Source organism: Phyllobates terribilis, unplaced genomic scaffold, assembly GCF_046119375.1.
Source record: "Phyllobates terribilis strain yellow unplaced genomic scaffold, ASM4611937v1 Scaffold_5__5_contigs__length_657084704, whole genome shotgun sequence".
Lineage (NCBI taxonomy): Eukaryota > Metazoa > Chordata > Amphibia > Anura > Dendrobatidae > Phyllobates > Phyllobates terribilis.
Genome location: NW_027362765.1, coordinates 286,188,388 through 286,332,566, shown reverse-complemented (window position 1 = coordinate 286,332,566; position 144,179 = coordinate 286,188,388). Strand labels below are relative to the sequence as shown.

At 44.9% G+C, this 144,179-nt stretch overlaps 4 protein-coding genes and 1 long non-coding RNA gene across 12 annotated transcripts; 2 read left to right on the top strand and 3 right to left on the bottom strand.

Moving 5' to 3' along the window:
- Positions 1–3,676: 3,676 nt before the first annotated feature.
- Positions 3,677–12,479, top strand: LOC141271126 (uncharacterized). Its single transcript, XR_012321840.1, has 3 exons — positions 3,677–3,822; positions 7,421–7,552; positions 10,953–12,479. It is a non-coding gene; the product is annotated as an uncharacterized lncRNA (long non-coding RNA).
- A 12,693-nt stretch (positions 12,480–25,172) lies between these two features.
- MRPL12 (mitochondrial ribosomal protein L12) lies at positions 25,173–43,727 on the bottom strand. Its single transcript, XM_073684202.1, has 5 exons — positions 43,503–43,727; positions 41,047–41,224; positions 39,102–39,185; positions 38,872–39,009; positions 25,173–25,622 (listed from the first exon to the last, which is right to left on the bottom strand). The coding sequence occupies exons 1-5, from the start codon at positions 43,565–43,567 to the stop codon at positions 25,506–25,508; spliced, it is 582 nt and encodes a 193-aa protein (XP_073540303.1). The 5' UTR covers positions 43,568–43,727; the 3' UTR covers positions 25,173–25,505.
- Positions 43,728–68,544: 24,817 nt separating this feature from the next.
- Positions 68,545–93,957, bottom strand: HGS (hepatocyte growth factor-regulated tyrosine kinase substrate). 3 transcript variants are annotated; one of them, XM_073684196.1, is made up of 21 exons: positions 93,800–93,957; positions 93,355–93,439; positions 84,253–84,328; positions 81,963–82,055; positions 81,258–81,381; positions 80,182–80,234; positions 79,694–79,762; positions 78,958–79,082; positions 78,794–78,872; positions 78,424–78,522; positions 75,787–75,882; positions 75,657–75,695; positions 75,434–75,577; positions 74,557–74,770; positions 74,262–74,434; positions 71,662–71,802; positions 71,406–71,583; positions 71,180–71,307; positions 70,224–70,334; positions 70,015–70,110; positions 68,545–69,241 (listed from the first exon to the last, which is right to left on the bottom strand). In XM_073684196.1, exons 1-21 carry the CDS (start codon positions 93,834–93,836, stop codon positions 69,140–69,142), a joined length of 2,262 nt encoding a protein of 753 aa, XP_073540297.1. In that variant the 5' UTR covers positions 93,837–93,957; the 3' UTR covers positions 68,545–69,139. The 3 variants fall into 3 exon arrangements, with proteins under 3 accessions (XP_073540297.1, XP_073540298.1, XP_073540300.1); XM_073684197.1 differs by having other exon boundaries at positions 74,557–74,767; XM_073684199.1 differs by having other exon boundaries at positions 81,258–81,375.
- Positions 93,921–102,208, top strand: ARL16 (ARF like GTPase 16). 2 transcript variants are annotated; one of them, XM_073684200.1, is made up of 6 exons: positions 93,921–94,079; positions 97,276–97,330; positions 97,923–98,039; positions 98,665–98,780; positions 99,876–100,041; positions 101,698–102,208. In XM_073684200.1, the coding sequence occupies exons 1-5, from the start codon at positions 94,018–94,020 to the stop codon at positions 100,039–100,041; spliced, it is 516 nt and encodes a 171-aa protein (XP_073540301.1). In that variant the 5' UTR covers positions 93,921–94,017; the 3' UTR covers positions 101,698–102,208. The 2 variants fall into 2 exon arrangements, with proteins under 2 accessions (XP_073540301.1, XP_073540302.1); XM_073684201.1 differs by lacking the exon at positions 97,923–98,039.
- Positions 102,209–111,068: 8,860 nt separating this feature from the next.
- Positions 111,069–138,132, bottom strand: LOC141272960 (uncharacterized). Of its 5 annotated transcripts, none has more exons than XM_073684191.1 (6): positions 137,966–138,131; positions 137,573–137,663; positions 131,829–131,869; positions 130,190–130,322; positions 129,710–129,880; positions 111,069–114,569 (listed from the first exon to the last, which is right to left on the bottom strand). In XM_073684191.1, exons 2-6 carry the CDS (start codon positions 137,639–137,641, stop codon positions 113,853–113,855), a joined length of 1,131 nt encoding a protein of 376 aa, XP_073540292.1. In that variant the 5' UTR covers positions 137,642–137,663; positions 137,966–138,131; the 3' UTR covers positions 111,069–113,852. The 5 variants fall into 5 exon arrangements, with proteins under 5 accessions (XP_073540292.1, XP_073540293.1, XP_073540296.1 ...); XM_073684192.1 differs by having other exon boundaries at positions 131,829–131,866; XM_073684195.1 differs by lacking the exon at positions 129,710–129,880 and having other exon boundaries at positions 137,966–138,132.
- Between the last annotated feature and the right edge of the window lie 6,047 nt (positions 138,133–144,179).

Genomic DNA, 144,179 nt, shown 5'->3' with positions numbered 1-144,179 from the left:
TCCTGGATCACCCGGTAGACTCCCTGCTTTTGGTGAGCAGGTGTGGAGTCAGTACCCAAATGCAGTTGCTGACACCAGTCCTCCATTTGTTGCTTAGAGCCGTTACCTTCCTCTGGATGAGATGGAGGCAAGGGTTCCACGGACTGTACAGAATTTTGGTTGATGGTATACAATTTGGCTAGCGTAGCATACCGGGGCAGGTACACTTCCCTCTTCCCGATATTTATTATGCGAACGGGCACCCTCCCATGGCGTACATCAACCACCCCCCGTGCCGTCAAAATGGTGGGCCTACTATCTGAGTAGACTGGTTCTACCATTGCCTGGTAATCTCTACCTCTCAGACCAATAGCTGCCCGGCACCAAATCATCATTTCACTTTTCGGGGGCATGGCAATAGGAAAAGGGTCACACATTCTCACGCTACCAATCTCACCACCGGAGAGTTCCACTTGTTGCCGTCGCATCAGTGCCCGGATCTCTTTTTGGAGCACTCGCTGCTGGCCGGAGCTGGCGTTCTTGGCAACCTGCTGTAAAATAAGAATCACCTCTGCAAGACAATTTTCAATCACATTAGTTCCTAGAGTTATCTTTGGGTGACTCTCGCGCTTGTCAATGTCCACAATGATCAGTCCCTGTGCTGCCAGTTCGACTTTACCGATTTTAATGGTCATCTCTTTAAATCCGATCTGCGGCACGGGCTGACCATTGCTGGCGATGTTACTCAAGTCGTCGTCTGGGTAGCGGGTTATATCCGAGTCATTCCAGTACTGCTTGAAGAGCGCGTACGGGATGGTGGTGACCTGTGACCCGGTGTCAAGTAGGGCATTCATAGGAATGCCATCCAGTACTACAGGCAAGACTGGACGTCCTCCCACGTATTTGTCACGCCAGTTCGATGGGCCTGGTGATCTTATTCCTAGGGGTTGGCCCTCTACCCCAGGTTGTGCCAGTTTTAAAGGACAGTACCTTGCCATATGTCCGGGTTGATTGCAGCGGCGGCAGATGGGTTGTCCGTCCTCGTTGTATCGGTCGCTGGGTCTTCCTCTGGCCGGTGGGGTCCTCCTTGGTCGGCGCCACGGGATATCCTCCGGTCCGGATGCCAGCTGGATCTTCTCTGGAGTAGAAACCTGTAAAGACTGCACAGTTCGGGTTAGCGCGGCAACGCTCTTAGTCAGCTCTTGGACCTGATGGTGCAGGTCTGTAGCCGGGTCACTGTTTAAAGCCTGCGCATCAGCTCCCACAGGCCCTGCAGACAAGGGCGCCGTCTCCTGGTGGTAAGTGATAGCAGGGCGCCTGTGGGTCACAGCGCCACCTGGTGCCGGTTCTCGGAGCACCCGGATGGCTCTGTCCTTGAACTGTGCAAAGTCCAGGTCAGGGTCCTGTAAGGCCATTGCCCGCAACTGGGTTCGGTGGGCATTGCACAGTAGACCCTCAATAAATTGTTCAGTCAACAGCTTATCTTCATTTCCCACGCTGTCAGGGTCTGCCTGCTTAATGGCTCTCAGGGCCTCTTGTAGGTTTAAAGCATAGTCTCTTATACTCTCATGTGCTCGCTGCTTGCACCCGTAGAATCTAAGCTTGATCTCGGCTGAGGTACGGGTATCAAAGGTGTCCTTCAGCCGGGCTAGTATCTCTGCGACAGTCCTCCTCCTCCCAAGTGGCCAGGACTTTACCTCCCTTTGGGCTGCCCCTGTTAATTGAGCCACCAGGATGCTCACTTTTTGCTCTTCTGTGAGGGGGTACACCTGGAAGAGGCTATCCAGCCTTTCTCTGAAGTCATTTAGGGTATGTGACTCCCCTGAGTACTGGGGTAGCCAGGCTGCCCCCGGGATGTAGGGCATGGTGAAAGGCATGACCGCAGCAGCGGTGGTGCTGGCGGTGGCTGTGGCAGTGAAGCTCTCCTCCGTATCCGACATCCTCCTCCCCCCTAGTGGACCGTGGCCTACCTTGCGATGATCCTCTTCCGTAGGCCGCGGCTCCGCAGTGGATCGTCAGGGTTGAGGACCTTCCGTCGCACTCCTGTGACGTCGGCGTCTGCTGGGTTCCTTCCAGGACCTTACGCAACGTCCGGACGTGAGGCGGGGCTTCAGTTCTCGCGCGCTTTCGGAGTCCACGCCCCTCTTCTTCCCGCGCGGCGTCCTCAAGATGGCGTCCAACGGCGGGAAAACTCCACGGATGGCGGGAAGAAGGCAGAAGATGGCGTCGGATGGCGGGAAAACTCCACGGATGGCGGGAATCTTCACCACAGGTAAGTTTATCAGTCTTTTTCAGGCGCGCAGTACCCGGTGGTTGCGGGCACGGAATCCTGCCGACTACGCCAAAAGTTGACGCGCCCCCTGGGCCATGTTTGGGGAATACCCGGAGCCGGATCTGTTGGGGGTGGTAGTCCTCGTGGCGGTGACCCGGTCCGTGCCCAGGGTGTCAAACTAAGTGGCGATGTTTTTAGTGGCAGATGTGATATTGTTCGACTACGCCACCCGTTGAATGCGGTTACGAAACCGCCGCTGCAGGGCAGACCGCTGAGGCCGGTGGTACAGTTGTGCAGCGTGGGTAGTATAACCCCCAACGGGAGGGGTATGGCCTCGGGGCAGCGGACGTGGATGATGGGGATAGCGGATTTGCACGCAGGCACCACGAACCACTCAGAGACGGTGCGGTGTAGTTCAGGGTCTTTACTGGTGGCAAAGGTAGACCCTCCCGGGAGTACTGGCTAGCGATCAGGGCCTGGTCAGTCCGTGAGCAGACAGGATCTCCCCTGGCCAGGCGGAGTTGTAGGCCTCCCCACTAATTGTACTCTTCTTGGCTACCTTGCTAGAAGCGGGTAAAAGTAGCCCACGTCCCTGAGTGTACCGTGTGGTGCTCACCCGTATGGCCGGTGACTCGGGGCCTTCTGGTAGCCTCCGCTCCACGACGGCGGTGCTGGTCCCTTGCGTGTGACCGTGCCTTCGGGTTTCTTGGCCAGAGGACCTGAAATCCCCTGCCGGTCGGTTTCTGCTGCTGGGTATGGAACAGTCCCCACAGCCTCGGACTCCGTGTCCAGTGAGATCTCTCCAGTCCGGACGAGCTCTACAGCTTCCAGTCCCGGACTCCTTTTATCACTGCTCCCACAGAGCTCCTGATCTTGCTCTCCCTGTATCAGCTCCACTCCAGACCAGACTGTGTCTCTGTCTCTGTCTGTGTTCTCTCCTAACCCCACCTCAGCCCCAGTTTATATAGGGGAAGTTCTTCCCCTCCCAGGACTGGGCAGGAGGTGTGGCATGCTTAGGATTCCTGACCAGGAGACCTCCCACCTGCTCACAGACGTAATATTGCTATTACTGTGGTAACCAGACCCCTGGGGTTCCACATATACGCATACTTTAGGCTTTGTCCACATAGTGTCTTTTTCAGGTGCATTCTGCTCAGAATCTACCTGGAAAAGCGCCCCATAAACTGAACCTGAAAAACATGTAAAAAAAAAAAACAAGCAATTTTGCAATCTACTTTTAGAGCTTGTAAGCGCTGCTCTGAAGGTGGCCAGAATGCTGGATGTGGCCATGTTCAGTGTCCTCTGGTGCTGCAGAGGTAATGCTGCCTCTGCTGGCAGCACTGGAGAGCTCAGTGACCATACACTTACAGAGTTACAGCACCAGTTTTGATAACACCCAGAATTCTGGCCAATCTCTGTAAGCAGCGTCAGATGTTTGCATTTCTCAGGTAAACTACTGGTGATAGAACTACAAGTACTAGCAGATCATGCACGCTATCTGCCGCATAAGCCGGAACTTGTTGGACAGCTGCCTACCTCTGGCCTACATTTTATCTGCACGTGATAACTAGGTACGTATTTGACCTGGAGGTTACAGAACATCCAGACCTGAGCTGTATGCAATACTAGATCCACACAGGGGATTTTCTGTCTATAGATTTGGATATTTTTTCCTACAGTGGGTTATATGTTTTCCAGCTGCCTGATCTACTTGTGAAGATTTGAAAGAGGGACAGGTACATGCCACATCCACAATATTGTCCCCATAATATGTCTATGAGTGACAGACATTGTATACAACTAAGGGAACCTGTCAGCTTGGAAATACAGTGCAATCCACCAGCAGCATGATATAGAGCCGGAGGAGCTGAACAGATTGATATACAGTTCGGTGCATGTATTTTATGCAATTAAATCCCTGGTGTTTGTATGTATATGAGTCCAGTGATTGACAGCTTTCCCTGTGTAAATGTGCATATGGAGATAGCTGTCAATCACTGTTTAGGCCCGCCTACTGGACCTGAGAGCACAGAAAGCAGTCATTGAAGAATATACAAGGTGTACGAACTGTTTTCCCACAAAACAATACATCATTCATCATCTGTTCAGCTCCGCATGCTCCCTGAAATGCTGCTGGAAGAGTGCACTACATTTCCAAGCTGACAGATTACCTTTAACAGAGGCAACCATACTGTCCCCATGCTAGAGCTGACTGACGTGTCCCTGTGATTGCCCCATAACAGAAGTGCGCCTTATACTAGAACTAACATGGCCACCATACCCAAAGTAACCACAATTTTTCTAATAGCCCCTTAACAAAGTGAGCCACAATTCCTATACTAAAGCCCTGTCCTCCTGACGGCACTAGAAGAAGTACCTTAAAATAGTCCTGTATTAGATCCAGGCACAGTGTCCCATAACAGTGCCAGTCAAACAGCCCAGCTGCATTGATGGCACCAATATATGTACAGTACACCCTATATGAGCCAGAGAAATACATTTCCTTACAGCGAATGACTGATTATAGGGCACAGGGACAGTAACAGAAATGCAGAACTTTCAGTGGTCTGAGTTTAATAAAGGGAACCTGTCATGTTCTAAATGGTATCTGATCTCCAGGCCGGATATTATAGAGCAGGAGAAGTTGATTAGATTGATATAGATTTTTGTGGGAAAAATTTCAGTAAAACTTTCATTTTATTCATTGAAATAAATGGTGTCATACTCTATATAAGAAGACACATATGCATGTTTTTCTCAATATTTGACATGAAATCAGAATAAACATTTCCCGTTTTAGGTCAATTTGGATTAACTTAATTTTTAATATTTGCCAAATGCCAGAATAATGAGAGAGAAAATGTTTTAAGGCATTTTTATTACTTACTGCAAAGTCAAAAGTTTACATACACTAAGATTACTATGCCTTTAAACAATTCTGGACTGCCCATGTGATGTCATGTGTTTGGAAGCTTTTGATAGGTTTTTCTGGCAACATCTGAGTTAATGAGAGACACACCTGTGGATGTATTTTAATGCACACCTGAAACACCCTGCTTCTTTGTGTAGCATCATGGGAAAGGCTAAAGAAATCAGCCAAGATATCAGGAAGAGAATTGTGGACTTGCACAAGTCTGGCTCTTCCTTGGGTACAATTTCAAGATACCTGAAGGTGCCTCGTTCATCTATACAAACAATTATACACAAGTACAAACAAAATGTGAATGTCCAGCCATCATACCGCTCAGGAAGGAGACGGGTTCTGTGTCCCAGAGATGAACGTGCTTTGGTCCGACATGTCCATATCATCCCAAAGACAAAAGCAAAAGACCTTGTGAAGATGATGGCGGAAGCTGGTAAGATTGTGTCAATAACCACAGTGTAACGAGTACTGTATCAACATGGGCTGAAAGGCCACTCTGCCAGGAAGAAGCCATTACTCCAAAAGAAACATAAAAAAGCCAGATTAATGTTAGAAAATGCACACAGGAACAAAGACCTTAATTTTCGGCATCATGTCCTGTGGTTTGATGAAACTAAAATTGAACTTTTTGGGCATAATGACCATCGTTACATTTGTAGGAAAAATGGAGAAGCTTGGAAGCCTAAGAACACCATCCCAACTGTGAAACACGGGGGTGGCAGCATCATGTTGTGGGGTTGTTTTGCTGCAGGAGAGGCTGGTGCACTTCACAAAATAGATGGCATCATGAGAAAAGAAGATTATGTGGCAATACTGAAGCAACATCTCAAGACATCAGCCAGGAAGTTAAAGCTTGGGCTGAAATGGGTCTTCCAAATGGACAATGACCCGAAGCATACTGCCAAAATGGTAACATAGTGACTTAAAGATAACAAAGTCAATGTTTTGGAGTGGCCATCACAAAGCCCTGATCTCAATCCTGTTGAATATTTCTGGGCAAAGCTGAAAAGGCCGGGGCGAGCAAGGCGACCTACAAACCTGGATCAGTTATACCAGTTTTATCAGGAGGAATGGTCCCAAATTCCAACCAACTATTGTGAGAAGCTTGTGGGAGGATATCCCAAACGTTTGACCCAAGTCATTCAGTTTAAGGGCAATGGTACCAACTTATAATGAAATGTATGTAAACTTTTGACTTTGCAGTAAGTAATAAAAATGCCTTAAAACATTCTCTCTCTCATTATTCTGGCATTTGGCAAATATTAAAAATGATGGTAATCCTAATTGACCTAAAACGGGAAAGGTTTATTCTGATTTCATGTCAGATATTGAGAAAAACATTCATATGTGTCTTTTATATAGTGAATGTAAACTTCTGGTTTCAACTGTAAGTCCGGTGTGCGGTCCTACTAGCCATTGACAGTCTTCCCTGTATGCCTGTGCTGGCAGAGATAGCTGTCAATCACTACTAAGACCGCCCACTGGACTCGCATGCTTAGAAACACCAGGAATGTCAATAAATAAAATACAAGTTAGGGCTTGTTCACACTACCATATCTTCGACAGTGTCCATGAAAAAAATAAACACCACTCGGACCAATGTTATTCAATGGCGCAGTGCAGATGAGTGATATTTGTTACTGACCAAATCTGCATGTGAAAATACCACAGCGTGCACTTGTTTCTTCTATAAATCGGATCAGACTCACCCATTCCAGTATATAGGCAACAATTATTTACTTTTTTTTGGGGGGGGGGGGGGGGGGCAATTAGAACTTCTGCTATGGAGCCCCATGATTCCTATGTACGCCCCTGGGTGTGCAAAATAATATCAGATACTATATGAAGCCACAGTACAGTATCTGATTTTTACAGCTACATTACAATTCTGTAACATAGGAATCTGTAAAATGATTAATAGCTGCTGCTGTAGAAAAAACAAAACAGATTGTATACGGATAACAAGTGAGAAAAAAATCATCCCACTTTTCTGGATGCAAGTCTGAACGATTTCTTATCCGCTGGTGTGACCCCAGCCCTATACTGAATCTTTTCCCACTCACCTATGTATCACTCTGCTCAGCTTTTCCGCTATGTCGTGCTGTACACAGATCAGACTGCATGTACAATGCGACAGGTTACCTTTATTCTATCACCCAAGTCTCTGATTATTTAACAGATTGCCTTCTTCACATTCAATAAAATTCATTGATTTTACATTTGTGTTTTTCCTTTTGTTTTTACAGATTTCCCAGCCTGAAAATGAACTGATCACAGCCTGGTAATTAGGAATCTACTCAATGTCGTAGCTTCCACCTTGAGCCTGCTGTAAATGTGTAAAGAATGTTTCACCCAAGGTCACAGGATCTCCCAAGATGGTACGTGTATCATGTGCGTTCTCCACCCCTCACTCCCTAGTATGTTATTTTTGGAATCCAGTTCACCTAATTAGTGTTTGTCAGTGGGTATAAGTTTCATCAGTAGGACAGTTGTTTAGGTGACATCAATAATTCTGTTGTTCCCTGTTATCAGCCTTTCAAGACTCCGGAAATGTTGTATTGTGCTTCAGTGGAATGTGATGACAAGTCAAAAATCCTGTCCTCCATAACTGATATTACCTGTTTGATTTCTAAATTGCACTTGTTACAAGCCATGGATGTTAAATTTACTGTTCCTATAAAAAAAAAAAATCTAGCTCGTTATCACTATACAATAAATAAGAATTTAGCCCTTCTCCCCATAAAAATCTTGCACCCCCATGTAAACAAGAAACTAGCCATTTGGATTGACTGCAGGTACTGACCACGTCGTGTGAACACTACACCCAATAGGACTGGTAGATGGTAACCACGTTATGTGACGCCTGGCGCTTGACCAAAGAGACTTAAAGGGGTATTCCCATCTTTAAGATTCTATCCCAATATGTAGTAGGTGTAGTAATAATAATAATATTAGAAAATATCTCCAATTAGAAATGTAGTATAGTCCTTCTGATTTGCTATGTCTCTTTCCTCATGTGCAGGCATTGCAGGACCTTTGGTATCCATGGTTATGACCACTGATATAGTCACAGTTAGCTAGTTGTTAGTGGTCATAGCCATGGATACCTAAGGTCCTGAAATGCCCGCACATGAGGAAAGAGACACAGTGAACATGTGATCACTGGTTGTGGGGAGGGAGCACAGCTGTTGGGTCCTGGGAGACCCATTCAGGGCCTGAAATTTTCCTGTAACTGGGGCAAATATGCCTTCCCCTCCTCCGGTCTTTTAAGAACTTATGGAGGGGTAGGGTGTATAAAATAAATTAAAAAAAAAATACAAAATGCAAAAAAATTAAAAAAATCATAAATACAACAAAACAAAAAATCAACACTGCTAGCCTGAATCGTTTTAGCCCCGCCCCCATTGAACATAAAGTCCAATATTTAAAAATAATTTTTACAGAAAAGGAACACAATTTAAAATGTTTTTAGTGGTCCTTTCTAGTCAAAATAAAAGTAAAAATTGACATGTATTTCCTAATTTTCTTTACATTTGCTTCCAAGATCAGCAAAAATAAGGAATATAAAAATAAAATAAAAATTAAACTCCACGTATTGTGAAAAAAGGGAGAAAAAATTATTTGAATTTGAAAGAGAAAACTTTTTAGAGCCTCTAATAGAGCATGTACGATAAAACACGAAAATGTGCCTGGTCAAGAATGGGGGAAAATGGTCCGAAAATGAATTGGTTAAGATGTTACACCATTGTACCACAATGCACAAATATGTTTCTACAGTACAGACACAAAACACACAGAGATGACACATGTATTCCCATCTCGTCTTCTCCCCTTGTGTCCTTTATATATGCTTTCGCTTCCTTTCTCACCTGCTCCCTGCCATTCTGTTTACTTCCTGCTCAATCTTTCTTCTTCTCACTTTTGCGCAAAATAGTCTCCGCCACTCTCTCTCCTGATTGGCGAGTATCATCCTGCCATCAACCCACAGTATTGGTGCCATGCTGTGTCCAGCAGTGGGGGGAGGGATCCGGATTGGCAGTCACTTATGCCCTCAGCCTCCTGGAATATAGCAACATCTAGTAATTGATGTGCGCAGGCCTGTAGGAGTTTAGAAGTGGGGCCTGCTCAAAGTTCTGGGGCCCTCCGGAGTATTCCCGGTTTCCCAGTGGGCCAGTCTGAGCCTTCTGCAGTAACAGCACAGCAGCACTTTAATAAAAAAGCAGTAAAATCTTCCCACACTATAATAGCAAAACAGGAGGGTAGTTCAATACCCTGTGTCCTAATTTTGCTAGTAAAGAAGAATCCTGAAACCCAGGCTTGTGTGTCACGCGCAGGAAAACTATTATTATTTTTTTAATAAAAATCATGAATCTACAGAATCCAGAAAAATAAATTCAACTTTCTAATTCATAAAACGTGCATGTTGTTAAAAATTTTTACATTTTTTTTTGCAATTTTGCACACTTCTTTGTTGTACTAGTCCAATAATATACTCGTACACACCACCCCAATAAGCCTGTTGCAGGTTTTTACTTTTCGAATGCAAAACTAACAAGCTTTTTATGCCTTATGTACTTGGAAAGGAATGAAGTTTTTTTTCTTCAGTATTTTATAAAGCAGGCACATTTAACTTTTTTGATTACCTGGTTTAATAATCCAATTTATCAGCTGTATTCTCCACAACCACGCTGTATGCTGTTACCATATTTTTGTTTCAAGATGTGAACCTACATTTACCTATTTTGCAACATAGTATTTTGGATTACATCGCATTTTTGTTCAAGAAGGTGGGGGAATAATTTAAAAACAAAAAGTTAAGGTTTTACAACTGTCTTAATAGTCAAATTTAACAACTGTATGTAAAATTATACTGCTGGCTGCCTCCACAAATAACTTGCCATGCCTTTACCTCCCATTCTGGCTTAGGTTTTTTTGGTCAGGGGAGATAATAGTCTTTTAAAAAACAAAAATAAAATTTTGAACACATTATAGACACCATTACTTCTTGCACCGGTTTGATTATTCCAATTTAACAACCGTACTCTCAACAACTATACTACAGGCTGTTGCTGGATGTTGAGGCTTTGTTCCTACCTCCTGGCATTTTTCGTTGTTACATGGTGCTTTTTGGGCATGGGAATTAATCTGTTTTATCCAAACATATTAAAAAAATTATTAGAGTAAACTGAGGTCTTTAACAATGCAGGTCTGTATTGGCAAACAAGTATAAATTGTTAAATTAGAGAGCAATACATGCTGCACCCATATTACAGGCAGGCTGGTGTTGCGTTAGCCTTTTTGGCTGTCACGTAAACCCTGCCTTTCATTTGAGGTTGATTTCATAGTTTTCTAGGGTTGGTTAGGTGCGGTAAAAAAAATTGGTAAAGGACTTAAAATTATATTTGTGTCCATATTGTATGTTAAACCAAAATTTGGCTCTGGCAATGAAAGTAGCGATGAAGGAAACACCCATACCGTAGCATCCCCAGCACTTCTGTCAATAAGCATCCCAGCAATAATAGTATGAAACGCAGGTCACAATTGGCCTTTTCTACCTATGGCAAGCGTATCAGCAGGGAGGAAGCAGAGGGCGTAATAGAAAATATGTCACATCGCTCCGCTCAGTCACAGCAGGATGATGTAGCCTCTGACAGGAACATCATCAGCTGGAGTCAGTGTTTTGCTTAGTCCACCTCCTCCGGCACAATGATACTTTAAAGTTGTATATAGTGAAATGTACATTCCGTCAATGACACCTGTTTCTGTTTTGCTTCGTAGAACCTCCCCTAACTCTCAGCACCCCAGGGACTAAGAAAGATACCACACCAGAAGAGCTTCTTCCAGGTGATTTTTTGAGAGAATAAGTCAGCTTTTGTACTCAGATGACATGGGGCAGGTGGAAATGGAAGACAACATTAATGCCAAGCTGTGCTGCTTGCTCTCCAAGCTGTGGTGGTAGGGGCAATGGCAGTGGTAATAGCACTTTGAGCTAGGGCAAATCTCAGGGTGGGAATCAGTCAAGGTGGGCAAGGAGCTCAAGCCTTTTCTGACCTTTTCTGACAGCAGAATCAGGGATATTGATGGTGATTCTTTGGTGGACAAAATCTGGGAACCAGGCAAGGATGTGATGTCATCAGAGGAGGATGGTATTGGCCTTGGCAATACACAACATAGGTGATGTGTGGTTAAATGATCTTCGGGCTAAATCTGCTTCTTCTGTGGTCAGCTCTGGAGCAGGTGAGGTTGCACATGCTGTTAGTGGAGAAGGCTCAACAGTGCCAGAAAGCTGTGGTGGTGGCGATTCCTAAGTATGGGCATTTCGGGTGTGGGAATTCTTTTTCACATTGCCGGAGGACCAATCTATTGCATTTTGCAGGCTATGATGTTGGAAAATAAGCCAGGTACAGGATGTACAGGCACTTGTCAACTTGGAACATCACTCCAATATCACATGAAACGGCAACTCCTGCTCATGTAGGAAAAGCAAACAGGCTAGCAAGATGAGCAAGGCTCAAGCTGTCCTTCTCCTTGTGATCACCACAAGTAGTGCCTGATTGTTGTCATCATCATCTTCATTTATTGATTTTCCTACTTGTCCTTCCCTACCTTCATTGTGTCGTCAGTTAGCCTTTTATGTGCCCAAGAAACATGCTTTCAGTTGTCCGTTTGTGTGGAAAATGAACTCCCACATGTCCAAGTTCATTACAATCGATGCCAAATTGATGCAAAAGAATCGCATGCGCTCAGTCTCAATGCAAGATACCTATAAAAAAAAAAGTTGTGACTGTCAGGTTTTGGCACAAAATGCTACATTTTTCCTAAAATAAATTTTTCAATATGTCTGACAATTCTACCTTCTCTCTAATTTTTGCTGAAATTTAATTTTATTGTTTGTCAATCTAAAGTGACTTTCCCAAGAAGCACCCTTTGCAGGAATGGGGTTCTGAGGAGGGCAGGGCACAGTGATCAAAATTGTTGTAAATTATGAAACCAAAATTCTTTGAATTCCATAACTGAAACTTTCATCCTTAAGATTCACAAATTTTGTCAAAATTATTAATGAGTTTTTGGGACGGCATTCTCCCACATGTAACAGCACTACAGCTGCAACAAATATCTAAGGCAGCAGCGATTAGAGTATAGAAGACATGATGGACCAGATGTTTTACCTGCTGCTGCACCATCCTGATGCCCATCAGCAAACAGGGTTGTACAGTCTGAACAACAAGGTTCAGTCGTACCTGCACTGTGTCCTTTCTCCGGCAGATACCGAGTCTGATCCCATGGATTTCTGGCTCAGCAGATTGGACCAGTGGCAAGACCTAGCAATTAGTGTTGAGCGAGTATGTTCTGTTAACCCTTTCGCCGAGTATGCTCGGGCCGAGCTCCGAGTATTTATAGCTGCTCGGTGATATGGTTGAATCACTCCCGTGTGCATGATTTGCGACTGTTTGACAGCTTTAATACATGTGAGGTATGATTGTTTCTTTTGCATTCCTCACATGTAATAAAGCTGTCAAACAGTTGCAAATCATGCACACGGGAGCGATTTAACCTTATCACTGAGCAGCTGTAAATACTCGGAGCTCGGCCCGAGCATACTCGGCGAAAGGGTTAACAGAACATACTCGCTCAACACTACTAGCAATGTTTGCTGTGGGAGTACTTTCATGTCCAGCCTCCTGAGTAATTTCAGAGAGGGGATTCAGTGTGACTCTTGCACCTAAGGACATGATTATGACCATTTTTGTACCATATCTAGTCGATATTTGCTAGTCATTGTAACTTTTTATTATTTACTTATATAATCTCCTAAGACTTGTCTATTGTGCCATTTCCATGGAATTTATGTATATTTATTATTAAAAATGTAAACATAATTTTAGCCAACTAATCAAATTATATCTTTTTTACTTTTTGTTTTAGTGTGGCATTCCTTTTTGCAGGGCATATTTATAGAAACTGTGCGCATCAGCAACAACTAGAGGACCCTGCGTCTTTTTCCACCACTTTTTCAGCAGGTACAATCATAATAATGGCGGAAAAAATGCAACAAAAATCAATCAAAAGAATGGTTCTATTAATTTTTATGAGAAAACAACATATAATAATGCTTTGAAACTTCTTTTAAATGCTTCAGGCTTTCAAAGACACCAAGTGATTAAAAGTAGCAGCATGTACAGTCATCAGGCGTTTTACACTAGGAAGGCACTACATACTTGTATAATGATAGTCAATAAGAAGGTTAAGAGGATGCCGGGCATCTTTTTCAAAATTTTGTCATAGTTTTTGCTTTAAAAAGAACTGAATTTTCGTCCTTAATTAATAGATGGAAAAGATGGTGAAAAAACACCAGTGGGGAAAAAAAAGTAAAATTGCACTAAAAAAGACACTTCAGGTTTACAAAAGACGAGAAAAAGAGCAAATCCGGAATTGTCTTCTGTTTGAAAAGCAAAACCTTTTTGACGACTGTAAAAAAAAACACTATGAACATACACTTACCGAGCTTCTACTGTGCAGTTCCCCGGAGTTGGAGGGCAGCATAGCATAACCATTCAGCATTGCTTAGGGTGCATCGAGAAAACCAGAGTTTTGAGGGTGGTTTAGATTTAGCTTAAATTGGTTATACAGTGCCTCTGACTTCCAAATTGGGATGTGATGGTGTCACATCAACACGAGTGCCTGATCGGCAGGATCATGCACCTCGAATATTTTTTAAAATAGGAAGTGTGCACTATACCTGCCCTTTTTGTACACATCCAAGCAGTTATATGTAGATGCAACTTCATCAGAACTGCTCATCGCCTAATGCAGAAGGCAGCAGACAACCCCTTTAATCCCGTATAGGTATCTATGTCCTTATATCAAATGCCAGCTGCTCATATTATCACCACACATGGACTGTACGTAAATGTAACTGGAGGGTCTCAGACCTGCAAATAAAACCCGTCGTTATGACACAGATCTACACTAGAGTCAGCACTGAGAAACTCGCGAGGTGTTTATATGGCTGTGTGGTAGTGGGCCCAGCCGAAATGCCATCCAAGTACTGAAGTATGCAAGCATGTCTCCTTCTCCCACTCGTTCCGTCATTTAGCAATTGTGAGTGTAAATTGTTCTGTAAAGGAGGAACATGATAGCAGTACAGTCATGGCCAAAAGTATTGAGAATGAGACAAATAGTAATTTTTCCAAAGTTTACTGCTTCATTTTTTGTAATGGCAATTTGCATATACTCCTGAATGTCAAAGAGTGATCAGCTTAACAGCAATTACTGTACTTGCAAAGTCAATATTTGCCCAGAAAATGAACTTTAACCCCCAAAACACATTTCAACATCATTGCAGTCCTGCCTTAAAAGGAGCAGCTAACATCGTTTTAGTGATTGATCCATTAACACAGGTGTGGGTATTGATGAGGACAGGGCTGGCGATCAATCAGTCATGATTAAGTAAGAATGACATCACTGGACACTTTAAAAGGAGGCTGGTTCTTGGTATCATTGTTTCTCTTCAGTTAACCATGGTTATCTCTAAAGAAACACGTGCAGCCATCATTGCACTGCACAAAAATGGCCTAACAGGGAAGAGTATCGCAGCTACAAAGATTGCACCTCAGTTAACAATCTATCGCATCATCAAGAACTTCAAGGAGAGAGCTTCCATTGTTGTCAAAAAGGCTCCAGGGCGCCCAAGAAAGACCAGCAAGCGCCAGGACCGTATCTTAAAACTGTTTCAGCTGCGGGATCGGACTACCAGCAGTGCCCAGCTTGCTCAGGAATGGCAGCAGGCTGGTGTGAGTGCTTCTGCACGCACTGTGAGGCGGAGACTCTTTGAGCAAGGGCTGGTTTCAAGGAGGGCAGCAAAGAAGCCACTTCTCTCCAGAAAAAACATCAGGGACCGACTGATATTCTGCAAAAGGTACAGGGAGTGGACTGCTGAGAACTGGGGCAAAGTCATTTTCTCTGATGAATCCCCTTTTCGATTGTTTGGGACATCTGGAAAACAGCTTATTCGGAGAAGAGGTGAGCGCTACCACCAGTCTTGTCTCATGCCAACTGTAAAGCATCCTGAAACCATTCATGTGTGGGGTTGCTTCTCAGCCAAGGGAATCGGCTCACTCACAGTCTTGCCTAAAAACACAGCCATGAATAAAGAATGGTACCAGAATGTCCTCCAAGAGCAACTTCTCCCAACCGTCCAAGAGCAGTTTGGCGCCCAACAATGCCTTTTCCAGCATGATGGAGCACCTTGCCATAAAGCAAAGGTGATAACTAAATGGCTCATGGAACAAAACATAGAGATTTTGGGTCCATGGCCTGGAAACTCCCCAGATCTTATCCCATTGAGAACTTGTGGTCAATCATCAAGAGACGGGTGGACAAACAAAAACCAACAAATTCTGGCAAAATGCAAGCATTCATTATGCAAGAATGGACTGCTATCAGTCAGGATTTGGTCCAAAAGTTGATTGAGAGCATGCCAGGGAGAATTACAGAGGTCTTGAAGAAGAAGGGGCAACACTGCAAATATTGACTTGCTGCATTAACTCATTCTAACTGTCAATATAACCTATTGGTACTCATAATATGATTGCAATTATATTTCTGTATGTGATATAAACATCAGACAAACACTAATAAAAACCAGAGGCCAGCAGATCATGTGAAAATATAATTTTGGTGTCACTCTCAAAACTTTTGGCCATGACTGTATGTTCACACAAACTTTTTTGGACAAGAATTTTGGAGCAGATTCTGTTCCAAAATCCTCATCAACAAACACTATAAATAATACTCCATGAATAAACTTCCTATTGATTTTACTGCTAGTAGGGGAATAAAACAGATGTTTTACTAAAAACAGAATTTTCAGGAAAGAGAAACCCCATATGTATAGGCTGGTCTGACTAAAGCCTTAAGGGGAACTTGATAGGCGAGTCATACAGCAGCAAACCCCGGGCAGAGAGAATCAGACACTGGCTGCTTTATTTCTGTGCCATTTCATAGAAAACCCATATTGAAATGCGGGCTGGCAACTAAGTGTTTGTCATGACTAGTCCAAGATGGGAACTCAGCAGCTTTTCCCCTAGAGCAGGGATGTCAAACTCAAACACACAGAGGGCCAAAATGAAAAACTTGGACAAAGTCACAGGCCAACCAGTTTACAGTATAATGGGCCCCACTCGGTGCTCCACGCAGTGTCCTGGGCCCCACCCGGTGCTCCACGCAGCGTCCTGGGCCCCACCCGGTGCTCCACCCAGCGTCCTGGGCCCCACCCGGTGCTCCACGCAGCGTCCTGGGCCCCACCCGGTGCTCCACGCAGCGTCCTGGGCCCCACCCGGTGCTCCACGCAGCGTCCTGGGCCCCACCCGGTGCTCCACGCAGCGTCCTGGGCCCCACCCGGTGCTCCACGCAGCGTCCTGGGCCCCACCCGGTGCTCCACACTGCGTCCTGGGCCCCACACGGTGTTCCACACTGCGTCCTGGGCCCCACACGGTGTTCCACACAGCGCTCCACACAGCGTCATGGGCCCCACATAGTGCTCCATACAGACTAATGGCCCCTCGCAGATCTCCATACAGAATAATGGGTTCCACATAGTGCTCAATACTGTATATTGAACTCCACATAGTCCTCCATACAGAATAATGGGCCCCACATAGTCCTCCATACAGAATAATGGGCCCCACATAGTCCTCCATACAGAATAATGGGCCGCACATAGTCCTCCATACAGAATAATGGGCCCCACATAGTCCTCCATACAGAGTAATGGGCCCCACATAGTCCTCCATACAGAGTAATGGGCCCCACATAGTCCTCCATACAGAGTAATGGGCCCCACATAGTCCTCCATACAGTGTAATGGGCCCCACATAGTCCTCCATACAGTGTAATGGGCCCCACATAGTCCTCCATACAGTGTAATGGGCCCCACATAGTCCTCCATACAGTGTAATGGGCCCCACATAGTCCTCCATACAGTGTAATGGGCCCCACATAGTCCTCCATACAGTGTAATGGGCCCCACATAGTCCTCCATACAGTGTAATGGGCCCCACATAGTCCTCCATACAGTGTAATGGGCCCCACATAGTCCTCCATACAGTGTAATGGGCCCCACATAGTCCTCCATACAGTGTAATGGGCCCCACATAGTCCTCCATACAGTGTAATGGGCCCCACATAGTCCTCCATACAGTGTAATGGGCCCCACATAGGGGTGGTGGTTCTTGTGTCAGGGGCCAAATAAAACCACCCTTCAGGCTAGATTTGGCCCACGGGGCCAGAGTTTGGCATGTATGCCCTAGACTCACAGGTCTCTACCTGTACACACACAAAGGAGAAACCGGTCAGTCTAAGGGAGACGCATAGTCCCGGGCCGGCTTTTCAAAGTATGTATACTCTAAAACACAGCAAGATTTCAGAGTAAAACATACATGGCTGTAATAATGCTGCCCATAGTTCAGGCAGCGTAAACCAGGTGACAAGTTCCTTTTAAAGGAGAAATTCCACTAACAACATTTATACCACCTAACTACAGGATAAGTGCTAAATGTATAATTGATAAAGGTCTGATCGTTGAGACCCCCACCGATCATAAGAATGGGGATGCCAAAGTTCTGTGTGAATGGAGCTGCAGTTTGCATGCGTAACCACCACGACATTCACTTCTGTGGATATAAATGAACATGAGTGACCACTGTTACCATAGAGTGAGTGGAGAGGTGGTATTGTTCTTCATGTAAAGACTATGGACCCTCTTTCAAATCCACCATACAGTTCCAGAGATACAGGGCTTTTATTCAGTGATAATTTCAATGTTCTTTACTAAGGGGGCGTGGCTCACAGGTTAATTATGCAGAGCAGCCTAGAGACCCGCCCCCAGAGACTCCTGGGAGCCACACCCCCTTAATAAAGACCATAACAATTAGCACAAAATAAAAAGACCCAGATCTCTGGTACCATAAGGTGGATTTATGCAAAACAAAAACCTAAATACTATGTGGAACAGCAGGAATAAAATAAGGAAAGAATATGGTCACGTTTGACCTGGTGACATGTCCTCTTTAAAGCCGATTCTCCATTCATGTAGAATCCAAAAGAAAAATCCTTTTATGAAATGGGATGCGTAGTGCTATGGAGTCATGTGTGTGAGGCCTACGACATGAATTACTTCCTAAACCTTACAGAGTTGTTGTCACATTGTGATATGGTGCTCACGGGGTGTCGAATACGTGGTCCAGATCATGCAGCACCTGTGGCCTTGTTGTGGTCTTGTATCTCACAAGCTTTGCTGTTATTTTCTTTAAGGTTTATATTTTCCTACCAGAAAAACTTGTTTTTCTAAGGAAATAGTCAATGACATATCTCCAGAGGGTTCTGACCTCTTATCTACAAGTTTTCCTGTTTTACAACCATGAACTTAGATCAATACATTTGCAAGTCACCATTACAATGTAATTGTGGATTCTTGTTGTGTCTGTAGGCAGCACGGTACTAGATGCGGAGACCGTACACTGATCAGCCATAGCATAAGTCCCTGCCCTGCACGGCCCATTTCTGGTCTTGTGTTTGTTTTGTCCTCTCCTTCTTCCCAGAGCCATAACTTTTTTATTTTTCTGTCCACATGGACATATGAGGACTTGTTTTTTTGGTGTGATGAGTTGTATTTTTGAAGAATACCACTCATTTTACCACATAGTGTACTGGAAAATGGGAAAAAAATCCAAATACAGTGAAATTACAAAAAAAAAAAACAATGATTATGATTTTTGGGAATTATTTTTACGGCATACATTGTGTGGTAAAATGACCTGGCAATATGATTCTCCTCATCAGTATGATCACAGTGATACCAAACTTGTCAAGTTTTTTTATTTATTTTTTTAGTGATAATTTGTAGAATTTTTTTTTTTTTTTAGTGTCACCATATAACGTTTTCATTTTTCATCCAGCGGTTGGTTCTCATAGCAAGTGAGCACTTTTGCTGAAGCCCAGCAGTATGTAGCACAAGCTATATATATTATATATATTTAGTTCAGATCACCCCCCTTTTGCCCCATTCAAAATAAAACAATAAAAAAATCAAATATACACATATTTGGTATCACCACATTAAGAATCACCTGATCTATCAATATATAAAAAAAATGAATCCGATCAGTAAACGGCATAACAAGTAAAAAAAATCAAAAACGCCAGAATTACGCTTTTCTGCAACATTGCAATAAAATGCAATAGCAGGCGATCAAAACATCGTATCTACCCCAAAATGGTATCAATAAAAACAAACTCTCACGCAAAAAATAAGCCCTCACCGGGCCCCAGATCCCAAAAAAATGGAGAAGCTACGGATCTCGGAAAATGGCGTAATTTTTTTTTCACTACTTAAATAAAATGAACCTATACATGTTTGGTATCTACAAAGTCGTAATGACCTGGAGAATCATAATTACAGGTCAGTTTTAGCATTTAGTGAACATGGTAAAAAAAACAAAACACTATTGTGGAATTGCACCTTTTTTGCAATTTCACCGCACTTTGAATTTTTTCCCCCATTTTCCAGTACATTATATGGTAAAACTAATGGTGTCCTTCAAAAGTACAACTCGTCACGCAAAAAACAAGCCTTCGCATGGCCATATTGACCGAAAAATAAAAAAAGTTATGGCTCTGAGAAGAAGAAGAGCAAAGAACGTTGGCGCAAAAATGGAAAAATCCAAGGTCGCGAAGGGGTTAATGGGGGAAAAGGCAGGTGATTCAAACTTGTGTTTTTTTTATTGGGTATTTTTTTAAAACTTTTTTTTTGTTTGTTTTTTAATTTTCACTGTTTTTCATCATCTCCTTAGGTGCCTTACACCTGCGATCATCTGATTGCTTCTGCTATATACAGGAATAACACAGTATTGCTGTACATGGCAAAAATCAAAGTCACTTAGATGGTTAAGCCGCATTCAGACTTCCCTGTTTAACGTGCGTTTTTCACAGATAGATTGTACTCGGTACATATTCTATGGACATGTTCACATGATCCAATTTGGCGATTAAACTCGCCCATACCAATGAGTAGGTCAGCGGAAAAAAACAAAAACAGATAGCATTCGGTTGCCATAAGAGTGTTATTAGAGTGTCCGCTTTTTATTGGGTAGGAGAAACTTGGAATTTTTTTTTGCACAACAGAAAAACAAATGCCACACTAATGGTGGAAATATATACAAGGACCAAAATTGAATGAAAATCACTTCCACCACTGAAGAACAACTGTATCTTTTTCTTGCAGGAACAAAAACAACATCTGAATGAGGCCTAGGGATATACGCACAGGTTTTTTTGCTGAGTTTTGGAGCAGAAACTCCAAGTTTTTTAAGAGTTTTGAGTTTTTGAGGACGATTTGAAGAGTTTTCACTCAGTTTCTGCTCCTAATACTTCATAAAAAGCTCAATGTGCACATACCTTAAGGCTGCATGTTGAGTGTTTCCATCAGAGAGAAATAAACACATAGGTGTCATCCTAGTCACATCCTAGTGAAGCAGGTAGACTGTATGAACTTTTTTTTGTCCATTAACTCTTATTTGATTAGTTATGGGTGAAACTCGGATGCAACACTGAAGTGCAGTCTGTCTTCCATATTTCATCCGTTTTAAAAAAGCCTCAAACTTTAATGGCGGAATTTGATCTACAATACGGGTGAGAATAGGACATGCTCTGAGTGTCACGGACCAGGGACACAGAACAGGGTTTAAAACAGATGTGCATATGGATCAACTATAAACTCTATGGGTCAGTGTGAGGCCGGAAAAAAAGGACGTTGCACGGATATGTGAATACAGCCTTAGACTGTGTTCAGAAATTTAAATTGTCTGTTCCCTAGCACATAGACCTTTTTCCCCATTCTAAAACTAAACACATAACAAAACCCAGATGGACCCATACTAATCAATGGGGCTATCTGCTTTGGTTTGCATCATTTATTTCATGGATCAGTTTTGGACATAAACTCCTTTTGTCTACTCCTAAGGCTTTATTCAGACATGAGTATTTTTGCATCAGTGTTTGTATGCCAAAACCAGAATTGTCCCCAAAACACAACAGATGTCAGTCTTTCAATTATAGTTTTTCTCGGTAAGTGCTACTCCTGGTTTTAACATACAAACACTGACGTGTGAATAAGCCCAAAAAACAGAGCAGAACACACCAACAAAATTTTCGAATGCAGATGTGAGCCTCAGTTTCAAGGTCACCTGCTGCTTTATGTATCCTACTACTAGGCCAGAGGTCATTGATACAAGGTATTATCTTCAGCTGTCGCTGGTTTTATAGTCATGCCTTATATAACCCTCTATTCTGTAATGAGCCATAGATCCCTTATTGGTTAGCATTGATATATTGCTTTTTAATGGATAACTCTGAATTTAGTGAAATATAGAATTTGTGCTAAACCAGGGGTGCACAACATTTTGGTCCAAGGGCTGCAATGTCATACTGAACCAATCTCAAGGGTATTTACATGAATGCAGCGCCAGAACCACCGTCAGTACATGAATGCAGCATTAGAACCACCGTCAGCACATATATACAGCGATCAATTGAAATGTCAGGTCAGCCCTATATATAATTGTTTTGCTTGAACCTACAATTCCCAGTATGTCCTTAACAATAGTAAGGAGATGCTGGGAGTTGTTACCAGCCATTATCAGACTGTGGACCATACAGGAACTACAGCACTAATGAGAATTAGCCAGTATCACAAATAAACACTTACATCTAGATACCTCATAGGTGACATCTCTGTTCCAAGTCGTTCCTATCCCTTTTGTCTCCATGTAGTACAGACGCATTGATGATATTTCATGCCCAGATCTCATCTCTGCAGACTTCTCTCTTCTCAGTCTTCAGCAGCACTTCCCGACAAGGTGCCCTTAGAAATAAAAGTATCATTATACTGCCCCATAAATATATTTCCCATGCTGTGCGCCTGAATAAATAATTGCCTCTCAGTGTGCTTCCTGCACAAAACATCCCCCTCGCACTGCTCCTCTCTATAGTATAGAGATACTATAGTAGAGACATACTACCCCCTTCTTTATAATGTCCCCCAATTCACAGCCCCTTTGCATAATATGCCTCCCACACTACCACTCTCTAATATTTCCCACACTATCCCTCTCTACAATGGCCCCTCCACAGCATATTCCTCCCATACTGCCCCGCTGCATAATGTCCCCCCAAACTGCATCTCTTCATAAAGCCCCCCCCCCACCATACACTATAATATGCCCCCTGCCGCGTGCTGACCTCATCACACCGATGCACATTGGGCTGGGGATGAATAGCGCCGTGCTACGTCTGCCCGGGGCGATAGTGTTCAGATTGTACTGCTTACTGTGTCAGCTCCAGTGATGTGGCCACCAATTAATTTTGTTGTGTATTTTTGGATAGCCCACATCCCAAAATACTCATGCAATCATTTATTCTTCACTATTGTTATAGTTTATATCACCACTCTTATATGGTGTGGCCCCATGTCAGGGATCACTACTGACAGCAAGAACTGGGCAGGAGGATTTTCCAAGCCTCCTGTAGAAAGATATGATTGCAGATAGGGGAAGACCACTGGCTCTGCATTACGGCCGGCTGTCAGTCAGGGCCGGCTGAACTGGTGTCGCCTCTGTGACTGAAACCGAAAAGCTGCAGGGGAAATAAAGTTCATTTTGTCCCCGCAGTGTTTAGATAAGTGAGGGGCCGAGCAGGTTAATAACACTGTTAAACTGCAGATTAATAGCATTTTCTGTGGACAGGTTCCCTTTAAATGGCGGCGATGGGAGCCTTCAGCAGAACTCTGACTGCTATGATAATCCATCGGTTCCGCACGATAGCATCACAGGGGATCCTGTGGAAGACTGTGACTGCCTGCATCAGCACTGATGTCATTTACATGCTGTAGTCAGAGATTCACAATGGCATTTCAGTGGTTAAACTGTAGCATGCTCTGGCTGCTATACTTACAGGCAGATGCCAGCTATGCAACATAGCCAGCATCTGCCTGGTACGGTGCATGCTTGGCTCCTGAGCCCGTTCCATACAAGAATACAATAGAAGATGTTCTATTACGTCTTATGCATGGAAGGAGTTAATAAACATGGAGCTCAGACAGCCTTTAGGACTCTTGTTCCAAATTTGCAGATCAGCTCCTAAGCCTACATTCAGTATTTCACGTCAGTATTTGTAAGCCAAAACCAGGAGTGGGTGATAAATACAGAAGTGGTGACGTGTTTCTATTATATTTTTCCTCTGATTGTGGAAAATACTGAGTGTGTGAACGTGGCCCAATAAAGAGAATAGGAGCCGATCTGCAGTTGCTGACAGCGACAGCTAACTGTACAGAGCTGGAGTGTCATCCCTGTACACCGCTTGCTTCTGGAGGAGATAACAGCTGGTGAGTGGATGGAGAGGGTACCGGACCCCCACCAGGCTTATATTGATAACCTAGCCTAAGGATAAGTGGGTCATTCTGCACAGCTGGCAGATAATAGCGCATCTGCTTATAGGAAGAAGTAATCACAGCAGATGTATCACTGTATGGGTAAGGCAGATGTTTAGACACCGCCGTGTGCAACTTCATTATAGGTCTCATTCAGTACATTTTTTAAGACCCATATGCAGAGCTTTGGACAAAATCTGGGATTTCGTTCAACTACTTCTGTAGCAAGAAATCAGAATAAATCTGTAAGAGGCTGTGCGGCAAGGAATGCGGAAGGCTGGTGCCTAACAATGACCGGCAGTATTCACCCTCCTCTTCCTGAAATTGTAATTCTTCTAATCCCCCTTTCTTCTGCCATGGCTAATTTTTGGTTTTGCACCATCTCCTTGCCTTCTGCAAAGAGTCATAACTCTTAAATACAACATAACTACACATAAAAGGATTGTTTTTTTTTGTGGGATGAGTAATAATTTTGACTGACACCTTTCATTTTACTATAACCATGTCATATGAAAACGGGAAAAAATTCCAAGTGCAATGAAATGGAAAAAAACAACCCCTCACAATTGCACCATTATTTGGGTTTTATTTTTAGGTTGTTCATTGTGCGGTAAAAATAAACTGATTTTTCATGTCCGTACGATGACGGGAATACCAACAGGTTTACTTTTTTCTATTTTAGTAGTAGACAAAAAATTTTCAATATTAGTAAAAAAAATAAAAATAAAAACGTACATTTTGCATCTGGTGAAAATCTGCAATAACATCCACATGATAAATTGATTTGCCACATGTCCCAAATCTAGAGTGCTGGTCAATTTACGGCACAAATATTTTTCACGGCCTGTGCATAAAATCTAAGGCCCCGATCTATCAAAGTCTTTAAGGTAGTTTTCTGGCGTTAATTAAATCTTTGAAAAGTCGAAGTTGCCATTTGTTGTGTTTTCATGTCAGTTTATGGCAGCTCCACCAAAATTGGTGGGAACGAGGTGTGGCCGTACCAGTTTGTCAAATTCATCAATAGTGGTGGCGTTGTTTGCGGCAGAAATATTACTCCAGCCTAAGACTGCAGTAACATTCCTGGTGGGTCGGACACCACTGATAACACGTGCAGAAATAATTATTAAGTGGCATTCATCTTACACTAAAACGCCTCTTCCTTAAGCCTGCCGTATACAACGCCAGCCTTAATGAATCATGCCATATGAGCGCTGCTACTTTAAAGTGTATGAAAAAACTGCTGGGTTTTCGCTATGTACTATACCGATTATTTCAGGTTTTCCACAATCTACAAAGCTGCAGGCTCTCCTTGCGATTCATCCCCTCCCTAACAGATGGCAGCCATACGAGTGTCCACAATGGTTTGCCTTTGGTGTGCAAGAACCAGTACCATTCTGAATGTAGCTTTTGGCATGGCGTAATAATAGAGTGGATTTTGTCTGTAAGTGCTTGGCTCAATTACGTACATATAGTAGAAACCTAAAAGAAGAAATATAACAAGAAGAAAAAAGGAGTGGCCTCAAGGTAAGAGTTTAATGTATAAAAGAAGATTAGATAATAAGCATTAAACAATTGATTATTGATGAAATGCTTTAAAGGTCAATGTACATGGAGGGAAGTGGACAAACTGTACCCCATCCAGACCATATACAGTGGCGCTGTTCCCATCATTAGCCTTGAAGGAAGACCTTACAGCAGCTTTCCTATAATTTCAGGTGATGGCCACAAGAACACACATTCTGTCTATGTCCTTGGAGAGCCACATCAGGGTCTTTGGAGTCCAAGGAGTGAGGAAGTAAGCCCGAAATAATGACTCATATTAAATGTCTTAAAGAGTCTTAAGTGCTTCACTCAAGCACAACCTTCCCTCCTGCAGCCTCCAGGGCAGACTTCATCTTCTCTGCTTCTTCTTTAGCTACGTTCACCTTGATTTCCTGTGGAAGAGACTCCACCATCTTCTTGGCCTGTTTAGAAGAAATAAGACATTTTTTTTCTTAGATCGCACAAGCTGTGTATACAGTGTACTATGGGATCTTGTACCGTAAACTTCACACTCTACTGCTCATACGTAACAATGTCTCAGGCGAGCAGGGTAAGGGGTTTACAAATTCAGAATTATTTAACCTTAGATTTTCTAGCCATGCTATTAATGTGTAATCTGAGGGAGCCGTGCTGCCAAGTCTGATACCAGGAGCATTCCCATTCTGGTGGGGGCGGTTGTCACGCTCCATGGACTTGTTATGATCACCTTTGTTACATGGTACTGAAAAAAAATGTGCAATAGTGTAACAGTTGACTGCTGGAAGAAGCTGGCTTTTGAAAGCATTCCTATAAATTGGCCTTGTGTCGCATATACACATTGAAAATCTTAACCTTAAATGGTATCTTTGGCGTGCTCGGATAATATGTTTGTGTCCCAGCAGGCTGTCAAAATATCTCATTCAGTAATCCAGAACAGGTAAGTTACTCTTGTGTAAGATGTAATGACAGCTCGGATCTCCCTGAAAAGTGATTACAAGTTGCTTAAGCACAGCAGAAATAAGTGTGCTTACTGACACACTCAGTTATCAGGAGAGCTTATAGAAGGGCTTGTAATGTGACACAGCTAAACCAGGCTGCACTGCCCCTCCCACCACACTGACTCATACAGGAGGTTAGACCAGGAGATCAGGGCAATCTGTCATAAGTCTCACATACTGAGAAATCTCCTCTACACTGTGATGGGGGCATGTTCCACTTTTTGAGTACTGCTGCCTGTTTAGGACTGGTCAGCATCATACAAGAAGTACATGCCCCCAGTGAAAACTATTTGATAACCTTTTTAAAGGGGTTATTCACTACTAGGACAACCCCTTCTTGAGCTGAATGTTTGCCCCTATTAAAAGAGGAACACATACTCACTTTCTGTGCCGTCACTCGCATTCCTGGTGCTCATGTGAAATTATGTCACGCGAGTACTGAGCCCAATTAGTGCTGGTGTCTCTGTCCCCGCCTTCGGACGTATAAATAATCAAGAGAAAGTGTGTGTGGCCAGCTGCAGCTCTCACTTCCTCTTGATTACTTATATGTCCCAAGGCGGGGACAGAGACACCAGCACTAATTGGGCTCAGGACTCACGTGACATAACAACCTCACATACACCCTGGGAACGCGAATGTTGTCAGAGGGGAGTATAAGAGTTTTTATTTTAACGGGGGAAAACATTCAGAATGAGAAGGCGTTGGGCTAGTAGTGGACAAACCCTCTAAGTCCAAACGGCGTTCACTCATTAGGTGTCAAATACTTGATTGCCAATATCTGAGCAACAGAGAGGCAAAATTAAAAAAAAAAAAACAACAACAACATTTTTTCCGCTCTGCAGCCACTATTACATTGTGTGTCCAGGTCAACATGAAAAATTTGGTGAAAGGTCTTCTTTAAAGGGGTTGTCCAGTATTTTTATATTGATTGTCTATTCTTGGGATAGGTCGTCAATACCAGATCGGTGGGGGTGTGACACCTGGCAACCCTTGCCAATCAGCTGTTCTTGGTGCTGACAGCACCCAGATGTGATTGAAATGAATATGGGTGGATCTGTAGTACCCTGCTTCGGCTCTGCAACTGATCGCAACTAGCAGCCGCTGACACTAGGGGTGCCAGGTGTTGCACCACCACTGATCTGGCATAGATGATCTATCCTAAGGCTAATCCATCAATATAAAAGTACTGAACAAAACCTTTAAAAGAAACAGATACCCTGATCATTCAGATAGTTTCCTTTTAAAACTCGATGTTGGGAACTTAACATCAGAAAATTATCTATTGTTTAACTATTGTTTAGAGAGAATCTGTCACAATGAAAATGCAGACCAATCTGGTGGCATGATGTTATGGAGAAGAGGGTGCAGAATAAATGGACATAGTTTTCTGAGAAAAGATTCAGTATGACCTGGGTTTTCATTCTTTAAACCTCTGCTCGTTCTCGGATTTTCAGTCCTGTCAGTGATTGACAGCTTTCTATACATGAACTCTTATACAAAGACAGGTGACATGTCAATTTGCTCCACTCCCCCTGCTCTACAACATTATGCCTGCAGCATCACCAGCTGCATTTTCATGGTGATCGGTTCCCTTTAAATCAGGTTTTTGTGTTACATGTATGTTCTAAATAAATTTGTCAATTTTTTTCCTAACATCACAATCTTAACTAAAAAACTAAATGAGTAATTTTCACACTGGCCACTGGGGCTGCAGTTCCACAATGAGTATTCGGTGAGTTTTTGACACTCTGCATTTTCGTTGTGCAAAACACACAGATTACAGTTCCAGCAATGTAAATGAGGTCTATGTAAATTCCATACCCACGGTGCTCATTATAAATACAGTGTAAACTAACCTGCAGTGTGTTTTTTTAAATCAGCAACAATCGTTTTTTCTTACAGTAAATCTGTGTCTTATTTGTGGATTTTACCTATATCTAGTTCTCTTCCTCTCTGAAGAGATAATTTGCATATTTCCCAGAGGAGCATTGCGGCTTTACAAGTCTCCTCACAGTGACATGCTTAACATGTCGCTCTCCGCAAGGAGAAATGTTACCCCTAGATACCATTCTGACGCCTCTCATCCAGCCAAACCACAACTCACACTTTGCACTGATGAGGGGCAGTACCCAGAAACACAGTGTCTGCAAATTGAGTTTCTGGTCTTGGCTTTTATCCTTCGCCATGTGATAAGTAGAGATGAGCGTTGTTCGACTCGAACTGTTCGCCAATCTCAAATTCGAGCTGTTTTGGGCGGTGTTCGAGCCGTTTGGCGAACACGAACGATTTGAGAAAAATTCGGCTGTTCGAGGTTATGTTCGATAACTGTTCGTGCACCAAAATCATAACTGGATTTTTTCTCAGTAATGATGAAAATTAATGTTAATACGCAGTTTGAGTGTACAGCGGGGCGGGGGGAGGGGCAGGGGATGGATCTCTGCAGGAACAATGAAGATCTCCATTTTTTTTTCTCTTTCCCGCATTTGCAGTGGGGAGGTGCAATCTGTCAGCCTATCAGCAGCGCACACACGGAGGGAAGTGCTTTTTTTCACACAAGCAAGGGCATGTGTGATTGGCAGTGTATGTCACATGTCCTTGCCCTATAAGACCAAGCCATTTTCCACGTAGCCACCATTTTCTCACTGCTGCAGCTGCGTGTTAGACGGCACCGCTGTTGCTGTGTGCGCTATACCTTGTTAATTTCAAGCCAATTTTCGCACAAATCTACAGATAGCTTGGGAGTAGGGAATAGTTGTGATTGCAGTCCTTTTAAGGACTAGGTTACAGCATTTCCTACGACTTTTATCAGGCAGGTCTGTGCTCTTAAATAGATAGATTGTGGGAGTAAAGACTAATTGTAATTGCAGTCCTTTTCAGGACTAGGTTACATCAGTTCCTATCAGTTTTTGCCAGGCAGGTCTGTGCCAGTGCTGTGCAAGTTTTTTTCACAGCATTTGGCTGAATCTAGCAAAGCTAATCCTTTTTGGCCTTTTGCAGAGTGTGTTAGTCAGTGGAGTAGCCTGTGTTGCAAGATATACCACCTGTGTATAGAATACCAATTTTTTTACTGCACCTAGTGAAGTAAAACCTTTTGGGCATAGCATCATTCTATTAGTCCATCTATACTGACCTCCATCAGGTTGCAAATTGAATATAATTTTTTTCTGCATCTAACCCAGCCAATAGTTTTGGCCTAATACCACAGTTTGGCCACTCAGCTCTGCTCGGTTCCCATCCATTGTTTTTTTGTGCAAACAACTCCAGAGTTGTGAATTAGTTAACCACCAAAATGAGTGGAAAAAGGCCTGCTGCTGGTGGAAAGGGGAATAGGCGTGTTGGGAAGGGGAAAAAAGGTTGTGTCCGTGGGGTAGGTGCAGAAGAAAGACCATCTTCCAGCCAAACTAAAATGTCTACTTCTTTTAGCGGACAATGTGATAAGATCCCTTTCTTACGGCCACGCCAATCGCTACAAATTCCAGATGAGGCACAAAAACAGCAGGTGCTTCAACGGATATCAAGTGCTCCTTTAAGTGGGCTCTCCTCCACATCAACATCACAAATACTCCAGTCCTCAAAGGTGTCACCCCAATCGCACTTGCTTCCTCACAGCTCCCAAATCTCAAGCTGCCCGTCTGAGTATGAGGTAGAACAGATGGTTGAGTCTGCAGAGCTGTTTACTCATACTATAGCCTGGGAATCAGAGGTCGGCTCCAGAGCTTCTATGAATCCAGACGAGGAAATGATCTGCACTGATGCCCAGAATCTTTATGAGTCGGATCCAGGACCAGACGCAGAAGGTTCTGACCATAATGTAGACCCTCATTCCCAAACTGTGACTCCTGTTGGTGGAGACAATGAGGAAGACGATGAGGAGACTCAAATACCTGATTGGAGCGACAACTTTAGTTTTTTGTCAGGGCAGGAACAGGTTGGCTCTGAGGACGACGGGTGTGATAACGCACAGGGTGATGATGATGAGGTTGGAGATCCCACTTACTGTCAACCCACAGTCAGCCAAGAGATGAGGTCAGCAGAGGAGGTGGAGGAAGATGCTAGTGACGACGAGGTCAGGTTGCGCCTTCCTGGACAGAGACGTAGTACTGGAAGCACGTCAACAACTGCATCCTCAAACACAACTCTGCCTCTCACCACAAGTCGTGGTGGCTCTTCAGGTCGCATGGGTGCTAAGCCTTGCATAGCCTGGGCATTTTTTAAAATCGATAAAGATGACCCAACTCGTGTTATCTGTAACATTTGTCAGCAAAAGCTAAGTAGAGGCCAAAAAATACATAGTTTGAGTACTTCATGCATGAACCGGCACATGGACATGAAGCATAAGTTGCAGTGGGAAGCTCCGTGTGCTACAATGCGGCCTAGCCGGCCGGGCCAACCACCGTCTGCCACATCTTGTGCATCCGCGGCCTCTTCATCCTCTGTGACTGGGGGGACAGCAGTCACACCTGTTTTGGGGCGCAGACCTGCCACCTCTTTACCCGCAACAGCCAGCGTGATTGGCAGGTCATCATTTTCTTTGGAGGTGGTAACACCAGCTGGTGTTGAGCGCTGTCCGACATCGATAGCACCACCTTTGGATCAAGGCAACCTAACATGTCCGCCTGCATCTTCCTCACAGACCGGCAGTTTGCCGGGGACACCCTTATCAACCCCGTCTAAGCACAATAGCCAGCCCTCGGTCCCTCAGATGTGGACAAGTAAAAGACCATTTCCTCCTAGTCATGAGAAAGCTAAGAGGTTGAATTTCACCATCTGCAAGCTCTTGGCTACAGAAATGCTGCCTTTCCGCCTGGTGGACACAGAGGATTTTCGAGACCTTATGTCCGTCGCAGTGCCCCAGTACCAGATGCCCAGTCGGCACTACTTCTCAAAGAAAGGTGTGCCTGCGCTCCACCAGCATGTCGCACACAACATCACCGCTTCTTTGAGAAACTCTGTGTGTGACAGGGTGCATTTCACCACAGACACTTGGACGAGTAGGCATGGACAGGGGCGTTACATGTCGCTGACTGGGCACTGGGTAACTATGGTGACAGCAGGACAAGGGGCTGCTGTCCAAGTCTTGCCGTCCCCACGAGTTGTGCGTCAATCCTCTTTATGTCAAAGTTCCTCCACTGCTTCTGCCTCCTCAACCTCCTCTCGGTCTTCCACCTGCACCCAAAGCCTGTCTGGTCATGCCACAAGCTTTCTAACTGCGCAGAAGGGATCCTGCACACCTCCTTACTATGCTGGCAGTAGGGCTCAACGTCATCAGGCGGTTTTTACTTTGAAATGTCTGGGAAATGTGAGTCACATAGCTGAGGAGTTGTGGTCAGCTCTGGAGAACCAATTTCATGAATGGTTGTCTCCACTGGACCTGAAACCAGGGAAGGCCGTGTGCGACAATGCTGCAAACCTGGGTGCGGCCCTTCGCCGGGGCAATGTCACACACGTGCCTTGTATGGCTCACGTGTTGAACCTGGTTGTCCAGCAATTTTTAGCCCACTATCCCAGACTAGATGGCCTTCTGCAGAGGGCACGGTCGCTGTGTGCTCACTTCCGCCGTTCGCATCCCGCAGCTCAGCGACTTACATCTCTACAGAAGTCGTTGGGCCTGCCACTTCACCGGCTAAAATGCGATGTGCCTACCCGGTGGAATTCAACTCTGCACATGTTGCAGCAACTGTGGCAGCACCGACAAGCCCTGGTGCAATACGTTCTGACGTATAGCCTGGGCCAACGAGATCCAGAGGTGGGGCAAATCACGCTGGAGGAGTGGTCTCAGATCAGGGACCTATGCACCCTTCTGCACAGTTTTGAAATGGCGACGAAGATGTTTAGTGCGGACGATGCCATTATCAGCATGACTATTCCGGTGATTTACATGCTGGAGCACATGTTAAACAGAATTCGGAGTCAGGTGGTGGCACAAGAGGAGGTGGAGGAAGTAGAGGAGGAGGAGTTGTATGCGGAAGGGCTAACAACTGCAAGGTCCAGACGGTCGGCAGCACCAAGGCGGCAGGCATGTGAGGGTGGGGGAGATGGTTTTACCAGGGCGCATGGTAGCAGCCAAACTAGTGAGGAAGGTGCAGGAGCCCAGGAAGAAGTGGAGGACGAACTGATGGAAGACTCATCAGATGAGGGAGACCTTGATCACATTTCTGTTGTGTGAGGTTGGGGGGGGGAGAGGACAGAGGAAGGAAGCATGATTGTTACCTCGCCACCAACACAACAGGGACTTGGTGCTCCTGGATGCGCAACACACATGAGTGCCTTCTTGCTGCACTACCTGCAACATGACCCTCGAATTGTGAGAATTAGAAATAATCCTGACTACTGGGTTGCCACACTGTTAGATCCCCGGTACAAAAGTAAATTTGCAGAAATTATTCCTGCCATAGAAAGGGATGCACGCATGCAGGAGTATCAGCAGAGATTGTTGCAGAATCTTACATGTGCTTTTCCACAAAACACCAGTGGTGCACGTAGTGAATCTCACAGTTCCAACTTGCCAACCGTGGGACCGTCAAGTGTTCAGCACTCAAACCGTAACAGAACCACAGTATCTGCTGGTAACATCAATTTTGCGGAATCATTTCACCACTTTTTTTTTTAGCCCATCCTTTGCAAGGCCACAGGAAACAAGAAGTCTGACACATAGTCAACGCCTAGAGACGATGGTACAGGAGTATCTCCAAGTAAACATTGAACCCATGACTGTGTCACTGGACCCTTGCTCTTTTTGGGCTTCCAATCTGGATAAATGGCCGGAGCTAGCCACTTACGCCTTGGAGATCTTGTCATGCCCCGCAGCCAGCGTTCTGTCTGAACGTGTGTTCAGCGCTGCTGGTGGTGTGCTGACAGATAAGCGCACGCGGCTCTCCACTGATAATGTAGACAGACTCACGTTCATAAAGATGAACAAATCATGGATCCGAAACGACTTTTCTACCCCCGTGTCATCCTGGGGAGAGTAAAAGCTTGATGATTGGTTAAAATCACCCTACCAACCGTTTTAAGCTTTCAAATTACTAATCATGTTTATCTGTATCTTGGCTGGAAAATAATTTGGGCTTTGTAGCAGTGTGCAGCACTGATCCTATTAGGCCATCTATACTAAGCTCCACCAGATTTAAAATTAATAATAATATTTAGCTGCATCTAGCCCGGAAAATAATTTTGGGGCTCCGAGATGCGCAAGACACAGAAGTGCCTTCTTGCTGCACTACCTGCAGCATGACCCTCATATTGTCAGAATTCGAAGTAATCATGACTACTGGGTTGCCACACTCTTAGATCCCCCAAACTTTTCGATCAACCTTTTCATTTTAATAAAGACCAAAAAAATGGTCATTTTTGAAATTCTAAGCATTAGCAGGTTGTTAGAAACTGAAATCAAACAGTTTTCAACTCAAAACTTTATTCTAGGTGATGTTACATTTTCACATAGGACCCCTTGTTCGAAAGGAGCTTCTGAACTCTCTCGTCCATTGAATTTGTCAGGTTTTGGATGGTTTCTGCTTCAATTGTTTTGCATGAGGACAGAATACCCTCCCAGAGCTGTTGCTTAGATGTGAACTGCCTCCCGCCATCATAGACACTCCTTTTGATGATGCTCCAGAGGTTCTGAATGGGGTAGAGGTCAGGGGAGCATGGGGGTCACACCATAAGTTTGTCCCCTTTTATGCCCATATCAGCCAGAGATGCAGATGTTTTATGTGTAGCATGAGATGGTGCATTATCATGCAAAAAAATGATCTTGCTGTGAAATACATGGTTCTTCTTCTTGAACCATGGCAGGAAGTGCTGTTTGAGAAAATCCACATACATTATGGAGTTCATCTTTAGCGCCTTCAGGGATCCTAAAGGGGCCGACAATCTCTCTCCCCATGATTCCAGCCCAAAACATTACTCCACCTCCTCCTTGTTGGCGCTGTAGCCGTGTTTGCTTGAGGTGTCCATCAACCAGCCATCCTCCACTCCATCCATCTGGACCATCGAGCGTCGCACGGCACTCATCCGTGAACAAAACAGTTTTGAAATCAGTCTTCATGTAATGTTTAGCCCACTGGAGCCGTTTCTGCTTGTGTGAGGTGGATAGAGGAGGTCGACAGGATGGCATATGCACAGCTGCAAACCTCTGAAGGACCCTGCATCTTGTTGTTCGGGGGACGTTGGAGGCACCAGCAGCTTCAAAAACTTGTCTGCTGCTATGACAAGGCTTTTTTGCCGCTGCTCTTTCAACCTGACGTAATTGCCTGTAGGAAAGAGTCCTCAATTTGCCCTTATCAGCACGCACACGTGTGTACTGTGAATCAGCTACATACTTCTTGATTGCCAAGACACTTCATCCTGATCATCGCACAATGTTGATTGTAGTCATGCCTTGACCTAAACACTCCACAATTTGTTGCTTCTCAGCAGCCGACACATCCTTTTTCTTTCCCATTTTGGCAGAAAATGTAGGCTGCTTAATAATGTGAGACAGCCTTCTTAAGTAGTCTTGCCTTTCATTGGACACACCTGCCAAACTAATTAGCACAGGTGTCTGCAATTGCTTACAGTGGTATAAAGAACCCTGACACACATCATCAATGAGTTTAACTGACAAACAAACAAATTCTTCCCTTATCACTCCTAAACACTTTTTGCATAATAATTTGGAACACAGTGTACATGTGCTTTTCCACAAAACACCAGTGGTTCACGTAGTGAATCTTACAGTTCTAACTTGCCAACCGTGGTCTGTATGGAATTGTTCAATAAAGGGCCCAAAATTAAGATAACATAGATGGGAGAGGTCTCTATGAATAGGAATTCCTAAGTATTTGATACCCTGTGAGGGCCAGGCAAAGGGAAAGTTGGACTGGATGGAATCCTATATGGATTTGGGGAGGGAGACATCGAGGGCCTCAGACTTCGCTGCATTGATTTTAAAATTTGACCATGTAACAAAGTGATCTATTTCAGCCATAACAGCATGGATGGATATATGTGATTGAGTGATATATACTAGGACATCATCAGCAAATAGAGAGCACTTGTACTCGGTGCCTCCCACCTCAATCCACCTAATATTGGGGTTATGGCGAATTGATGAGAGCAGGTGCTCCGTCACTAGGATGTATAAGAGAGGGGACAGAGGACATCCCTGCCTTGTCCCATTGGTGATGAAAATGTTCTGATGCACCCCCTGGGCCTTGGGACACCCGGAGCCGGACCCTTTTTGGTGGATGCTGGTGGTTGTAGTCTTCGTGGCGGCGACCCGGTTCCGTGGCTCAGGGTGGTCAAACCAGTGGCGGAACTATTTATGAGGTTTTGATGTTTAAATGTCTGACTACGCCACCTGTGGATTGCGGTCAGAGTGAACCGCCGCTGCAGGGCAGACCGCTGAGGCTGGTGTTGTGGGTGCAGCAGAGTGTAGCATAACTCCCCACGGGAGGAGTATAGCCTCAGGGCAGTGTATGCGGAGGATGGGGGTGATGGTGCAGGGCAGCAGCAGTAACGACACGGAGTCAGTGATGCAGTCCAGGGCCTTTACTCACAGTTCTTATTATCCAGACCACTTCTGCAGATAACGGCTGCCCACGTCGTACTGTGCTCACCAGGTGAGGGGCTCAGACAACTCCCAGATAACTTTGGAGCGCTTCACAGGACCCCCTTTGTGTGTCCTTTGTCTGGCCTTTCTTACCAACGCTTCTGCCCGGCTGCCTCGGGCCTCCTCTTGGTAAACTTGGCGCCAGTTTCCCTGACCCTATGTGGTGCCTTCCTAGCGGGTGTAGCGAGGGGCTGCGCCACATAAAATGTCACAGCCTCCGGTTTCTAGCTGAGGGTCGTTTCCTGCCTCCACTAGTTTCGGGGACCGGTCTCCCCCTTTGGCCTGACCCCTCCACGCAGGTGGATTCGGGCGTGCGGTGGCGACTCGCCCGTCCGCACCCCTGGGATCCCTTCATTCCTCGTTCCTGGAGCCTTCTCCGCTCCTCTTCCTTCCTTCTCCCTCTTCCAGGCCTGGGCCTCTGTTACTAGGCCCGCCTCCGGAGCAGAGCTCATGCAGAGCCCCTGCTCCCTGCCACTTCTGCTCAGACTTCTCTGCACTGAACTAAGATGGTGCCCACCTTTTATACTCCCTTCTCAATGCACCCAGGAACTGCTTCCTCCCTGCTCCTGCACTACAGGGTTCCTCTTCCTCAGTGTTCCCTCCCCCCACTCCAGCCAGGGACAGGGACTGTTGTGCCCATCTCAGGGGCATATTGGTCGCCCTGCCCCACGCAATGTGGTGTAATGCATGCAGGTGTCGGGTCCTGATCCACACTCCATCCTTACCTGAGAGCGAGATATCACACCTCTGGGTGAGGTGCAATTCCTCTGTAGCAACCGAGCCCTCAGGGTGCTACAGTTCCATTTATCTTCAGCCTAGGTGACGTATTGTGATACAGGGCCGTGATTTTGGCTATAAAAGGGTCCCCTAGACCCCTACCCCAAGCTTTTTAAGAGAATCATATATGGCGTGCCAGGAGACTCTATGGAATGCTTTCTCAGCATCCAACGAGAGTATCTAATTACAAATTTTTAACTGCATCTAGCCCAGGAAATACTTTGTGCCTAGTAGCAGTGTCTGCTAGTCAGCGGATTATCCCGGCTGTTAAGCAAGCTACACCACCTGTAGTTTGGACACTTCTTTTTTTCAAAGGAAATGCTTCGGGACCACGGGATACTCAGTGAAGAGCATCAGGAGGCACCCCAAGGCATAGGGCTGGGACTGGCAGTAGGATGCCTTGCGGTGGACAGCAGAGCTCGATCCTTATAAAAGCTTTTTAACTGCAGCAGCTTTAGTGGACGCTACTGGAGCTGGAATTCCGCGGCTGCTGGCATGAGACTTGCCCTCCAATAGATCCTTGTAAATGGATTTAAAGTGTATTCATTCAAATTAGAGAGACAATTTAAATTAAAAAGCTTAGAGCTGCCTCCACCACAGGGGGGCTCGCTCGACCCACCAGCGGACAGGCACCAGTATTGGGAGAGGGGGGCTGGCCGTCAGGGTTCACCGCGGCTCTGGCACAAACCCGGCGACACGGAGGTGGCACGGGCAGGAACGGAGTGGCCGTGTCGGCTTCTCACTTTTTGGATTTTAGAAGGGCATGACATGCCTATATCTGTGTCTCCCCCTCCTTTTACTCCTCCACCTCTTTTCTTTTCGCATGACTATATGTACTTGTCACTTTTCCATGTGTTAGTTGTGTCTTCTGAGCAGTTTGTCAGCTTTTGGACACCTTTGAATGTGTTTTCTATGTGTTTCTATGTGTTTTTGTTTGCCTGCCATTGGTTTTAACGGTGTTCGAAGGTGTTCGACGAACAGTTCGGCGAACACACGGGTGTTCGACGAACCGAACCGAACTCGAACACTACGGGGGTGACTCAACACTAGTGATAAGGCTCCTTAAAGGGTCACTGTTGACTTTTGGGATTGGGATTTCTACTTCCAATAGGTGGTACTAGAGTTCTAGTCCTCTTCCTCTCTGAAGAGACAATTTACCTATAGACTTAGAGATGATGAAAATCTGCATATATATTTTTTGCACTTTTCCGCAGTGGAAACACTAAAAATGTATATAATCCATACATGATTGTAAAACTGTAAGCCCGCAAGGGCTGGGCCCCCTCTCGTCTGTATCAATCCGCCATTGTTAAGTTGTTCATTGTAATCTATATTCATATTTTGTAAGTAAAGCCCCTTTTTTTTTACATGCACAGCTCCATGGAATCAATGGGGCTCTAAAAATAAATAATAATATACGACTATCAAAAACTTTATCATAGCTAAGTAATAGGAAGTTTCCAACACAAAGCAGTTTTATTTAAAAGATGACCGAGAAACTTCAGCAGAAAAAAAACGGGATAAAAAACGCCTGTAAAAAGGGAATTTAGGTAATAGGTGCATAAATCTGCGACATCAAAAACGCACCCAATACTAATAGTGGTAGCTTAGCCTAACTCTTGTCCTTTCAGAAAGATTCCATCAAGAATCCTTATCAGGGGCAGCATTACAATGACAGGTAGCCCCTCTACACACAGGACAGGATATATACACTGCTCAAAAAAAATAAAGGGAACACTCAAATAACATGAAAATACAGAAAAACCTTTAAATCAGAAGGCGTGTCCAAACTTTTGGTCTGTACTGTATATCCTACAGTACAGACCAAAAGTTTGGACACACCTCATTTAAAGAGCCCGCTGAAAACACATGGCTATACCATAACGCTTACTTCTAGTAAAAAAAAACACATGCTTATTAGTGAGTTTCCAGGACGGAAACGCATCATAAACTCTTGTAATTCGCACATTACTATATCCCTCAAGTTATCCCGAGAAAGGGTATAACAGCTTCCTATTAAGTACGCCATAAAAATAAATTGTTTAGGCAGTCTATCACATTCCCTAATCCCTTTCCTATCTCAATTGTACATCATTCTTCAGAACTTGACCCCTTCTTCTGACAGTATCCCCTCCATGCATCCTAACGCACACACATACTGGCTGGTGATTGGCTCTTGCAGTTTTCGTGTACTACCTTGTTTTTTTTTGTAACGATAGCTAGAATTTTTACTTGTTTTTACAAAACAGTTGAACTATAGCAGGAACATGGAAGCAAGCAAGCAACCCCAACTATGGCTTTATTCTTATGTAGATGTTATATTACCTGAACCAAATTTACGCCATGTACGCAGTTCTTCACTTCCTTGATGAGCTTGATTTTATCTGTAGCATTCACCTCTATTAATTTTACAGTAAAATGTGTCTTCTCTTTCTTCACTGGCGCTTCCTCTTCATCTGTGGCCTGCGTTAGCCCCAAGAGACCATTCAAAATATTTATATCTTGTTCATCACACTAATTACCTGTTCTTAAGTACTGAAGAATAAATGAATTACCTGTGTAGGTGCTGATGCACCAACGGCACCTGGCATCATTGTGCCCATTGGCATCATACCAACATCCTGAATATTCAACGTTTTCTACAGGACAAAAATAAAAAAAAGTCATAATGCTGTATCCAAGCCAGCAATCCTATATGGTTCACTGGTGAAGAAGAAACATGGAACTTTAAAGGGCATTAGCCAATCAGCTACTTGGACAGAGCTCCTTGAAAAAGAAGACATCAAGACTTGGATGTCAGGAGTCACAGTGACCTCTACAGGTTATGTCCTGTACTACACAATTAGGAAAAGATAGATGTATACATACACACACTAACAAAAGCATGCTCCAACAGCACCAATTTTAGCTGAAAATCTGCACCTGATACTCTGATGATTGCCATGGATTGGCTTCTATTGCATGCAAATAGGTCATTACTATAATTTAATGAAACTAGTTTGTGCTCATCCGCAAAAAATTATGACCATTTGGATTTCAAATGTATCAGTGTGTTCATTACTTTGCAAACTTTTACTTGTAACAAGGCCATAGGAGAATAAAACATCTCATTTACTTGCATTACCAGCAGAACGTGAGCGTTTCTGCCAGGATTCAGGCTCAGAATGTCCACCTAAATCCTAAAAGAATCCTGCATGTGTAAACATGATCCAAGTAAAAGCCATGTGTTACAATGCATATGTTATGGCTTCTGTACTGCAAAGTGTGAAATCTGTACTGAATCTGCAACATTTGGACACACACAAAAATCTGCAAATATTTCCTGCTGCGTGTAATAAGCCTTTCAATACAAATAAACCTTTACACTCAGCCATTAGACAGCGCAGATGAGGTAGAGCCTGGACTTTTTCCCTCTGAGCGTTTTCTGTAAATGCATGTCCACATTCATTACATAATGAATAAAGTCTATGTCGTTTTTAAATATTCTTTTTTATATTAATTCAAAAACCATTGATTGCAGTCAGTTAACAAGCACCATCAATATGTTCAAGATGATGAATGAGTCCTGGTCAGATGACAACACACGTGCAGCCCTCGGGTACTCCGGACCCAAGTGATTATCGCATGATAAGGCTTAATTACATACTGGATAAAACAGTAAGGCTGTATGCCCACAATGAGCTTTTCGTGTGTTTTTGACCCCGAGTATTTCTGCTCTGCCAGCAACGCAGCGTCTTATAGATCCAGCAAAGTGGATGGGATTTCTAGAAATCTCATGCCTGCTGTGCTTCTTTTCTACTCAGCATAAAATGACCTGCGGTGCGTGTTTCAAATGCACAGCATGACAATTTCTCGTACGAGTACAGTTTCAAAACAATCTGCAACATGAACAACTCAACAAAAGCTCATTGTGGGAACATAGTCTGAAGGTTTTTATTTAATGGCTACAAGCACAGGTCTTGGAAACAAAGATTATATTAGAAATGTGTGGAATCATCCATTTTAGTATGACTAAGCTTGTTATTAAAACCAGAAAACCTCTTTAGTATAAAATCGTATGTACTACTGTACCCAGTAAATTAGTCTCCGAGCTCCTGAGGAGGGGAGAGGCCTCACGTAACGACAGCTTCACTAGATCAATGCCAGTTAGTGCTTTCCGGGGGAAATAGGACAATCTGCAATGGGGCCACTGACATTGATGTTAACATAGCCAAAGCAAAGGGGCACATTGCCAGCTTAGATTGCAGAGCTCATCTAACAACACCATGTATCTCAGCTTCCTGGAAATGGAGAACTGGGGGAGATTATAGGATTAACAAGAGCCACAACTGATTTAATTTAGATTTGAAGGATCATGGATTTTAGTATACGGCCATGTACATTGTTATCATATGAAGCAGGAGGGTCCGCTCCCTACCATCATGTACCAGTGAACACTTCTATAAGGGTCATGGAATACATTGGCATTACATAACTCTATAAATAATATGTTGTACCCACCTTAAGTAGTTCATTGAGGTCACAGACTTCCAGCAGGGTGAGGCTTGCTATTTGGTCTACTAGTTGTTGTATTTTTGGAGGGTATACTTTGGGTGCATTGTCCAAAGCCGGGCTGGGTAATGGCTCATTGTGAAGTGTGCTGGACGTCCGTAGATACCGGCTTGCAGATAACTCTAACCTATCCGACAACAAGAACCAGTTATCAGCACCAGATATTACCGATATTAAACTGGTACAAAGAGTCTGTCACCAGGTCTTCGCTACCCCATCTGAGAGCAGCGTGATATAGGGTCCGACACCCAGAACCTCCACCTCTCAGCTGCTATCCATCTCATAGAATGGGGGTACAGTACTTGACAGTGACCATTATGCACTGAACAGAGCTGTGCGGCGCAGTTCCATTCCATGTTTACATCTGGACATCGCCAAAACTAATAACGGCTAATTAATCAAGTTGCTGGGTGTCGCCCTCCCCCTATCTGATATTGATGACTTATCCTACAGACCTGACTACCCTTTTAACTTACTTCCACTACAGCGGCTAGAAGGAGCTAATCTCTCAGCGGAGCAGCTACAGGACGCCACTGGTATTGAATGTTTGCCTTTGTATCTATCCTGTCCAGAGCAGCATTTCTACACAACTAATGTAAAAAAAAAATCTTCATCTTTAAAAGGGGTGATTCAACACCACTGCATCTGGAGGTACTGTGCACGTGTCCTATTTAGTGGTATTAGTGCTGCAATGCACTAATATTCAAGATATCAATTATTGATCAGTATAAATAATAAGGAACATGTGTACATTTCAATCCCACCTAACAAGCACAGCGAATTCAACATACACCTGTTTATGTGGGATATGTGTTCATTTTGCTACAGATTGTACTTTTTCCCCATGTTCATTCCCTATCTACAAGGGAAAGGATGCTCAAAATGCATCTTTTTTATGGAATGTGCGTCCAGTCCTTTATAATCTACATATATTCCATGTTCATTCCCCGCCTACCAAGCACAGGGAATATAATATACACCTGTTTATATGGAATATGTGTTCATTCCCCTGTAATCTACATATATTCCATGTTCATTCCCACCTAACAAGCACAGGGAGTATAATACATACCTGTTTATATGGGATATGTGTTCATTCCCCTATTATCTACATATATTCCATGTTCATTCCCACCTAACAAGCACAGAGAGTATAATACATACCTGTTTATATGGAATGTGTTCATTCCCCTGTAATCTACATATATTCCATGTTCATTCCCACCTAACAAGCACAGAGAGTATAATACATACCTGTTTATATGGAATATGTGTTCATTCCCCTGTAATCTACATATATTCCATGTTCATTCCCACCTAACAAGCACAGGGAGTATAATACATACCTGTTTATATGGGATATGTGTTCATTCCCCTATTAGCTACATATATTCCATGTTCATTCCCCATCAAGCACAAGGAATATAATATCCACCTGTTTATATGGGATGTGTGTTCATTCCCCTGCAATCAATCTATCTATATTCTATGTTCATTCCCACCTAACAAGCACAGGGAATATAATATCCACCTGTTTATATGGGATATGTGTTCATTCCCCTGTAATCTATATATATTTCATGTTCATTCCCACCTAACAAGCACAGGGAATATAATATCCACCTGTTTATATGGGATATGTGTTCATTCCCCTGTAATCTATATATATTTCATGTTCATTCCCACCTATCAAGCACAGGGAATATAATATACTCCTGTTTATATGGGATATGTGTTCATTCCCCTATTATCTACATATATTTCATGTTCATTCCCCACCTAACAAGCACAGGTAATATAATATCCACCTGTTTATATGGGATGTGTGTTCATTCCCCTGCAATCTATATATATTCCATGTTCATTCCCACCTATCAAGCACAGGGAATATAATATACACCTGTTTATATGGGATGTGTGTTCATTCCCCTATTATCTACATATATTTCATGTTCATTCCCCATCAGGCACAGGGAATATAATACACTCCTGTTTATATGGGATATGTGTTCATTCCCCTGTAATCTATATATATTCCATGTTCATTCCCCATCAAGCACAGGGAGTATAATACATACCTGTTTATAAGGGATGTGTGTTCATTCCCCTATTATCTCCATATAATCTATGTTCATTCCCCATCAAGCACAGGGAATATAATATACACCTATTTATATGGGATAAGTGTCCATTTCCCTATCTATCTATCTATATATATATATTCCACATACATTCCCCACCTAACGAGCACAGGGAATACTATATACCTACTCCCTCGCATCTACAGCTCCCCCAGTCCCTAATCCACTGTGGCCCCCGGTAGATGCACCCAGCACCACTCCTCCTCCCCCGGTCCACGCTCCAGTGATGACCTCCCGTCCATCCAGCCATTCATCCACCATTACCTGCCCATGGAGGGGGACGCGGCGCTCCGCACTCTCCAGCAGCAGCGGGCGGCGGCGGGGAACATGACTACAGGCTGGGCGGCACACTACCGGGACACCACGGCTACACGAGCTGCACACACTGCTCCCGCTGTCACCGGCTGGAACACATGGAGTCCTCCACACTGTGACCTACCCACAATGCACGGCGCCGGCCGCCTGACAAGGAAAACTTTATTGTTCCCAGCGTCGCGAACAATACGCGTCACATGTAACTGAGGTCTATAGTGTAAGAGCAAAGCTTTTGTCAGGGAGAGGCAGGACGAGGTGGAGCCATCATGGCTCTGACCTGGTGATTCATTTTCCCCTTCTCTCCCAACTTCTGAAGAATGGAAAGAGGGAGAAATAATAGGAGTTTAGGGAAAACTACCACTCTCAGCAGGCCTGGAAGGGTCTGCAGCTGTCAGGGCATGGTAGGAGTTGTACTAATGACTGGACTTGCGAAGGTATCTGACTGGCTAGAAGAAGGCGATAGGGGCAGAGAAACTTAACTACAGCTCCTAGTATGAGCTGAACAGCGGATATGTTGGGAGTTGTAGGTCCAAAACCATTCCCAGTCATCATCTCTGTGCAGATCATAGGGTGAGGAGTCCATTACTGATCAGTGGCAGCTCTGATGGTATTCGTCCTGCTTTTCATTCCCAGGCCACCATCATGACTGGCTTCTCTTTTGGCGACCTTGGCTTGTAGCCCATCTTCAGCCTCTATCGTCAGAAACTCTCAAAGGTTCCCTTACTGTGCCTCCTTATAGTGCCATACATTATTCCCCCTGGATATAAGGGCAGAAGATCTGCCCTCTCCAAACTATACTACCACGAGGAGTCCCTGACTATAACATAGCCAGTGTCAGTCTGCAGTGCCAAGGGCCCACCAGTGACTGACTGGGGGCCCACTGTTCAGCTACATGCAATAATTCCTGACCCTTGTTCTCAGATTTACCTCTGCTTCCATATAATAATACACTGGGTAGCTTGTTACAGGAATGATGAGACGCTACCCTTATTTCTACCGGCTTCATTAAGTGTATTGTGCCAACTACAGCTCATATGAGGCCCACCGGGGAATTCCTCTGACTCCCTTTGGGCCAGTCTCAGCCTGACAATGTCACACATTATGACTATAGTACAGCACAAACACTTTTGTCCCAGAAAATAGTGCCCATTCATTAAACCCCACACACCTTACTGACACTCCAAACCCAGCAAGTGAGTTTTACTTTATCGTGCACTGTGAAGGAGACAGAGGAGACTAGTGAGGAGAAATAGTAAGCCCCGCTCCCTGCTTAAGCTTCTTAAATGGCACTACACAGTAACTTCCCGCAAGTGCGTAGGAGCTGGAATTGAGACTACATTCACAAATCCTTTTGAAATATCCATGTGTTGTCCCATCAAGTTTCATGCATCTGTTCACATATCCGTGAAAAACATGGATCTATGTGTGAGGTGTGTGAAACTCAGAGCGGGTCTTAGGGCTCTTTCACACATCAGTATCTCCAGTACTTGTGGTGGCAGTTTACACACGTACCGGAGACATTGACACACACAGACCCATTCAAATCTATGGGTCTGTGCACATGTCAGTGTGTTTCCACAGACCGTGTGATCTACACGGAGACATGTCCGTTTTTGGACGACAGAACGGATCACACGGACCCATACAAGTCAATGGGTCTTTGTAAACACGTGCCGCACACAGATGCCATCTGTCTGACACGTACCGGCGCTTGGGAATCAGTGTACAGTTAGCGCTGTTCCCAAGCGCCGGGTGCTGAACGTTGCCCTCATGATGGTTTCCTGCTGGCGCTGTGATCAGCACCAGCAGGGGATAATGATGAGGGTAGTATTGTCTGCTCCCGCAGTGTCCACCTGTAAAAATAAGAATAAAATAATGAAATCCATATACTCACCTCTCCTAAGTGTCCCCTGCTGTAATCCATGTGACCGATCAGCAGAGGAGCCGGGGAGAATGAGCCGCTGCAGCGAGTGAGCCTCGGAGCTGCGCTCAGTGAGTGACAGGACACTGCTGGGTGAGCTCAGCGCAGCTTCGGGGCCGCTCGCTGCAGGAGTCATTCTCCCCAGCTCCTCTGCTGAGCGGTCGCATGGATTACAGCAGGGGAGACTTAGGACCGGTGAGTATATGGATTTTTTATTTTATTATTTTTATTTATTTATTTTTTTTTGGTGCTGATCACAGCATGAGCATGGGACGATGATGAGGGCAGCGTTCAGCACCAGGCGTTTGGGAACAGCGCTAACTGTACACTGATTCCCAAGCGCCGGTACATGTGATCCTGATGCGGCACACAGTTGCCACACGTGTGACACACACGGACATCTCCGGTACCATTTTTTCCGGTACCAGAAATATACGGACGTGTGAAACCGGCCTTATTCTGATTTGTGTTTGCAGATCAGGCTCAGCCATACAAGTAAGTGGGGATCCATGAAACACAGATGCAAATTCCAATTTGCTTCCATTTCTCATGGATCCATTGCTTAGTGATCAATTTGAATTAAAAAAAAACTTTCAGGGTCTTTTTATTGGCTTCAGGGCAAACATCTCTTCAGTGAAAAAAATGGTAGGAAAAATAACAAACATTTGCATTTAGCTTTTCTCACAATGGGCTCAAACACATTAATGGATGCCACACAGATACAACTAGGATGACTCCTTGAAGAAAAAGAAACTACCTAGTTCTCACAGATGGTAAAATTCAAATGCATATATGAATGTAGGCTTAAATGGAGAAAGTGAGACAACACCGTGAAATTCAGCATTGTCCCGCTGGATCTGGGGCAGTTGGAGGGTAAGATGTTATCCTCGCTCTGCTCACACATTCAGTATTTGGTCAGTATTTTACATCAGTATTTGTAAGCCAAAACCAGGAGTGGGTGATAAATACAGAAGTGGTGACGTGTTTCTATTATACTTTTCCTGATCGTTCCTCTCCTGGTTTTCGCTTACAAATACAAATGTAAAATACTGACCAAATACTGAACATGACCTAAATGTAATGTGACATAGAAAATGTGTTGTTTACACCCAACAAAAACATTGATAGGTCGGGGTGAGAGAATTCTGCTTCATTTTATAAAGGGGGTGTATACATGAGATGCCACCTTTAAAGTTAAAAGTAAACTTTATCAGACTTTATACCACCTGAATCACCCAGAGATTAAAAAAAAAAGTGGAATGGGTATATAGCACATGGTGATATATCCAGTGTTATAGTGCCCTTAGTCAATGCCAACCCACAAACCTACCACATAATACGGTTTAGTCTACATTTATGGTCAAAAGTTTTGAGAGTGACACAAATTTTGATCCTCACAAAGTTTGCTACTTCAGTGTTTTTAGACGTTTCTTTGGTCACTGAAGTACAATTATCAGCATTTCATAAGACTTAAAGGGAACCTGTCACGTGAAAAAACGCTATTAGCCTGCAGATATGGGGTTAATCTACAGGTTAATAGCGTTTTGAACCTGCATATATGGGGCTATTCTGCGTGGTAATAGCGCGCTGTACCTGCTCAGCGCCCGCCCTTAGAGCGCCGCTGCCAGAAGGAAATTAACTTTATTCCCGAAACCGCTCTGTGCATAGAGAGTGGCGGCTGTAACCATGCCCCGGCACTGACTGACAGCTGGCTCTAATGCTGAGCTGCTGTCAGTCAGTGCCAGGGGAGCGGTTACAGCCGCCGCTCTCTATACACAGAGCGGTGATTGAAACTGCGCCGGCGTCACCCTCGTGACTGAATGAAGAATGCTGCCAGGGAAAATACAATTCATTTCCTCCCGGCAGCGGGGCTCTAAGTACGGGCCCCAGGCAGGTTTGGTTTAGAGGAACATTATTTACCTGCAGAATAACAGCATTTTTTCATGTGACAGGTTACCTTTAATATTTACAGTATTGACCAATATTTTTAAAGATTTCTGCAATTCCTCCTGGCAGCTGGTATCAGTTTCTGTGCCAAATTCTGACTGATGACAACCCATTCTTGCCTAATAGTGCTTGGAGTTTATCACAATTTCTGTGTTTTTGTTTGACCACCCATTGTCAGGAGAAGAAAAGGTGAGCTCTACCATGAGTCCTGTGTCATACCTACAGTAACGTATCCTGAGACCATTCATGTGTGGGCTTGCTTTTCATCCATAGAGTGGGCTCACTCTTGGTCCTGCTCTGACTCCATCTATTTTGAAGCTTGCTGGCAACATAGCGAACTGAGATACTAGAGTTAGGGATCATTCTGATTGGGTACACCTTGCTATTACAATCTTTTGATCAATTATGTAGTTTACATGTACGATTACGATTTATTTACTTACTGCAGGGTATTTGCTCATTGATTTCATTATAGATTTTGCTTGCCAATGGCCAGAGTGTGAATGTGCACCTACACATTGCACTTATACCGGCTCATTTTTTCTGGTTTAACTCATAATTTAGCCTGTTGCTTTCACATTGCGTTCTGTTTCCCCGTCGGGGTATACGTCCTAAAATTGCCCACAAAACAGGATCCGGACGTATGCTCTGACGGGGGCCATAGACCGCAATGGTGACGGCAGAGCGAACGTGCGCTCTGCTGTGCACTTTTTTCGGGAGTGTATGCTCGCAGGAGGTGGACACTCAGACGCAGCAGCCTACGTCTGAGTGTCCACCTCCAGTGGGCGTACACTCTCGAAAAAAGTGCACGGCAGAGCGCAGAGACCCCGTTTTGCTGGGGGATTTCGGAATGATGCCCCGACGGGGACACAGATCGCAATGTGAAATCACTCTAAGAACACTGCCAAGAATAAAGCATGGTATCTTGAAAAATCAGGGTCAACACTGTAAACATTGAGTCTATGTATAAACTTGATGTATTTGTCAATAAGACTTTAAAAACGTATGAAATGCTGATAATTGTACTTCAGTAACCATGGAAACATCTAGAGATTTAAAAACACTGAAACAACAAACTTTGTGAGAATCAGAATATGTGTCAGTCTTAACTCTACATTTGCAGGGATTTTCTAAGGTAATCTGTTTCTTTTCAAATAGCCTCTCAGAAGGGTTGTCTATTACTATAAAGGCTCTGCAAAAATGGGCCCATGATGGTGCTCAAGTGAAAAAAAAATGTACTCACTCCACTTCTACATACTGCTGCCATTGCCCCCACCCGGCTTCCTCTAACAGCATAGCACAATAAGTGACCACTGCAGCCAATCAACAACTACATTCTGTGTGAACTGGTAGAAAGAGCCAGGACATAAGCATTCAGGGCCAGCATTAGGGACAGGCAGACTAGGCATCTGCCTAGGGCCGCCACTCTTCCAGGGGCCCCCCGGCTCGCTGCCGCCCATCAGTGGGTTGCCGCCACACCATGCGGCCGCTATGTGGTCCGTGAGTCAGGGGGGTCCGACGTCAGCGCCGCCCACGGCATTGCGCATTCAACTGTATCGGCATGATAGATGCTGATACAGCTGATAGTAATGATGGAGGAGAGTCATGTGGCTGTCACATGTGTGTCAGATGTAACAGACAGTCGTTCTGCAGCTGGTTGCAGAAGGTCACTTCGTTTGGTATTACAGACGCCTTTTTAAATCTGCCTTACTTTAGGACCCAGCGGCTACCTCCCTTCTGCTCTGATTGACGCCCTGGCCTGGGTGTTTAAATACTTTCAGCTTTCTGCCGAGAGTTGCCGGTGATAATCACATGTTCCTTTGTGAAGGCTTGGAGCTATTGCAGTCGGCTTACTTCCTATCTGGTGCCTTGGAGGACGTTTGGTGTAATCTCTCTGAAGTCGGCTCAAGCTAAGTTTCTTCCCCTTGTGTTTGTCTCCCTTGTCTTTAGTTTATAGTGGGGACTGACCAGTGCTAATCCCCCCTTCCCTTTCCAGGGCCTAGCTCTAGGGATATACAGGGCTTAGGTTTCCTGTTCAGCGATTGGTGAGGAACCAGTATAGGGATGGTAGGGGAGATAGGGTGATTTTAGATCAGCCTAGGGATCTCCACTTCCCCTTTCCCTAGTGTCTGGGCTCCCTTCCCCTCATCCCTTCGTGTTGCATTTTGTCTTACCTACACTGTGCGTGACAGTGACACTCTCCCTCCCATCATTCCCCCTCTGCCTCTGACACAGCGTCATGACGTCATTGCGCCACGCTGTGGAGGGCAGTGGAGCTACTGCGACGCGCTGCAGATACCGGAGCTGAGGGGAAAGAGGAGGAGAGGTAAGTATTATATTTATTTTTTAACTCACTGAGGCCATAATACTGGAGGACTGGGGGCTACATTTTACTCTATATGGCTGCTGCATTATACTTTATATGGGGTCTGCATTATACTCTATATGGGGGTTGCATTATACACTATATGGGGACTGCATTATACTCTATATGGCTGCTGCATTATACTCTATATGGGGGCTACATTTTACTCTATATGGCTGCTGGATTATACTCTATATGGCTGCTGCATTATACTCTATATGGCTACTGCATTATACTCTATATGGCTGCTGAATTATACTCTATATGGCTGCTGCATTATACTCTATATGGGGCTGCATTACATTCTATATGGCAACTGCATTACACTTTATATGGCTGCTGCATTACATTCTATGTGACGGCTGCGTTATTCTCGGTATGGCGGCTGCGTTATACTCTATATGGGGACTGCATTATACCATAAATGTACTGTATGGGGGCGCTACATTATACTCCATGGGGCTGCATTATACAGTATTGGGACTGCATTATACTCTATGGGGTCTGCATTATACTGTATGGAGGACTATTGGGATGCAATATACTATGGGGAGTGCATTATACAACATGGAAGACTATGGAATGCATTATACTATATTGAGGACTTGGGGGGGGGAGTGTATTATACTGTATGGAGGACTATGAGGGGTGCATTATACTGTATGGAGGACTATGGGGAATGCATTATACTATATGGAGGACTATGGGGAATGCATTATACTATTTGGAGGACTAGGGGGGCATTGTGCTATATGGAGGACTATGGGGCACATTATACTATATAGATGACTATGGGGGTGCATTTTACTATACGGAGGACTATGGTGTGCATTATACTAAACTCATAGCTTCCAACCATCCCGATTTCTGTGGGACTGTCCCTCTTTGAGGGCCCAGTCCCGCGTCCCATCATGGCTCAGCTGTTCTCCCGGCTGTGGAGGGTGGTGGGGCAGGTTGTGCCGGAGAGCAGCGGGCACAGGTAGTAGCCGGCAGCTGCAGCTACCACATGTGCCCCCTGCTAAAGAAAATGAATATTCACTCCTCTCCATGCCCATGGGAGTGGAGAGGAGTGAATATTCATTCTCCTTAGTAGCGCACACTGTCAATCGCAGCCGCCAGCTTCCTGCTGCGGCTCCACGATCTTGTGTGCCCGCTATTAGAGAGAATGAATATTTACTCTTCTCCACTCCCATTCTCTTTAGTAGTGGGCACAGAGGATCATGGAGCCGAAGCAGAAGCGCGGCCGCTGCTGTGTGCGCTGTTAAGGAGAATCACTGTTCACTCCTCTCCACTCCCATAGTCCCGGCGTGGAGAGGAGTGAATATCCCCGCAGCTCACCTCAGCATCTGAGCGCGCATGGCAGTGACTTCATGCACTGCTCAGATGCTGACTTGAGCTGCTAGCAGACAGGACGCAGCGCTGGAGCAGAGGGGAGGAAGGAAGGTGAGTAGAATTGTTTATTTTTTCATGTGTGCAGTGATGGGGGGCCATGTATATCAGGATTGGGGATGTGGGGGCCATGCATACCAGGATCAGGTCTGAGGGGGCCATTCGTACCAGAATCGGGTCTGAGGGGGCCATGCGTACCAGGATTGGGTCTGAGGGGGCCATGCGTACCAGGATCGGGTCTGAGGGGGCCATGCGTACCAGGATCGGGGATGAGGGCCGTCTGCTGAATGCCCCTCATTATCAGCATATCAGCACCCCTCTGACAACTCCTCCTGCCAGGGGAGAAAGAAATGGTAAATGGGCGTGGATTTTGGTGTGGCCAAAATTTGCCGCATGATCTGGCCCTCTTTCTTTTCTTCAAAAGTAGGGAGGTTTGCTAAACTAGCAAAATGCTGCCTATTCATCAAGTGATTGGATTGTTTATGCTGGAACTAAAATCATTGTTCTCAGCAGCACATCGCTCTGTGAAAACTGCAGATATGCTGATAACATGATACTGTATGGGGACAGATTGATCTATCAGTGATTGCTCTGTGCCCATCATTCTTCCTCAGCCGCTGTAAAGAAGCCGGAAAACAAGCGTCAAACGATTTCAGTACTGTCGATCACGCACGTTTAACGGCCTGAATTCAACATGTAAATACAACCGAACTGTTTCTGTGTGATGGTGCAATATGTGAGCATTTGGGGCCCCACTTTAAACTTTTGCATGGGCCCCTCTTTGTCTAAAACCGACCCTGCAAGCATCAGTACAGAGGAGCGACATGAGTCTGCTTGTTTTGGTTTAGATTTTATCACTGGCTCAATTTTCTGAATTTTTTTAGCTATCAATAACCCCTTCAAAGATTATGCTAAATACGTTTCTAAAACACCAATCCAGGGTTTCTGAAACTTCTTACGAATCTTTCAGTTTCCTGTTTTGACAGATTGTGTAACTCTCATCCAACATGTGATCTATCCCAACCTTATTTCATCACCAATGCAATAGTCATACATTTGCCAAATCTTGTGCTGCATGTTCACAGCACATGTGCAGTTTGATACACAGGATTACATTAGCTCATGTATGTGATGCAGAGCAAGGAATTGTGAGGGTGCTAATACCAGTGACCCAGCAAGCTTTAGGTTTTTCTGTTTTTCCCTCCTATTGTTTCTTGTTTTGAATTGTTTATGATTTGCTCTTTTGTATATAACATGAGTCCTCTATACAAAAAAAAGTTTCACTTGATTCATTTTTTTCAGGAGATATTGCACACTATGTACTTAAACTTCATGGGTGCCAATAACGATGACCAGGACTGCGAATAAACGGTGCGAAGCTCCGTTTTTCATTTAACCCATTTTGTGCCATGGTACCAAGGGTTACGATCTAACGGCAGTCTAATTGAGTTAGCAAGTGCTTATGATCACCCCCTCTGATGCCACAGCGGAGCTTATCAATGCTTCGTACCTTGAACATAGAAGGATCACAGCCACGAAAAAGCTTAAAATCTTTCGGAATTGTTTTCATTATTGTCAAGTCATCAATTTCTGTTGCTGCTAAGATGTCTCTCACATGTTCCCTTGTCCGTATGCGCAATTCCCATGAGGTGAGGCCTATGTATATTAAGTTACATGAACAAGTGGCATAATATGAAGTGTAGAGCTGCATGAAATAGAACTAGATCCAGTTGGATGAACACGTGTTTTTTTTTACTTGCAAAAGACGCCGGTACAGCGTTGAAACGTGTTGTTATTAAAAAGCCTTTTCATCATCATCATCATCATCATCTCTGAAGAATCGATTTACTTCAGCAGCGCAGCTCACTTACTTCTGGAGGATTTATCTTCCAGCCACGGGGCAGCAGCAGCTGTTTTTCTTCATGCCTTCATAGGAGCACTCTCTTACTCTCCCTCCATAGGGTACCACCCTATTGTGCCATCTGTTCCCCACATTTAGATCCACATGAAATATAATTAGTGATAGTGATGCCAAATTGTTTCTTGCCAGCAGAGGAATCAAAAGTAAAAGCCTTCACCATATTTTTACATGCCAAACAATTTCAGCAAGGGAAAAAATCCCCATCTTGGACCCCTGGCATTACAAAATGGAGTTCTTTTGGTGATGTAGTGGCTTCTCAGAAGTAAATCTTTCATGTTTTTATTCCTTCGTGATGTCAATAAAGGTTTCTCAGGTAAGGTCACGGCTAACGTGGAGTTTATCTTGAGGATATCCCAATGTTTGTTCAGAATATGGTGAATCTTTTCCCATTGTGAATATATAGAAATAAATCTCAAATAAATTATCTTGCTTTCTATTGTATTTACGGTCTGTTACTATCATAGGTGTAATCACTATCTATTTGCTGAATATGGCTATCTGATTTGATAGAATCAGACGTGAGTGTTCCCCCTTTTTGTGACATTAGTCACAGTTAAATCTCTGTCATTGTATTACTAATAGGGATTGGCATTGAATCAGTAACACATGTGTTATATATGCCCTCGCTTCTGGATATAGTGAGTTATATTAATTGGGTACTGCGTTATTTTCTGTTTATGTCCCATGCACTCAGGCACTGTCTTCCTGTATTGCTTTGAGCTCATTTTGTTCACATCAATCTACGAATTTGTATGGAAAAAATATTTTTTTGTTTCTTGGCAATGTTATTTAGCAACGCCTTTGTGAAATTAAAACATACACATTAAAACTGTTCTAATATTCATACCACTTGGTATTCTTGTGTTTAATTTTAAGATCCAAGATGCTTCCTTATGTTTTACAATGCGTGATCTATCACCTCCCCTTTCGGGTGGGGGGACTTTTTTGAACAGCACAAACGCTAAAAGGTGCTTAAATCACCTTTGTGATAATTGGAGAAATGTTGGGAAGCAGCTGAGAGGCTGCGTGTGGTTTTATTCTGTGCATCATATAGATGTGCGGAGATGCATTTTCGCAGCGTTCTGGTGGTGCACCCAACGTATTGTATCTTACATTTTTCACAAGATATTAGACAAACGACATGCGTACTACTGCAGTTTATAAAACCGTTTATATTATACTCATTGCTATCTGCCATAGCATTACATTTTTTTTAGTAAAAAAAAAAAAAAAGTAGTTATTTTTTGAGACATGTCTTGGTGTATATAATCTATATCTGGCCAATAAGGATTTATATTTATAGGTGTATAATTTTGAATTTTGTCAACCGATTTCGCGTTCCCATAGTCCGAGAAAAAGATTAGCATATGAGGGGACACATGATGCCCCCAGAGACGTTCCTTGCAACTGCAAAAAGATCTTTTTCTTAAATGTGAACACATTATACAGTACTGACCAAAAGTTTGGACACACCTTCTCATTTAAAGATTTTTCTGTATTTTCATGACTATGAAAATTGTACATTCACACTGAAGGCATCAAAACTATGAATTAACACATGTGGAATTATATACTTAACAAAAAAGTGTGAAACAACTGAAAATATGTCTTATATTCTAGGTTCTTCAAAGTAGCCACCTTTTGCTTTGATGACTGCTTTGCACACTCTTGGCATTCTCTTGATGAGCTTCAAGAGATAGTCACCGGAAATGGTTTTCACTTCACAGGTGTGCCCTGTCAGGTTTAATAAGTGGGATTTCTTGCCTTATAAAATGGGGTTGGGACCATCAGTTGTGTTGTGCAGAAGTCTGGTGGATACACAGCTGATAGTCCTAGTGAATAGACTGTTAGAATTTGTATTATGGCAAGAAAAAGCAGCTAAGTAAAGAAAAACGAGTGGCCATCATTACTTTAAGAAATGAAGGTCAGTCAGTCCGAAAAATTGGGAAAACTTTGAAAGTGTCCCCAAGTGCAGTTGCAAAAACCATCAAAAACTGGCTCACATGAGGACCGCTCAAGAAAAGGAAGACCAAGAGTCACCTCTGCTTCTGAGGATAAGTTTATCCGAGTCACCAGCCTCAGAAATCGCAGGTTAACAGCAGCTCAGATTAGAGACCAGGTCAATGCCACACAGAGTTCTAGCAGCAGACACATCTCTACAACAACTGTTAAGAGGAGACTTTGTGCAGCAGGCCTTCATGGTAAAATAGCTGCTAGGAAACCACTGCTAAGGACAGGCAACAAGCAGAAGAGACTTGTTTGGGCTTAAGAACACAAGGAATGGACATTAGACCAGTGGAAATCTGTGCTTTGGTCTGATGAGTCCAAATTTGAGATCTTTGGTTCCAACCACCGTGTCTTTGTGCGACGCGGAAAAGGTGAACGGATGGACTCTACATGCCTGGTTCCCACCGTGAAGCATGGAGGAGGAGGTGTGATGGTGTGGGGGTACTTTGCTGGTGACACTGTTGGGGATTTATTCAAAATTGAAGGCATACTGAACCAGCATGGCGACCACAGCATCTTGCAGCGGCATGTTATTCCATCCGGTTTGCGTTTAGTTGGACCATCATTTATTTTTCAACAGGACAATGACCCCAAACAAACCTCCAGGCTGTGTAAGGTCTATTTGACCAAGAAGGAGAGTGATGGGGTGCTACACCAGATGACCTGGCCTCCACAGTCACCAGACCTGAACCCAATCGAGATGGTTTGGGGTGAGCTGGACCGCAGAGTGGAGGCAAAAGGGCCAACAAGTGCTAAGCATCTCTGGGAACTCCTTCAAGATTGTTGGAAGACCATTTCCGGTGACTACCTCTTGAAGCTCATCAAGAGAATGCCAAGAGTGTGCAAAGCAGTCATCAAAGCAAAAGGTGGCTACTTTGAAGAACCTAGAATATAAGACATATTTTCAGTTGTTTCACACTTTTTTGTTAAGTATATAACTCCACATGTGTTAATTCATAGTTATTGATGCCTTCAGTGTGAATGCACAATTTTCAAAGTCATGAAAATACAGAAAAATCTTTAAATGAGGTGTGTCCAAACTTTTGGTCTGTACTGTGTGTATATATATATATATATATATATATATATATATATTTATTTTTTATGCTAATAAGCAGTTGTCCACTGATGCCATATCCTGTAAAGTCACTATACAAAACAACCCCAGTGAATATGGTACTATGATTAAGAACATTCAGTTCAAAACGCGTACGTTTGTGCACGCCCTGATGGTTAAAAATATTTTTAGTTCATCCTGAATTTATTTTAAATATTTTTTTTCAAATAAAAGGCTGTATGATGACAGAGCTTTTAATCTTAATTAGCCAGACATACATTCAGTAAGCCAGGAGAAATACACCATTATGGTGACTTTTGAATTTGTGTTCTTCTTTGTTTGATCAACACAGACTATTATTTGTATAAACCTAAATGTTGATCACTTGAGTTGATATTTGTTAATTGATGAATGGCTATTATTCACATCTTGTATCAGCTCCTACAGTCTATTACCTTATCTCTGGAGGACAGGGGCGCACCGGGTCTTTTGAACTATGAATTTTGTTAAATATGTTGATTAACCATTGTGTGGGCTCTGTGGCTTGTTGACTCGCAGAGGAGTATAAGTTAAATGCTCAAACAATGGAGAGTTAAACTCATGTCACCTGCCCCTGACCCATAGATGTCTTGAAGGACAGTTGTGAACTATATAAGGGGGATATGCCTTTGTATCAGGAGTCTTTTTACTAAACCACAGACATGAACACTCTAAGTGACAGCTCTACAAGACAGCATGGCTCCATCCAGAGGGATACAGATCTGCTCCATTGCCTATCACAGAACCCATTGATACATTCGGGAGAAAGCCAGGTGGGGACCCACCGGTCACCTGGTTCCAAGGAGATGTTTGGGGTAGCCAGGTTGGGACCCACCGGTCGCCTGGAACCTATAGATATGCTAAGAGAAAGCCAGGTTGGAACCATACGGTCTCCTGGCCAATGGACTGTCTGCTTCCTAAACTTGCCGCTACCTCCTCTCTGTGGGTGTCAACCCAAAGCGGGGTGCCATTGGTTGAAGCAGTTGGCCCTGGAAGTCCCAAATTCGCAGCTGCTCTATTCCCGGCGGGCCAGTGTAAGTGTGAGACTGAAATTTTGCACTATCTTGGGCATTTGCAGGAACTGTTCTATGTAGCGCCGGCGTCCCTGCCCTCTGCTAGGCAGGGACGCTGTTCCCCTCACCTCCCTGCTCCGTGCCCGGCGTCCTCCTCCCGCTCTGCTGGCAGCGCGCGCTCCTTCCCGTCCACTGTGCTTAGGGCGCGCGCGCTCTCCCTCCCTCTTAAAGGGGCCGCGCGCGCCGTCCTAAGGAGTCCCCGGCCATATATAAGGCACCTCCTCCAAGATGGAGGTGCCCGAGCAATGTTGTTGCACTGTTCACTACTCTGCTTCAGCCCTCAGGTCCCGTTGCCAGTTCCTGCCAGTTACCTGCCAGTTACCTGCCAGATTCCTGCCTGATTATCTGCTACCTGCCTGCTAGTCTGAGGTCCGACGGTCTGCCTTACTACTCCTGTCAGTCTGTCTAAGGACCAGTCTGCCCGCTCACCTGGGAGCGCACATCAGCCACCTGCCTGCTTGCCCGAGGTCCGACGGTCTGCCTTCCAACTCCTGTCAGTCTGTCTATGGACCAGCTTGCCCGCTCACCTGGGAGCACACACCTGCTACCTGCCTGCTAGTCTACCTGGAGGCTCCGCCGTCACGTGCTGTGACCACCCGCCTGTCCAGAGACTTCTGCCCGCTCACCTGTTTTAGGGTATGTGCACACTGTGTTTTTTGCTGCGGCAAATTCGCTCAGATTTGGCCCCAAAAACGCATTGCAAATCTTATCCCAGCATTTTCTGGCTATGTGCGCACAATGCGTATTTGAATCAGAAATTTCCTGAGCGGTTCTGCATCTCCTTGACAGGAAAAATGCATGTAGATTTTACATGCGTTTTTTAAAGAGTTGGACATTGCTTAAACCTTGGATTACCATCAGAACTGGGGTGAGTATATTGGTTAATTTCAATGATTAATGTGTCTGTTGTATTTCAAGTAAAGTGTTTACTGTGCGTTTATTTAACTCTTTATTTTAAGTTTGGTCATGAAAAGGTCTGATTGACACCTTGTCATAACCAAACAAAAGAGCTAGGCGTCAGTAAGTCCCATTTAACCAGTGTTCATTAGCACTTCTATTCATGTAATTTATGCGGCTGCTGTAAGATGGTATTTTTAGCCTGGGAAGGTGCCATTTGCAAACATGGTCCCTGGCCTGCACCTCCTCGCTTCGGAGGCGACTCCGCCCAGGCTCGGGGCTTCATAAATCAGTGCACCCTGCACTTTGAACTATTGTCCCACCAGTTTAACTCCAACCGGGCCAAAATTGCATTCATCATGTCCCATCTCACCGGGGAGGCCCTGGCCTGGCTAAATCCTCTATGGGAGAGAGGAGACCCCCTGGTGTCCGACTTGCCTGCCTTTCTCACGGCTTTCCGGAAAGTCTTCGACGAACCCGGACGGAAGACCTCATCCGCATCATCTCTGCTACGCCTCCGTCAGGGGAGTCTCACCGTGGGCCAATATGCCATACGGTTCCGTACCCTTGCCTCGGAGCTGGCCTGGGATAACGACGCTCTGGTATCCGTCTTCTGGGAGGGTCTGTCCGGCCGTATTAAAGATGAACTTGCCGGTCGGGACATTCCTACCACTCTCGATGACCTAATAACTCTTGCCACCCGGATTGACCTACGGTTCCAGGAGCGTGCCAAAGAGGTCACCCGTGAGAGGAGGTTTCCACGCCTAGCTCCTACTTTTCAGAAACCCGTCACTCCATCCGTCTCTCCCCAGGTACACTCTCCTGAGCATATGCAGGTCGACCAGACCAAGATGGTCAAAACCCGTCAGGACTTACGCCGTGCCGAAGGGAGCTGCTTCTACTGTGGCAGTAAGGAGCACCGGATCCGTACCTGCCCGGAGAGGTCGGGAAACGCCTGTGTCTAGGTTCGCTCAGAGAGGTCAACCTAGACAAGAATAAATCCTCTCCATCTCTGCTACTGTCAGTCTCAATTATCTGCGGGGAGAATCGTTATTTCGAACTAGCCCAACTTGACTCTGGAGCGGCCGGGAATCTTATCTCACAGTCCCTGGTAGAGAAATACCGCATTCCCACCAAACCTCTGGCTGTACCAATATCTGTCGCTGCTGTGGATGGGGGCCTCTTACCACGACCCGTCCAACTCATCACCGAATCCGTAACTCTGCAAGTGGGAATGCTGCATTCTGAGAGCATCTCCTTTCATGTTCTGCCTGGACTCTCTCACGCCCTCTTGCTAGGCCTACCTTGGCTCCAGAGACATGCACCCGTGCTTGACTGGCAGACCGGAGAAGTCCTTCGCTGGGGACAGGACTGCCATAAGACCTGTCTGGTTCCCGTCCATCCCGTCCGTCCTTCTCCTACCCCAGCTAATCTACCTGGACTTCCGATTCCTTATTGGTCTTATGCTGATGTCTTTAATAAAAAGGAAGCAGAGACACTACCTCCTCATAGACCATACGACTGCCCTATCGACCTGTTACCTGGTACTACTCCTCCCCGTGGGCGTATTTATCCTTTATCCGCTGCTGAGACCCGGTCGATGTCCGAATATATTGAGGAGAATCTGGCCAGGGGATTCATCCGGAAATCTACCTCTCCGGCGGGAGCAGGCTTCTTTTTCGTCAAAAAGAAGGATGGCTCTCTCCGTCCCTGTATAGACTATAGAGGCCTTAACCAGATCACGGTGAAGAATAAGTACCCCCTTCCGCTCATTCCGGAGTTATTTGATCGCCTGAGGGGGGCTAGAATCTTCACCAAACTGGACCTCCGTGGGGCGTACAACCTGGTTCGTATCCGTCAGGGGGATGAATGGAAGACGGCATTCAACACCCGGGACGGCCACTATGAATATCTGGTAATGCCCTTTGGTCTCTGTAACGCTCCTGCCGTCTTTCAAGAGTTGGTCAATGACATCTTCCGGGACCTTCTCTACTCCTGCGTAGTGGTGTACCTGGACGACATCTTGGTCTTCTCTCCGGATCTCCAGACTCACCGGAGGGACGTTCGTCAGGTCCTGCTCAGGCTCAGGCAGAATCACCTCTTCGCTAAATACGAGAAGTGCCTCTTTGAGCAGACCTCGCTTCCGTTTTTGGGCTGCATTATTTCTCAGACCGGCCTACGAATGGATCCAGAGAAACTGTCTGCCATCGAGAAATGGCCTCGACCGGAGGGGTTGAAGGCCATTCAGCGATTCCTGGGCTTCGCCAACTACTACCGCCTCTTCATACCACACTTCTCTTCCCGGACTGCCCCAATTTCCGCGCTCACCCGTAAGGGTACTAATCCCAAAGAGTGGCCGCCCGAAGCAGAGGAGGCCTTTCTTTCCCTAAAACAGGCCTTCTCTTCCGCCCCGGTGCTGCATCGCCCGGACGGCAACAAGCAGTTCTTCCTGGAAGTTGACGCCTCCTCCTCTGGAGCCGGAGCGGTACTTACTCAAAAATCATCTTCCGGGAGAATGGTAACTTGTGGCTTCTTCTCCAAACTCTTCTCCTCTTCTGAGCGCAACTATTCCATAGGAGACCGAGAGTTATTGGCCATCAAACTGGCATTGGAGGAGTGGCGTTACCTACTCGAGGGGGCTCTTCACCCGGTAATAATTTACACTGACCACAAGAACTTGGCTTACCTCCAGCATGCCCAGAGACTTAACCCGCGCCAAGCCCGGTGGTCCTTGTTTTTTGCTCGCTTTGATTTTGTTCTTCATTTTCGCCCGGCTGACAAAAACGTCAAAGCAGATGCCTTGTCCCGATCCTTTCTGGTGTCCGATCTCGAGGAAGAACCTAAACATATCATCGATCCCGCCAGAGTAATGCAGGTGGCTCCCGTGAGTCTAAATCGTCTCCCTCCCGGTAAGACGTTCGTATCAGTACCTGATCGGGAGAAGATCCTACACTGGGGTCACTCATCTAAACTAGCTGGCCACGCCGGTAAGAAAAAGACCCTCCAGCTTATTGCCTGGCACTACTGGTGGCCTACCCTGCACAAGGACGTAATAGACTTTGTTTCTGCCTGTGTGTCCTGCGCCCGCAACAAAGTCCCGAGACACCTGCCAGCCGGTCGCCTTCTTCCGCTTCCTGTGCCTGCTGCTCCCTGGCAGCATATTGCTATGGACTTCATAACTGATCTCCCCGTCTCTGCCGGTTGTACGGTCATTTGGGTGGTCGCTGACCGCTTTTCCAAGATGGCTCACTTTATTCCCCTGCCTGGCCCCCCGTCTGCACCCGAGCTGGCTAAAGACTTTATCCGCCACATCTTCCGTCTTCATGGCCTGCCCCTCCACATCGTGTCGGATCGTGGGGTACAGTTCACCTCACGTTTCTGGAGAGCCACTTGTAAACTGCTAGACGTCACCCTGGACTTCTCTTCCGCTTACCACCCACAGTCTAATGGTCAAGTGGAGCGGATCAATCAGAACCTGACCAGTTACCTCCGGCACTTCGTTAATGCCCATCATTCTGACTGGGTGGATCTCCTACCATGGGCCGAGTTCTCCTATAACAATCACGAGAGCGAATCCTCCTCCAAATCCCCGTTTTTTGTAGTCTTCGGTCAGCATCCTCGGATTCCTTTTCCTGTCTCCACCTCTGTGGACAACCCGGCTGCGGAATCTCTCGTTAGCAAATTTTCCTCCATTTGGGAGAGTACCCGATCCGCACTCCTCCAGTCGTCCGAACGGATGAAAAGACACGCTGACAAAAAACGCCTGGATCCTCCACAATTTCGTCCTGGAGATAAAGTCTGGCTCTCGTCTAAATATGTCCGACTCAAGATACCTTCTTACAAGTTAGGGCCTCGGTTCATCGGTCCTCTGGAGGTCATCAGTCAGATCAACCCGGTGGCTTATAAATTAAAACTCCCGGCCAACTTACGGATCCCTAACTCCTTCCATGTATCTCTCCTCAAACCTGTGGTACTTAACTCTTTCTCCAAGTCTACAGGTACGCCTCCTGCTCCGGTTTCTGCTGAGGACGAGTTTGAGGTAGAGAACATTCTTGCCACCAAAAGGGTAAGAGGAAAGACCTTTTTTCTAGTAGATTGGAGGGGGTTTGGTCCTGAGGAGAGAACGTGGGAGCCCCGGGAGAACATCCATGCCCCTCTCATCCTAGCTAAATTTCTGTCTGGCCTAAAAAAGGGGGGGCCTAAAGGGGGGGGTACTGTAGCGCCGGCGTCCCTGCCCTCTGCTAGGCAGGGACGCTGTTCCCCTCACCTCCCTGCTCCGTGCCCGGCGTCCTCCTCCCGCTCTGCTGGCAGCGCGCGCTCCTTCCCGTCCACTGTGCTTAGGGCGCGCGCGCTCTCCCTCCCTCTTAAAGGGGCCGCGCGCGCCGTCCTAAGGAGTCCCCGGCCAATGGCCGGAGGACTTCACCATATATAAGGCACCTCCTCCAAGATGGAGGTGCCCGAGCAATGTTGTTGCACTGTTCACTACTCTGCTTCAGCCCTCAGGTCCCGTTGCCAGTTACCTGCCAGATTCCTGCCTGATTATCTGCTACCTGCCTGCTAGTCTGAGGTCCGACGGTCTGCCTTACTACTCCTGTCAGTCTGTCTAAGGACCAGTCTGCCCGCTCACCTGGGAGCGCACATCAGCCACCTGCCTGCTTGCCCGAGGTCCGACGGTCTGCCTTCCAACTCCTGTCAGTCTGTCTATGGACCAGCTTGCCCGCTCACCTGGGAGCACACACCTGCTACCTGCCTGCTAGTCTACCTGGAGGCTCCGCCGTCACGTGCTGTGACCACCTGCCTGTCCAGTGACTCCTGCTCGCTCACCTGGGAGCGCTCATCTGCTGCCTGTCTGCTAGCCTACCTGGAGGCTCTGCCGTCACGTGCTGTGACCACCCGCCTGTCCAGAGACTTCTGCCCGCTCACCTGGGAGCGCTCATCTGCCGCCTGTCTGTTGGTCTTCCTGGAGGCTCCGCCGTCACATGCTGTGACCACCCGTTCATCCAGAGACTCTCGCCTGCTCACGTCTATCATCAGCCGCCACAGGTCGTACCTACCCTTTACCTAGAGACTGCCCCGGTCACTTGCCGTGACCATCTGCCCGTTCATCCAGAGACTGCCCCGGTCACTTGCCGTGACCATCTGCCCGTTCACTCAGAGACTGCCCCGGTCACTTGCCGTGACCATCAGCCCGTTCATCCAGAGACTGCCCCGGTCACTTGCCGTGACCTCCAGCCCGTTCACTCAGAGACTGTCCCGGTCACCTGCTGTGACCTCCTGCCCGTCTTCCCTGGTCGCCACCCGCTCCCTTACAAGGACTGCCCCCTTGTATAGTAGCTCAGAGGTTCCGCCTCCCAGACCCGTTACATTCTATAGGTTTGTCGTCTGTTTGGTGGTTCAATAAAATATTGCCACACTGTTTTAGGGTATGTGCACACTGTGTTTTTTGCTGCGGCAAATTCGCTCAGATTTGGCCCCAAAAACGCATTGCAAATCTTATCCCAGCATTTTCTGGCTATGTGCGCACAATGCGTATTTGAATCAGAAATTTCCTGAGCGGTTCTGCATCTCCTTGACAGGAAAAATGCATGTAGATTTTACATGTGTTTTTTAAAGAGTTGGACATTGCTTAAACCTTGGATTACCATCAGAACTGGGGTGAGTATATTGGTTAATTTCAATGATTAATGTGTCTGTTGTATTTCAAGTAAAGTGTTTACTGTGTGTTTATTTAACTCTTTATTTTAAGTTTGGTCATGAAAAGGTCTGATTGACACCTTGTCATAACCAAACAAAAGAGCTAGGCGTCAGTAAGTCCCATTTAACCAGTGTTCATTAGCACTTCTATTCATGTAATTTATGCGGCTGCTGTAAGATGGTATTTTTAGCCTGGGAAGGTGCCATTTGCAAACATGGTCCCTGGCCATAATTAACATCTCACAGCTGGTTCGTTAGCCTCTACGTCCCCCCGATCAGTACTCAGCAGCGATTTGGACGCAGCGTATTTTTGCTACGTCCAAAACACGATGTTCTAATGCCCCACTTTTGTTGTCGGTTCATGTGAATCCACCGCATATAATGACACTTCAATCAGTCAAAATCTGTCCGCTACAGAAAACGACACGCTGCGGGTGAGTTTGGGTACGTGGCCACAGTCAGGAGCCGCTGCAGGTTTGACTCCGCTTGCTTATACAGCGTCAAACTCGCAGCATCCAGATGTTACGGTATAGTGGATGGGATCTCTAGAAATCCCATGTCCACTATGCGTGCATTTGAGGCTGCGGATCACCCGTGGACACTGACATGCAGCACGTCTTTCAGGACCGCAGCATGTCAAATTCTCTTGGGGAGTCGCTAGTCTCTGCAACAGAAATTTGACGACTAGAAAGTATTAAATACGGTAAATCCACATGGTTCAGTGAACACATGTGGATTTACCAGCGTTCAATAGAATGCAACGTTTTGGACGCAGCAAAAAATATGCGTCCAAAGCGCTGCTACGTCCGGATCGTGGGCACAGAGCCGAAAATTAAGAAAAAAAAAAAAATGGCGTGGGCTCCCGTATCATTTTTATAACCAGCAGAGGGAAAGCCGACCGCCGGGGGCTGATATTAGTAGCCAGGAAAGGTGCCATTAGCCAAGAATATTTCCTGACTATTAACATCAGCCCACAGCTGTTTGTTTAGCCTTTACTGATTAGATTACAGGGGGACCCCAGAAAAAAAATTGTTGTTGGGTCCCCCTATAAAATCTAACCAGAAAAGGCTAAACTAGACAGCTGCAGGCTGATATTAATAGCCAGGGAAGGGGCCATGGATACTAGCCCCCTCCGTGGCTATTAATATCACCCCTTAGTCCCAGAAATGGCACATCTATAGGATGCGCCAAATCTGGCACTTAGCCTCTGCTCTTCAAACTGCCCTGTAGTGGTGGCGAGTGGGGTAATGGGGTTGGGGTTCACATCAGCCTTGTATTGGCAACAGAAAACGCAGCGGGAAAACTGCCGCAAAAAAGCCCATCAAAAACGCTACGTGTGCACATAGCCTCTATGGGGTTTTGGAAGATCTGTGTACATGATCAGGAATTTTCCTGACAGGATTTCAAGTGCGGAAAAAGAAACATGTCCATTCTTTGTGTGGATTTGCCTGCGTTTTTACTATACAATACATTGGAAAAAATGAATGACAAAAAAGAATGTAAATGCAAAAAAAACGCATCAAAAACGCTGCGGAAATCTGATTGCGCGCACATTCCCTTACCCTGTGTTGTCTGAGTAGTACTATGCCCACAGAAGACCCTGGGTATTCACAGGTTGTTTTTAATTAATAGAAATTCACCCTGGAATTGTTGCTGGATGCACTCCTGGAAACCATACATGTATTATCTGTATTGCAACTGTCATTTTAGTTAACATACGTAGCTGAAGTTTTTTTTGCATCTGGTCTATCCCCTTAAAAGGAAGTCTGAGACCAGTTTTTTTTGCCAACTAATCTTAGAGCAGCATCTTGTAGGGCCAGAGACTTACTGGACTGCTTGGTGTTGTTTTGATGAAATCAGTTTTATCAGCTGAAGATCATCACTAGAAAACTAGTAAACCTGCTGCAATAGTCCTCTATATGAGCTCTGATTGGCAGCTTTCTGCCTATGCACAGTGTACACAGAAAGATGCCAATCATTGGTATGGGTGGAGTTATACAAAGCCAAGCTTGGCAGTGGCCATCACTGTATGGACTGACGTTTAAAAGAAGAAGCATGTCAGTAATAAGCCATCCAGTAGGCCCGCTGTCCATTTAGAAATGTTTATTGTGTAAGAAAGTATACCACATACAGGACATTGCATCAAAAGGACAACTTACAACCAATCTAACCAGTATGTTGGCATTATTTCAGGCCCCAGTGTGGCCATAATATATTTGTTCCCATCCTTCTAAAGAGAGCAGCGGGAATTCCCAGCCTTCCCCCTTTCTTGGCCACGGTCAATCATTTTACTTGGGATAAAGCTGGTTACAGACACAGATCATATGGTCTCGACCTCCATATAGGTAGGTGTCATTATCAGAAATTTGACATCCTATAGTTGCACCATAGCTGTCAATGGTTGGACTATATCCCTATCCTTCGAGACAGACTGTAAGGTGTTCTAAAGCAGTTCTTTTACATTTCTGTTCAGGATGCTCCTCTTCCTTTTTTGCATGCTTTTCACTGCAGCTCTTTTGTTAAGAGTAGCTGGTGTATTCAAGTACAAGCTCATTACAGGTTTACTGGAATGTCAGTGCATTCTAGAAAGGATAAATTCCAAGGTATCTGGAAGGTGCAACGAACATGGCTTTTCTGCAATTGTACCACTGGACGTAGCAAATACAGCCAGTTATTTGTATACCACAGAATATTTGGACTGCATTTCCCTATACTGGATGTGTGAGATAGGTGAAATCACTAAACGGCTGTGCCACCTTAGATAAATCTCTTTGCCAAGTAAATGTAAAGTGTAATTGAATATGATCAGGGAGAATAAACCAAGTTTCATACATGTTTATTGTCACTAAACCAATAGATTACTACAAGCAAGAATGTGGTGCACGGGCTACAACAGCTGGCCCAAGACCTTCACCGTTTACAAGCACAATAAGCAGCAAAACAAGCGGGTCACCTAGAATGCCAGGTGACCCCAACAACATACTGTGCCCAATATGAACACCTCCACTGCCATGTACATGTAGGACTTTAAAGTTGCAGTACAGCTGAGAAAAGGAACGCACATTTGTCATATACAATTATAAAGAATAAAACTCTCATAAAACAGGGAAAGACAATACGATCCATTGGCTTGAAGGGGTAAAGGCTATGTTATCAATATTTGAGGTGCTGGTGAATCAAATGTACCCTTGTCCATTTTTGAACGCGTGCTGCGTGTACCTCAAATTAGTCCAGCATAATATCCGCACGATGATCTCTATACCCCAGGAACATGGGACAGGAGTTGTCTGATGGAGTCCTCCTACAGTAGGGCTCACAAACTGACAGAGGAAATATTGTCCTCCCCATCCTTTCCAAACTAGTACAGTAGAAACTCTCCAGGGTAATGAGGTAAACCTCACCTTTTAGGGTATGCTCCAAATTATTATGCATTGACCCGAAATAGCTCTTCATATCCCAGGATACTGGACCCGTCTGACTTGCAGTCATACCCAAGTCTTAGGGTTTAGACTTCATGGACATTCGAATATTCTGTGAACATCATTTTTATATTGAAAACCTAATAAAAAAGACTGGGAAATCAATCATGGTCTTGTATAGAAGGTCTCCCTTAGATCAGAAATCAATGTTCATTGTGAACTGTTTTTTTTGTTTTTGCAGGATACCATGTCTGGTATTACAGATACAGATTCAGATACAAGTGCAATAATAGACCATGGATAAGAGTTACATTGTAATGACCAAAAGCAGACCGTCAAACAATCTCGGGAACAATGGTTTACACGCTTGCTACACAAACATTTTGCCTTTCTATTCATTTCTTAATAATGCTCGTCTCATTTTACTAAAATTAAAAATTTATATACTAGAGAACAAGATGGATTCACATATACTTTAAGGAACCTGCCAGAAACTCACCCATATCACCCCAATGTAGAGGACTGTCTAGCCCTCTTAAAAGATAAGCCAGTCAATCCCATTATGACCCCAAAGCGCAGCTCCAGCAGTGAAAAATCACATTGTGAAGTTCTGTATAGATCAGACTGAGGAGCTGGAAGTTTATCATCATACCTCAATGGGCTTCTAGACTCGCATATACAGATCTTCAGAACGAGATTTCACACTGCTGGAGCACCAATTTGTGTAGCCCTTTAAAAATTAAGCCAGTCTTTCTTTCATGACACCAAAGTGCTGTTCCAGCAGTATGAAATCCAGTTTTGAAGTTTGGTATACGGTAGTCTGAAGTGCATTGAGGCGTGTGTAAACTTCCAGCTCTTCAGCCTCATGTATACAGAACCATTTCACACTGCTGGAACAGCACTTTGGTTTCATAAAAGGATTAACTGGCTTATCTTTTAAAGGACTAAATAGTCATATAAATGGTTTTTGGAGGGGAGTGGGAGGAAATTACAGGTTCTCTTTAAGTAAAGGAACAGATATTGTATCATTTCACTGACATACCATTGACGGAAACAGAATTACCTTCTTACTTACAAACTAAAAGTAATGATTAATGATATCTGGAGGGCATCTCTTAGGCTTTCTACATTTACTGCTAGGTATTCCGAATTGCCCGTGATCCTATAGTACAAGAGCAGTGTGAGATTTAGGAGGGACACTAAATGTTGTTTGACATGATGGAATGTCTTCTGTCATTACACAGAAGAAGAACCTAAACAGGTTTAAGAAAAGATTTACCCTGTCTCTTTAATTCTAATTAAATGTTACAATTTTATAGTTAGGGGTTCTTATGCCTTGATAAGTAAATACTTGCTGGGAGTCTTTGTGCAAGGGCTTCCAACAATCAGCTGTGACTGCCGAGGGGAAGAGCCACTGCCCAAGCATGTTGGCATCCTTGCAAATCATGGACGATGGTCCTCCAGAGTGAGAGCGTCCCCCTCTACTAACGCCATAGGCCCTAATACATTATATGAAAGGGATTATCTAATGCAGACAATTCATTTAATAAAACGCTGATGCATCCTTCCCACATTAGTGCTGGGTAAAAGACTTGGTATAAATATAAAGCGATCCTAACACGAGGATAAGTTACAAAGATTTTACAATGTTAGTTGAGAGCAGCAATTTACCAGCATCGTGGATGTGAAAGAAGCTGGAAGGCAGACCAAAGGTGAAGCTAGGCAGACAGTGAAGATGGCAGTTACATACATGTAGTGTTTTACTGCAGCAGTACTGGCAAAGTATGCATGCTACACACGTTGTTAGGAATTGACAGCAAAGACAGGTTAAGTAAATGAATAGCATGTCTTCTGGAATCAATCGAAGGAAATTAACTGGGCCTCGCTTCCGCCTGGCACCTGCTGACCATGTGCTGCCTGCGGATGTGGAGGTTGCTGCTGGCCAGCACCAACTGGCATCTACAAAGAGAAACAGAATTCAGCGTTACTGAAACAAACTAGAATACACCATAACAGATGATATAGAAAGGCACAGAATCACTTTGTTGTCAAAGCATTTTCTCTTTAATCTAATCTTAAGGGGCATCTGTCAGTAGGGTCATGCAGGTCATAGGAAGCTGAATAAAATGATACTTTAATATCTGTGATCTGATTTCTTATTCCAGAGATAAGAACATTTTTCTTTTATGTAAGTGAGATGTTAAGATCTATGGACGGACACTGATCTGCATGAGAAGGTGGCTACTTTGAAGAACCTAGAATATAAAACATATTTCTAGTTGTTTCACACTTTTTTGTTAAGTATATAATTCCACATGTGTTAATTCATAGTTTTGATGCCTTCAGTGTGAATGTACAATTTTCATAGTCATGAAAATACAGAAAAATCTTTAAATGATGTGTGTCCAAACTTTTGGTCTGTACTGTATAATATATATATATATATATATATATATATATATATATATATATATATATATATATATATATATATATATATATATATATATATATATATACACATACACACACACACACACACACACACACACACCAGGGGTTTCCAAAAATATAAAAATTGGAGCATATTTTTAAAAAAAATGTTAAGATGTTGCCTGATCCTACAGGAAAAAAAATTTAATTGTTAATCGTACGACAACTCCTTTGGAAGACTTGTTTGTCATGCCGTCTTATTTTGTAGTATTTATGTATTGTTAGTAATTGGCACTTACAGGTTGATAAATAGGTTGTTGTCCGGGGAGGAAAGGCTGCTGGGAGGACATGTTGCTCATTGCTGGATCTTGTCCAGGGAGACCTGTCATAAGGTTCTATAAAGAAAAGACAAACTTGGATCTGTCTGCAATCAACAAAGTAATTGAACATATCTGCTTACAGAGTTATGCATCCAGTAATTTAATAAGAGGATATCATTTGGACTAACCTGCATATTGTAAGGCTGATAACCCATGGGTACAGGCTGTGCACCCATGTACGTCATCCCAGTGGCTGGAGGATTTTGAGAAATGGAAGGGAGGCTCTGGGAGGCCACACTCTTAAAGCGAGGAAAGAAAAAACAAGGAAAACCAATAATGAAAAAAATTGTTAATGATATAATACACAATACAAGGCACATCCTCCTGACCCGTGAAAGAATGTAGGATCAATAATGGTTTCCAGAGTTGCCTCAATGCTGGTTCATTGCTCAGTTTTACACGATCTAACTCCATAAAATATACATTTAATCCCTTTTTTTCCCTTTATCGTCTATCTAAAGTACGTGCTCATGACCATAACATACTGTATACAAATTTTTACATCATTCACTACATATCAGGTAGTCACAGCAGGGCTGTGGAGTCGGAGTGGGAGTCGGTATAAAATGGACCAACTCCGACAATATATAATAAATTGGGTACAATAGCTTAATGCAGTTTGTAGGGAATATTTTTTCATAAGAATTTGGGAAAGTTATGAAATGTCCTATAAATGTCTGTCCTATTCCTGATCTAAGGGTCTAGACTTTTAGCTGAGATGAATCTGTGCTACAGTAAATGTATCACTTACACATGAGCCTTGTATGAGGGAGTCGGAGTGGTGGATATTGAGGAGTCAGAGGTTTGGCTTAGTCAGACCTGAGTCACAGTATCCACAGTGGAGCTAGCTGACAGATTATTATGCTAGAAATGGTGTGTCCAGATATTTGACATCAGTCAATAAAAAAAGATGAGGCTTTTAACACAAAATGGTTGACATTATTTAGTTTAAACCTCATTTTGGGGTAAACTTTATAAATTGAAAAAATACAATAAGCGGGAATGAAATATGCAACATTTATCTTTGGATTACAAGAAAAGAGAATGGTTGGGAAGAGTGAGCGAATATAGGGGAAATACGTACTTGGTAGGGCTGTGTAGGGGTGGGTTGGTAAGATGTATATGGGGGGTTGGTAGTTGGCACAGGCTGGCCTTGCTGAGTTGCTGGAGCAGATCCTGCTGGGTACATGTATGCATTTACCATGTTGGGATCTGTAGTAAAACAAGACAGACATGTTCATCACTGGTCTAGAGGAACTAGTGACTATACAAATGCATGCATGCACCATGGTATTAGTAATTCTACTCACCGGTACCAGGCACTGGCATGCTAGGATACGGCGCAGATGTCGGCTGCCCAGGTTGGTTCATGTAAACTCCATGCATAGGCGACCCCTCCACTGACCCAGAAGGACTAAATGTGCCAGTGTAAGTGTTAGGGCCTGAGGGTGGGTACATGACTCCACCAGATGATGGCAGTGACTGTAACTGCAGAACAAGTAATAAGAGTTAAGACATAATGGCAATTACCGCTCATACAATCCTCTGACTAGAAGGGTGACAAACCTGTGCATAGGGGAGCTGAAAGGCTGGCATCTGGGCTCTCATCTGGATGGTCTGCTTCTGCTGCTCCAACCTCATTTGTCTCTCCTTTTCTTGTTCTTGTAGGCGCTGGATGGCAAGTTGACGCTGCATCTCCAAATATTCCTACAAGCAAAGGTTCCTCATTCGTTATCACTGACTTTAATGATGATGATCAATTCAAAAACCATTAGTGTCTTTTTTTTTTTTCATAGTAATCTAGTCTAGGTACTGCTGCTGCTTAAAGAGAACTTGACAGGTGATGCATCCTGCCCAAACTGGGGTCAGCATGTATCAGCCACTGCCTGTACGGTCACAGACATGTATGTTTGTTTCTGAAATGCTGCGGCGTTTCAGAGAGAAACATACTTTTAATAGCTGCCGGGGACTGAGCCGCGCTGGTCTACGTATGCAGAGGCTTGCCAGTCACTGTCAGCGGGTGAGGAGAAGCGAGCGTCTATGTGACTGCAGACTTGTGAATCCTCACATTGCACGTGCAGGTAGGATTCTCCAGTGCCGGCGGCGTGATGCAAACTTCTGGCCATATTCCGACTACACGTCTAATCGTAATGTGACCAGAAGTATGCATATCGCATACTTGCGGTGACATGATGACCTGCTCCCAGCGTCAGGACTGGTGAATCCTAATAGCGCCTGCTATGAGCAATGTGAGGACTCACAAGTCTGCAGTCACAGAGCGACTGCACATTTTGGTGCCGAACCTGGATAACCCTTTAAAGAAACCTCAAAATCACTTTATGCACCAAGGACTTTGTAGGATCAACAGATTGCAGCAACTACGTCCCCTGAGGAAGCAACACACGCGAAATGCGCATTGGGGAGTTGGGTCAACGAGCTGCCTGGATCAAAGCAATGGGTACTTACTTTTTATAATGTAAGCATTGCAAATGAAGTGTTTTTGTACACTGATCTAATATGATATACATGCATGTCTTTACCTTTTTGCAATAGGCAGTTAACTATTGATGTCTTGCTGTTAAATACATTGCATCTTGGCAGCATCTTTGGCCCTATTTTTCCGGGATTTTTTCACTAAAATAGCAAGTGTGCCACTTGCCTGGTACTATTAGGCTGTGTTCACACGATGCGTATTTCATGCGTTTCCGCGGCGTTTTTGCAGTTGCGTAAACGCCGCGGAAACGCATGAAAAACGCATGGTAGAAGGGAAGCAATGTTCCCCAATGGAAATCCGCATGTGCTGTGCCCATGATGCGGATTTTTCCGCAGCGTTAACGCTGCGGTCAAAAATCCGCAGCATGTCAATTAATTTTGCGGAAACGCGGCGATTTCGCCGCCATTGACTTGCATTAGAACGCGCCAATTCCGCAAGACTGCATTTGTACTTGCGTAATTGGTGCGTTCTAATGTGCGGATGGTACCCAGGTGTGGAGGAGAGGAGAGTCTCATCCACACCCAGGTATCATTAAAAAAGCTGTAAAAGAAGAATAAAATAAAAAATAAATGTATTCTTACCATCTGTCGGCCCGCGCAGCGCTCCCGCTTGGTTCCCGGCACTTGCAGTGAGTTGTAGGACCTGCGGTGACGTCAGAGTCATGTGACGGGTCACGTGACGCTGACGTCGGCAGGTCTTTCAATTCAAAGTTGCCGGCGAGGGAGAACAGATTGAGCAGGACAGCGCGGACCATCGGAGGTAAGTATATACACTCTCTCGGTTCACACTGTATAAATCCATGCTGTTTGCATGGATTTATATAGTGTGACCTAGTTATCAAGCACTTTCCAAGTGATGCTAAAATCGCCTGGAAAGCGCTTGTCAATCTGCATGCGGAAACGCATGTGAATCTGCATGTATTCTGCAGGAAAAACGCATGCACAATCTGCATGCGTTTTTTCTGCCAGGGAGATGCAGAAATGATGCAGAAATTTTCTGCTTCATTTCTGCATCGTGTGCACATACCCTTAATATAAGTTTTCTCTTCTTCTACTTTTAAATGTATAATAAATAAAATGTGATATTTTATTAGTAGCATTGACTATTCTCCTCCTTTGCAGATAACGGCAACTAGTTTTCTCCTACTGATATGACTCAAATCAGCTGTAAGGTAGAAATATAGTAACATGCTTGTGACTGCCAAGGATCCGGATTTACTGTATATTCTTGTCTACAGAATGTTTTACCATATCTCCACTGTCCTCTGCCGACAATCTAATAACTACAAGCAAAACTCCTGTATGCCATAGGGCCCCATGCAATATACATCTCTGAGCAGCTGATGTTCATATGCCTATGCCAGAGAAATGTGTAGTCCTGAGCATGCTGTGTACACATGCAAAAGGCGTTTGGCTTATACAATTTTAAAGGACTACAGATAAGAACAGGCTGACTACTGGAGTATCAAAACCATCTGGTAATTTTCCTGTTAGAAGGGGTTTTACTTCTCATAAAACTACTGATATAACTTAGGACATTGTGGCGATCCCCCTTCGCTCTTAGAATAGGTGGGGCTCCAAGAGGCCAGATCCTCATCGATCATGAAGCAATGGAAGATCCTAACGATATTCTGACACTTTACTCTTTTGATATGTCTAAGCTGTTCACACACCTGTTTCTTTTGCCTCATAATCTCTAGCTTCTGTGCCAGCTGAATCTGTCGCTGCCGCTCTGCTTCCTCTGCTGCTCGTCGCAGCTTTTCCCTGTGCTCCTCCCTCAGCGCATTCAGTGCTCCGCGAGCGTCTCGGATTTGGGCCAACTTGTCTTGCAGACCTTCATAGTACACTGCAAACAACAGTTTCATTATGCATTACTATAAATTCACCTTAAAACCTCAAACAGGTCTTTGCATCTCTCTAGAAGCTCATTGCACACACACAGTGACACATGCCCCCTGTAATTCTTACGTCTCCTCTCATCCAACTGGTTGAGCAGCTCCAGAAGCTGTGGGTGCATGTTGTTGATAGACTGAAAGAGCGACAGAACTGCAGAATCATTGGTGATACTCCTGCCGCGCATATGATTGCTCTTCATGCGGTTTACAAAAGTGGTGACTGCGTTCTGCAGAGCCTTCAAGAACTGGTCATGATTCTCCTCTGACTCGCCATTCTGGTATTGCTGCTGGAAGAAAGTAGTAGTTCAGAACTGGCTTATATATGCCTGCTGTTAATAGGTTTTGGTACTAGCCTTAATCCCCTTTTTGGCCAAAGCCCATTTACACAAACAGTTTTTATAGCAGGAATCTCCATCCTTTTTTTATTTCTTGGGATGTATCAGTAAATAGACCTTCACATGGAAGCTAAGTCTGTGAAACTTCACTGACCATCACCATAAGCAAGAGTCTCCACTGGGTCCTGCTGCACCATTTTTGTGCACTTTTTGCTACAAGGTGGGGTATTGCACACCCACCTGGTATTGATTTGAATTGAAGTGCAGTACCCAGCCGCGGTCACTATCAGAAGACAGAGCAGCTCCACAATCTAGCATTTCTGGCCGGCAACTGCCGCAGAGAACAGCTGGTTAGCGGGGGTGCCGGACCCCGACCGATCAGACATTTGGTGACCTTTCCTGAGGATAGGTCATCAATGATAATGTAGTGGCCAACCTCTTTAATTGGAGCTGGAGCTAATACATTCAGACCATGCTAGTGCCACTCTGTGTATTGTTTCTTAGTACTAGGCATGAATACAGTAATGTATATATTTTGGATGCACCTCCTGCTGTATATTTTCATGGAAATAAAACACAACATGAATAAGATACAGACGAGAACTAGGAGTTTACCTCCATGACGTTCACCATGCTCACAGGAGGCACCTCAGCTACTTGCGCAGCATCACTCATTGGTATGGGAGCAGAAGGAGTTGGACTTTTCCGGACTTCCTCCTGTTTCTTCTCCCAGTAATTTCGGTTCAGATACCGGGCCAGCTGCGGAGAAAAAGATGGAGTTGAATGCTAAACATTCAGTCTGAAATGATCACATCTAGGCATTTTCTAGCAAACTTACCTCAGGGTCTATTTCTTCAGCTAGAGGAGCAGATGAATTCTAGTAATAAAGGAGGAAACATTTACTGGCACTGGCTTTGTGTTGAGAAATCTCTCTAATATTCAGGTTCTACAATCATGTTGTAACGCACCACTGCAGAGGAGTACAACGTACTGACGGGGGGAGCCGAGGAGGTGACAGGGGTGGGCTCTGTTTTCGGATAGATACCATAGGTGTTCTTATGCCTCTGAAAATTGAAAAAAGAAACGATAGAAATTTACAATTGTCAACATTTTACTATATAATCTTGAAACATCAAGAATAGTTAATATTCTTTTCAAACCAAGCATTTTGACATCTGATTCATAGAGTACAAATTACTGTGTAATGTCATTCCGAGGGATAAGTGCCGTCGGTATAAAATGGACCGACTCTGACAATGTATAATAAATTGGGTACAATAGTTCAATGCAGTTTGTGGGGAATATTTTTTCATAAGAATTTGGGAAAGTTATGAAGTGTCCTATAAATGTCTGTCCTATTCCTGATCTAAGGGTCTAGGCTTTTAGCGGAGATGAATCTGTGCTGCAGTTTATGTACAGGATAAGTAGTGAAGCTCATCCTCTATAGATAAGGAGGAGAAGAAAAAAAAAAAAAAAAACACAGGGAAGGAATGACTGCACTCATCTCAGAACTGCTGGAGTGAACAGGAAAGCAGGATTAAGAACAAAAAAGAACAGGTTCTTGCTATTATAACGGATAATGCTTCAAACATGATAAGTACACTTAAACTGATGAATGAGAATAATGAAGGTGAACAGCAGTTAGAAGAACATTTCAAATTCAGTATGTTGGAGATGGAAAGCCACAGTCCTGTTCCCATAACGGAGGAACAAACAGATATTACTGCAGAAGAACAGCAAAATGATTCTTTACAATTAGGTGCTTCACACCTCTCTCCTATTCATCACATGCACGGTGTTGTGCACACGCTGCAGATGAAATAAGATTCGGCAAGAGGGACACGCTGCAAGTCTGATCAGCAAAGTGAAGAAATTGGCTATTGCTGCCAGAACCCCTAAAATTGATTCCATATTGAAGAGACGCGCTGGAAAAGGGGCAATTGTGGAATTACAAAATTTTTCACTTGCTCTGAAAGAAGTAGAAGAGTGCAATCATTCATCGAAACTGACTGTGCACGAGACAATTCCTTTATACCCTGAAAATGTTAGAGATGTTGTCCCTGTGGTTACTGCTTTGCCACCAACCCAAGTTAGTGTAGAGAGGTTGTTCTCTAGCCTTAAAATAAATTAGGTCAGATTTGAGGTCATCTATGAAGGAGGATCTGATGGAGGCGATACTATTTCTCAGAACAAATTCATAGACTGCACAAATGTTATTTAGTATGTTTTTGTTGAAAACTTTTTTTTCCCCCACTTACTGCACAGTGTATAATAAATTGTAAATATGCAAAAGTTTTTTTGTTCTAAAGTTGTATTCCAATAAATATAGTTTATGTTCTGTCTAAATAGCTTGATTATTGTATCATAATAATGATTAAAAGCTTTATGTTACCATTTTACTACAGTAAATTTATCACTTAAACATGAGCCATGTATGAGGGAGTCGGAGTCGGTGTCATGGAAATTGAGGAATTGGAGTCAGAAGTTTGGCTTACCGACTCAACAGTCCTGATTTCTGGGGAAAAAAAAAGTGATTCCCTTCATCTAATCCTGGACATTATCTTTAATATGATGACAGGGATCAGTACATTTCCTTACAAAGATGGCTATCCGCTTCAGAAATTAAACAGAGTTGTTTCTAATATTAACAAAGTCCAATGGAAAATGTTAAGCCATGGGCGTAGTAGATGGGGAAGTTCAGATGAAATACAAAGTGGATTCAGTGGGATGTAAATTAGATGGGTATTTTTATTCTTAAAATGTTACTAGCATGGATCCTCAAACATCAAAAAAGCAGAGCAGCTTCCTACTGTACTCAGACCTACACTATAGCGACCCTTAAGACAAGTGGCTCTGTTGTGGGTTGGTACCAGCCTAAGGAGGTTACAAACCCGCCTTGAAGTTACTGAGCAAGGAGGCGCTGTGTTTCTTTTTTAGCTTTCCTCGACCGGCCTACTTTCTAATGCAGATCTAATAATAGGTCTCCACAACTCAGAAAAAATAATATTTTTTACATCATCAGCAACATTGGAAACAAATGAACAAAAAAATGTGCTATGATAGTGTAATGCAAAAAGAATATGAGCGATATAAGAGCTGGGGGTACATCACAAGTGCCTCAATAAATGGCCAGAAGTGCACTTTAAAAACGAACCTGGCAAAAGGTGAAAAATAGTCAATTTTTTTGCTTTAATTGTACTCCCACGGCTCCCCTGAATATTTTGCTTATGTTTAGTTATAATCAGTTATGCGGTTCCGGAGATATGGGCCTTTTTACTTAGTGCTAATTGTTATGGTCTTTACCAAGGGGCTATGGCTCATAGGATTCTCTGGGGACTTTTCCTTAGGCTGCTCTGCATTATTACAATGTGAGCACTGCCCCCTTTGTAAAGACCATAAAAATTCGTATTAAATAAAAGGCTCATATTTCTAACTCCATAAAGCGGATTTAGAGAAAATAAATGTAATAGGGGAACAGCGGGAATAAAATAGCAAAAACTCACCACTTTTCACCAGGTAAGTTGTGACAATAATAATGGCAGTTGATTATGCTGTGCAGCAACAGGAGGTGAACACATGGGTGTACAGGCCCTTGCCTTACTTACCACCCTTTCCTTCTCTTCAGCCTCAGATTGTGACAAGGCTATAGCAAGCTGCAGCTCCTCTTCTTCTTGCAGTGCAGTTTCATCTCTCTTGGGAGGCATCTAACACAGAATACACAAGTCAATAAATAGATTAGGAGAGAGAACAAGCAGAATTATTTTTAATACAGGCTTTATAATTCTCACCTACATATGTGCAAAAATATTCTAAAAGGACAGGAGAAAGGATTTTTAGGGGGGCTGTGTGGCGACTCCAAACATAGACCCTAGTCAAAAGTGGCATGTTTCAGGTTAAAAAAAGCCAAAGGTTTGCTGTTCTTTGGCCAATCACAATGGCCCCTTATTTTAAGGACTTGATAAATATTCACCTCACCTGTGACTGCTGAGATAAGGGGCTGGTCAAGTACTCAGGAGGCAGTTCACCTGTAGCGGCAGATTTGCCTTCACCTTTCCTGAAAAAAAAAATATCTGTAAGAAACATAAGGAATGAAACAGACACAGAGCTGATAACCCTTGAAGGCCCGTGTGGAGTCTTACTTGTTCAGATGTTCATAGCAGGGCTCACAAACACGCACTTCCTTTTCAATGCCAAATTTGGGGATGGTGGAATATTTAGAGGAACATTTTCCACAGAAGATTTGTCCACAGGCTCTGCAGTGATGCTGTAAATTAGAGGATACATGTGTAATCAGGGAGGACACTACATCCTAGTCCATTTTCGCAATAAGCACTGCAGAAATTCTTTTGTTTTGGCACGGCTACGTTTAGACCATAACTATTTTTCTGTTAATGAAGCAGTATAAGCATTTGTTTTTATTTTTCAAGATAATTGAAAAAAAAAGGCACAATTTCAATGTACAAATAAATTATGCAACTGATCAGCACCAAGTGATTGTGTCGTACTTATGGGGTTGCAGCGGGAGCATCTTCCCTCTGTTAACCATCTAGAAGCAGCAGCTGTTATCTACAACCCTAACTATTGCTTGTATACTAGTCACCACCAGCAGCTGATAAGACAGGCAACGCTCCTGTGCTCATGTCATCCACTAGACAAAACAGTACTACCTTCTCCATAAGACAATCACAATTTAGATGTAGAATCATGTCCATTTGTGGGAAGTAGTTGAAGGAAATCTCTACCTAGTGCTATGTCTTTCCTTGAGTCTGGGATGTTTGGATAAGTAATACTCTATATAGAATAAAAACAAGGAAGGTAAATGGAAACTAATTAAAGAAAGCAGTATATAGTCGTGGATTATAGGCAGCCTCTTACCTTGCGTGTAACCACACCAAACTGAACACGGCAGCGATGACATTCCTCAGCATCCACCCAGTCAGGGGCCTATGAAATAACCAAGTAACACATTTCCTTCTCAGGAGCCAATCCTCTTTAAAATGGTTGTCTGGTAAAAAAGTATAGCCTACCCAAAGAATAGGTGATAACTTATTGATTGGTGGGGGTCCGATTGCTGGGCCCTTTTAGCACTGTGAGAATTGAGAAGAAGGCACATGCTCGACCGCTGCTCCATACATTCCTTTAGGGACTGCTGAGCTCTGCACTCGGCTTCTTCAGCGGCTCCATAGAGAATGAATGGAGTGGTGGGAGGGTATCCGACTTCCTGCTCAATTTTGTAATGAGGATAAAAATTCCCTGTTCTGCTAATCGGTAAGTGTCTCAGCAATCATACCCCCATCAATAAGTAAGATCTCACCTTGTTTTCACTTGACAACTAACTCCCTTCGAAAATTAACCATACTTACACGTTCTGCTGCAAACATGGCATCGCTTTCCTTAAACTCAGGGAAATTATGTCCTGAAACAAAAAGACAAAAATAAATCTGAAAATCATAGAAACAAATTTTTTCAGCACCTAAGGCTGCATATTAATATTACTGTAAAAAGAAATAGTCGGGTTAAGAATGAAAAAAACTTATGCCATAAAACAAGCCTGGGAGTGCCATTACTGACAGCCCAAATGAGAAAGCTGTTACCATAATAAGCAGAACATATTCAGCTTCCCACAGAGGTAAAGAATTGGTTTGTGCATAGCACTTACAACCTCGGGCTATTAGATATCCTTTATTATTCATGGAGTGTCAGGAAATACAATCAGCAAAGTAAACAGTTAAACATAATGCTAATTCACACTCTATAATAGTATGCTGAACACAATTAAAACCCTAGGTATCCCATCACTGGACAAAGTACGCCTATGTTGAAGAACAAAATCCTGTTTTTTCCTACAGCAGATGTCAATGGCTACAAGAAAAGCACTTTTTTTCTTATCTTGGGAAAAAAAACAGCACCTGTAAGGGTATGTGTACAAGACGTCTTTTCAGGAGGATTCAGTCTGGAACCTACCTTAGAAAAACACTAAAAAATAAAAATCACAAACAATGAACACATACACTGCAATGTAAAAAAGACTTGCTGTGCACGTTACGCATTTTGTCACTTTTTTTTACCTGCTTCAGGCTTCGAAAGCCGTGAACTGGCTAAAAGAAGTGACCAGCTGCCTGTGACAAAGCTGCCACAAAAGACTTAAAAAGAAATTTCAGGGGAAATATCACTGGCGTTTCCCTGAACTGTGTTCTATTTAAAAAACAATGCAGGTACACCATTGTCTAAAAGACACTGTGTGAACATACCCTTACCATAATGCAAAAATGGGGTGTAAACAGTGTGAGAACTAGGCACAATACAACACAACAGGATACACCATAGAAAATAAAATACCTCTCGGCCCCACAACACTAGACACAACAAAGATTCTCAGCGCTCTCCAGAAGATTGTCTGTTACTCTACAAATACTAGACTGCACAGATATAGCCTTACCTTCCACTTTCATGATTTGGTAGGTGTCCTGGACAACTTTATACTTGGGTTCGTTACGGAAAGCATGGGCCCAGGCCTGAATCAGATACAGAATCTTGTTGCGCACATTTGGTTCCACCTGACGCTAGATACAAAGGTCCGTTAGTGACAGCACCTATGGGCCTAGAATCTAATGAACCCCCAGGCCCATTCTCATCAATATCAGTGAGGTCACTTACAAGCAGCCCTAGATCTGTGCAGCACAACCCGTGAACACAAGAATGAGTCAGGAGCTCAATGACACAGCTCACCTGACGGAGCAGGAAGTTGTGACACCGTGTCACATGACTCTGGGGCTTCCCATAGAGGACTGCACTGATGAGGAAACAGTATGCACTGTGCACAGAGCAAAGTCCAATGTGTAGGGTCTGGGGATACTACAGAGCCTCTGCTGAAGCCAGACTGATACCCCCCCCCTTTCATGTCCCACAAATAGGCATTGTAGCAATTTAAATACTAACAAATTATATTCTGAATTACAGTGCACATAGCTGAAAACATTGCAGCACGTTTGCCTATATCTATCTAGTATCTCTATTCCAGGGCTAAGCTGCATTATCAGATACAGCCCATGGAGAAGAGGCGGTGTGACCGGGAACATACAGGCACCCCCTCCATTTAATCTCATATGCCATTATAAAGCATCCAGCACTCAGCCGATAGCACCTTTTGCAGTTCTTTCAGCTCCTCCATTGTTTGCTTATTTGCAACTTCATCGTGTACAGTCGAACCACAGTTTTTCACTACAGACTCCAACACCTGCAAAAAATAGAGTCCAATGAGAACATTCACCCAAAAGTTTGGGCACAATGGCAAAAGCTACACATAATGACAATGTTGCTGGAAATGTATCACTAAGATAGAGGTGTCAGAATATCTGATCTCTTCAAAGACAGAAGCGATATTATCTGTGCAAAAAAAAAAAAAAAAAAAAACACAACAGAAAACATGAAACATTTACACGACAAGGAAATATGACCATTGGAACATTACTGTTTTAGCAAGAAATAAACAAAAAGATCATGCATTTAAAGCACAATATATTAGTACACTGGTGGAAAAAAAGTATGTTTTAGAAATTACAGTACAGAGCTCATCATATGGTACAACATTTGTGCATATTTGGTACTCTCTCAGTCCCATTCAAGTAAATGGAAAAAAAAAATCCCATTAAAGTGCAACACATAATATACAGTACAGACCAAAAGTTTGGACACACCTTCTCATTTAAAGATTTTTCTGTATTTTCTTGACTATGAAAATTGTACATTCACACTGAAGGCATCAAAACTATGAATTAACACATGTGGAATTATATACTTAACAAAAAAGTGTGAAACAACTGAAAATATGTCTTATATTCTAGGTTCTTCAAAGTAGCCACCTTTTGCTTTGATGACTGCTTTGCACACTCTTGGCATTCTCTTGATGAGGTTCAAGAGGTAGTCACCGGAAATGGTTTTCACTTCACAGGTGTGCCCTGTCAGGTTTAATAAGTGGGATTTCTTGCCTTATAAATGGGGTTGGGACCATCAGTTGTGTTGTGCAGAAGTCTGGTGGATACACAGCTGATAGTTCTACTGAATAGACTGTTAGAATTTGTATTATGGCAAGAAAAAAGCAGCTAAGTAAAGAAAAACGAGTGGCCATCATTACTTTAAGAAATGAAGGTCAGTCAGTCCGAAAAATTGGGAAAACTTTGAAAGTGTCCCCAAGTGCAGTTGCAAAAACCATCAAGCGCTACAAAGAAATTGGCTCACATGAGGATCGCCCCAGGAAAGGAAGACCAAGAGTCACCTCTGCTTCTGAGGAGAAGTTTATCCAAGTCACCAGCCTCAGAAATCGAAGGTTGACAGCAGCTCAGATTAGAGACCAGGTCAATGCCACACAGAGTTCTAGCAGCAGACACATCTCTTCAACAACTGTTAAGAGGAGACTTTGTGCAGCAGGCCTTCATGGTAAAATAGCTGCTAGGAAACCGCTGCTAAGGACAGGCAACAAGCAGAAGAGACTTGTTTGGGCTAAAGAACACAAGGAATGGACATTAGACCAGTGGAAATCTGTGCTTTGGTCTGATGAGTCCAAATTTGAGATCTTTGGTTCCAACCACCGTGTCTTTGTGCGACGCAGAAAAGGTCAACGGATGGACTCTACATGCCTGGTTCCCACCGTGAAGCATAGAGGAGGAGTTGTGATGGTGTGGGGGTGCTTTGCTGGTGACACTGTTGGGGATTTATTCAAAATTGAAGGCATACTGAACCAGCATGGCTACCACAGCATCTTGCAGCGGCATGCTATTCCATCCGGTTTGTGTTTAGTTGGACCATCATTTATTTTTCAACAGGACAATGACCCCAAACACATCTCCAGGCTGTGTAAGGGCTATTTGACCAAGAAGGAGAGTGATGGGGTGCTACGCCAGATGACCTGGCCTCCACAGTCACCAGACCTGAACCCAATCGAGATGGTTTGGGGTGAGCTGGACCGCAGAGTGAAGGCAAAAGGGCCAACAAGAGCTAAGCATCTCTGGGAACTCCTTCCAGATTGTTGGAAGACCATTTCCGGTGACTACCTCTTGAAGCTCATCAAGAGAATGCCAAGAGTGTGCAAAGCAGTCATCAAAGCAAAAGGTGGCTACTTTGAAGAACCTAGAATATGACATATTTTCAGTTGTTTCACACTTTTTGTTAATTATATAATTCCACATGTGTTAATTCATAGTTTTGATGCCTTCAGTGTGAATGTACAATTTTCATAGTCATGAAAATACAGAAAAATCTTTACATAAGGTGTGTCCAAACTTTTGGTCTGTACTGTACACCAGTATACATTCAATAGATTCCAATCTTTAATCCCCAAAATGTTATCAGTTTTTATCCTTATTTTCAGATCTGGTGGTGGTGCGGCTGCCCCTCTACCAGTACACGTGAAAGACCCAGTGGTCCCTACAACTTACCTCCAGAGCAAAGAGGGCGACATGTGGGTTTTTGTCATTGACTTTCTTCTTGATGGCTCCCATTGCATACTTGGCTCTGAAAGTGAAAAATAACCATGTCATCTGTCACATTAAAAAAAATAAAAGTAAATGCCCCTCATCACATCTTTAACACTCTATGCAATGAAGTGCACCCTAGTATTGAGTCTCCTCACCATTCACTGTCCACCATCTATACTCTGTATTGGTGACTCATATTCCTATTCACTGTATCCCCTTTTCTAACTGTGATGAAAGCCGGCCGGTGGGTGCAGCTCTCTGGCGCCCCCTTACCTCTCAGGTCAGTCAAGGTACTGCACCTAGAGAAAGTAGTGCCAGGTAGCTGCAACCAGCGCAGGGGACACGGTAGTGTGTTATCCCTTCAACGTCACTAAACCGTAACGTCACTACACAGCACAACTCGCTAGCGCCCTCTTAGCCTCAGGTCAGACAAGGAACTGCACCTAGGATAAGCGGTCGCCAGGGAGACTGTCCTGTAACCTACTGGGTATCGGGGCCCTCTGTAGTGAGGGCGGTATATATATCTTCCTTGGCCGCGCCAGGAATATATATATCTGAACCTCCGACCGTCACTACCAGCCTTCCCCAATCCCCAGTTGGTATGCTGCCACCAGTCCCTATTTTAGATATACGCCCAGTCCGTGAATGGGCCTATATCGGGTCAGGAACCAACCCTGGGTAGCGTTTTTGGCTTGAGCCGAGCTCACACGGACGTGCGTTCGTTATGCAGAATAAAAGGCAGGCCCACAATTACTTGAGGTAATTGATTATAATAATACACTAGATACACGATATACAACTAAATATACACAGGTATAAGGTCAGGCTAAACTATACAACAATGGAATACAACACACAGAATCACCACAGCATATCAGTTACCGGTTTCTTGATTTTCTTGTGACGCAGGGAGAGGATTCTGCGGTCGCAGGCACGGTTCTTTGTTACAGGCTGAGGCCTACCACCGCATGGTCAAACTGCTCCTCCCCTTGGTGGCCTCAGCTGGTGCTCAGATGTTCAGCACACCACTCTTGGGTCAAAAACTGACTTGTCTCTTGTCTGTCCTGCTATCTTACCTGCCCCGTCCCGCCCACTGCTGGTGAGGTCAGCTGGCTCAGTCTCCACCCTCAGGTCTAACTTCGATCAGAAGCCCAAATTCTATGGAACCCAATAACTTCTTCTGGGATGGTCTCATGATACCCCCAGGGGTTCCCATGGATTCGGGCCGCCGTAACCGACCTTTTGATATCAATTATGATACCATACGGTCCTCAGGAATGGCTCCGCGCTATATCTTGGCTTCCAGAGCACGTACAAACGTCTACCGCGGAGGCTTGTGTGCGCAATGGCTCCGGGACGCCGTGATATTTTTTTATTGGCCCATCCCACGCAACATGCGTGTACTATTCATGTTTCTATATCTTATGCCTCCATGCTTGTGACAGACAAAGAAACTAGTCCTATGGGACAAATGGTCAGGTACAGATAGACGAAGCACCCCCCCCTGCTGGCTGTGTTTCCTCTCGAAGTCTTTGAAGCTCCTAGCATTCAAGTGTTAAGTAGGCTTCTTATCTTACAGGAGCCTGGATGGGGGGAAACTATCTAGTTGACGTTTTAACAGAAGGTCCCAAGGGTGGGGGCTGCTGAAGTGTGGCCATCCCTGGATATGATTTATCATTACCAAGATGGCGGCTACAGGTTCATCACACCTCCCCCTATACGAGGGCGCGAGGGGGTAGCACATTCCTGTGTTCCCCCGTGCGTCCTTCTGCACCCTCCCCTTGCCGGGATAACCCGTCAGCGTTACCGTGGTCACGGCCTCTTCTGTGGCGAATGGAGAAGTGGTACTGCTGGAGAGCGAGGCTCCAGCGTAGCAACCTGCCATTCGACCCAGAGACCGTGTGTAACCAGCTGAGGGGGTTGTGGTCCGTCTCCACGGTGAAATGGCTCCCGTACAAGTAGGGCTGCAGACGCTGCAGGGCCCATACAATTGCCAGGCATTCTTTTTCCACCGTGGAGTAAGCCACCTCCCGGGGCAGTAGCTTCCTGCTCAGGTACAAGACAGGATGTTCCTGGCCTGTCGTGTTGACCTGACTTAGCACAGCACCGAGGCCAAAGTCACTGGCGTCGGTCTGTACCACAAACGGCCGGTCGAAGTCGGCAGCTTGCAGTACAGGGGAGCTACTTAGGGCGGCCTTGAGTGCCCCGAAAGCTGTCTCGCAGGCGACTGTCCAGTCGACTGCGACGGGCAGCTTCTTCTTGGTGAGGTCCGTCAGGGGCTTGGCCAGGGTGCTATAGTGTGGGACGAACCTCCTATAGTACCCGGCGGTCCCCAAGAAGGACATCACCTGCTTTTTGGTCCTAGGAGTGGGCCAGGATGCGATGGCATCCACTTTCCCCGGTTCTGGCTTCAGAACCCCCCCGCCTACCCGGTGACCCAGGTAGAGGACCTCACTCATGCCCAGCTGGCACTTTTCCGGCTTGATGGTCAAGCCTGCCCGGTGGATCCGACCGAGCACCTGCCGCAGGTGCTCTAGGTGATCCTCCCAAGTGGGACTGAAGACTGCAATATCGTCCAAGTACGCAGCCGCGTACCCTTCAAGTCCCTCAAGCAGCGTATTGACCATCCGCTGAAAAGTGGCAGGGGCATTCTTCATGCCGAATGGCATCACTGTGGACTCGTACAGTCCAAAAGGGGTGATAAAGGCAGAGCGTTCCCTTGCCGCGGGGGTCAGAGGAATCTGCCAGTACCCCCGGCTCAGATCCATGATGGTCAGGTACTTAGCCCCGGCCATCCGATCGAGCAGGTCATCGATGCGTGGTATGGGGAACGCATCGGTGGCCGTTACAGCGTTGAGCCCCCGGTAGTCCACGCAGAACCGTGTAGTTCGGTCCTTCTTTGGTACGAGGACTACAGGCGAGGCCCACGCGCTGCTGGATGCCTGGATCACCCCCAGCTTCAGCATCTCGTCTATCTCTTGGCGCATGTTTCCCTGCACCTCGAAAGAGACCCGATATGCTGAACGCCGGATCGGCGGGTGATCGCCAGTGTCCACGTCGTGGACAGCCATCTCAGTCCTTCCGGGCAGGCTGCTGAACAGCCCCCGGAAGGGGTGCAGGGTGGTCCCCAGCTGGGACCGTTGGTCCTCCGTGAGCTGGTGGCCAACCCCCACATCCTCGATGGACCCACCCGCCTTGGCTTGGGTGAGCAGATCCAGGAGGGTTTCTACCTCTCCTTCCTCGGGAAGGTTGCACACTGGGTGGGCAGTCGCTTCCCGCTCATGATGAGCCTTCATCATGTTCACGTGGAAGGCCTTCCTCCTTCCACGGGCGTGATCCAGGGTGACCAGATAGGTGACGGCATTGAGTTTCTGGTGCACGAAGTAGGGACCTTCCCAGGCTGCCTGAAGCTTGTTCTGTGGTACGGGGACCAGTACCCACACCTTTTGACCCACCTGGTAGGTCCTCTCACAAGCATTCTGGTCGTACCACCGCTTCTGGTCGGCCTGGGCCTGGGCCATATTGTCCTGCACCAGCTTTGCCAAGGCCATCATCCTGTCCCGGTGGCGCACGACATACTCGATGACCGACACCTCGGGGGTGGCCAAATCCCCTTCCCATGCTTCCTTCACCAGAGCCAGGGGGCCCCGTACCCGTCGCCCGTACAGGAGCTCAAAGGGGGAGAACCCCGTTGAGGCCTGCGGAACCTCCCGGTAAGCAAATAGGAGGTGTGGGAGGTAACGCTCCCAGTCTCTCCCGTGGGAGTCGACCAACATCTTAAGCATCTGCTTTAAGGTGCCATTGAACCGCTCACACAGGCCATTAGTCTGTGGGTGATACGGGCTGGCCACCAGATGTTGCACCTGCATTTGCTTACAGAGGGACTCCATCAGCCGCGACATGAACTGGGTCCCTCGGTCGGTGAGCATTTCTTGGGGGAAACCCACTCTGGAGAAGATCTCCAGTAAGGCGGTAGCCACCTTGTCGGCCCGAATGGACGACAAAGCTACCGCTTCCGGGTACCGGGTGGCATAGTCCACTACCGTGAGTATGAAGCATTTCCCGGAGTGGCTGGGAGTGGACAGAGGTCCAATAAGATCCACAGCGACCCTCGAGAAAGGCTCTTCGATGATTGGCAGAGTTACCAGTGGGGCTTTGGGGCGCGGCCCCGCCTTCCCCACCCTCTGACAGGTGTCACACGAACGGCAGTAGGCACCCACCGCGGCTCCCATCCCAGGCCAGTAGAAATGCTGAGCTATCCTGGCCTTGGTTTTAGCGATCCCTAGGTGTCCGGCCATCGGAATCTCGTGTGCGATCCGCAACAATTCCGCCCTGAACGGATAGGGTACCACTAACTGTCGGTCCCTGGGCCACGCCTCCGGTGAACCCTGCTGGACCGTTACCCGGTACAGCCGTCCCTGGTCCCAGACCACCCGCTCGCAGTCTGACTCCATGGGAGGCTGTGCCGCCTGTTCCTTGAGAGCTTTCAGGCTGTCGTCTGCTTCCAACGCAGCCTGAAATTCCTGACTTGATGTGGCCAGAATCGACGAAACTGCCACATCCTCTGTCAGCCCCTCCGGGCATGTCACCTGGCCGCTGTCTGACCCGGCAGACACTTGGTCAGAAGTGGGGAAGCCGTCGGACCTCTGCAAGGCTCCTTGGGCTCCGGCGCTCCCACTCCTGGTGACAGCGGCTATGACCGCTGTGACCGTGGGTAGTGCCTGCTTCCCCTCTGTTTCTGACCAAGCCGCCCGATCAGGCAGGCTTCCTAGGCCTTTGGACATCTCGGATGTGGGGAACTCCTGCCCTGGGGTCTTACCTGGCGGCTCCTCTCTTGGGACACCCCCACCTCCCATGGCCTGTTCCTCCCCCTGCAGTGGGCCTATACTCAGCAGCCTGGATACCCCTGGGAGCCCTACACTGCCGGTAGCTGCCCCCCTCTCCATCCCTGAGCTTCCCTCTACAGAATCCTGCCCGCCCCCTCCCTCACCGGAGGACAAGAGGTCACGGCACGCCGGCTGAGCACCTCTGCGGGCATCCCCACACTCCCCACCTGCTTTCACTAACCCTGTTTGTGTTGTGTCTGTGCAGGTGTTACCCTCAGGTTTCACTCCCTCCTCCTCAGCAGGACACACACTACATACAACATGGTTGGCATTAGCAGCAGACAAATCAATACACTCTTGGGGGGCCGAACTTGGGGGTTCAGAGGGTACATACTGCGATACTAGACGCCCCAAGTCGGTCCCTAATAAAACATTTGCGGGAATATTTGGCGTTACTCCCACCTCCCGCATCCCCCTTCCGGCACCCCAGTCCAAATACACCATGGCAACGGGAAGTGCCGGCTCCACGCCTCCAACCCCGGAGACGGAAAGAGTCTTTCCTGGTACCAAGTCCTGGGGGGACACCACCTCAGGCCGTACCAGTGTTCGTTCAGCGCCCGTGTCCCGCAGTCCCATGACCGCAGAACGGCCTATGGTGACGGGTTGGATGTTGTCCAGGGACCTACCACCACCCCCTCCCACACACAAAACATTGGGCGCTCTCTGGGACTGGGATGGGGTCTTTTGGCGCTGGGGACACTCAGCCCTAAAGTGTCCTGGTTTGTTGCATAGATGACAACGTCTTACGTCTGGTCCTTGCCTGGAGAGGGCAACAGGGGGATACACCCCTTGTGTTCTAGGGGCCGGGGAAACAGGGGCATGACTGGGCTTACCCCCTCTCCAGGTGCTGCTGGCAGACTTCTTCAGCTCAGGCGCCCTGTTATTGGCATACTCGTCTGCCAGGGCGGCTGTAGCAGAAGCCCCTGTTGGTTTTCGGTCACGGAGGAACTGTCGGAGGTCCTCTGGGCAGTTCCACAAGAACTGCTCCGTGACGAACAGTTCCTGGACCTCCTGGCGGGTAGTAAGCGCTAGACCCGAGGTCCAGTGCTCTGCGGCTCTCAACAGCGCCCGCATATGATCGGTCCAGGTGTCCTTGGGGCCACGCAGCAGGCTCCGGAACTTCTGGCGGTACGACTCGGGAGTGAGGTTGTACTGCCGGATCAGGGCCCGCTTGATGCAGTCGTAGTTCTGTACCTCCCCGGCAGGTAAGTCCCCCAAGGCATCCAGGGACTTACCCCTCAAACGGGGGGTCAGGTATCTGGCCCACTGATCCCGGGCCAGATGGTGCTGAAGACAGGTCCGTTCAAATGCCACCAGAAAGGAGTCCAGGTCCCCATCCTTCTCCAGTAGAGGGAAGTCCTCAGCTCGGACTTTGGACGACTTGGTCTCCTGATGGGTTGGTTGCTCTAGCGGAAGCCCCCGCTGGGCCAGGTCCAGTTGGTGCTGGCGCTCCGCAGCTCGCTCTGCACGCTCTGCAGCTTCACGCTCCGCAGCCTCCCGGCGCTCTGCAGCCCGCTCTGCACGCTCCGCAGCCTCCCGGCGCTCCGCAGCTTCGCGCTCCTCCTCCGCTGCCTTCTCTGATGCTGCCAGGAGGGTTTTGTAGACGGCATCGCCATGAGACTGGAGACTTGCCATAGCCGCTTGTAAAAGGGCTTGTGATCTGGACAGGCTGGGCTGGGTAGGTGGTGGGCAGCCCACTGCGGGACCGTATACTGGGGACTGGCTCCCTGAGGTGCCCGGGCTGGACTCCTCCTCGCCATGAGTAACAATGTCCTCCCCTCCTGCCACACGGACCGTAGCATTAGCCTCCTGCAGGGTCTTGCTCCTGGTGCCGTCTGCCATCTTGGTAACCGACACCGCTGCAACCCTGAGTTTGCACACACCTTGTTATACTTTTAGCCTGACCGTCTAATGTTGGGCTGACCTTAAGACTCCAGCAGTGGAAGTTACCACTGGCAGTCTTTAGTGCCTGGGAGTAGGGGTCCCACAACACTATTATTCTGCAATCCCACCGCTCTGCCACCAATGTGATGAAAGCCGGCCGGTGGGTGCAGCTCTCTGGCGCCCCCTTACCTCTCAGGTCAGTCAAGGTACTGCACCTAGAGAAAGTAGTGCCAGGTAGCTGCAACCAGCGCAGGGGACACGGTAGTGTGTTATCCCTTCAACGTCACTAAACCGTAACGTCACTACACAGCACAACTCGCTAGCGCCCTCTTAGCCTCAGGTCAGACAAGGAACTGCACCTAGGATAAGCGGTCGCCAGGGAGACTGTCCTGTAACCTACTGGGTATCGGGGCCCTCTGTAGTGAGGGCGGTATATATATCTTCCTTGGCCGCGCCAGGAATATATATATCTGAACCTCCGACCGTCACTACCAGCCTTCCCCAATCCCCAGTTGGTATGCTGCCACCAGTCCCTATTTTAGATATACGCCCAGTCCGTGAATGGGCCTATATCGGGTCAGGAACCAACCCTGGGTAGCGTTTTTGGCTTGAGCCGAGCTCACACGGACGTGCGTTCGTTATGCAGAATAAAAGGCAGGCCCACAATTACTTGAGGTAATTGATTATAATAATACACTAGATACACGATATACAACTAAATATACACAGGTATAAGGTCAGGCTAAACTATACAACAATGGAATACAACACACAGAATCACCACAGCATATCAGTTACCGGTTTCTTGATTTTCTTGTGACGCAGGGAGAGGATTCTGCGGTCGCAGGCACGGTTCTTTGTTACAGGCTGAGGCCTACCACCGCATGGTCAAACTGCTCCTCCCCTTGGTGGCCTCAGCTGGTGCTCAGATGTTCAGCACACCACTCTTGGGTCAAAAACTGACTTGTCTCTTGTCTGTCCTGCTATCTTACCTGCCCCGTCCCGCCCACTGCTGGTGAGGTCAGCTGGCTCAGTCTCCACCCTCAGGTCTAACTTCGATCAGAAGCCCAAATTCTATGGAACCCAATAACTTCTTCTGGGATGGTCTCATGATACCCCCAGGGGTTCCCATGGATTCGGGCCGCCGTAACCGACCTTTTGATATCAATTATGATACCATACGGTCCTCAGGAATGGCTCCGCGCTATATCTTGGCTTCCAGAGCACGTACAAACGTCTACCGCGGAGGCTTGTGTGCGCAATGGCTCCGGGACGCCGTGATATTTTTTTATTGGCCCATCCCACGCAACATGCGTGTACTATTCATGTTTCTATATCTTATGCCTCCATGCTTGTGACAGACAAAGAAACTAGTCCTATGGGACAAATGGTCAGGTACAGATAGACGAAGCACCCCCCCCTGCTGGCTGTGTTTCCTCTCGAAGTCTTTGAAGCTCCTAGCATTCAAGTGTTAAGTAGGCTTCTTATCTTACAGGAGCCTGGATGGGGGGAAACTATCTAGTTGACGTTTTAACAGAAGGTCCCAAGGGTGGGGGCTGCTGAAGTGTGGCCATCCCTGGATATGATTTATCATTACCAAGATGGCGGCTACAGGTTCATCACACTAACTAATGCAGCTTTTGTGCTAAATAAATCCTAACCTGTGAGTGCTTTATGTGGCTAGCCCATAGACTTCGACAGATGTTATGTAATGCTTCATTCTGCAACAATGTCCGGGCTCCAAGCTGTGGCATAAGCTCATTTTAGGGCGAAGCGACTACAAAAAAGGCTTAGGCTATGACCACATGTTAACTTTGGCTGTGACAAAGGTCACTTGGCCAAAGATCGCGATGTGTTGCTGCAACATAATACAAGCGATGGGGTGCCATGACGACCAAGTCACAAAAAATCCAACCGGGAGACTAATTTCTGCAACTTGCTTGGGTCATATTGCCCCAGGGAGTCACCATATGACCACATTCACTTGTAATGCAAGACAATGTAGCAGTGGTTCATAGTGAGCGTAGGCTGCCCAACCTACCATGTCACCGTGTAGCCCTAGCCTTACTCTCAAATGAGTGACAAACAAGTTTCACACTACATAATATTCTGCTTATGCCAAGAGGTTGTGCTGTGCTGGCGGCACCGGGTGATACCCCAAACAGAGCTCACATGGTGGCACTTCGACGGTCACTAAACAGACAATGTCAAAAAGGTTTCACCACTCTGCTCTAAGTGAACAACATGAAAGAATAAGTAGCTAATTAAAAGTTTACTACAACAGCAAACTTACTGAGTGTCTCCTTGGCGGATCATGTCACATATCTGCATTATGGATTCCCAATCTGTCTCCAGGAGCAGCTGGCTGGTGGCTTTATCTGGAAAGAAAATCATTCAGGGACAGAACAGAGAAAAGACATGAAGTAGTTTACTTCCTAGACGTCCCCGCAGGTACAGCACAATGTAGATCGTGTTAGGTGAATGAAGGGGAGACTGGAAAAACTCATAGAACGTATGGAAAAGTATCCTTAGGGTGTGTGCAGCCGATCCCGAGCCGTTGCGGGTTTATTATTACACAAATGCCAGTAACCCCTCTGATATGACCCGGGCCAATGCCTGGTGACAGTCTCTACAGCTGACACAATGGTCAATGGCGGCCTTCCCAGTGAGGACACTGCACTGCCCCCGGAGAGGAGAACGCAGCTTCGTCTTTACACCCCCCTCTTAGTTTTCCTCACCCAAAAGCCTCTCAAATGTGCCTCCTCCTTTTCCCATCGTAACACCGGAGAGAACGAGAGTCTAACACCGATATAGCCAACACTTCCGCTTCCGGAAACTCCACGGCGGAACCTGACCACACGGAGCGGAAGTGACGTCATGGCGAGGGGGGGGTGCGCGATGTTGTTGGTTCCTGAGGAGAGAGGCAGGCGGGCGGGCTGTTCCCAGCTGATGGATCATGTGTTTGGTTCTCGGGCCCTCCGGCGTCGGGAAGACTCTGCTCATGAAGAGGCTGCAGAATATCCTTCCGCAGTAGTAGTTCTGGGGGACACGTGACTGGTGCCTCCCTACAGAGCAGCAGGTCTGTGGTGGTAACACTGTCGGCCACCTTGTCTGTGGCTCACAGTAGAGGGTACATGTTATTAGCAGTTTTTAAGCTCCTTTTTGGTTTGTGGTAAGCGATATTGCTTCTTTGCACCAAATTCTTCAATGAGTTTCCACAAAACTTTAAAAATTGCCCTTTATTTTTGTCTTTAACCCCTTCTGCAACTTTTTAGCACATAAAGACACATGTTCATGTAAAATATGGCAACATTTTCACCAGGATTCGGGGCGTATATATAAAACGGCTTCGGAGGGGAGGACATGTATGCTGAATTCTGCAACTTCTCAGAAAGTTGCAAACGGCGAATTGGGTAAAAACGTCCAAACTCCGCTCAAAATGCGAACATAAAAAGAGATGAACGCATGCAAAAGTGACGTAAAAATGGCGCAAAACACTAAAGACTCAACGGAAAACAGGCGCAAATGAAGTAATGAACCCGTGACCCGGATAAGTGGAGGTGCTGGATGGCAGACCCCCACAGATCTGATAATGACGACATCCTAAGCATAGCTCAGCACTACTCCTGTCATTGGTTTCCATCAGCATTTGTAAGGCAGCATTCACACATCCGTGTGACACGTTCTAGTGCTGTTCATTTTTTTTTCTTGGATCCAATGTTAGGCTATGTTCACACATCATGTTTTTTTCGCATCAATTTTCTGCAGCAAAACCTGATCTTCAAGGGCATTTTGTTCAACATTTTTCTTGCATTTTTTTGTTTTATGCGTTTTTGCAGTGGTTTTTTCCACCGTCCTTCTGTCTCTTTTTATGCATGTACATAAAGTTCTGTGAAAAAAAGGTGAAACAAATTTTTCAGCGTTTTTTTCCACCACCCATTACTTCCTATGGGTGAAAAACCGCTGAAAGAAGTGACCTGCTGTATTTTCCAAAAAAACATGCAAAATCCTGAACAAAAAGAAACCATGATGTGTGAACAGTGAATTCTGGTTTCTCATAGACTTTGCTGGTACTGCAAAATGCAGCTGAAAATTTGCATAAAAAACTGCATAAAAAAATGCTGAAAAAAACATGGTGTTTGAACATAGCCTTAAAGGGGTTGTCCAGGCTTGGGGTTCATTTCTGCAGTCACATGACTGCAGACTTGTAGATTCTCAGCACGTGGAGTCTGCGTCCTATCAGGACTCTCCGGCACTGCGTGACCACAAATGTGATTGGCATACTCATTACGACTAGTTGTGTCCTGCCTCGGCTTTGCTCAATATACTTGCATTTGGTGAGGCAGGACACGTCTAGTCTGCACGTGACCGTGCGTATGCAAATCGCATACTTGAGGTCACGCACTCCCGGAGAATCCTGACGCACACTACACACTCTTGTTAGGATTCTCCATTAGTGTGTGACCTCAAGTATGTGATTTGCATACATACGGTCACACGCTGACTAGACAATACAAATGTATTGAGCGAGGCCGGACACATCTAGTCGGAATGTGACTGGAAGTATGCAAATCACATACTTGTGGCTACATGACCACCCTGCATCGGACTGCAAAGTGACTGCACACTTGAGCCTCACACTTGGACAGCCTCTTTAAGAGTCAATGGATGAAAAACTTCAGTCTACCACCTTCAGTGAAAAAAATATACCGGAATTAACGATGACACCTGAGAAAAAAAAAGATCATTCCCTTTCTCAGATTGTAACAAACACTCATACAGATGCGTGAATCTAGCCTTAGTTAAACTCAGGAGTGGAACCAAAACTTACTCCTGGTGTTGACTTACAAACACTGAGGCTTGGGGTCCCATGTGGCGTTTGTTCTGCTCCATAGGTGCCACTGCTAAGATGCTGCTTCCTAAAAGTTGCAGTGGATTTCCACTGTGTTATTGAGAAATTAATTGCTTAATGTTCATGGCCGCACAGTTTTGCAGAAGTGTTACCGAGGACACCTGTCGATACAAACCGCTGATGTGAATAAGGCCTGTAGCCACCATGGGGGTCACTGAAGTAATATAGGAGAGCGAAAATAGCAAGTTGTGATGAGTAAAGGGCATCATAACATGAAGAAAAGTTTCTGTGCCATCTTCCTGGGTCGCTTAACTGTTGGGGGCAAAGGTGATAACGGGCTGTGATTAGTAAAAGGGGATGATAACATGAAGAAAAGTTCTCTTGCCTCTACTTACACAGAACCAGGAGGTGGCATTGCTCACTACTGATGAGAAAGTAGGAGGAGTTGCCTCTAGTCACCTTTACCAAGCACAAGCCATGATTGCGCCCCCTGATACACCACTGATTAAATTTCCATTATTATATCTAACTTAAGATTTTGTGCTTCAAAGGTTTTCTTGTCAATGCAAAATGATTGTAGAAACCAAGCACAGGGGCTCGTGCATCCTTTTGTATGGTCAAGCAGTCCAGTGCACCTACCCACCTTCTGTATATATTTTACTACCTGTACTGTCAGAGCTGTCAATCAAGAATCAGGGAGAGAGAGAGAAAAAAAGTGTAAAGGTGACTGAACTGCTTGGCCATGCCCAGGGTGCACTAAGCTCCTCATTCGCATATTTGATTAATGCACGCACTTCGGGAAACACAGCAATAGATATGTAGCTTTTCTTAGCGTTATGTCTCTTACTAGGTGTTGTGCTTGATTCGAACCGTCATCTTTTACTGCCAGATGACCTTTAAAGGGGTTGTCCACTATTCAGACAACCCTTTCTGAATCCTTATGTTTCGCCTGCAGTAAAATAGTAACACCTATACTTGGTGCCTATCCAGTGGTGTTGGCACTGGATCTCCCGGGGATTGCGTGACATTGTCACATGATAACTGCGGCCAATCAGCACTAGCTACATTCTCCTCTCCTTTGCACAAATCAAGACATAAGGAGGAAGAGCCGCAGCTCCCACTTCCTCCAGATATCAATTATGTTTGTAGGAGAGGAAAGTGAAGTGAGTGATGATTAGCCGCAGGGATTGTGTGACATAATGCCACGCAATCCCCGGGAGAGGCAGTGCCAACACCACTGGAACGTACAAACAGTTATTGTTATCTCGGTCATGAAAGGCAGAAATGGAAATTACCCTTTTAATATTAAAGTTAATGATACATTAAATATGTTTTTGATATTCTTTAACCTTTTTCTGTAAAGCTGTGTGGTAAAGAGTCAACCGAATTAGGAGATGTGCCTCCCACCCAGCCCACCGTAAGTTACTGAGATCATCTGTCATATAGATTCATCATGGGGATATGTACTTAAAAATCTGCCATATAACTGTTCCCACTCTGTATGGTACAGTACATCATCGGCGCAGATACTCGGGCGTTTCTAGTTGTTCACATTTACCCCGAGTATCCTGAATCTTGTTGCAGGTAGTAGGTACGTTGTCATAGTTTTGGGTATTTCCCAGGATAAATTTATACACAGGATTGTTAATGAAAACCACGGATAGTACTGTTTCAAGAAAGTCGGTCATGTGCACAGCCCCATAGAATATCATGGGTACGAGTTCTATCTGTGAAAACCACAGATGGCAATCTTCCAAGAATATCGGTCATGTGCATGGGACCTTTGACCGATCACCACTGCTGCTAATACAGACAGTTCAATTGGTTGCACAGTTCTATACTGTTTTCAATCTATTGTCCACTGTTCAGCTATTTCAGGTTTTAATGTGTAACTACTATAGTAAAATGAAAAGTGGGTACGCTTTAAGTATTTTTTTAGCATTCTGTGTTATGTCATTTATATAGTGTTTGGCATTTAACGGAAAAAAAATACACTTTATCTCCGGAAGGTTGGCACAAACTTGACTGATCTGACAATACAGAGAACACGTGTGACCATCCGAGAAGTGGGTGGTTCCATGGTGCCCATCTGGCCGAGTTATTACAAGGATTGTCAGACTGTACTGGTAAGACTTTGTAGATGTAGCACCTCATTACCAGCCTCTTGATCTCACACTGAAGATGATCATTGACATTTGTTGGTGTATTTTTTTGAAGAATCTTTTGCTAAACCATTATCTAACGTGGGCTGTGATCAGATTGGCAAGATCTGCTGAAAAGAAGCTAATGAGGTTAACAGTTTATTTTGGACCCGTTATGTATTCTTGGGGCCTGATTCATCCAAGTTTTCACTCCAGAATTCTGGCATACAAGCTGTGGAAATTTGCAAAAATTAGGCACAACTTTGAGTAAGATTTTTGGCGTGGCGAATGCAACTCTTCATACACATCTGCAAGGAGTTTGTATGTTCTCCCCGTGTTTGCGTGGGTTTCCTCCGGATTCTCCAGTTTCCTCCCACACTCCAAAGACATACTGATAGGGAATGTAGATTGTGAGCCTCAATGGGGACAATGCAGATAATGTCTGTAAAACGATGCAGAATATCATGGCGCTATACAAAGCATAAAAAAATAATAATAAAAAAATGTTTTCACCCCTGGGTGAGCCTGGTATGCCTACTAGCTGCAATATATTATATGTGACCTATATAATAACTGATTAATGTGATGTTACTATTAATCTGATTTCTAGTTTGTTGTGGATGCCGCTAACCCGAATCAGGTGTCTGCGTCCTGTGTCCAGCTCCTGTCTATGCTCTCTGCTCCTGCTCTCTCCGCAGTCTCAGTCCTTGTTGTGTTCAACAAAACGTAAGTAATGCTATGAACATTCAGCTTTCAGATAATTTCTTCGGGAATACCCTCCCCCTTACATGAATGGTATAAGTGTGCTCCTGATATATCTATCTCACAGAGGATTGCCTAGACTGGGTCTCATAACTGTGAGACGACGTAAAGAGAACGTTTTTATTATACATCGCCCTACATGTATTACCTATCCACTGTGCTGTTTTATTAACTACCATGCAGTTTATATGCAAACGCAGCACTTGTATGCCAGGCTGCCAATACATACTGATTTCATGTAGGTGAAGGACGTGGGGGACATGGGTTCAAGTTGGCAATTGATTGGGGACCCAACAATCGCCCGCAATCCAGCATTTCTCTCCTACTTAGCGATTAGACGGACTACCCCCTCAATTATTAATTACATAAAATACTTCTGGATGAAGTATTGTTTAACATCAAAAATTGTTATCTCTGTGGTACTTAAAAAAAATTAAGATATATGTGCAGCAATACTCTTAATCGAGATTTGCAATAGTTGTAGACATTTTCCATTGTCCCAGTAGAGAAGAACATCACTGGCTCTTATCATCTGCGGCAAAGTCTAGACTCTGCTTGCATATTCAGGCAATTAAAGGGATTGTCCACACTCACCAGTCAGCTGTTTGCAGCGCTGGCAGCTGCCAGATGTATACCGTGTGTAGAGCTGGAACAGCACAGCTTTGTACGCTGTGCAGTGACTATTATCAGGAACTGCAGCTCAGTTCTCATTGAAAAGAATACGAGTTGAGCTGCAGTACCTGAGAGTGGCCACTGCAGGGCGTACAAAGCTGTGCTGTTCAGCTCCATAGACTATTTACATCTGGCCTGAGCTGATAACAGCTGATCGGTGGTAGTTGTAGGTGTCGGAACCCCAACAAGTTAATATTGGTGACATTATCCTATGCATATGTCATTGATATCTAATTAGTAAACAATCTCTTTAATTGAAATTCCCATAATCAATCATGTTAGTCTGAGCTATTATTATTTTGCAAAGATGTTTTTAGGTAAAGTTCACAGAAGTCAATGTTTAACCTACATCCTGAAGATTAATGTGTATTGTCTGTTCACTTGTAGGGATCTTCCATGCTGTATGTCATTAGTAGAGATGAAATCACTCTTCCGATTGGATGACGTTATAGCCTGTGCTAAGCAGCCAATCACTGTCCTGGAAACTAGCGCCCTGGAGGGCACCGGACTGCTGGAGGTGTTGCAGTGGCTGAATTCATCTGCCAGTCACTAAGTAATTTTGTTTAAATTATATTCTGTAATATTGTAATGGAGTATATAAAGTAGATTCTCTCCAAAGGACCACTTCCATTATCGAGGTCAGATTTTCAGTTCCACCATATGTAATTCGTACTAACCATCTTTGAGAGGACAACCTCCCCAAGCACACCACTTTACAATGTTAATCTGTGTGGTCGTCTCTTTGTGGTCTGTATGTAAATACATATACACACTTGGCATCTAAAAAAGTATTAATCTTTTATAGAGCTAAATGGGTTTTCCCATTACAGAAAACCCGTCTTTCCCCCTGGCTGCAAGTATGTTTAAAAAAAAAAATCAAACTGTGCTTTACACAACCTCCCCTGGTCAGTGCTGAGTCTCTGCCATTGCTCCCAGTGTGTCTGTTATTGTCTGCAGCACTGAGGTCATGTTGACTTCAGCCAATTAGTGAGCTTAGCGGCTCGTGCTGTCTACTTGGGCAGAACTGCTGACCTCAGTTATTGGTTGCAGTGTTGTCGAGGTGATGTCAGACTGCAGACAGTGACAGAACAGTGACGAAGACCCAGTGCTGGACCTGGGAGGGGTAAGTAAAGCACCGTTTGTATTTTTTAAAACAAACTGTAGATGGAGGACACATGTTTTTCAAAACTGGAAATCCCTTTAATGCTTTGAAATTCATTTAATTGTTTTAAAATGTTAGTTAAAGGGAGTCTGTCAGCCTAATCCTGACAGTATAAACTAAGCACATAGTCTTGTTGCGGATACAACCCCTCTGAAAATCTCACCTTTAGTGTTCTAATTGCTGTCTCCCCTCTGCAGAAATTAAAGTAAATTGAATATGCTAATTATGGTGCTCAGTGCACCCATTGTGTGGGCGATATGTTCAGTGCATCGTTATGTCCACTGGTTTTGAATGCCTCCACCGCCCTCACTATTGATTGGCAGCAGTGGTATGCATGAGCTTTCTCTGCCGACAGTGCTCACTCCAGGCAAGCCAGCGCTGTCAATCACCAGTGATGGAGGCGAGGACATTGTGTACTAAGCCTCTTGGCCACACCAGGGGTGCACGTACTACGCTGATTAGCATATTCGATTAACGTTCAGCTTATGCAGAATGGAGTGAGCAAATAAAACACTATAGGTGTTATTTTTATATTGTCTGTATCCCCTACAAGGCTACATGCTTAGTTTATATTGTCAGTTTGGGCTGATAGACTCCTTTAACAATTAGCCACCACCTGAACAGCAAAAATGGTATTTGATTTCTTTCTGGCCACCGGACCTTTTCTTGCATGATTCCAGAGTTTCTCTCATGTTTTATGACAAACTATAGCCAAAATGATGCTGAGTGCATATTATTATTATTATTATTATTTTAAAATATGCTTGTGAAGCAGATGGGTGACAGTCTTCCCCATCACAGCTGACTTTAGAGATGTTATAGGTTTCTGTGTCCCCTCTAACTTACTAATGCTTTCCTTTGTTGGTTACTCAACCCTTTGGGACGCCTGTTCCATCTGAGCAGATACATTCTATTCTTTTATATTTTGAAGGATAGTCAATGATTTTGAAAGTGATCTATAACCATGAAATAGTATAAGCTACCCACAAAGTACATATAACCGTTTAGTTAAAGGCTGTCTTTCGAAATTCCCCCATATTCATGCAGGGTTCGGTCAGCAGCTGTGCATGTATTTTCCGTTGAGAAAATGGACCAAGAGTGCATTTACATTGCGTGATTATCCAGAGCAAGTTGTGTAAACAGGTTGCCGATCACCCAAAAAACAAGCAAAACATTTGTTCATCAAGTGGAACGAACTTTTGGCTTACTTTAAAAAAAAAACAAAAAAAAAACATCGTTCTCTGCAACACATCGTCCGTTGTAAACAGGACAAGAGCTATTGTCTAAACAGGCTAGTAAATGACTGCCAATTAGCAAACATGTTGCAGATCATGGAATGTAAACCCACATTAAGCTGCTGTTACAACTCTATTGGGGTGGCATATATCCTGGGAGAGCAAAAAGATAAGATTCTGGAATGCAATGATCCTCGTCTTCTCCTTCAACCTCATCTATCTGGGGAGTTTTGAGAGGTCCCCTGACACATTGGATGGTCATTCAAAAGGGTTTCAACAATGGTAGGTGAAAGGCACTGATAAGGATGCGGTGACAGGCGACTTCCATGTCTAGTTCACAGACAAGTATTGTGCACCTGTTCTGTTCATCGGTAGTCACCTGTTGATGCAACACCATTGCCTCTCACTTCCAAATACTTAAGAGGCACCAGAGAAATCCTTTAAATCTTTCTTCTGACAAATAGTCATGGCTGAAAGTGTTGTCACCCTTGAAATTGTTCTAGAAAATAAAGTATTTCTCCCAGAAAATGATTGCAATTACACATGTTTTGTTATACACATGTTTATTTCCTTTTTTGTTAAGTATATAATTCCACATGTGTTAATTCATAGTTTTGATGCCTTCAGTGTGAATGTACAATTTTCATAGTCAAGAAAATACAGAAAAATCTTTAAATGAGGTGTGTCCAAACTTTTGGTCTGTACTGTGTGTATATATGTATACAGTACAGACCAAAAGTTTGGACACACCTTCTCATTTAAAGCTTTTTCTGTATTTTCATGACTATGAAAATTGTACATTCACACTGAAGGCATCAAAACTATGAATTAACGCATGTGGAATTATATAGTCAACAAAAAGTGTGAAACAACTGAAAATATGTCTTATATTCTAGGTTCTTCAAAGTAGCCACCTTTTGCTTTGATGACTGCTTTGCACACTCTTGGCATTCTCTTGATGAGCTTCAAGAGGTAGTCACCGGAAATGGTCTTCCAACAATCTTGAAGGAGTTCCCAGAGATGCTTAGCACTTGTTGGCCCTTTTGCCTTCACTCTGCGGTCCAGCTCACCCCAAACCATCTCGATTGGGTTCAGGTCTGGTGACTGTGGAGGGCAGGTCATCTGGCGTAGCACCACATCACTCTCCTTCTTGGTCAAATAGCCCTTACACAGCCTGGAGGTGTGTTTGGGGTCATTGTCCTATTGAAAAATAAATGATGGTCCAACTAAACGCAAACCGGATGGAATAGCATGCTACTGCAAGATGCTGTGGTAGCCATGCTGGTTCAGTATGCCTTCAGTTTTGAATAAATCTCCAACAGTGTCACCGGCAAAGCACCCCCACACCATCACACCTCCTCCTCCATGCTTCACGGTGGGAACCAGGCATGTAGAGTCCATCCGTTCACCTTTTCTGCGTCGCACAAAGACACGGTGGTTGGAACCAAAGATCTCAAATTTGGACTCATCAGACCAAAGCACATATTTCCACTGGTCTAATGTCCATTCCTTGTGTTCTTTAGCCCAAACAAGTCTCTTCTGCTTGTTGCCTGTCCTTAGCAGTGGTTTCCTAGCAGCTATTTTACCACGAAGGCCTGCTGCACAAAGTCTCCTCTTAACAGTTGTTGAAGAGATGTGTCTGCTGCTAGAACTCTGTATGTCATTGACCTGGTCTCTAATCTGAGCTGCTGTTAACCTGCGATTTCTGTGGCTGGTGACTCGGATAAACTTATCCTCAGAAGCAGAGGTGACTCTTGGTCTTCCTTTCCTGGGGCAGTCCTCATGTGAGCCAGTTTCTTTGTAGCGCTTGATGGTTTTTGCAACTGCACTTGGGGACACTTTCAAAGTTTTCCCAATTTTTCACACTGATTGACCTTCATTTCTTAAAATAATGATGGCCACTCGTTTTTCTTTACTTAGAATTTGTATTATGGCAAGAAAAAAGCAGTTAACAGACTATTCAGTAGGACTATCAGTTGTGTATCCACCAGACGTCTGCACAACACAACTGATGGTCACAACCCCATTTATAAGGCAAGAAATCCCACTTATTAAACCTGACAGGGCACACCTGTGAAGTGAAAACCATTTCCAGTGACTACCTTTTGAAGCTCATCAAGAGAATGCCAAGAGTGTGCAAAGCAGTCATCAAAGCAAAAGGTGGCTACTTTGAAGAACCTAGAATATAAGACATATTTTCAGTTGTTTCACACTTTTTTGTTAAGTATATAATTCCACATGTGTTAATTCATAGTTTTGATGCCTTCAATGTGAATGTACAATTTTCATAGTCATGAAAATACAGAAAAATCTTTAAATGAGAAGGTGTGTCCAAACTTTTGGTCTGTACTGTACCTCACGGGAGACGCTGGGGAAATATATACACCACAGGAGACTCTGTGAGAATATACACTTTATCACAGGAGGGACTGGGGACATATCAATCACAGGAGGTGCTGGAATATAATCATTCATTGTATGTGCTGCAGCGTTCAGTAGTGGACGCTGCATGCACGTACTCGCAGTATCGGGATCAATTAAAGGGCCCAAGCACTGTGGTCCCTGGGGGCTGGAGAAAAGGATGTCGCTGGCCGGAGATTCCCCACCTCTGCATTAAAATAAGGACACTAGAACAAAACCCAAAGGATCTCACTATATGTTGGTGTCCAGAAAATACAACATAAATGTAACCATCCAGGATCTGTATACCAGAGTACAATAAAGATTTTGGGTTTGATTCATTATTGCATTTGTGCCTTTTGGTCTAGTTTTTGGTGTTCATCTGTTTTTAATTGGCACCTAAGGTTACATTCACAGGTCCAGTAATCATACTTTAGAACAATCCGTTAACAAAAATAGTTGTGCAGACACTGCTTTTTTCTCTAGCTAAACAAAAAGTAATTTCAACTGGATCCTTTTTTTAACATTGAAGTCTATGGAAAATGGATCCGTTAAAGAGCCATCCTTTTTTATCCCTTTTGGAACTGATCCAGTAAGTGAAAAAAGCAATCATTTTCAAATAAAAGAAAAACGGATGGCTATTTAAAAAATCAGTTTCCATTGACTTTAAAGTAAAAAAAAAAAAACAAAACTGATCCATTTGACATTAGTTTTTTTTATCTGGACAAAAAAGTTGTCTGCACAACTTTTTAGTTAACAGATTGCTGCTGGACCCGTTGTAACTGATGATTACTGGACATGTGAACACAGCCTTATTCTTATAATTTGGACCTTTTTTAAAGTTTTTTTTTTTTGTGTTCACCTCTTTTTATGTTTGCTATTGGTGGTGGAGTTTAGGGTTTGCAGATGTTTTTGGCTGATTCATCGCTTGACACTTGAAAAAAGTTGCAAAATTTGTCGCAAATGTACACCTGTGTGTTCCAACTGTGTCATGATTCCTGCCTTCCAAGCATTAGGCACTTAGGTGTCAACTCCAGGCTTTGTGCTGGCATGACTGTGACTTCTCTGATTACTAGGGAGATTGAGGGAGTCTTCCTGTGACAACTGGGGAAGTTGAGGAGAACCTGCGACTACAAAGGAAATGTTAGGTGTTTACTTGACACTTGGGGAACTTTATTAATAAGCAGTCCATGATAATTGAATAACTAAAATTAGTATTAATATATAACCACTGTGCATATTGTCTGTCAGCCCTGTAGATAAGACATCACTGTAGATAAAGGAATATATATTTAGGCTGTGTGCCCACGATGAAGAAATGCTCCGGATTTTTCCTGAGCGTTTCTGCATCTCCCTGGCAGAAAAAACGCATGGGGATTGTACATGCGTTTTCCTGCCAGGGACATGTGGAAGTGAAGCGTTCTTCACATGCATTTCCGCATGCGGGTTGACAAGCGCTTTCCAAGCGATTTTAGCATCACTTGGAAAGTGCTTGTCAACTTGGTCACACTATATAAATCCATGCAAATGGCATGACTGCTGGCAGATCGCGGTACACTGAAGGACCTGCCGACGTCAGCATCGCGTGACCCGTCACATGACTATGATGTCAGTGCAGGTCCTTCAGTGCATCGCGATTTGCCGGCATGAGAGGAGGAGCGCAGCGGCGGCCGCCAGAAGGTAAGTATATATTTATTTTTGATTTTATTCTTTTTTATTCTTTTTTTCACAGTTTCTATGGTACCTGGGTCTGGATGAGAGTCTCCTCTCCTCTAGACTTGGGTACCATCCGCAGATTGGAACACGTGGATTGCGCATCTACATATACAGTGATGCATAATCCATGCGTTCTAATGCAAGTCAATGGCGGCGAAAACGCCGAGCTTCCGCAAAACAATTGGTAGTGCTGCGTTTTTTTCCGCAATGATAATCCGCAGCGGAAATTTCCGCAGCATGTGCACAGCACTTGCGGATTATCATTGGGGAACATGGCAGGCCTTCTACTATGCATTTTTTAAGCGTTTTTGCCGCTGCAGATACGCTTAAAAAACGCATCGTGGGCACACAGCCTTATAGACGCACACTAATCCTGTGACTCACTGTATCAATGGAGAAAGCCTCAGGGAGAAACCTACGGAGTCAGGTTACACTTATCCATTGTGTAATAAGTTCTTCTTCCACAATAGTGTACATGCAGTTCGTCCTTTAGAAATGAATAAGATCCATCCTCCTATCAATCATCAACGAGCTGTTTCGAATGAAACCTGAAACGCTTGTGTGAATGCTACCGAAAAAAAAATAGGTTGAACTCTGGTTGCAATTTTTTCTGTTAGATAGTTTTGATACATCAGTCCCAAAGTGTTTTCATTTCCTTTTCAAGGTGTCTGCCTGCTGTCAGGGCATGGAAATAACTTGTTTATTCTGATGCATTGTAACAAGTGGAGCATTGGTGTTAAAGAATCACTCCCAGTTTTTATCCTCTTAATATATTGCAATCACCGTATTATATGCCACTGTGTACTTACAATTGCTCATTTTGCCTTTGTACCCAGTTAATGCTTCTATTTTCCATTTGGTTTATAACGTCACTTGATTAAAAAATGACTAGCTGAATCCTTCTAAGCTCTATACAAAAAACAGATCAATTTTTCCTGTATGAGTCATAAGTCACTGCAAAAGTCCCTGGCAAGGGGAGGAGTAGAGCAGCTTGTACTGGAGTTGAAGAGGGGACTGATAAATGCAGGGACAGGATTCTTCCTTTTTCTACATAGAAAAGAGTAGAATTAGCTGGGTAGAAAGGCAAAATGAGCAATTGTAAGAAAACGGTGCCATATAATATGATGACTGCAATATAGTTAGAGGATACAAACTGGGAGTGATTCTTTAATAGAACTATAGGGTGTTTTCCCATCTTATAAAGTGCTGGCATAAACCAGGCCTGTGGTGCTTTCATTCCCAGGGTGGGGGTGAGGATAGGGTCTGGCAACATGACTTCACTTTACAAAATAAGAGAAAATGGATAAAGGAAACCCCCTTAAATCAGAACGGTATTGCAGTTGAAGTGTTGCTGAGGTCAGCCATGGACTATTAATAAACATGAAAAGCACAAGGAGGTCTATTCATAAGGGTCGAAGCTCATGGATTGGACATGTTGATAATGAACATATCTACCTAGGACTGCGATTCCTAATATAGGAATATCAAATCTGCATTTTTATGCCGTGATGCACGATCCGTGGAATCAGTACTCTTGGATGGTTCGGATATAACCTTAGATCTCTTACCGTTTGGTTGTAATTTTCCTTCATAGAAACAACCACTGCACAGAATATCTAAGGTACCCGTATGCTGAAAAGGGACCTAAGTCTAGGTATTATTTGACCTTAAATGTTTTATGGGTTTAAAGATGTTAGTGCCCTTTGTGTAAACTAGGCTTCAATAGCTGCAGTTATTTATAGAGGAATTGTCACCAGGTCAAAAGTAACCAGGTTTGCTTTTATTTTATTCCCGCAGCTACCTCTGACTATGCTGTCTTTTTAAAAATCTACCATACATGTCTAAAGATATTGGCCTTTTTATTTACTTTTAATTGTTATGGTCTTTTTTCAAGGGGGCGTGGCTCACAGGGTAATTATGCAGAGAAAACCTATCAACCGACCATACGATATATAGTCCGGAATCACTATAATAATGGCATAACCGATAAAAAGGACATATTGGAGAGAAAGAAACCACTTAATGAATACCTCAATGTACCTATAGGTAATCTCCAAAATAGCACAGAATGGATTTTAATCATAAAAATATAAGTTTTATTGAAAAAAATTCATATAATACACAAAATTAATCAGATATAAATAGTGAAGGGGTGGTATGGGGGGAGAGGAGACTGCTAAAGAGAGGAGCAGGGTGAGGTAGAAAAACCCCGCAAAGAGACTTGCATCCCTTATACAGCATTCAATAAATAGCAGATGTTAATATATGCTGCCAACCCTGATAGCAGATAAAGTAGACATCCTAGCATAAACCAAACCAAAAAGTATTTAATCAAAGACCCCACAGAGAAAGCCTGTCGATGAAATAGGATAGTATAGCATATGACAGCTCTCCCTGTATAAAATGTGTGGTCAGGTATTGGAAATTTGAGTGCATAATAGTGGGATATAGGTTCTATTACTGCGCTATAGGCTCTATTACTGTGCTCTGTAAATGAATTAATTCAACAAAAGTTAACTGCACAATGAGAGCACCTGCATCATTAGTTCGAGGTTAATAACATCAAATTCCTGTTACCTTGAGTCATACTGGTAAGGTCTAAGGCAGCGTGGAGAGGAATGCTGGGGATGTGTGGTTGCCTCGACGCGCGTTTTGCCAGGAAGCCACAGTGAGGCGCATAAAAAAAATGGTGAATACATACAAGGTTGACTTAAAAAAATAATAAAAAAAAAGCGCTAAAATTTAAAGAAAAAGAATAAGGCGCAAATGAAAGACACCAAAAACTAGTAAAAAAAATTGTAATTGCAGAAATTAAATCTGTCCCTACGTGTTTTATCATGTTTTTTGACACTTTTTTGTGCATTGTTTTTTCTCTCTGATTCAATTGATTCATTAGGTAAATGTGTAATTTTTTTTTTTCAAGCTTAGGCTATGTGCCCACGTAGCGTTTTTGCAGTGTATTTAAGGCCGCAAAAACGCTTGTAAAACAGTCTGCCATGCAAAGCAATGTGAATTCGGATGTGCTGTGCACATGATGCACTAATTTGCGCGCCGAATTTGCATTGGTTTGCAAAACGCAGCATGACTATTTCTACCGCGATTACGCTGCAGCGTAATCGCGGTGCGTGTGGTACCCGGGATGAAGAGGAGACTACAACTCCTCTTCATCCCGGCTACCACACGGTGAAAAAAAGAACTAAAAAAGTTAAAAATAAACAAAACCTGTATATTCACCTCTCCGGCGGCCCCCGGTCTGCTATCCGGTCTCCTCCGGTCTGCTCCTGACCGCGTCTTCTCTCTTCAGCATCCCGCAGTGTACTGTCAGGACCTTTGGTGACGTCATTTAGTCACCTGATGGTCACGCGACCACTGACGTCGGCGGTCAGGTGATTATCGCGTGACCATCAGCTGACTGACGTCACCGCAGGTCCTGACAGTACACTGCGGGACGCTTAAGAGAGAAGACGCGGCCGGGAGCAGACCGGGTGCCGCCGGAGAGGTGAATATACAGTTGTTGTTTTTTTATTTTTAACGGTTGCATGGATTTATATTGTGTGATCAACTTGTCAAGCACTTTTCCACATGATGCTCAAAATCGCTTATAAAAGTGCTTGAAAAAAACGCATGCAAAAACGCATGTAAAAACGCTTCTCTCTGGCAGAAAACACGCATGTAAATCTGCATGCGTTTTTTTCTGGCAGAGAGAGGCAAAAACACTCTGCATCAAATCTGCTACGTGGGCACATAGCCTAAAATTCCTCTAGAATTGACATGTTGCTTCTTTTCCAAGTAAAATAGAAAAACATTTTGAAAAAAAGTCAACACAATGTGCTTTATAGGTATGCTCACCTAATGAAACTAATAGGAAGCTTATTCAAAGAGTATTTGAGATGGATTTTCTTGTGGATTTTGGAGCAGGATCCAACCCAAAATCCACATAAAAATATTCCCTTATGGTATGTTTTTCACAGAGAAAAAAAACATCTGGCATATCTGCCATGTCACTTCCGTAGGTAAATTAGCCCAAAAGGGGACTAATAACACACGGGCCATATGCAGTCAAATTTGCAGGCCATCCAAGTTTCACTCTGAAATGTTCCACTAGTGAGATGTTTGTATAGTGCTTTGTCTTAAAAGAAAATTACCATTTTAGAAAGATAAACATATTTATATGTAGACCACCTACTGTTATGGGTGTGTCAGATGTGACAGACAGTCGCCCTGCATTTGGTTGCAGAAGATCTCTTCGTTTGGCATTACAGACACCTTCTTCAATCTGTTTCACTCTAGGACCCAGTGGCTACCTCCCTCCTACTAATTGATACCCAGGCCTGGGTGTTTAAATACTTTGTTTGCTACAGGGAGGTGCTGGTGATATTCACTTGTTCCCTTGTGAAGGTTTGGAGCTATTGCAGTCTGCTTACTTCCTCTCTGGTGCTAGGAGGACATTTGGTATAATCTCTCTGAAGTCGACTCAAGCTAAGTTACTTTTCTCCGTGTTTGTCTCCCTTGTTGTCTTTAGTTGTTAGTGGGGACTGACTAGTGCTCATCCCCCCTTCCCTATCCAGGGCTAAGCGCTAGGGAAATACAGGGCTTAGGTTCCTGTGCGGCGATTGGTGAAGAACCAATATAGGTACGATAGGGGAGACAGGGTGTTATCAGATCAGCCTAGGAGGTCTCTATTCCCCCCCTTTCCCTAGTGTCGTACTTAGTCTTTTTCACACCTTGCGTGACACCTACATATGAAAGATAGAGAAATGGCATAATTCTAATGGTTTAATAGGTGGCAGTAAAATATATTTAAAGAAATATTCCAGGTAAATATCTACATTGAACTATGCTAAGTGTAGGAGGGCCTAAGGAGATTTCATGAAACGGAGATTAAAAGATCACCTAAAAGAGAATCTCTGTTTCCTGTAATACTCCCTTAGGTTTTACACTAGGCATTTTATTGTTGTCCCTGGAGTGACCCTGTTACGCAAATTTTGTTTTGGTAGAAAATTGAAATTTGGCAACCTGAATAAATACATCAAGCACAGAAAAAAATTACAAGAAACCTAAAATTCCTTTAGAGTTTTATTTCATATAGTAGAAATACAGGCTTTATTACAAAAGTGGAAAAATTAAACCCAGAAAAAATCAAGGTTTGAGGTTACAATGATTTAGACAGTGGTAGACCGCATAAAAACCTTCATTAGAAAAAGTTGATATTGATAGATTGGCTTTCATGGAAAGCATCTATAAAGGTGTATTCCCTTTATGGCACGTGTGATAAATGTCTGAAAGACACAGGTCCCACCTCTGATCCCATTTCCAAATGGGAGTCCCTCAACACTTCTAATGAATCATTGGCGGCAGTCCTATACCAGCGCATTCGCACAGCTGATTTCATTCGCTTAATAATTAATATATACATAACAAAAATTACTAGTGGACCTGAAAATAAAAGGTTGATCAGTTTGGACAGCAGTGTCCCCCGTTAGCTCTCTGCAGCAGGGAAATCATATTATCAAGTTGGCATCACTTTATGGTAAACTACAGATTACCATCTACTCAAGAGGGGAGATTCATCAGGAGGTCCCTTGTGTTACTGGCCATTCAAAGAGGGTCTGTCCAAAAAGCATGCAAAACCTTTAATTTTAACCTGTATAGTTTACTAATCTTTTAGTGTTTTTTTGTCGTTCGTGCACATATTAAGTACGGTCTTCCTGTCTAAACTGGCTATTTATTGACCGCCGATCACCAAACAGGTAGCTGATCGGTGGTCATTTAGTGCTGCAAGTCCGGTGGTGTAAACCCATCATGAGTCTTGAGATTAATGCCATCCAATATGTAGGCTCTCCTTTGGCTTTCTAGAGATGAACCTACTCTATGAAAGTATTGTTCCCTTTGTAGTCACAGTTTTTGGTATGCTGTAATTATTTATATTATCCTCATCCAAAGGAAACAAAATATCGAGATCATAATTATCTTTTTTAATTAACTGACATTTGATTAGCGTAATCATAATGAAAAGGAGCCCTCTTTTTATAATGGAAGAAACCCTATAATTACATTTCTTACCATTAATCCCGAGGTCTGAACACTGATGGTTAACCAAATCTGGTACCTTTAGTGCCAGCTATTCCGAATATAAAATAATATATCGGAAGTTAGTAAACAGCTTTAAGATTTTTTTTTTATGTTTATTACAAATTAAAAATGTAATTTTAAACATTTCCTCAATTTTAACCTGGATGAGAAACAGCTTGACAGCTATTAGTCCCTCATTCTCATGTGTAATATACACAACTCAACTTGGATGAAACCCTTCATAAAGAGTTTCATCAATGTATAAGCTTGTGCAATGAAAGTAATGTGAGTGTGGGCAGTTGCAGTCCCTGCAATAGCCCAATGTATCACAGCTAAAAACAGCTAGGGCTACGGGAGTCTACAAAAGTATTCTTCCCCAACAATTTCTATACTGTGCACACCATATTCTTAGGTAAGCACATTCATTGCTTTATGTGAAAAGCTTTTGCGAAAATTTCTGTAAGGATAGGTTAACACAACTTGCTGGATACAACTTCCTGATGATTACATTAATTGTGAAATTTTCATTAGTTACATGCAAAGAGGACACATATATGTGAGAGTGATTTGCAAATGTACATAGGCAAACAGTTGTACACCCCTGGGGTATACGGTAAGTGGAATGATTCAAGGAATCCAGCCAAATGTGCACCTGAAGTTATAGCAAACAGATCACAGAGATTCTAACCAAGAGACATCTCACCATGTATGATCATTTTAACCTTGACTTTTATTGGTCAAGTCAAGTTGAGTGATCCGTAGATAAAACACACATCATCCCTCAACAATTGAATATCTGGATTCTGTCACTGATCTTATTCTGGAGATCATATGAACTAAGAAAATTAATCTCAGGTTATCTTGGGGAACCTGTCAGGAGAATCATGTTACCTGATCCACGGACAGCATGAAATAGACAGGCAACCTCATTAAAAGCAACCATGTTTTACTCTGAAATCCTGCGGCTTTTGCAAAGAAAACAATGGTTGAAAAATGAGAGACCGATCAGTCAATCTCAATTTGGCAGTGGTAAACCGGAGGGTCCGACAATAGATTGGTCATCCTGTACCTGGACTCTGCCTCGTTCTACAAGCTACATTTTATCTGAAACGTCAGAATATTTCACAGTAAAACATAGTTTTGTAACGAGGGAATCTGTCTGTATATCATACTGCCTATAGTTTGGGCAGCAGAAAATTCCTTACAGGTTCCGTTTAACACCAGCATTAATTACATGGATTATCACAGGATATTTTTACACATATTCATATTTGTATAAACTATGATAAAAACAATCCCCAAAAAAATGTAAAGCCTCATTCAGACGTCCACGTTTTTCACTTTTGTGAAAAAAAAAAAAAGAAAAACAGACATTATTCAACAATGTTTTTGACCGATTTTCATCAGTGTTTGGTTAGTGTGACATCAATGTTTCAACAGTGATTTTCATGTGTGAAAAAAAAAATGATTACAAAGCTTCGCCTACCAATGTCCATGTTAATTACGGAACGCACATGGACTACAAACTGATGCCATCCGGCGCACTCCTGTGAATTTACATGGACCCATAAACTTGTATGGGTAATTTTGATCCATGACGCCGATCAAAAAAGGACATGTATGCAGACACACTCTCCACAAAAAATCAGACCTGTTAGCAGCCCCATAGATTCTAATAGGTATATGTGCTATTCTTGAAAAACACTTATATGATAAATAGATGTCTGAATGAGGCCTGTTAGAATTTTGTTGGTTGTAGAAGACGCTCTAGATGATACATCAAAGTAAGCAAGATGGGATGAACAACTTCCATTCTCCTGAGCTGAGCTGAAACCCACGAGATGAAAGGAGGCTTTTGAGTGTCTTTTTCTTTTCATCCTCAAATTTTTCATTAAACTTATTCTGTATATCCTCCCAGTTCATCAGTGTCTCCCCATTATCACCCATAATACATATGTTTTCCCTCACACTTCTGTCACTCTGCAGCAGCCTACTGAGCGATTCATTTTCAGCACAGTTTCCATACATCCAGTCCTCCTTCTTGTTATGTGCTTGGTATTCTGGGTTGAATTTTACAATATACATCTTGTTGCATTTTGTGCATGGAGCGACTTTCACATATCCCCCTATTTGGGTTTTTAAATTGTAGGCATTACAGTGTACTTGTTCTGGGAATGTTATAGGAAGACCTTTACCAGCACAACACACTGCATACGAGATGGCCTTGTCCCACACATGCAGGGTTGATATAGCAATCATTATTTGCCTTTGGGCCTTTCCTTTACAGGACATTGAGGATCCATAAGCTCTCTTAAGAACTTTTGCATCCCTAGAATCTTTAACACAGCAGTATGTAACTACCGAAGCTGTTAAGGCAAAATCATTGGCAATGGGTTGGTTTCCTTCCTCGTCCGTAACCTTCCACAGTGACTCATTGATAACTGCTAGTTTTTTCAAGAATAAATCTGGATCTTCTGGTTTCAGACTTTCAGTCATCTAGAAGGAAAAGTAAAAGGAACATGCATTTAATATAAAAATCCATATTTGTCATACATGCAGAGTATGTGAGAGGGGATTTGCCTTACTTAATCCCCTTCCTACATTTTTCAAATAAGAAATGTCACTTTATATAGTAATAACTCTCTAATACTTCTATGTATTCCATTGATTCTGAGACTTTTTTTTTTTTTTTCATAACACACTGTACTTTATTAGTGGTAAATTTAGGTCAATATGATTTGTATTTTTTATGAAAATATCAGAAATCTGACAAATTTAGAAAAAACTTTGAATCTTTATGCCCTTAAACCAGATAGTCATACCACTCAAAATTAATAAATAACATTTACCATATCTCTACTTTATGTCAGCATAATTTTTAACTAAATTTTAACTGTTTAACACCAAATTTTCATTTTTTTTCACTGAAATTTACAAAGCCTATTTTTTTTCTGGGACCACTTCATTTTTGAAGTCACTGCCTATATGTCAGAAAACCACCAAACGAGACCATATTTTGAAAACTGCACCCCTCAAGGTATTCAAAACTGCATTCACAAAGTTTGGTAACCCTTCAGGTGCTTCATAGGAATTAATGCAAACAGGAAGAAAAAAAAAAAGAAAAATTACATTATTTCCACTAAAATGTTACTTTAGCACCACATTTTTAATTTCCACAAGGTAATCAGGAAACAAAATTACCCCCAAAAACTGTAGCCCATATTATGGTTGGAAGCTACTGTTTTAGAATAGAAGGAGCACTATTTGACTTTTGGAGGTAAATTTTGGCTGGAACAATTGCGGATGCCGTGTCACATTTGAAGAGCCCGTAAGGTGTCAAAACGGCTTACACCCCCACAGGTAACCCCAATTTAGAACTACACTCCTGAAGGAATTCATTTAGCGTATAGTCACCATTTTGGACTCACATATGCTTTACAAAAGCTTCTAACATTGGAACTAAAAAAAAAAAAATTTCATTAATTCCATTAATTTTTTTTTTTAACTCCAGTTTAGTTTAGTAGGTTAGCTACTTTCCAGGCTCATGACAGGATGACCCCTGTGGGGCCCAGCCTGTGTAACTGCTTCATTCAGTCAGATGGGAATTTCATAAGGAGATTATGGAGTTATCGTATGTCCTAACTGTATACCGGTTATCTTTTTTGAGATCTGTGGAACGGACCGAACACCTTCCAGGGTCTCGATCCATTCTAGCTAATAGAAGCCAGGTAGCAAAGCCATGTTTGGTCTCCAATCGTAATGGGGGCCAGATCCAATGGCACCGAAACCGCCACCCCTATGACCTTTTGTTGGGAAGTTATGATCCTTCATGGATTTTGGGAGTTTTAGCTACAAAAACCCAGAGGTAGGGGGATTAGAAACATCTTGGGGGTGGAACAGGGAGTGACTGACAAAGGGGTAAAATGCTTGTGTAAGGCCTTGTGCTCTCTCTTCTTCTCATACTTGCTGTTCACTTCTAAAGGGGGGGGGGTCACATTGTGTAATGTGTTGGAAGGAACTGGAAACAGCTGGCACCCCATGCCCCTTGTGGTCCAGCTCACATGGTCGAACATCAGACCAGTAACTGACATGTTTCATCTGCTTATACTTTTTGTTCTACCTCCTGTATTTGCTTATCTGACCATTGTATATGTATAACCGTTGTGTATGTAGTGTTTTGTCTAGTGTGCCCTTAAGGCGATTATATAATTTAATCTTGGGCTGCCCTTTTATCTTGATCCACGAATCCACATGTTCGTGTTCTCTGTTTTACTTCCCATGCTACCGGGGCTCGTTTCTGGCCCAATATAATCTTAACGGACCGGGTTTATATCTAGCGAGGAACTGGTGGCAATTATGCTGGGCTGGCAAGGCTCTGTTTAACTATTGCTAGTGAAAGGGGCCCTTTCAGGGTGGTGAGCGAGTGTGGTGCCACGTCAGCGGCTGCATGGGCCACATTAACTCCCCGTGCCTCCTTGGGCCCATGTGGATGGGAGGTGTTTGTGTAAAACTGTGCTAAGCTGACCTTGCGTGTCCCCAGGTGGTGCGGAACGTCACGTTGGTGCAAGTGGGGAGACCATACCGCATGATCCCTCCGACGTAATAGTGATGCCAGGTGAGGTATGGGTTATTCACATGTGGTGGCATCAGTGGGATCATGCGTGATCCTTCACCACAAAATTTAATAAACTACACCTCTCAGTGAATTCACCTAGGGGTGTCGGTGTTTCATAGAATTTTATACTAGTGGGCCATAAAATAAAAAAGAGTGCTATTTAACTTTTGGAGCACAGATTTTCCTGGAATAGTTTGCGGGTGCCATTTACAGAGCCTTTAAGGTGCCAGGACAGCAGAAAAATAAAACAAAAGTGACCTAATTGCACCCCTTAATGAATTTATCTACTGGTGCAGCAACTATTTTAGTCTCACGGTTTTCCAGAAATAAGCATGAGCTGATGATACAGAGTGAAAATTACAAATATGCCAGCTTAGTGCGCAATACATTGTGCCCAGCTTGTGCTTCTGGAGACATGCACCCCATAAATTAAGTGGGCTTTCGCCACTACAGTAATGCCATACATGTGGACACTAACTGCGGGTAAGGCTTCTGTGTTATGATTTTCAAGGTCTCAAGGGTTCCAGTTTTTTATCTCTGTTATCCCTTTGTTAAGCTCCCGGCCCCTTAAGAGTGACATGATTAAGGCTCCATTTCAAACATTCCTCTCATAATAACACCTCACAGGCACCCTTGCCAGGTTGCCCAAACCGCTCTCCAGGTCCCCTTTATACACTCACATTAACAACCAGGCTGCCTTTTACTTAGACCCTATCTCTGATAAAGGCTTTAGTTATGCCACCCCTACTTGTCTTCAAACCTATAATCCAACACAACGCAGGACTGTGCCATGCATTAGGCCTACAGGGCAACTTTAACTTTATTCCATACCAGCCCACAGTGATTTCCTAGGTTTGAGCTCAGTTCTTTCTGGTTCAGAACAGGCCTGATCAGCAGTCACCGAGGAGACTAATATTCTGCCGCAAGGCAACCTTCTGCATCACACATCTGTTATTAGCCCCAGATTATTGATGGTCATTCACTTTGTGAGTCATAACCAAAACACTTTGGCCATCTTTATCCCTGAGATCAGCACTCATTCTAACAGGAAATCTTTTCTTGCATCTCCTCACTGGCCATTCTGTCATGTTTTCTTGACCCCTGGTCTACGACTCCACTCTAGCAACATTTTAGTTGCTCTTCCCCTCGCGTTAGAAGGACAATTTACCACTCCCAGAGGTTTTGACTGAGGGACAATTTGTCAATGACCAAGGTCTAGGCCTTTCTTTTAGTAAGAACAAGTGTATCCCAATCTATCATCTCATACTGAAAACCATTGCAGAGAAGCCCCAATAGTATATGATCGAGTGTACATAGGTGCAACATACTGATGAATCACAACAAGGGAAAATAGAAGGGAGATTCAGCTCAACAATAGTGGAGTAGTAGTTTCTTCCCCAGAAAATCCTTGCAGGGTGCCGCCCTGTGTCGGGTCGATTGGATAGCAGCACAAAGGGAAAAAAATCTCCAGCGAAGAAAAGTTAAAAACTTGGATCTTCCTTTATTAGACAAAGATTAAAAATTGTTCCAAAACATGTAGAATTAACCTCCAGCTAGTAATCCTAGTAAATGGGTGTTAAGAGTCCCATCAACGCGTTTCGACTTAAGTCAGATCATGATTAACCCCTTTACCCCCCAGTGTGGTTTGCACGTTAATGACAAGGCCAATTTTTACAATTCTGACCACTGTCACTTTATGAGGTAATAACTCTGGAACGCTTCAATGGATCAACCTAATTTTGAGAATGTTTTTTCATGACATATTGTACTTCATGACAGTGGTAAAATTTTTACGATATCACTAGCGTTTATTTGCGAAAAAAATGGAAATTTGGCAAAAACTTTGAAAATGTCACAATTTTAAAACTTTGAATTTTTATGCCCTTAAATCTGGGAGATATGTCGCACAAAAAAAGTTAATAAATAACATTTCCCACATGTCTACTTTACATCAGCACAATTTTGGAAACAACATTTTTTTTTTGTTAGGGAGCTATAAGGGTTAAAAGTTGACCAGCGATTTCTCATTTTTACAACAAAATTTACAAAACCATCTTTTTTTAAGGTCCACGTCACATTTGAAGTGACTTTGAGGGGTCTTTATGACAGAAAATACCCAAAAGTGACACCATTCTAAAAACTGCACCCCTCAAGGTGCTCAAAACCACATTCAAGAAGTTTATTAACCCTTCACGTGCTTCACAGCAATTAATTGAACATGAAAGAAAAAAATGAACATTTAACTTTTTTTCACTAAAATTGTACTTTAGACACCAATTTTTTCACGAGGGTACCAGGAGAAATTAGACCCCAAAAGTTGTTGTGCAATTTCTTCTGAGTACGCTGATACCCCATATGTCGGGGAAAGCCATTGTTTGGGCGCATGGCAGGGCTCGGAAGGGAAGGAGTGCCATTTGACGTTTTCAATGCAAAACTCGCTGGAGTTGACAGCGGACCCCATGTCACGTTTGGAGAGCCCCTGATGTGCCTAAACAGTGGAAACCCCCCACAAGTGACCCCATTTTGGAAACTAGACTCCTTATGGAACTTATTTAGATGTGTGATGAGTACTTTGAACCCCCAAGTGTTTTGCAAAAGTTTGACGTAGAGCCGTGAAAAAAAACATTTTTTTTTTCCCACAAAACGATCTTTTAGCCGCAATTTTTTAAATTTCACGAGGGTACCAGGAGAAATAGGACCCCAAAAGTTGTTGTGCCATTTCTTCTGAGTACACTGATTCCCCATATGTGGGGGAAAGCTATTGTTTGGGCGCACGGCAGGGCTCAGAATGAAAGGAGTGATGCCTTGGAATGCAGACTTTGATTGAATGCGGACTTCATGTCACGTTCTCAGAGCCCCTGATGTGTCTAAACAGTGGAAACCCCCCACAAGTATCCCCTTTGTAAACTAGACCCCCCATTGAATTTATCTAGATGTGTTGTGAGCACTTTGAACCCCAGGTGCTTCACAGAAAACTGAAAATAAAAAAAAACAATTTTTTTTCCCCAAAAATGTAAAAAAAAATATATTTTTACAAGGGTAACAGGAGAAAGTGGACCTCAAAATCTGTTGTCCAATTCCTCCTGAGTACGCTGATACCCCATGTGTTGGAGAAAACTACTGTTTGGACGCACGTCAGGGCTCAGAAGGGAAGGAGTGACGCTTTGGAATGCAGACTTTGATGGAATGGTCTGCGGGCGTCATGTCACGTTCTCAGAGCCCCTGATGTGCGTAAACAGTGGAAATGCCCAATAAGTGCCCCCTTTTTGGAACGGATACCCGATTTGTAAATGTTAGAATGTAGTGTTATACGTCAGTTGTGTAGGACAACCTGACGAACACTACGTCAGTTGTGTAGTGTACGTCAGGTTGTCATACGTCAGAAATTAATTTAGTAGTGCATGGAAGCATGGTACCTTTTGAAGCATTCTTTCATGCACAGGCCAGGTTTGTCAAGGCAGGTGTCGCATTGGTAAGTGGTGTCCTTGCGTATTTCCCTTTTGGAACACACTCTGCACCTCTTTTGTGACTTACCTTTTTTTCCTGTTTGAGGGACCTCTCCTGGGCAATGCTGGCCTGGTACAATTTGAGGTCCTTCAGTTCTGGAAGTAGTGGGGCCCACTCCGTCACTGCTGCCAAATATCAATGCCTTGATAACTGTCTCCTGGAAGTGAAGGTACGACGTAGAAGTCTGGCCTGCACATTGTGACAGAAGGAAACCGTTGTGCATTGCCATCTGAACGATGTGCACAGCCAGCTTCTTATGCCATACCTTGTCCTTTCTCAAAGCATTGTATGGCTGGAGGACTTGATCAGAGAGATCAACTCCCCCCATGTACTTGTTGTACCCCACTACACAGTCTGGTCTGATGACCTGTGTAGTGGAACCTCGTACAGTGCTGAGGGTGCTGCCATCACCATGTATGGTGGTCAAGAGAAGGACATCCCTCTTGTCCTTGTACTTGACCACCAACAGGTGGTCGCTACATTGGGCTCTGCTCTCACCCCTTCTGAGCCGCTGCCCAATTAGCGTCTTTGGGAGGCCTCTCTGATTTTTGCGGACGGTACTGCAGGCTGCGGTACGTCGCGCAGAGAGGGACTTGAAGAGTGGGATACTTGTATAAAAGTTATCCCTGTACAGGTGATAACCTTTATCTAGCAGTGGATGCGCCAAATCCCACACAATTTTCCCACTCACACCCAGGACAGGGGGGCATTCAGGGGGTTCAATCCGGGAGTCCTTCCCTTCATAAACTCTAAACTTGTGAGAGTACCCTGAGGTACTCTCACAAAGTTTATACAGCTTGATTCCGTATATGGACCTTTTACTGTGCAGGTACTGCCGTAATCTAAGCCGCCCTTATATAAAATGGATTAAGGACTCATCCACGCAGATGTCCCTTTGGGGTACATACACTTCAGCAAACTTATTGTTGAAGTGCTCGATGACTGTCCGAACTTTGGAAAGATGATCAAAGTTCAGTTCATCGCGTGCAGGACACCTAGCATTATCGTTGTAATGCAAGAACTTGTGGATGGCCTCAAAACATTTCCGGGTCATGACCATTCGGAACACTGGAGTGTTATACAAAACTTCAACACTCCAGTATTGCCGAAGTTCTAGCTTCTTCAGGATCCCCATATGAAGGACCAGGCCCAAAAACTTCATCATTTCTTCTGTGTCTACAGGAGACGAGTTAGAAAATGATGAAGAGGGGTTTTGTTCCAAAAATTGATGAGCATACAAATTAGTTTGGCCCACCATGAGGTTTACAAAATCCTCAGAGAAAGACTTTGAAAAAGTCCATTTCTGTGAGGCTGGTAGTGTCAAACTTGATTCTTGATTCTGCCGCGAAATCAGGAATCGGTGGCTCATAATTTTCGGGGGGCGAGGTCCATACGGGGTCAGTAGTGGGGGGCGCTGGCTCATCTTCTCTCCTGGGGCGACTACGTGGCGGTCCAGCAGCACCTGAAGAGGAAGAGGAGGAGGAAGAAGAAGAGGAGGAAGACGAGGAATCAGAAAAGTAAAGAAATGTGGGATCCTCGCTGTCAGTGTCGGAGGCAAGGAAAGCGTATGCCTCCTCCACTGAATAGCGAGTTTGGGATGAGCGGGACATTTTTTGTTATGTATATGTTGCGTGTACTTTATTTAGAGTTTGTGTGTGTCAGTGTGCTTGGTGTGAACTTTTGTTTTTTTTCTTTTCTGGGAAAAAAAGGAACAACCGTAGGTGGTGAAAACAGCGAGCACGAGTGCGGATTGGTGAACTATGTCACCAATCAACTCGGCAGCTGCTGGGTGTGCATGCAGATGTGGTGCAAATGAGGGGGAGGGTAAGACTGCGAGCACAAGTGCGGATCAGTGATCTGTGGTCACTAATCAGCGCTCAGCCGCTGCAGAAAGCACGAAAAAAAAAGACAAAAGTCGAACGATCAAGTATTGATCAGCACTTGGTGGCAGAAAGGCGGATGGGAAGGAGGAGAGGGGAGACGGGCATTGGGGTGGATGAGGACTGATCAAAAAATCCTACTTACAGTTGTCTTCTGTCAGATATCTTCTGTAGCAGGAGCGGCGATTGTGGTATCACAGGCTTCTGTGGCACTGCAAGGCCCAGCACCCTCTACAAAAAAAAAAGGTTAGTGGAAAAAAAAAGTGGAAAAAAAAAAGTGTAAAGTAGCAAGCGCGAGTGCTGATCGGTGATTTGCGTAAACGATCAACGTTCAGCGGCTGCTGGATGCACGCACGGAGGTGGTGCAAAGTGGGGGGTGGGTGGACAGTGGCAAAAAAAAGTCCTGGAAAACAGCGAGCACAGACGTTGATCAGTGTTGTAGTCACTGGTCAGCGCTCGGCTACTGCAGCATGCACGAAAAAAAAATGCGCTCGGTGGCAGAAAAAGGGGATGGCGAGGGCGGTAAAATGAGGGGGGGAGGGGGGATTGGGGTGGATGAGGGGAGAACAGAGATGGACTTACCAAAGTCTTCTCTGTTCTTTTTCAGCAGGATTAAGAGCAGGCGCAGGAGCAGCATCAGTAGCAGGATCAGAAGCAAGAGCCCAGCAGCAGCAGGAGACCGAAGACCCGAGTAGACCGGAGCAGGAGATCCAGGACACTGGAGCAGCAGATTCAGAAGACCGAACACCGGAGCAGGTGGGAGAAAGGTCTTATAGTGTCACAGAAGGTTCTGTGGCACTACAAGGCCCAGCACAGCGCAGATCAGACGTGACCGCTCTGTAGAAATCCTCACCAAGTGTGAGGATCTGCAGGGCAGTCACAGGGGGGTGATAGGGTGGTGACAGCCAGGTCACAGGCCGGTCACCACTCGGTCACCTCCCGGTCAGGTACTCTGGTGCGATCGATGATGACATCAATCGCACCAATCAAAGATGGCTGGGACCTGGGCATGCACCACAGGGGGTCACAGGGAGGTGACAGGCGGACCACAAGCCGGTCACCGCCCTGTGACCACCCTATCACCTATGGTCAAGAACTCTGATTGGAGCGATCGATGTCATCATCGATCGCTCCAATCAGAGCTGGCTGGGACCTGGACATACACTGCAGGGGGTCATGGGGCGGTGACAGGCAGGTCACAAGCCTGTGACCGCCCTGTCACCTCGCAGTCTCGCTATGAGCAGTGCGATCGATGTGAATTGAACAGCCAATCACAGCGATCGCTGGTGCGGGGGGGGCGGCGACAGCCCCCGGGATGACAGCGCCATCTACCCTGAGGTAAGATGGCGCCGTAAATTTAATGCGGTGTACTGCAGCGGCAATAAAGAAAATGCAATGCTGTGTGCCTTTATTCCGAGTGTGGATCCTCCTTTAGAAGCAGAGGAGATCATGATGGAAGAGGAGGTGGCCAATCATGATCAAGAGCTGGAGCCTGCCAGGCAGCAACTAAGGAAAAACATGGAGAACGTGTCCCAGGACCAGCTGAGCCTGGAGTCTGAATGGCAGAAAATTAACCAGGTTGTGAGGAACTTGAAGTGAGAACTGGAGGAAAGCAGTGAGGAAATCAACCAATGGAAGGAAATGTTCCAGAAAAATAAAGAGGACCTCCGCAAAACCAAATTTTGCAGTTGAAGCTTGAGAAAGAGGAGTCTGAAGATGAGCTGAATGAGATGAAAAATCGTTTCTCCCTGTTGCAGTCAGAGCTGAACCAAGTGAAGAAAGACTCTGTGAATGCGGAGGAAGCAGAGGTCACAAAAAAGGAAGTGCAGAGATTTCAGGAGCAGGTGAAGCAGCTGATGCCGGAGAAGCAAAGGCTGGACGAGGGTCTACACCAGCGGGATAGGGAGCTATCTGCCTTAAAAGGGGCGCTGAAGGACGAAGTTTCTGCGTGAACAGTTCAACCGGGTGCTGCGTGAATCCAAGGAGGAGTATGATGAACACAATAGGGACCTGCAACAAACCAAGAGGGACTATGAGGATCTCCTCAAGGTTAAGAAAAAACTAGAGAATGATGAGGCGGATGCAGAGCACATGCGCCAAGTGATTGAGACCACTCTGCAGGACACCCGTGATGAGAATGATGATCTCCGCAGAAAGATCCTAGGACTGGAAGCTCAGGTGATGGAGCTGAAGACGTTCTGTGATGATCTCCAGAGGGCAAATACATGCCTTAAGGATAGAATCAGCAAGATGGAAGCTGAGCAGAAAAAGATGGAGGAGTCTATCGGAGAAGCCACAGACCAGGGTCAGGAGTTTGCCACTGGAGAAAGGAGGTATGAAGCAAATACTTTCTCGAATAATGCGAGCTTGGATGATTCGGTGGATGTAAGAGCTGAGATCAAGGAGACGCTACAAGCCCATTTGAAGCAAGAGAGGCTTGAGAGACTGGCTGTCGAGAGTCGAGTCGGAGCATTGGAGACAGAGAGGCGAGTAGCTGAGCTAGAGGAAGAAGTTTTCGAGCTCAAAGGTCGCCTGGTAAAGTACCAATCAGTGAACAAGGTTGCCTTGGAGAAGGAAAAGGGCAAACAAGTGCGCTTAATCCTCTATACCATGAGAAGGTGGACCTGAAGAGAGCTGAGGAAGTGTTAAAAGAAGATAAGTATGGAATGGAAGTTGTCAAGAGGAGAATTCTTGAGTTCATAGCTGAGAGTCAGCTCAGGGGAAGCATACAGGATGAAGAATCTGAAAGTCAGTTGTCCCTGAAACCTGAGCCAGATGATTGTTTGGAGACCACTGGTGAGACAGAAACTTCTCGGTACAAGTGCCTCATAGATGTACCTGAAGATTTGAGAGAAGAATGTACCAGAGAGCCAGTGCATGAAGAGTTTAAGAAGGCCGTGGGAGCCTGTAAGGTGTATTTGACCTCAAAAGCTAAACAGCTGCTGGTCCTGTCCACAACCGAAGTCACAGTGAAGAGGGTGGCTGTCCTAAGTGACATGCACTGGTGATGTGTTCGCACAAAGCGGATTGTCCGGTTGAAGACAGAACAAGCCATTAGACAACTGGAGCTTATGAGAAAAGCTCAAAGTCTACAGGAAGAAGTCATCTGGGTGCCTCATGCTCTGTTAAGAAAGCTCATTGGGAGAAAGGGCCAAGCCATGCAAATGATGGTAAAGAAGTCTGGTGTGATGAAAGTAAGTAGTCCACGTGATCATCAGTACTGGATACCGGATGAAGACGGCATGGTGTCATTCTCCGCTGTAGGAATGGAAGAAAATCTTTATATATACGAATGCTGATAGAGTACCGAGTGACCTACCTGCGAGAGGTAGAACAGTTGAATCTCGCCAGACTGCGAATGGAAAGACAGCGTCGCCTGAGCAGCAGAAGATGGCAGCCGTCTAGAAATTGTGAGACCAAACAGAGAAAGGGCCCTCCAAATAATAGAACGGCTACAACAGAAGTTAGAGACCTTTCAAGATGTCCTGAGGATGGTTGGCGTGGGTTTAGAGGTAGTGAGTCCTCCAGTAACTCAGGTCTGAGAGGCCCATACAAACGACCCAATAGAGTACGAGACAGTACGGAGTCGGACCTGACCTTAGATACAAGGGCAAGTGAGTCGCACTGCTGTATTGACCGCTGGGAGCGAGGGAGGTCTGACAAGGTTACGACTCGGAAATGTGACTTAACGAAGTTAGTGACAATGACAGATGGTAGGTCCCTAAGGAATGGGCTAATGTTGATGACTAATGTTCCAGGGGTTGAGCAGCGCAAACGTCAAGTACATGGACTCTGTGTGAACCGTAGGTTATAATGTGATTGTGTATATCATGTGTTCAGTACCATGGGCTTGAACAAGAGGGGGAGGATATGTAATGAAGCGGCTTGCTGCATTGCCAAAATGTCTGAGGAGTTGTGTTCTGACTGACCACGTACCTCCCCTTCAGGTGATTGATCACATGACTGTGACATCATTGTAACATACCTGGCGGCGTCCTTGCATGGTGGTCCATCTCCCACTGTGCAAGAGCGCGCACTTGATCTCCAGTCCAGAATGTCTCTCTGGCTTCCCTCCATGCTGTCTGTGTCTGTTTCTGCTGCTTAAGGGCGGCGCCCGATCACTTCCTGCTTTTTGTACCTGCTGTGGGTCACACCCCTTGTGCGTCCTCAGCCTATTGCTGTCTGTCACCTGGTATATAGCTCAGCTGCTCCCATCTATCCCTGCCTGAGCATAGTGTTTCATTCAGTGTGTGCTTGCACTCTGAAGGTGCCAGGTCCTGTTCTTTGTCTCCTGCTTTGTGGCATCAGTTCCCGTGTCTGAACTGAGTCCTGTCTATGTCTCCTTCCTTGCGGTATCAGTTCCCGTGTCTGAACTGAGTCCTGTCTATGTCTCCTGCCTTGCGGTATCAGTTCCCGTGTCTGAACTGAGTCCTGTCTGTGTTCTCTTGTCTGCCTATCCTGGAGGCTGTATTTCCAGGCCTGTCTGAACACGCTCCTAGCCTGTTCCTCCCGCCTTCTAGGGGCCGATTACCTAGATCCGTTCCTGTATCTTGTCTGTCCTCTCTGAACACGCTCTTAGCCTGTTCCTCCTGCCTTCTAGGGGTCGATTACCTAGATCCGTTCCTGTATCTTGTCTGTCCTGTCTGAACACGCTCCTAGCCTGTTCCTCCCGCCTTCTAGGGGCCGATTACCTAGATCCGTTCCTGTATCTTGTCTGTCCTCTCTGAACACGCTCTTAGCCTGTTCCTCCTGCCTTCTAGGGGTCGATTACCTAGATCCGTTCCTGTATCTTGTCTGTCCTGTCTGAACACGCTCCTAGCCTGTTCCTCCCGCCTTCTAGGGGCCGATTATCTAGACCCGCTCCTGTATCTTGTCTGTCCTGTCTGAACACGCTCCTTGCCTGTTCGTCCTGCCTCTCTGGGGGCCGTATTCCCAGACCCGCTCCTGTATTCCTCTGCAGTGTCGGTCTCCTCTGTACACTCAGTTCCAGTCTGAACTCTCTCCTATCCTTTACCTGTTCTGCCTCTATGTCCGTTCCCTTCCTTTTTCTGCAGAGTCTGAACTCGTACCTACTCCTGCTTGTTGTCTCTGTACTCCCGTTTGTGAGTTTGTGGTCCACTCGCTACTTCACTGCAAGTACCCTGTGGGTATCTGGCTCTGTCTTTCTCTTCCTGTCTGTTCCGTGTGAACAGAGCCCTGTCCTCCCTGCTCCGACTCCTTTGCTCACCGCTCCGGCGGTTCTAACCTGCTCTGGCTCCTTTGCTCACCGCTCCGGCGGTTCTAGCCTGCTCTGGCTCCTTTGCTCACCGCTCCGGCGGTTCTAGCCTGCTCTGACTCCTTTGCTCACCGCTCCGGCGGTTCTAGCCTTCTCTGACTCCTTTGCTCACCGCTCCGGCGGTTCTAGCCTGCTCTGACTCCTTTGCTCGCTGCTCCGGCAGCCTTGCTCCGCTCTTACCCTTTTGCTCACTGCTCCGGCAGTCTCGCTCCGCTCTTATCCTTTTGCTTACTGCTCCGGCAGTCTTGCTTCTCTCTTGCTCACCGCTCCAGGCGGTCTCGTCCTGCTTTACTCTTGCTCACTGCTCCGGCAGTCTCGCTCAGCTCTGACCCTTTGCTCACCGCTCCTGGCGGCCTTGTCCTGCTCTACTTTTGCTCACCGCTCCAGGCGGTCTTGTCCTGCCCTGTTCTCGCTCACCTCTCTGGGCGGCCTCACTCTGCTGTGTTTGTCCGCCACATCTGTGGTTCTGTTCCTGAGTCCCAGTGTGTACTGGGTCCTATCCCGCCAGTGTTCCTACCTGCTAGTGCCTCCCTGTCTGCACTCTAGCTGTGCTTGCCTGTACCCCTCTGCCTGTATTGTTCCTGAGTCCCAGTGTGTACTGGGTCCTATCCCGCCTGTGTTCCTACCTGCTAGTGCCTCCCTGTCTGCACTCTAGCTGTGCTTGCCTGTACCCCCCTACCTGCATACCCGCCTGCCTGCATGCCAGTCGTGCCTGCCTATACCCACCAGTCTGTGCGCCAGCCTAACCAGCCTGTTCCTGTATTCCCCTGTGTGGGACAACAGCCGTGTCCGGGGTCTGTCCTGGAGTAGCACCTGGTCCCTCTGCTCGGTTCCTCCTTGGTGCACTGGCGTCGTATGCCGTCGTGCGACCCTGGTCGGATCGGGTGAATACCTAGTTACGCCCCTCCAGGCATTCACTCTCCGGCACGGTCCAGTGGAACCACTACTCCCGCACACGCCAGTCAGTCCGGGCGTGTGCATAACAATCATCACAGGTCCTGTGCGCACAGAGGGATATATATATCCGGGTGGTTTTTGAAGCGGGGGGGGGGGGGGGGGGGGTCAAGAGACCTGATCTCTGTGCCTGGGACACCATTAGCCCTGGAAGGCATGAGGCATAGAGGCCACACCTGGTGAGCCTTAAACCACAGCTTTGGCAGAACAGAGTTGACGGAAGCAGCTAGACCCGGCAAAGGTAAAAGACGGTGCTTGATATGGACATTGATGTTGTTACCTTGCTGAAGTCTGTATCTGAAGCCAAGCGGGCATAGCTGCCACTCAAAGGCTCTAGGATATTACATGTGTAACATTCCTGTGAGCCACTGAAATGGACTATGTTATAAGCAGTTTATGATGTGTAATAAACTGCTGGACTTTAGATTACCGGAAAACGTTGCATATGTGCTTTAATTGACCCGGTGACGTGAGTGCCCCTCAACATGATCAATCGCGCTACCTCACAGCGGTCACCGCGATTTTGGTCGCGGGACCGCATTTAAGATCGCGCGTAATAGTACGTAGCTGTCCCTATAGGCCCAGGGCGCAGCTACGGACTATTACTGACAAGGTCGTAAAGGGGTTAAGACTTATTGAGTCGAAACGCGTTACTGGGATTACTAGCTGGTGGTTAATTCTACATGTTTTTGAACCATTTTTAATCTTTGTCTAATAAAGGAAGATCCAAGTTTTTAACTTTTCTTCGCTGGAGATTTTTTCCCTGATGAACCATACTCGCACACTTCCGGTAACTGTCACTTGCCTCCTATAGAAGCTGTATTTGTGTTCATTCAGAATAATACCCCCCCCCCCACCCTTTATATGGGTGATGGGTGTGTGAGTGGATGTTTTAAAATTGTAATTTTGATTTCCTTACAAGTGTTAACATCCCAAACAATGATCTTTTCTACAATTTACATTTTACATAAATTGTATGAGATTGCTATAATTGTTAAATTTTCACCAGCAGAAGGTGAAAACTATCATTATGCAATCTAATAAATGGCACTCTGGATTTTATCAGTAGAAATGTAACCACCAGGTAGGTTTCAGTTACTTGAAACCTTTTAAGCTATGCATTTTGTAGAAATGGTTAATGGGTTTGTCTAGTTTGGAGAAACAAACTATTTTCATATGCCTAGTTAGAGAATTCTAAGTTAAAAGATCCTCATCTTTTTCATAGAGTGCAGAGCAGTTACCTGGGGGTCCCAACAGAAGGACCTTTCTAACAAGTAAAGACTGTCCAAAGCTTTCGCTCGTTATATGGCTATGTATGAGTAATACTGCTCTGTGTCCGGCAGTAGTAGTCATTCTATAACACTAGGAAATAAGGATGTAGCAGTGATGAAAGAAGCACACTTACATATTCTAGGAAAATGGAGTACGGGGTGTAATAAGGGAGGTGGGTGTTGTACTCATTGAAAGCTTTTGGTACAATACGTCTAAATAGGTCAATCTTCTCGTCAGGAAGGAATTCACTAGGTGTGACTGGTGGGATGCTAATATGTCCAATAAAGAAGATGGAATGCAGGAACTGGTGAGAGAAATGAACAAATAAATGGTACAGCATGCATACGTTGTATGATTTCACAAGTCTTACTGTTCATAAAGATACATACATAAAACATAGCTTTTTAATAAAATCCACTTAAATAGGAAGTATTTTCAGTACCAACCAATCAAATCACAGCTTTCACCAAAAGTTGGAATCTTATTGGTTGTTATAGATGACACTTCTACTTTTACCAGCCATATTATCTTATAAATGATTCTATTAAGATGAGGTTTAGTATTTTTTCTAACCATTAATATATCCCAAGATTCATAATATTATTACACGTACCCGTTCGAAGTAGTGAAGCGTGACTTCTTTAGTAGCCTTCTCCTTCTGCAGCAGATTCTTAAAGGCGATAATGAAGAGGTTTCCACTTGTCACTAAGTTTTCTCTTTGTTTTTCTCTGTTCACTCTGCGTTTACTGGAGGAGAAAAGTCATATTTTAGATTACACTGACTTGATCCCTTCTCTGCAGTGTCATAAATGGTGACTACTATGCTGAGCCCCTCCTTAAAGGGGTTGTTCCCTTTCCAAAAACTTTTGTCTATAAGCTTCAATAGATAAAAAAAACAAAAACAAACTGAGTATTACTTTTCCTCCCCGGGTCCAGTGTACTGTCCATCACTGCCCTCGATTCCTGTTTGTCTGCAGCACTGACGTCACTTTAACAGCTCTGCAGCCAATCGGTGAGCTCAGCAGCTTGTGTCCTCTAATTTGCCAGAGCTGCAGAGATGTGCAGACAAACAGAGACCAGGGCAGTGACGGTCAGGGTGCTGAACCCAAGGGGGGAGGGTTATTTTTACAACTAAAGCTCACACCCAAAATTTTCTGAAAAGGGCAACCTCTTTAATAGCTTTAACTATGTTTTCCAGTTTCAGTGAATAAAGCCTATTCATTGTACAAGGTAAAGCTTCACAGCCCCATACACATCAAACTGCAATGCCCTCTGTGTTGACGCCATTGAATCACATGCATCGCTAAAGGGGCCATCCAGTGAAAATAATTTATCACCTATCCAAAGGATAGATGATATCTTAAAGAAGCACTCCGGTCAAAATTGTTATCCCCTTAATATATTGCAGTCACCATATTATATAGCACTGTGTACTTACAACAGCTCATATTGCCCTTCTACAAAGCTAATCCTTCTGTCTTCCTTTAGGTCTATGACATCATGTGATTAAAAACTGATTAGCTGAATCCTTTTAAGCTCTTTGTAGAAACAGGAGGTCAATTTTCCCTGTATGAGTCATACGTCACTGCAAAGGTTCCTGGCAGGGGGAGGAGTGGAGCAGCTTGGTCAGGAGCTGAAGAGGGAAATGATAAAGGCAGGGACAAGAGACTTCCTGTTTCTACATAGACCAGACAAAAGAGAAGAATTAGCTGAGTAGAAAGGCAAAATGAGCAATTGTAACTACACAATGCTATATAATATGATGATTACAATATACTAAGACGATAAAAACTTTGATGGGAGGAGTGCTTCTTTAATGATCGCCAGGGTTTGACTGCTGGGACCCGCACTGATTAGCAGAATGGGGAATTTTTATCCTTGACGGGGCACTTTTATGTCCTGCTGCCACTCCATTCATTCCCTATGGAACTGCTGGGAAAAATATCATAGGGAATGAATGGAGCAGCGATTGAGCATGCGCACTGCCACGTCATTTTAACAGTGATAAAAAATATGTGATCATTTGTTTTCACTGGACAACCCCTTTAATGTTTACAAGATGGGCTAGCCTTCACTTTCCATGAGTCTCATGTGTCTCAATAAACCTTGGGCACCCATAACCCAGTCCCCAGTTCATAGTGTGTTCTTCCTTACTAACAACTGCATCGGTAAAAGTCAACACAATTTAACCCTTGTTGCTCTGATCCATAGGATTGCCCACTAGTTATAATTTTATTTACAAAGAAAACTTACTTTTTCTTCTCCATCTTTTCGTTGTCCATACAGTTATTCTGCTTTGAAGGAGAACAAAGGACAGTCACTTATAGAACATATGGGCTTGGTTTTACTATGTCTAACATAAACTCACATACACTTACTGCAAATTTTTCCAAATCAAATATGTATGGGTATTACATGGAGATTCACTACCTGTCAAAATGGGACCATTCTCTATGATGTGTATGTGCCCTGATAGGATTTTATCTAAACTAAGTTATAGTATCATACAATCTAGATCAGAGGTCCCCAACCGCCGGTCCGTGGACCAGGACCGGGCCGTTGGGGTTTTTCAGCCGGTCCGCGGGGAGAGGGGGCCCCTCCAGCCTCCAGCAGGGCTGCCATCAGGGCATGACTGCCCTGACTCCAGTATGGGGCCCGGCCGGTAGGAGCCCCCTCGGAGCCCCCCTCTTGTGCGTCTCTCTCCTCATGGGGCCCCCGGCCGCATGCTAAGCACCGGGTCCGGGACATCTTAGCGCTGCGCTGCTGCGGCAGCACCTTCATGATTCCCCTGACTTCCGGTCATGTGACGGCGCCGTCACATGGCCGGAAGTCAGGAGAACCTGGTGTCAGCGATTTGGACGAGCGCCAGGATTCTGCAGGGATCGCATGGGGGTAAGTATAACAAGTTTTATTTTTTTTTAAATACAATTAACTAGGAGTGGGGGGAATGGGAGATGCACATGGGGGGAGGGGAGAGATGAGAGATGCACATGGGGGAGGGGAGAGATGAGAGATCCACATGAGGGGGAGGGGAGAGATGAGAGATGCACATGGGGGAGGGGAGAGATGAGAGATCCACATGGGGGGGAGGGGAGAGATGAGAGATGCACATGGGGGAGGGGAGAGATGAGAGATCCACATGGGGGGGAGGGGAGAGATGAGAGATGCACATGGGGGAGGGGAGAGATGAGAGATCCACATGGGGGGGAGGGGAGAGATGAGAGATGCACATGGGGGAGGGGAGAGATGAGAGATGCACATGGGGGAGGGGAGAGATGAGAGATCCACATGGGGGGAGGGGAGAGATGAGAGATGCACATGGGGGGAGGGGAGAGATGCACATGGGGGGAGGGGAGAGATGCACATGGGAGGGAGGGGAGAGATGAGAGATGCACGGGGGGGATGAGAGATGCACGGGGGGTGGATGAGAGATGCACGGGGGGTGGATGAGAGATGCACGGGGGGTGGATGAGAGATGCACGGGGGGTGGATGAGAGATGCATGGGGGGTGGATGAGAGATGCACGGGGGGGATGAGAGATGCACGGAGGGGATGAGAGATGCACGGGGAGTGGATGAGAGATGCACGGAGGGGATGAGAGATGCACGGGGGGTGGATGAGAGATGCACGGGGGGGTGAGAGATGCACGGAGGGGGATGAGAGATGCACGGGGGTGAGCTGCACATGGGGGGGTGAGAGATGCACATGGGGGGGTTATGTTTACATAACTTTGTTGCCTTATGAAGGGCGGGGGGGGCCCCAAAAAATTTCTTGCACAGGGGCCCACTACAGTCTGTGTCCTCCCCTGGGATGAAGTAAATGCAGCTGAACAGCAGCTGTCAGGACAGCTGCCCTGTCCTGCTGCAGGGCGTGATGGGGCCTCAGTGATGCGGCTCCTGGCACAGCACATTATGTGGGGCTCCTGGCATAGCTCCTGGCGGGGACCTGGTCTACACTATATGATAAGTATGCACTAAACTCCAAATCCCTCCATTACCCCGCCCCCATATGACCAAAGCCCCGCCCACTCCACCCCCTCCTTGCTGGGCCATGGAAAAATGATCTTGCTTCAAGCCGGTCCCTGGTGCAAAAAAGGTTGGGGACCACTGATCTAGATCAATGGCCACCATCCTTTTTTGTTGTATTTGCTCACTATCCAGTGTGCTGGGTAAACATGACCCATGTGGCATTAGTGCCAGATATTACTGATCCATGATCTAGATGCTATATGCCACTTTGTATCTGACTGCTATACCGCACTAATTGGCAATATTTATGAATTGCTTATCTTGGTCAGTTTAGAGGTAACACGTCCCAATCTGCCCTGTCCACTATCGACCACTATCTACAAAGGATTAGCAGGAACATAAATTGGAGCTACATATTAGGGTATGTGCGGACGGTCAGAAGCCGCCTGCGGCCCCAAGGCTGTGGAACAGCCGCGTGGCTTCCGATCATTATGCAAATGAGCAGCGCCATATTTTTTTTTTCCTCATAGAGGTTAGGTCTATGGGGAAAGTCCACATGCGGACCCGCAAGAGAAATTGACATGCTGCGGGTCTGAAAGACGTGCTGCATGGCAGTTTCTGCAGGTGAGCCGCAGGTGCCCAGATACGCATAGTGGACATGGGATTTCTAGAAATCCCATCCACTATGCTGTAACATCTGGCTGTTGCGGGTTTGACGCTGCATAACACGCAATGTCAAACCTGCAGCGGCTCCAGACCGTCTGCACATACATCATTAAGGGTATTGCTCCCCCTGGCATAGAATTGAAGAGGTCTCCAGGATTACCTAAGCAACTGCAAAGATGCCTAAAACAGCAAAATGACAAATATGGCGATCTACTCGCATTGTAAGGGTGATCTACAATTGCATCAGGGGCTGTCAAGCCCCTTCAATCAACTGACTGATGGGGATGCCAGAATTCAGACCACTGATCTGGTTTTGATATCCTATCCTAAGAACAGGAAATCAATATCAAGGTCCTGGAAAATCCCTTGAAGAAGTTACATGAGCACTGCAGCCAATCACATGTATGTATGTGACTGACTGTAGTGACCTGTGAGTAGCCACCACACTTCTCTGATGTGCCTTACATTGCTGGGGCAAAGGAGGAGGGGGAATGACTTTCCTTTTTAGTGTTAAAGGGGCAGTCGAAAGTCAATCTAAATTTCATTCTATATCCCTATCTATTTAATGCCATAATCTAAGCTATTTTCTATTATACTTGTATTAAAAATTCCCTACCATTCCCTAACTACACTTTCTAATTATTATATTTTTTCTCCTGTTTCCTGTGATAATGCTTCGTTTGAGAATCCCAGTGCATCCTGGGATACTCAAACGAAGCATCATCAGAGCAGGGGGCAGAGGCTTAGGTCACTGCCACAGCCCCTGAGACCTACTTGAAACGAAGCGTCATCAGAGCAGGGGGCAGAGGCTTAGGTCACTGCCACAGCCCCTGAGACCTACTTGAAACGAAGCGTCATCAGAGCAGGGGGCAGAGGCTTAGGTCACTGCCACAGCCCCTGACACCTACTTGAAACAAAGCGTCATCAGAGCTGGGGGCTGAGGCTTAGGTCACTGCCACAGCCCCTGACCCCTACTTGAAACGAAGCGTCATCAGATCAAGGGGCAGAGGCTTAGGCCACTGCCACAGTCCTTGACACCTACTTGAAACAAAGCATCATCAGACCAGGGGGCAGAGGCTTAGGTCACTGCCACAGCCCCTGACCCCTACTTGAAACGAAGCGTCATCAGAGCAGGGGGCAGAGGCTTAGGTCACTGCCACAGCCCCTGACACCTACTTGAAACGAAGCATCATCAGAGCAGGGGGCAGAGGCTTAGGTCACTGCCACAGCCCCTGACACCTACTTGAAACGAAGCGTCATCAGAGCAGGGGGCAGAGGCTTAGGTCACTGCCACAGCCCCTGACCCCTACTTGAAACGAAGCGTCATCAGAGCAGGGGGCAGAGGCTTAGGTCACTGCCACAGCCCCTGACCCCTACTTGAAACGAAGCATCATCAGAGCAGGGGGCAGAGGCTTAGGTCACTGCCACAGCCCCTGACCCCTACTTGAAACGAAGCATCATCAGAGCAGGGGGCAGAGGCTTAGATCACTGCCACAGCCCCTGACCCCTACTTGAAACGAAGCATCATCAGAGCAGGGGTCAGTGACTTAGGTCACTGCCACAGCCCCAGACGCCTAGATGAAACGAAGCGTCATCAAAAAAGGGGGCAGAGGCTTAGATGACTGCCACAGCCCCTGACCCCTACTTGAAACGAAGCATCATCAGAGCAGCGGGCAGAGGCTTAGGTCAGTGCCACAGCCCCTGACCCCTACTTGAAACGAAGCATCATCAGAGCAGGGGGCAGAGGCTTAGGTCACTGCCACAGCCCCTGACACCTACTTGAAACGAAACGTCATCAGAGCAGGGGGCAGAGGCTTAGATCACTGCCACAGCCCCTGACCCCTACTTGAAACGAAGCATCATCAGAGCAGGGGGCAGTGACTTAGGTCACTGCCACAGCCCCAGACGCCTAGATGAAACGAAGCGTCATCAGAAAAGGGGGCAGAGGCTTAGATGACTGCCACAGCCCCTGACCCCTACTTGAAACGAAGCATCATCAGAGCAGGGGGCAGAGGCTTAGGTCAATGCCACAGCCCCTGACACCTACTTGAAACGAAGCGTCATCAGAGCAGGGGGCAGAGGCTTAGGTCACTGCCACAGCCCCTGACCCCTACTTGAAACGAAGTTTCATTAGTGACACTCGTTTCAGGGGCTGTGCTTGTCCCTGCTGTGTCCCTCCCTGCGAGCTGTGCACTGTGCGATCTGCACTAAGCTCTTTTCTAATACATAGGGATTTAGTTGGACTTCGGACCCCCTTGAAGGAGATGCCTATGTTTGTTATATTACGGTTTTAGTCTGTTCTGCAACTGTTTAAGTAATCCTGAAAACATCATTAAAATCCTAAAGTTTGTGCAGCCGCCACAAGGGTGAGATGGTTCTATCAATATTCATACTGTTTCTATTGAACTGAAATGAGAGTAACAGAAACACAACTAATAATCCTAATAATAATAGTTGTTCTGATATGTCCAGGGTTGTATTATAACAAAGTGAAGTTCTGTTTATGGATGCACTGACTGCTGCGTTTGGAGTCTTTGTCACAAATGTTGTTGTTTTTACCAGGACAAATATCACAACATGCCAGGTAAAATAACATGCAATATGATGGAAACCCAATAGAATCCATTATAGACAATGGGGCCCATCAGGCATTGTTGGTGTGAACAGAGTCTGATCCTCATTCAAAATACACACCACATCTGAACAATGGCTCTATTACTAAGTAAAACAAAACATAATTACCAAACTAAATAATGAAGTAGCACATGAAATGTAAGCTCTACCTGTATGTTTTATATTCCAGGGGTTTTCTTGTATTGGGAAATAAAGCTTATTCATTGCTTAATAAAATGTAGTAGCGTTTTATCACACACTTTATTACTTATTGTTTTGCTAAACCTCTGTTTGTGGTCATTGAACGAGAACCTTAATTGTTTACTATCAGAAGATATAAATTTGTCCTAATCAGACGATGGACATACAAGTGCATGACGTCGTAGAGGTTACTGAACTTACTGTCCTTTAACATCCAGGGAACATGCATGTTTATATCTTCTGCATTGTTTTTTACCATCATGGGTGCAGTACATCTTTATGATAATAAAACTCTTCTGGGATTTATAATATTTCCATGAGTTTATTACACATGCTGGTATTGTAGATATATAAAGTCATGGGAATATTATAATACACACTGTATGGGCAAAAGTATGTCAAACACCTTCCATCACATCTGTTCAAGCTTTTTGTATAGTTTTTTTCCAATGTTATATCTGTTATACATTGTATAACTTAAAGCATTTGCCTAATATTTACAAAATGGCAGAACTTTAACCTACTTTACATCCAGAAGATTTTACTTACATTGTCCTGTATGTTCTGATTTGACTCCTCCACATCCATAGGTTCTGACTCTGAATCACAGCGGTTCATAGTTGTCAACTATGGGTTATACCTGATGAAGAATTTCAGCAGCACATTCAGGATAATGTACCTCTATATAAAATTCAAGCCCTTTTATTCCCAGTACAAACAAAATCCACCTTTGCATAAATCACAATCTCATATGAAAGTGTCCAGACTTATTAATGTGCATACTATTAATCAATCGGATAGCTCTATATGTGATTCTTTTAATGCACGCCCGCAAAAAAATACTTATGAAGCTCATCTAAAAAATTTGGGGAAGTCACGGAAGACCTTGTTTGCCTGAGTTATCTAACTTGACATTCAAAGTCAAGGGTCTGTGAGTCTTACCTTCACTATAGTCTGCAAATCTTCGTTCACCGGTATTCCTTCCAAGTCAGGAAGTCAGTAAGTGAATGCACTTAATGTGAAATGGAAACTGAACCACTAGGCGGAGGGAGGGATTGCACCGTACCAGAAGTAAGACCAGGCTGAAACAGGAAGAGCAAGTTGTATTTACTCGCTGTGCCTCCCAACCCAGCATATGTCATAGGGCTGATACATACCACTGACTTGTGTAGGGGATTTCCGCTTGTAGCATGTAGTAGAACAATTCTAGACTATTCCATCCTAAAATTTCTGGTTACTGATAGTATTTAAAGTTACGTGACCTAGCAGGGGATCTCAGACAGGCATAATGGTCAATAATCCACATTTTTGTAAGCTTCTTCAGATGAAGGGGCAATCAAAAATGGCCAATGTTTGTAATCAATCCCCTGCACTTTGATTGGCAGCCTGCTCTACTCGCATATACCAGATGATCAGCATAAGATTGTTAGGGTCCACGACCAGACACCCCCAGTGATCAGCTGTTACTATGTTACATGCTCTCACCATGGCCGAATGTAAACAGTGTACGAAGCAGAACACCACTGCTCCAATCATCAATATCCTAGTAGAGGACAATCCCTTTAATTGCCCTGCACATGTTGCATATATTGTCCTAAATTCTGTGTAGAAAGTTGTAGGGGGTTATCCACTACTCGGATAACCCCTTCTCAATCAGTATGTTTCCTCCATATAAAATAATAACACCTATATTCACCTCCGGTACCGACACCGTTCCAGCGGTATCGGCACTGGCTTTCCTGTGGCTGACATATTGGCTGGAGGGCTCACATGGCATAACAATCAGCGGCTTCTTCACTCTTCCCTCCTTCGGACAAATCAGACAGCCGAAGGAAGTGAGAGAGCAGCCAGAGCTCTCATTTCGTCCGAATTTCAAATATGTCCAAAGGAGAAGACAGTGAAGCGGCCGCTGATTAGCCACAGGGATCACTTGATATAACAATGTCACGTCATCCCTGGGGGAGCCAGTGCAGACACTGCTGGAACGATGTTGGCACCGGAGGCGAGTATAGGTGTTATTATTTTACTTGGGGGAAACATAGTGATTAAGAAGGGGTTGTCCAAGTAGTGGACAACTCCTTTAAACTAAGTTTTCTTCCTAGAATTTTGTATGACAAGACAAATACTGAAAAAAATACCCCATCTGTGTTATATTTTATGATCAGCAATTTTGAGTTCACGTTTTGTTATGTAAATAAAAGTAAATAAAAAGGAGCATGTACAATAAGTGGAATTTTTCCTTTACCTTTGTATAAATGAAGTCGAATGAAATAGCAGCACAGTAGTCAACTAAATATGTATAGAAATATGCAGGGTGCCGCCTTTTATGTAAGGTAGGATTCATGAGCTCAGTAGACTGAATGTGGCAGGAGATACTTTCATTTCCATGAAAATGAAACTTGGCACAACGTTGCATAAAGCATCCAGTAGAGGGAGATCTGTACAAATTCTCATGGACAGCAGCTAGTTGTCGGTAATGAATCTGATGCAGGATGGGCCGCCGCTGTAGTCACACCCTTCTATGTATGTCGAGAAATAATTAAACTTTCTTCCTTCGCAGCAAACTGCAACTTTGCCATCTTCTTAAACAGGGTTGCTTTTGCAAATCATGTACAGTGGTGGCCAAAAGTATTGGCACCCCTGCAATTCTGTCAGATAATACTCCGTTTCTTCCTGAAAATGATTGCAATCACAAATTCGTTGGTATTATTATCTTCATTTAATTTGTCTTCAATGAAAAAACACAAAAGAATTGTCCTAAAGCCAAATTGGATATAATTCCACACCAAACCTAAAAAAGGGGGTGGACAAAAGTATTGGCACCCTTTGAAAAATCATGTGATGCTTCTCTAATTCGTGTAATTAACAGCACCTGTAACTTACCTGTGACACCTATCAGGTGTTGGCAATAACTAAATCACACTTGCAGCCAATTAACATGGATTAAAGTTGACTCAACCTCTGTCCTGTGTCCTTGTGTGTACCACATTGAGCATGGAGAAAAGAAAGAAGACCAAAGAACTGTCTGAGGACTTGAGAAACCAAATTGTGAGGAAGCATGAGCAATCTCAAGGCTACAAGTCCATCTCCAAAGACCTGAATGTTCCTGTGTCTTCCGTGCGCAGTGTCATCAAGAAGTTTAAAGCCCATGGCACTGTGGCTAACCTCCCTAGATGTGGACGGAAAAGAAAAATTGACGAGAGATTTCAACGCAAGATTGTGCGGATGGTGGATAAAGAACCTCGACTAACATCCAAACAAGTTCAAGCTGCCCTGCAGTCCGAGGGTACAACAGTGTCAACCCGTACTATCCGTCGGCATCTGAATGAAAAGGGACTGTATGGTAGGATACCCAGGAAGATCCCACTTCTTACCCCAAGACATAAAAAAGCCAGGCTGGAGTTTGAAGAATGTTCTCTGGTCAGATGAGACAAAAGTAGAGCTTTTTGGGAAAAAGCATCAACATAGAGTGTACAGGAAAAAAAAAGAGGCATTCAAAGAAAAGAACACGGTCCCTACAGTCAAACATGGCGGAGGTTCCCTGATGCTTTGGGGTTGCTTTGCTGCCTCTGGCACTGGACTGCTTGACCGTGTGCATGGCATTATGAAGTCTGAAGACTACCAACAAATTTTGCAGCATAATGTAGGGCCCAGTGTGAGAAAGCTGGGTCTCCCTCAGAGGTCATGGGTCTTCCAGCAGGACAATGACCCAAAACACACTTCCAAAAGCACTATAAAATGGTTTGAGAGAAAGGACTGGAGACTTCTAAGGTGGCCAGCAATGAGTCCAGACCTGAATCCCATAGAACACCTGTGGAGAGATCTCAAAATGGCAGTTTGGAGAAGGCACCCTTCAAATATCAGGGACCTGGAGCAATTTGCCAAAGAAGAATGATCTACAATTCCAGCAGAGCATTGTAAGAAACTCATTGATGGTTACTGGAAGCGGTTGTTCGCAGTTATTTTGGCTAAAGGTTGTGCAACCAAGTATTAGGCTGAGGGTGCCAATACTTTTGTCTGGCCCATTTTTGGAGTTTTGTGTGAAATGATCAATGATTTGATTTTTGCTTCATTCTGTTTTGTGTTTTTTTCCTTGCAAGCAAATTAAATGAAGATAATAATACCAAAGAATTTGTGATTGCAATCATTTTCAGGAAGAAACTGAGTATTATCTGACAGAATTGCAGGGGTGCCAATACTTTTGGCCACCACTGTATATATTAGTGGCCATAAGAAACTGGAAATACAGAAGTTATCAGGCTGACATGAATCTGCATTTATAGGACTATCCTGTGTGTCCTGGATGGCGTGCCAGCACGTGTCTGCCGTACACATGTAGTAGTGGGGAAGGACTTATCCTTCCTTTGTCACTGAAAGAGTTAAAAGAGAATGTTTGCATAGTTAGAACTCTCTGAGCTGCCGTTAGGTCCAGTTAAGGGGTTAGCTGTGATAATCCAGCCAGTCTAGTAGAGGGGGAACTTAGTGCCATGATCAAGCATAAAGTGTATAAAGCTTGTTTCTGATATAATTCCTTGTGGGCTGTAGTATTGGGAACCAGCCACACGATGCCACTGTCCCCGATGCAGATGCCAGGTTGAGTCTGCCAGCAGTATTGCAGACAGTGAAGAGGTTAATGGTGTGTGATGACAGCTCACAGAGGGTGGGCACATTAGGAAAATCTCTGCTTAGTGTCCAGAAGCAGGAAGTGATGAGTCAGTGAGTTTTGGCAGAGAACCCTAAGGGCAGCCTAAGTTTAGTCGCTGCTAGGACAGACGGGAGCCCCGTACCCCAGACAGTAGGATCACCAGAGTGAAGACTCCCTACGCAAGAGCCCCCTAAGCCGGCCGGAGAATCTCAACACAGGTATTGAGGACCCGGGGGCTCATTCTGTCTACAGGCTGCAGAAGAAGCTAGGACTCAAAGCTAGGACATGGGGAGAAATAGGATCCGGATATACTGTTGGTGGTGAGGAAGATTCTCTAGGGCTAGAGAATAGAGCCACAGAGATGCTTCACTTAAAGAGGGAACCAGGGCTGAAGTTGTTTCCAGTACCTGTGAGAGAGATGACAACCCGTTGGGCCTTATCCATTATATCTGCCTGTAAATATTGTACATATTCCTCTTCCCCAAGTAAAGTCCCAGTTATGGTTAAGAACCTCATGTCCTCTGAATTTATTGCTGCCCTGGTCCCAGAAGAGAAATGCCTGGAGACAGCCGCGACCGGATGGTCTGAAGTAAGTGGAGAGCACCACATACGCTTCAGCACATCAGAGGGAGTACACACCTTGGCTGTAGGGTGCCATGGCGAGCAGGGGCCACAGCTCGCCCACGACTACCTCGCTGAGGCACCTTGAATTTGGCGTAGTCGGCAGGATGCGAGCTCTTTACATGAAGAAAACAGGAAAGAGCCGACCCAGAACACTGAAGAGAAAGTGTTGGAAGACATGCAGCCCAAAGCATGGATTCTAAAATGTCGACAGTGGCGGTAAAGTGCAAGAGAAGACAGGCTATCGTGGGCGTGGACGGCACTGGAGAGCGCAAAAAGGTGTCCAGCCCCTACGAGTTCCGGACCAGAGAAGGATGGGCACAGCAGTGAAGATTCGTCCCAGGATGGGAGGTACAGTGAAGAAGAGGGCGCGGGGCAGAGTGAAGTCCGGCCCAGTGAGAATCAGTGCGCCCAGGAAGGAGGCGCGGCTGATGGCGGAGCCGCTAATCGTGATGCGGCGGTCACGTCAGAAATTCGGCCTAGGAAGAGGCAGAGCCAGACATGCAGGAAGCGCATCATCGGGGAGCGACAAACGCCATTTTCTTCTCAATGCATGAGAGGTGAGAAGCTGAGTGGAAAGCCCCGAACGACGATGGCACATGGCGGTCGAGACTCGAGTATGCCCCATGACTGCCAGCCTATGGATATTAACAAGGAAGAAATGGACGCGGAGGAGGAGATGCCCTCTGCTCAGGGAGAGAAAACTCCTGGCGTCGCAGCGGCGATGGAGGCCCAAAAAGTGGTGGACCAAGGCCGTGGAGAGGCCACGCAGATGGTTCCGGTGGTCCATGATTACCGTATGGACTGCTGGGGTGATCAGAGTGTGCCAAAGAAGGCACGAATGTGAATGTATAAGACTGACAAACCGAGCTATTGTGAGTCGGGGTGGACCACACCCAGTGAAAAGTGGGGCCATGGCAGGCCTCAGGAGCAGGAAGAGATGGCTCCATTTGAGCATTGTAAGCCTCCGGGAGAACAGCGGCGTGGAGTAATGGCGGGCCAGGTGGTCCAGAAGTTTAGAGTGACCAGCTATGGTCCCACTCAAGTGGGCTGCGGGAGCGACACTTCAGCGGAAGGACACCCCAGGCCCAGTAGCTCCCCGACCAACCCTGGGGATGGAAGGAACCACCCTTCCCCAATGCCTGGGCTGCCTTCATGAAGGAGCAGAGGGAGGCCGGAAGAAAAAGTGAAGGGGAGATGGCCTAGGGCTAACCAGCCCCATTGCAAAAGTTTTGAAGGGACCAGTCTCACACTGTTCAGGTGAGGCAACTATGAAAATGTCTGCTAGGGGCAAACTGCCCTGTTTTTCAAGTTGAGAACTGTTTTACATAAATAATCAGAGGGATTGTTGCTTCACCTTCGTGGCCAGAAGGCCTGTTTGTTTTTTCTAGAAGAAATCGGAGGGACTGTTCAAGATACTCTTGAGACCAGGTGGGCCTGTAGTAGCAGCTGACGGCTGAAGGTTGGTCTGTGCCTTTTTCTGCTGGAATTTGCAGCACTGAGGCACACCTAGAGGATGGGCATCCTCTGATACTAAGAGACTTGCAGCCCAGCGGGAAGAACCGGTGACCCCCCCACTAGGGCCAAGAAGAAAGAGACTCATGGGGTGTTCCCTGTGACTGTGTGCCTCAGAATGCAGCCTTTAAAGGGCTAATCGTGTGTTAACCTGCCTTAATAATATGGACATAGACACTGTTTCCGGGGTCCTTACCAAGAAGGACCGGTACTCTTAAGTAGTGTTGAGCGAATTTGTTCGGCATTTCAAATTTGGGTTCGTGTTCGGGGTTCCGGCTTGTTCGCACCAAAAAATCAGCTCCACCCACGAGCATCCCTGATTTGCCACTTTGGCACACACGTTATCACAGGTTCCAGTACCTGTGAGAGAGATGA

What these genes read in the sequence shown, in the direction of transcription:
- MRPL12 (XM_073684202.1), bottom strand. Translation starts at nt 43,567, where the DNA reads ATGTTCCCCGCCGCCGCCCGCTGCTGCTGGAGAGTGCGGAGCGCCGCG. An exon ending in ACCTCAATGAACTACTTAAG is followed by an intron (nt 39,186 to 41,046) that starts GTGGGTACAACA and finishes TTTGTCCTGTAG; the next exon opens with AAAACGTTGAATATTCAGGA. An exon ending in GTGCATCAGCACCTACACAG is followed by an intron (nt 39,010 to 39,101) that starts GTAATTCATTTA and finishes GGGCTAACGCAG; the next exon opens with GCCACAGATGAAGAGGAAGC.
- HGS (XM_073684196.1), bottom strand. Translation starts at nt 93,836, where the DNA reads ATGGGAAAAGGAGGAGGCACATTTGAGAGGCTTTTGG. An exon ending in CGTTGTACTCCTCTGCAGTG is followed by an intron (nt 75,696 to 75,786) that starts GTGCGTTACAAC and finishes CTTTATTACTAG; the next exon opens with AATTCATCTGCTCCTCTAGC. An exon ending in TTCAGCTCCCCTATGCACAG is followed by an intron (nt 71,584 to 71,661) that starts GTTTGTCACCCT and finishes CTTGTTCTGCAG; the next exon opens with TTACAGTCACTGCCATCATC.
- ARL16 (XM_073684200.1), top strand. Translation starts at nt 94,018, where the DNA reads ATGTGTTTGGTTCTCGGGCCCTCCGGCGTCGGGAAGACTCTGCTCATG. An exon ending in CTCATGAAGAGGCTGCAGAA is followed by an intron (nt 94,080 to 97,275) that starts TATCCTTCCGCA and finishes TTTTTCTGTAAA; the next exon opens with GCTGTGTGGTAAAGAGTCAA. An exon ending in AGGATTGTCAGACTGTACTG is followed by an intron (nt 98,040 to 98,664) that starts GTAAGACTTTGT and finishes TCTGATTTCTAG; the next exon opens with TTTGTTGTGGATGCCGCTAA.
- LOC141272960 (XM_073684191.1), bottom strand. Translation starts at nt 137,641, where the DNA reads ATGAACCGCTGTGATTCAGAGTCAGAACCTATGGATGTGGAGGAGTCA. An exon ending in ATCAGAACATACAGGACAAT is followed by an intron (nt 131,870 to 137,572) that starts GTAAGTAAAATC and finishes TCTCCTTCAAAG; the next exon opens with CAGAATAACTGTATGGACAA. An exon ending in CGCTTCACTACTTCGAACGG is followed by an intron (nt 129,881 to 130,189) that starts GTACGTGTAATA and finishes TTCTCTCACCAG; the next exon opens with TTCCTGCATTCCATCTTCTT.